General features: G+C 42.0%; 8 protein-coding genes and 1 long non-coding RNA gene across 19 annotated transcripts in view; 6 read left to right on the top strand and 3 right to left on the bottom strand.

Annotated features, from left to right (window-relative positions):
* Positions 1-42,776, top strand: part of tenm2a (teneurin transmembrane protein 2a) — a 106,241-nt gene extending 63,465 nt beyond the window's left edge. For 2 of the 6 annotated variants that reach the window (XM_080287728.1, XM_080287718.1), the window contains 31 exons: positions 8,247-8,369; positions 9,735-9,940; positions 10,476-10,671; positions 12,164-12,265; positions 12,777-12,971; positions 14,432-14,632; positions 17,493-17,678; positions 18,687-18,713; positions 23,146-23,292; positions 23,541-23,751; positions 24,658-24,777; positions 26,132-26,393; positions 26,672-26,939; positions 28,170-28,313; positions 29,318-29,567; positions 29,949-29,969; positions 30,115-30,344; positions 31,513-31,667; positions 31,947-32,048; positions 32,286-32,459; positions 32,542-33,179; positions 33,437-33,612; positions 36,720-36,955; positions 37,048-37,344; positions 37,590-38,147; positions 38,241-38,510; positions 38,609-39,019; positions 39,136-39,246; positions 39,339-39,606; positions 39,999-40,129; positions 40,305-42,776. In XM_080287728.1, the coding sequence (XP_080143854.1) occupies positions 8,247-8,369; positions 9,735-9,940; positions 10,476-10,671; positions 12,164-12,265; positions 12,777-12,971; positions 14,432-14,632; positions 17,493-17,678; positions 18,687-18,713; positions 23,146-23,292; positions 23,541-23,751; positions 24,658-24,777; positions 26,132-26,393; positions 26,672-26,939; positions 28,170-28,313; positions 29,318-29,567; positions 29,949-29,969; positions 30,115-30,344; positions 31,513-31,667; positions 31,947-32,048; positions 32,286-32,459; positions 32,542-33,179; positions 33,437-33,612; positions 36,720-36,955; positions 37,048-37,344; positions 37,590-38,147; positions 38,241-38,510; positions 38,609-39,019; positions 39,136-39,246; positions 39,339-39,606; positions 39,999-40,129; positions 40,305-41,042 (7,154 nt within the window). In that variant the 3' untranslated portion in view covers positions 41,043-42,776. Of the gene's footprint in view, positions 1-8,246; positions 8,370-9,713; positions 9,941-10,475; positions 10,672-12,163; positions 12,266-12,776; positions 12,972-14,431; positions 14,633-17,492; positions 17,679-18,686; positions 18,714-23,145; positions 23,293-23,540; positions 23,752-24,657; positions 24,778-26,131; positions 26,394-26,671; positions 26,940-28,169; positions 28,314-29,317; positions 29,568-29,948; positions 29,970-30,114; positions 30,345-31,512; positions 31,668-31,946; positions 32,049-32,285; positions 32,460-32,541; positions 33,180-33,436; positions 33,613-36,719; positions 36,956-37,047; positions 37,345-37,589; positions 38,148-38,240; positions 38,511-38,608; positions 39,020-39,135; positions 39,247-39,338; positions 39,607-39,998; positions 40,130-40,304 lie in introns of all 6 variants that reach the window. The other 4 variants (XM_026188705.2, XM_026188697.2, XM_080287724.1 and 1 more) reach the window with 3 other exon arrangements.
* A 2,896-nt stretch (positions 42,777-45,672) lies between these two features.
* LOC113034209 (cysteine-rich transmembrane module-containing protein 1-like) lies at positions 45,673-52,984 on the bottom strand. 2 transcript variants are annotated; one of them, XM_026188612.2, is made up of 4 exons: positions 52,678-52,862; positions 51,195-51,267; positions 49,522-49,831; positions 45,673-46,884 (listed from the first exon to the last, which is right to left on the bottom strand). In XM_026188612.2, exons 3-4 carry the CDS (start codon positions 49,805-49,807, stop codon positions 46,781-46,783), a joined length of 390 nt encoding a protein of 129 aa, XP_026044397.1. In that variant the 5' UTR covers positions 49,808-49,831; positions 51,195-51,267; positions 52,678-52,862; the 3' UTR covers positions 45,673-46,780. The 2 variants fall into 2 exon arrangements, with proteins under 2 accessions (XP_026044397.1, XP_026044388.1); XM_026188603.2 differs by lacking the exon at positions 51,195-51,267 and having other exon boundaries at positions 52,678-52,984.
* A 6,862-nt stretch (positions 52,985-59,846) lies between these two features.
* On the bottom strand, positions 59,847-64,324 carry eif4ebp3l (eukaryotic translation initiation factor 4E binding protein 3, like). The gene is made up of 3 exons (XM_026188593.2): positions 63,662-64,324; positions 62,004-62,180; positions 59,847-60,447 (listed from the first exon to the last, which is right to left on the bottom strand). The coding sequence occupies exons 1-3, from the start codon at positions 63,792-63,794 to the stop codon at positions 60,419-60,421; spliced, it is 339 nt and encodes a 112-aa protein (XP_026044378.1). The 5' UTR covers positions 63,795-64,324; the 3' UTR covers positions 59,847-60,418.
* Positions 64,325-71,810: 7,486 nt separating this feature from the next.
* On the top strand, positions 71,811-81,686 carry acsl4a (acyl-CoA synthetase long chain family member 4a). The gene is made up of 15 exons (XM_026188559.2): positions 71,811-71,949; positions 73,776-74,315; positions 74,407-74,584; positions 74,712-74,821; positions 75,209-75,347; positions 75,434-75,584; positions 75,792-75,915; positions 76,497-76,568; positions 76,670-76,809; positions 76,906-77,078; positions 77,362-77,436; positions 77,531-77,719; positions 77,894-78,008; positions 80,142-80,299; positions 80,403-81,686. Exons 2-15 carry the CDS (start codon positions 73,959-73,961, stop codon positions 80,558-80,560), a joined length of 2,139 nt encoding a protein of 712 aa, XP_026044344.1. The 5' UTR covers positions 71,811-71,949; positions 73,776-73,958; the 3' UTR covers positions 80,561-81,686.
* nxt2 (nuclear transport factor 2-like export factor 2) lies at positions 81,683-90,273 on the bottom strand. Its single transcript, XM_026188584.2, has 4 exons — positions 90,026-90,273; positions 89,855-89,941; positions 82,127-82,271; positions 81,683-81,984 (listed from the first exon to the last, which is right to left on the bottom strand). The coding sequence occupies exons 1-4, from the start codon at positions 90,038-90,040 to the stop codon at positions 81,800-81,802; spliced, it is 432 nt and encodes a 143-aa protein (XP_026044369.1). The 5' UTR covers positions 90,041-90,273; the 3' UTR covers positions 81,683-81,799.
* psmd10 (proteasome 26S subunit, non-ATPase 10) lies at positions 89,372-95,608 on the top strand. Of its 3 annotated transcripts, none has more exons than XM_080287708.1 (6): positions 89,372-89,576; positions 90,751-90,849; positions 90,999-91,145; positions 93,126-93,176; positions 94,794-94,960; positions 95,186-95,608. In XM_080287708.1, the coding sequence occupies exons 2-6, from the start codon at positions 90,820-90,822 to the stop codon at positions 95,337-95,339; spliced, it is 549 nt and encodes a 182-aa protein (XP_080143834.1). In that variant the 5' UTR covers positions 89,372-89,576; positions 90,751-90,819; the 3' UTR covers positions 95,340-95,608. The 3 variants fall into 3 exon arrangements, with proteins under 3 accessions (XP_080143834.1, XP_026044358.2, XP_080143827.1); XM_080287701.1 differs by lacking the exon at positions 89,372-89,576 and adding an exon at positions 90,404-90,642; XM_026188573.2 differs by lacking the exons at positions 89,372-89,576; positions 93,126-93,176 and adding an exon at positions 90,135-90,642.
* Positions 95,609-99,122: 3,514 nt separating this feature from the next.
* On the top strand, positions 99,123-103,913 carry xiap (X-linked inhibitor of apoptosis). Its single transcript, XM_026188546.2, has 7 exons — positions 99,123-99,262; positions 101,260-101,548; positions 101,658-102,207; positions 102,323-102,422; positions 102,554-102,632; positions 103,068-103,107; positions 103,199-103,913. The coding sequence occupies exons 2-7, from the start codon at positions 101,309-101,311 to the stop codon at positions 103,390-103,392; spliced, it is 1,203 nt and encodes a 400-aa protein (XP_026044331.1). The 5' UTR covers positions 99,123-99,262; positions 101,260-101,308; the 3' UTR covers positions 103,393-103,913.
* A 723-nt stretch (positions 103,914-104,636) lies between these two features.
* stag2b (STAG2 cohesin complex component b) lies at positions 104,637-129,389 on the top strand. Of its 3 annotated transcripts, none has more exons than XM_026188534.2 (34): positions 104,637-104,859; positions 106,909-107,033; positions 107,109-107,190; positions 107,306-107,449; positions 107,553-107,649; positions 107,859-107,935; positions 108,124-108,328; positions 109,458-109,609; positions 112,909-112,982; positions 113,092-113,215; positions 113,355-113,453; positions 113,617-113,696; positions 113,858-113,965; positions 114,100-114,211; positions 114,326-114,443; positions 114,542-114,645; positions 115,466-115,558; positions 115,657-115,746; positions 115,883-116,086; positions 116,441-116,511; positions 116,625-116,712; positions 116,865-116,945; positions 117,044-117,136; positions 117,432-117,606; positions 117,697-117,836; positions 118,043-118,144; positions 118,259-118,407; positions 121,839-121,967; positions 122,197-122,423; positions 123,427-123,649; positions 124,784-124,888; positions 124,973-125,099; positions 125,997-126,071; positions 128,384-129,389. In XM_026188534.2, exons 2-34 carry the CDS (start codon positions 106,993-106,995, stop codon positions 128,405-128,407), a joined length of 3,813 nt encoding a protein of 1,270 aa, XP_026044319.1. In that variant the 5' UTR covers positions 104,637-104,859; positions 106,909-106,992; the 3' UTR covers positions 128,408-129,389. The 3 variants fall into 3 exon arrangements, with proteins under 3 accessions (XP_026044319.1, XP_026044307.1, XP_026044313.1); XM_026188522.2 differs by having other exon boundaries at positions 124,970-125,099; XM_026188528.2 differs by lacking the exon at positions 104,637-104,859 and adding an exon at positions 104,954-105,216 and having other exon boundaries at positions 124,970-125,099.
* Positions 129,390-138,632: 9,243 nt separating this feature from the next.
* LOC145419583 (uncharacterized) lies at positions 138,633-139,721 on the top strand. Its single transcript, XR_013900878.1, has 2 exons — positions 138,633-139,045; positions 139,258-139,721. It is a non-coding gene; the product is annotated as an uncharacterized LOC145419583 (long non-coding RNA).
* The last annotated feature ends 1,497 nt before the right edge of the window (positions 139,722-141,218 follow it).

Genomic DNA, 141,218 nt, shown 5'->3' with positions numbered 1-141,218 from the left:
TATTGCATTTTTAATGGAATTGCATGATTAAGGGGAAATAGAGTGTAATATTTTTCCCTCTAAGCCCCACTTTCTGTATATTTTTCAGTTTAGTTTTATTATATGCCAAATAGTGTGTGTGTGTGTGTGTGTGTGTGTGTGTGTGTGTGTGTGTGTGTGTGTGTGTGTGTGTGTGTGTGCTTCACCACCAAACTTAATTGTCCAACTGGCTATAATTCAGTAAGCTGAAACAAAGCTGAAATGATACTTTATTGTTATTATTACTATTGCTAACTGTGGCCCCTTTTCAGCTGTTGTAAGGAAATGTTTTTGCTCCGGTGTTTTTTCTACGCTGAACAAAGCTGTAGCAGTGCTGCCAAGCCTGAAACCCTTGTGTTTACCATGCTTTTTGTAGCGTTAATCGTGCAGCGAGTTCACTACTCATAAGGGGGATTTTGTACTACCTTGTTTGTGTGTTATGTGTGCGTGGGGCCCAGCGCTCACTGTGGGGATTGTGCAGAGCACCCAGAGCCATGCAGCGTGAAGAGGACCCCTCTGAGGCGTCCGCCCAGGAGCCCACTCATAAATTACACCAAGACACATGTGCCTGAACAGCACTTTTCATTTTTTGTGCTGGTTGGCGTGTGTGTGTGAGAACTCCTAACTTCTCCGTGTGTGTCTGAGAGTGTGCTGGCTTTCAAATGATTTGCCTTTCCTTCTTTTTTCTTTATTCAGACTTCACATGAATATTAAGAAGAAAAAAAATTGCTTGACAATCTTCCAGAAACTCAGGAGCGCACATGTGTGTGCCAATTGAGGACGACATCTTCAGAAAAAACATGACTTTGCATGTTTCAGGAGCACAGCTGACTCGCTGTGTCTCTGTGAAGCTTATTTACTGTGTCCTACTGTTAGAATGAAGCCTTGGGGATGAGATAAACATACACACGTAGCATGAAAAAAGCGTTTGGAGCTGCGAGTCATTATTTGTGTCTGTGTGAGTTCGAGGGAGTTTATTTGTAAGGGAGGACAGAAAGCGTTTTTTTTTCCCTCTTCAAACTCCAGCGGAGTATGGCCTCCTCTTTATGTGTGAAGGAATGACTGAACGGATGGAGGGAGGAGGATAAACGAGAGTGCTTGTTCTTCATTCCCCTGGCGTCTTGTTTGCTTGCTCCGCATGGAGCACCTGAGCCAAAGGAGAGGTGGTTGCTAGGATACAGGTGAGCGGTTGGCATACAGGAGAGAAGACAGGTCCATCATTGTGAATGGCAACCTGGAGAGAACGAGATAGAGAGGGGTGAGAGAAGAAGAAAAAAAAGGAACGGGGTGGAATGGAGTTGGTGCACAGGGGGCAGAGGGGAACATAAAGGGGAAAGAAAAAGGAGGGATAGATCAGTGGAGAGACAGAGGAGAGGAGGGCTGATATGTCACTGTCAGCACTGTAAGGTGTGAGATTGGTTGATGGGGGGGCGCGGGTGAGGTTGTTTGCGCTGCTGAGGAAAGTAGAGGAGATGAGGAGGAGGAGTGACAAGACAGCCAGGTGTGGAGAGAAGAAACTGAAGGGAGGCAGAAGGGGGAGAGATGAAGGAGAGCGTGGCCTCCTGAGGGCTCTGTCACCTGGAATATCTGCGGGACTAATGTCTCCTAATTGATCACAGCGAGCAGAGAACAGAGGGAGTGTGACAGAGGACAGAGAGAGGCTGTGAAGGACAAGGGGTGACGAAAAAGAGAAGTTAGAGAGGATTAAAAAAAGAGGGATGTAAACCTCTGAGAGCAAAAACATCCAGCAAGGGGGGTAAAACAGATAGAAATGCGCTGTAGTGAGGAATGAGAGGAGAGCCTGGCTTGATGGATGAGAAATCGAGGTCGTGTCAAACTGCTTGCGCCCAGGTGGACTGTTTTCATACACACATGCACAGGTGTGCCCTTGACTGCAATGAGTAAACTTGCTAGCGGGCGCTTGTGTCACCTTTGCAGGGGTGTTTGGCGCCGATGTGTGCGCATGTGCATCTGCGGAATTTGTCAGGCGACGTGGCATAATCCACATGGTATTGTCACCACTAATGAGTAAGGGCGCACATACGCACGCACAGGCGCGCGCACACACACGATGTATTTTTAGTCTTACTCTCAGCTCCCCTGTCTGTTGATTCAACAGAACCACACTCCACACACACACACACACACACACACAGTGGCACTGTCATCGAGCGTGACCTTCATGCCTCCGAGCCGACCACTTTCCATCCATCACCCCTGTCTTCCTGTTCCAGAGTGATCACAATCGCTTACTGCCCATTCTTCCCGATTACAAGTGTCTCACTACAGTGCATTCATATCCCTGCTCCTTTACATAATCACATGTTAATGATTTTACTGTTCTGCCAATTGAACAGTTTCTGGACTAGAAATACAACATTAGTTCTTCGTCCCTTTCCTTATCAATCATCTTTAGAGCCTTTATATTAATTTTAAGCTCCCAGCCTTGTGTGGATGGGAGGTACTACTGTGCTACTCTTCTGAGAAAGAAAAAAAGATTCAAAAAAAGTACCTAATTACACTTTTTGATATACATGATATACAAAAGTCTACTCTTAACAGGCTAAATGATTGATGTTTTAAAAAGTATTCATTATGTCATATTAAAAATAAGCAAAGATCGTAAAAGCATACAAGAAAAGGAGCAATTTTTTCCTAACTTGATCGTCCTTTACGCAAGAACAACTTCTATAGTGCATGCTTGTTTTCCCAAGTAGTTATATGCCAAAGTTTGTATTTATTTGAATAAGACTGCTTCTTTTATGAGTAAGTATAAAAGCAAGTCAAGACAGTCAAGTGAATAGTTGTGTTGGCCATGCAGGTCTCGCAATGTGGCTGCTTTCCAAACGCACCTCCTTGACCCCAAAGTCCCCTCTCACATTGCATGTGGCTTCCCTTCTGCTGATCTGAGGTGGAACAGCTAGAGGTCAGGATGTGTCACTCATGCCAGCGTAGGCGTCTGTGTGTGCATTTAATGTGTGTGTGTGCGGAGGTGAAGATGCAATTGGGCATATGGTGAATGCAGGAACCTGGGCATAAGGATCAGACGTGGAGTGTGTGTCCGCAGCAGCAGGGCCTGTCGGACTGATAAAGGTTAGGATCTTACCACACGTTGCCAGTCCAGAAAATGGGCAGGGCATGGCCAGGACCAGGCACAAGGTGCTATACCATCTGCACCAGAGGGATACATGGGTCAATGCACTGGTAAAGGTAATGCAAAGCAGGGAGCAGGAGTTGTTTAAGTGGTGACATCGATGTTCTTCCTTTGACTTGAGCTTCGGTACATGCTTTAAAGGAAATAATACCCATGTGTGCATGAACTGAGGATTTGCATCCTCACTGATGTCACTGCTGAGCGATGGTCATACCGTCTCGTGCATTAGTGTGCACGAGCTCATTTCATTCATTTATTTCCTCATTCATTTATTCATTAGTGCGGGTCTTATCGGGGCCTCAATCGTTAGTCCAATTAGGCCTATGGTGCTTCACTGGTACTGTGTTGGAAACAGGAGATGGATGAAGGCAAAGCGAAAAGAAATTGCTGTCCTCCCTTTTTTTTAGCCTCTCGCTCCGTCTCTCATTTTCTTTCGGTTTCTCCGTCTCTTGGCCTCCACAGCGAACTCTTTTCTCTGTCTTTCGTCCTCACTCATTCTCTCCCACTCTCTGATCTGTGATAAGATAGCATAGTTCCTCATATCCTGTTTCTAATACAGATCGATGAGAGGGAAAGGAGCGAGGTAGGAAGGGAGGGATGAGACGAGGCAGAGTGGGTTGATGTTGCTGGGGGGAGTAAAGCGGCGGGGGGGTCAGGGTAGAGATATCTGAAGAGGAAATGAGGATTCAGAAAGGAGGACATCACTCAGATTCACATCTCTTTTCATTTAACCAATCACACACGTGCACGCGCACCCACACGCGCGCCGGGCGGCTACGTCTGCGCCGGGCCGTCTCAATATTTCGGTGCCAATAAAGAAACCATTTTCAGCTGTGTGATTGAGTGAGTTGCCGTTTCTCTCGGCTAGACACAGCCGTGCAGGTAGGAGCTGCCAGCAACTCGCATAACCTTTTGTGTTGCAGTCAATTACAGTTCAGTTGCATCAGCTGGGTGAGAAGGTCCCGTCGGGGGTTGCAGCGTGCATGCGCGCTTGTTGTTAATACCATGCAATTTTCAGCATGCATACGCAGATACACACTCAGAAGCAGACAAATTGTGTCTCTCAGTGTATATGACCCCCAAGGGCAGCAGCCAACCGCCGCCCCCGTTCCTCTGTCTGAGGCTCTAAATGATCTCAGCAAGCAGCGCCTTCAAAACTTAGCCAAGAGAGAAGGCTGCTTTATTTATAGATTACATAAGTGGATACTGTGTGGTAAATTCTGAGAAAACGTCCCAAATGGCCTGAATATTGAGAACCTGAGGCGGCATGCTGCTCTTTTCCTCAGTCTCTTCAATATTAGCAGCACTGCACCTCTGTGCCGCAGAGGTACAGACGCCTCTTTTTTTTCTCAGGTGGCTCCTTTTTTTGCATGTATGTTTTAGGAGTGTGCAAGGTGGGGAAAGCAGAGGGGGGTAGAAAGGCTCCTAAACCAATTAAAAGGCAGACTAAGGATGGTGGGGTGAGTTGGGGGGGAGGTGGTCTACAATTACTGCCCTAATTAAGGTCAGAGTTGTTAATTTAGTGGTGAATTAAAACGGTTAATATGCATTTATGGCCAGGGGAGAAGGCGAAATGGGGGGAGAAAAAAAAGTGTTGCCACCGACCAGGGCTTGTGTTCTTTGTGCAATTTTGGTTGCGTTGCGTGCGATTGCATGCGACAACATGCGACAACATGCGACAACATGTGACAACATGCGAGAGGCCGTTCTCCGGCTTCTGAGCAATTAGGAGCATCGCAAATGGTTCAGCGGGGATACACTGGCTTTTAAGCAGGCAATGATAAGGTTGAGTTGAGACAGAAAAGGGTGAGAGACATAAGAGCATAGAGAGAGAAAGAGGGGTGGGGAGAGGATTTGAACATTTGGAACATGTTCCAGAGAACAGAATGATGATGATACAATATTTTCCAGTCAGGGGACACTCGCTGCAAAGTCACCTTTCTCCATCTCTGCCTCGCTCTTTATTTTCCTTCTCTTTCCTTCTCTCATCCAGAAATCCATTTACACCCTTTAACTCTGAGATATATAAATATTTCCCAAAACATGCGCATGTGCGTTGTATTTCTGCCTGATTGCCCGTGTTGTGAACCACTTACTGTCAAAGGATGAATCACCACCATCCTTTTTTTTTTTTTTTACCCAACCAGTCAATGAATACGGGGCCACTTATCCCTTAAATCTTTTCTTCTCCTCACTTGCCATCTTCTTCCCCCTTCCTCACTTTATCCGTGGGGGCCTTTATTCATCTTTTCCTCCCTTTTTTTCTGCAACATCATGTGTAGCCTGTTTCTCTGCTCCTCTTTTTTATATTTCCTCAGGGGATTTCATGTGTTCTTTAATATTCTCTCAGTCCTCGCTGTCCTCCAGTATTCTCTCTGTTCCCCCCATGCCTCTCCTCCTCCGTGCTGAGGTTTGGCACAATTTCTCTAAGAGCTCCTGACCGCTGCCCCCTCTCCGAGCCCGGCCACCACCTCTCCCTTTTCATCTCTCTTGTTTCTCCGTCCATCATCCTCCGTCCTTTTTTTTTTTTTTTTGTCATCACATGATCACGTTTTGTTTTCTTCAGACGCTGTTCTTTGCAGATGATACTGGCAAGCACTTTGCCTGTCTGAATTATGCATCGAGATTACATAAAAACCTCACGGAGCAACTGATCTATTTTTAATCTGACTCGTTTGCTTGTTAAACCTGCTTCTCTGTGATCTTTTCTATGTGTGCGTATATGCAGTGTGTGTGTGTGTCTGTCAAATTGAACATGAGTGAGAAGACGGAGATTAAAAAGAAAAACAGCCCAAGTCTGACTATCGCTCTTGTTCTTCCCAAGTCTGTCAGTCGGATCTGATTCAGATAGGCTTTATTGGCATGGTATTTAATAAAGCCTTCCAATCCAGTTTGAAAACAGTAATTATGGCAATTATGATCAGAAAAGAAAATGCTTAAAATTATGGCAACACAAAGCTAAATACATCAATTTCAGCAGTTTCATTTCAGCTAAAATTACACCCTAACAAACTTAGAAGTGTTGTTGAAATAAGGGATGGCACTTGTAAAGAGAATGATAACAAGTGTCTCTCTTTGTCTTTCTTTCTTTCTTTCTTTTGCAAGTCTCTCCTGCTCTGTGTCTTGCTGCAAAAGAATCCTGTTGACAAATTGTTGGCTTTTGCGCTTCTGTCACTAAGGAGTAAGTGTGCCATCTATTGGTCAGCTTTCCACAACCACCCACAGAAGAAGAAGATGAAGAAGGGGGAAAAAAACAAGACAGGAAAAACAAATTTGAGAAAAGTGTGCACCAACCCTCACCGACACAATGATGAGACACACACAGTAAGCTAACTATAGGGCTGTCTGCTATGTGTGTTCTTGGGGATGACCTAGATTGAGAGTGCCGTCACAATAGACTCACAATTGCTTACTGTCTCCAGATGGTTCAATAGGCAAGCTTTCAATCGACTGCTCCCTCTGATACCATCTTTGCGCGCACCTGTGTGTGTGTGCGTGTGTGTGTGGATGCATGTCTGCATTATCTACAAGAAGGGACAGGCAGAGATAAGACGAAACGAAAGAAGAAAAAAGAGGAATTAAAAGGAAAAGTAGGAGAGAAATGAAGGTCAGCCCAATGAAAGAGGAGAGGGCAAGAGTTGGTGTAGCAGGGGAAAGAGAAAGGGGTGGGAGCACTCTTTTTGCTTCTCCCAATCCATCTCTTGTTTTCTATACCCCCACGCCCCCACCACCACCCTCACACATGAAAAATAAAAAAGAGCTGACAGTGGAGGCCGGGCAGCAGCCAAAGGTGTCAGCGCTTTCTTTCGACCAGGAGCGAGGGAGGGAGGAAAGAGGGGAATAGCAGAAGCATAAAAAGGAAGAAACAAAGAAGCAGGGTGAGAGAAAAAGAGCGACGGGACACTTTAGGGGGTGAGAATGAGTCTGCCCCGGCAGCGAATCCTAAAGGCGCATCCCCTTCCCTCTGTAACTTTTACACCCCTGTGTGTGCAAACGCTCGGCAAGCACAGATAGAATTTGACAAGAAGGAAATTGATTCCCGGGCTTCAGATTCAGGTGTTGTGAGGCTTCTGCGGTGGGGATAAGGCCGACGCTGAGAAGCGTGCGATAGCGCCTACGTAATGCATTGGACTCGATCACAGATTCGTGCTGCGTGTATCATCAAAGCTCACATCACAGTATTCACGTATACGCGGGAAAATGCTGGTGCATTCCGCCGTTAACATTAACGTTATCTTCGATATTCAGACGCGAGCAGGCGATTCGTCTCCGTTTTTTTCTCCCCACTACAAAGATTCTTTGAAGGCATTAAAGAGATCAAAACAAATCATTTACAACAAACAGAAAACATACCTGTCACCAAATAAATCGCTGAACTTTTGCAGTACGTTCTTTCTGTTTCCTTTTTTTCTTTCAGTTTTTTTGGGGGGAGGAGGGGGAGTTGGATGGGAAGGAGGAGGAGGAGGAGACGCTTGGCAGCAGGCTAAGGAGGGAAGAGACGTGGGGAGAGTAAAGAGCTGACAAAGTGAAGAGCGAACACACTCGAGCAGCCTTATACCACCAGCACACAATAACACAACAGAGGACAAAAGAAGTGGAGAAGCGAAAGGAGAGCCATGGAGCATTCTCTTCAGAGAGCAATCTGTCACTTGCTCTCTGTGAGACGGTGTAAAGGCTTCCAAATAAAAGCTGAAGATGCTTTCCCCGTGAAAGATGGCTGCGAGAGGTCGGGGGTTAAGAAAGCAAAACAGAGAAGGATTTTTTGGGAAGGTGGTTTAATTGCCTGATTTGTAAGATTTTACCTCTGTTTGTGTGCCTGTTAACTAAACCCGCCACTCTGATGACCGTGCGCTTGATTCATGACTTAAGTATAGAGGTGGCTGATTCTATTGATGCTACGGGATTTGCTGTCTAAATGACAGATCAGATTTAAGAGGGCTGGCCTCAATTTTCATCGCCTTGATGAGCCTTCATCTTGGGCTTTTTATTCATTCATTCATTCATTTATTTATTTATTTATTTCCATCCTCCTTTTCCTCCCCTATATCCTCACTCTTCATCTTTCTGTGTGCAGCAATCAACTTGCTGGGTTTGACGTGGCAGCTGAAGCCATCCGACGGCCCCGTGTTGAACAACGGACTGGGAGCTGGTCTGCCTGTCAACAGCGATGTGGCCACACTGCCCTCTGGAGGGAGAGGTATGAACTGCAACACACACGCACCCCTCCCACACATCTTTGCCTGAAGAAGCAGGCACTTTACATGTTTGAAAAAAAAAGAAACTTAAAGGTTAAGGCTGCTAATGTTCTGCATTGTTTTTCCCCTAGCAACAGACCTCGTGAACATAACAAATTCAACAATAAATAGATCCTAACAAGTGCTGTTTGTGCAGCCAAAGCCTACTCGTTTCTTTCTGCCACAGAGCTCCGGTGCTCCTTCATTTTGATGAGGGGGACGCTGGAGTTTATTTTAAATCGCTTCCACCATTTTTTTTATACCATTGTGGAGGTATTTCTCTAAAGCAGCATCCTAATTAGCATGCCAATTGCGTAAAATGAATCAACAGAAGTGACTTTAGTATTTTTAATGCATTTGTGAATATTTATAGCTTAGCTGGCTTGAGGCTGAATGCACCACTCGTTGCAGGAAAGTCAGAAAGTTTTGAAGGACAGACTGCCACATCTCTTGTTGCAAACAAGAAGAATGTCAGCCTTATCTTTTATGGCTTATAAATGCTATATCTGCTGTGTTAAATACTAAAACAGCCCAATAGCTTCTTTTTTTCCCTCCCAACCAGACAGCCTCGCACACATAAATTATTTCTATAATTCATGACGCAGTAGTAGCTGTGCTGTCTGTGTATGCTGTTTAACCACTCTGCTGAGTTGTGTTGAGCTGGGTTTCAGTCAGCAGCGAGGTAAAGCTCCCCTCGCTCACCCCCTCTCTTTAAAGGCCCCCATGCGGTTTTTTCCATCTATTCTTCTTTCGCCTGCTCAATCTCGCTCTGCAACATACACAGCGTGTACTATAGGTATCTGTGGGCTGCTGCTCTGTGTCTGTATTCTGTATTAATGAGAGGACTGCTGTGTGTGTGACTGTCTGGGCCAGATGCCGCTGTTGTTTTTCCACATTGTTACTTTTATTTCTTTGCTATTCTGCGCACAGACGCGCGCTCACATTGCTGTCTTTTCCCTCTCTGGGCTCCAACATTGTGCTGTTAGATGACTGACCTGATTGCAGGATGTTTCTGTGTGCGGGCCTGTCTGCTTGGAAATCTGTGCTCTGCAGTTCTATCAGCCCTCTATCATTTCAGCCCAGACAACAGAGTCAACAGTCGTGCAGGCTTTGATACAGAGGCGTCATTTTGCATCCCGCATATCGCGCCTAACAGCGTTCGTTTTAGTATAAACTTTGAACAGTTTGCACAGCTAATGGTGCGTGTCCTCTATACCATTCAATGTTTGTGCCAGGTTATTCCCATTAAAGTGCGATGATTAACTATTGACTGTACCAATCAATGTCTGGAATCACAGATTATGCAGTTTCTTTCCCCTTTGCTCCAGGTCCATGGGCAGGCCGGAACAGCAGTATAGACTCAGGCAGCATCGAGGTTGGGAGGCGGGTGACCCAAGAAGTCCCTCCGGGAGTGTTTTGGAGGTCCCTGCTCCACCTCAGCCAACCACAGTTCCTGAAGTTCAACATCTCCCTCGGCAAAGATGCCCTTTTCGGGGTGTACATCCGCAAGGGCTTGCCTCCTTCGCATGCGCAGGTAAAATCTGTACAAGGACCATCATAATGAAAAAATAATCTTCATATTCATCTGAGTGGAGAATGTATTTTTAAAAAAGAAAGAAAGAAAGAAATGGGCTTGTTTCTTGGGACATCTTAAAATTCATTTGTGATTCATTGTAATAGTTGTTTGAAAAAACTAATTTAGACTAAGATTTACACTTAATTAAATTTCACAGTAATGTAACTTTTACTGCCTCTTATTAATTAGAAGCTACTCCATTAACAATGGATTCGATTTGTAGGAAGGGATAATTGCATTCAGATAGCTGTTTCACTGCCTGACCTGACTTCAGCTGGGGAAACTGCACAGTCGGGGCAAGTGTAAAAACACTCCCCTGCAATGCACACAGACACCCAAAGAAAACCCTGCGAGGAGCTTTGTGTTCCCTTCCTCATGCTTCACTGTCATTTGCCAGCTATCTTATTTACCAAATTCCTCAAGCATATAAAACCATGCCTCATTTTCTGAAGCCTGAAAAAGTGAACTTGCTCTCACACGTTTTCCTCTGCAGTACGACTATATGGAGCGCCTCGATGGGAAGGAGAAGTGGAGCGTGGTGGAGTCTCCACGGGAGAGGAGGAGTATCCAAACCGTGGTCCTCAATGAGGCGGTGTTTGTCCAGTACCTGGACGCCGGTGCCTGGCACCTGGCCTTCTACAACGACGGTCGGGAGCGAGAGACGGTTTCCTTCAGCACGAATGTCATGGGTGAGACAGAGTCGGCATCTGTCGCTGTGGGCGGAGAGGTGGCAGCGCGGCAGGGAAAAGCAGAACGGCAGTGAAAATGAGATTAGGCACCGGATTTTAGGAGCTGGTTAGAGAGAGGCACGCAGAAACTTTCTCTACCACTGGCGGCAAAGCAAGGCTGCTATTTTAGTCAAATAGATTCCCCATCAGTTACTCTGTGACTTTACACATTCACGACGTGCAAAAATGCTCCCCGGCAGCATGTGAACAATGTTGCCAATGCAACACAACCATAGTAACATTGTCAAGTAGGAAAGACTGCTCAGTGAGTTAAAAATGTACGTTTGCCAAAACATAGTTGGGCACGCTAATATGTCCAACAGTGTGACAAAAAAAAACAAAAAACCCCCACACACTTACATTAAACAACCTTCATCTTTGAGGTGGGTGAGGACCACAGTGTCACACGGCCCTGTAAACAGAATGATTTTAGGATCCTAACCAGATCATTTCGGTTGCATTCGAGCCAAAGGAGAACAAAAGGACAAAAGGCGGGGTTGGATGGAAAGAGTCAAGCGGAGTGAAAGAATCCTTCACTGTCAATAACGGAGGGGTAGAGCTTTCAGCAGTTGGAGTAGTGGCGAGATGGAGAGGCGGAGGCGGCAGGGGCAGAATGAGAGTGGAGTAGTTAGAGGGGGAGTTGGAAGAAAGGCCTAATGGTAGGGGCAAAGCCAGAATGGGATGAAGTGGAGTGAAGGACGGGAGGAGGAGCTGAAGAGGAGAATGGAAGAGAGGGTGGCATTAGGGTAAAGAGGGAGGCGAGGGGCTTTAGTTTTTTTTTATTTAGGGGGGGGTGCATGGAGTAGGGGAAGTGTTAGGAGAAGCAGTGAGGCTTGGCTGTGTCATTCTTTGTGTAAGAAGAGTGGAAGTTGGAAGAAGCATATAGAACAGAGAGGATAAAAGTCCAAGTGTCCTCCTTGTGATTATGATTAGCACCGACCCCGTTCCTTCCCACCAAACTGTTTCTCATTTCTAGTGAGTAGGTTAGAAGGCAGATGGAGCAGCTCAGAGTCCAGCTAAAATCTGGCCTAGCTGCACCAAACATCCGCAGCTTGATGAAATATTAGTGACCTCGGTGGGGCCGGACATGAGTGAGGAGTGAGAAAGTGAGCCATGGATAGAAAAGGGTCGAAGAGAAAGAAGGAGAGTGGAGGGGGATACTCTTGTTTTCTATGAGCGGAGCATTGGTGGATCCCATCTCGTCAAAATGGCTGATTCATAATACATTCCTGCCACATTATGAAAAATGCAGACAAAAAAGAAACTCATGGAATCTTGGAGGAGGGCGTTTGATGTCTGTGCGACTGTGAGACTCGGCAGCGCTTCGACTCAATTTGTAGTATCTTAAAGAATGAATTGTGCCAATGGTTTAATGGAAGGCTTTGATGCTTGCCGTCACACTGTCTCACCCCTCGCCTCTCCCTCTCTCTGTCTCACTTCATCTTCTTCACAGATTCAGTGCAAGAGTGCCCGCGCAATTGCCATGGCAACGGAGAGTGTAATTCTGGTGTGTGCCACTGCTTCCCAGGATTCCATGGCATGGACTGCTCCAAAGGTATTAGCTGTTTACGAATGCGCTTCTTCCGTCGGAGCAAGGATGAAAAGGAAAAAAAATCTGTCATTTCCGCTGTCTAATTAGATGAGCAGACACATTTCAGCTTCGTGCAAAAATAAAACATAAAAAAAAAAGGAGAAGAGGATTAAGAGTAGCAAGATGGTGCATGGCCTTAGGTGGAGCTGAGACAAGATGACTGATGATGAATGGCAGCTCCCCTAGCTAACGACTCCCTGGCTCTGTGCTCACCTGGGGTAGACAGCTTTGATGAATAGTTTAGTTACCTCTGCCTGTAATTACTCTTCATGTCATTGGCGCTCTCCAGCCCCTTAGCCACTCTATTCAACCCTCCTGCACGGTGGGATGTGGATCTGCGTGGGTGGGCGACGTGCACTTTTCGCCGCTTTGGCGATCTTTTAAAAAGCTTGCTAATTGTTTTTTTTTCTTTGTTTGTTTGTTTGGTTTGTTCTTATGCGCAGGGTTTAATCTCTCCGTTTCTCTGTTCCTACAGCGGCATGCCCGGTGCTGTGCAGCGGCAACGGCCAGTACGACAAGGGCTCCTGTGTGTGTTACAGCGGCTGGAAAGGACCCGAATGCGACGTCCCTGTCACACAGTGCATAGACCCTCTTTGCAGCGGCCACGGCACCTGCACTGATGGAAACTGCGTGTGCTCCGTCGGTTACAAAGGGCCAAACTGTGCAGAGGGTGAGCGCAGGAGGTGTAATGGTGCATGTTTGTTTTTTTTTTCTTTAAAACTGTTCTGTGTGATCGCTTTGAAAGTAAGGTGAAGCACAACAAACTTCACAGATTTACCCCTTCTAACACCAGTGAAGACAGCTTATCATGGCATAATCTTACGCTGACTGAGCGTCCATGTATACAGATGAAGTATGATGGCGCAGCCAAACATATCACAGATTTTATTAAGGGCTGAAATCGCTTCTATTGATCTTTGTTAAGAAGGATCAGCATGCCGCGATCGTAGTCATCAGAAAGCAAGGGAGAAAAAATAAAGGGATAAAAAGATGCTGAGGAGGGAGCTGGAGTCAGGGTGGTGAGAGGTGAATATGTATGAAGAAAGAGAGAATAGGTTGAGAAGAAGGAAAAGAGAAAGCAGCACGCCAGGGGTGAAGAAGAAGATCGGCAGAGAGGGAGATGCAAAGTGAAGAATAGAGATGAGTGGCAGAAAGAGTCAAAACATGGGGCCTGAGAACAAGGTCAGCATTTTCTCTCCTCTGCGCTTCAATTTTCTCTCCCACCCCGCCGATCCCCGATCTCCCTCTCATCCAATTTTTCCCCTTCTACTCCAGCCTCAAATCTGATATTCATCACAGCAGAGTCCCTCAAACAATTTACCTGAAGTGCCAGCGACATGAAAATCGATAACTGTGATCCGCCATTTCTGCCAGGCAAACAGAAATGGAGGGTCGAGGTTGTGTGCGAGGGGGCTGCTTTTATTAATACTGCGTGTGCGCCGGGGTCAATCATGCCCGAGGTGGTGGAAAAAGGGGGAGGAGATGGAGGTGGGGAGAGCAGTGTCACAAAGAAGAGGACAAGATGAGAGAGAAAGAGAGAGAGGAAAATGCAAGTGACCGGGACAGAGCAATGCGAGGAGGCCTGAGAAGGGGCGGGCGAGCGAGTGGGTGGGTGGGATGGGTGTGCGTATTGCCGGGAGGAGGTAATTTGTCAAATTGGTTTTCACTCACTGCTTGGACTCAGAGCTGCCTGTCAACCTGGCAGACTGACAGTGTCAGATTCTCCCCGTGTATTGGCACGATACACGCATACACACAAATCAACCACACACACACTTCCACATCCACACGGGCGAAAAGCTCACACCAAATGATGTGTCAGCGAAGCGCACTGCTCTTTCAGAGTGGAACGCATTTGCTGCTGTGCCCCAATTATAGACTTAGCTATTCATTATCGTGTGCTTTAATTGCTTTAGTAATACGTCTGGTAACATTTTACTTTATTTCATTATCTTTTTATAAACACAGAGTGAAATGATGTCCTCTGTCACATCTGTTTTTTTAAAAAAAAAAACAACCATTAATTTGTTTTTGTCGTCAGCTCTGTAATGACATTTTTTAGTTTGTTTGTTAATTTCTTTTTTTTCTGCTTTTTTTCTTTTAAATTGGTGTATTGCTGGCTTAATCCAGTGGACTGCATGGATCCAACATGTTCCAACAATGGCATCTGTGTGAACGGGGAGTGCCACTGTAAGCCAGGCTGGGGAGGACTCCACTGCGAACTGCCCAGGGCCCAGTGCCCAGATCAGTGCCATGGCCACGGTGCCTTCATACCAGACACTGGGCTGTGCAGCTGTGACCCCAACTGGATGGGACCCGACTGCTCCATGGGTGAGTGCGATTGTAAAGCTGGTTCAGCTGCGAGAGTCAGATACATCGGGTAAAAATGGGGGTTGTGGGTTTGAAAGTTGGAAAGAAATAACTGCTGATTACCCTTTGTCCAAACATATTTCGCGGTCCCAGTATGGCTAATTAGTTTGCCATTTTATTTCATACTGTTCTGGTTTTCGAGCTACACTTGGACCAAATCTACCAAATCGTAAAAAAAATAAAAAAAAAATTACAACATGCTCAGAAACAGGGTACAACAACTGTTGTGGTATCGAAGCCAAATTGGAACATGCAGGAATAAAAATGTGGCAAGTTTGTACTATCAAGACTATATAAAATTATCTCTCTCAGTAGACTGTCAGTGACAGTATGGTAATGACAGATTTTTATGGTTATCAGGGTAGTGCTTAAAATTCTAATTTGGGAAAGGCAGAACACTTTTATTTATATACCAAACTACAGTACTCTGGGTTTTGCATAAAAGGAATATGAATAAAATGACTCTGTCCCTGTGTTCTGACACATATTAAACATGGCTGGGCTTTCAGAGCATGTATAAGTTGCATCTACGAACCAAAAGCTTGGGCTTCAAACTGCTCGAAACTCCTTAATGATCCAAATACGGTCATGTCGGATACACTGTTTGAGTGCAGAAGCCCCGCCCACCTGCTGTTCAGACCTTCTGTTTATAGGGTCAGCCAATAAGAAAATACAAGCACTTGAAATTTATAATGTCTAAACAAGGTAGCTGTAACACATCTCAGTTCAGGCCAAAGTAAAACTTTTTTTAATCTTGTAGACTCGAAAGACTGTATGACCCAAGAGGTATGATTAGGCTGCATTCAGTGAGCTACTCAGAAATGAGGTAGGAATCCTAACTTTGTTAAGCCTTCGTGATTACTATCAGAATTTTTTTAATTGGTTATGTATTGCTCTGGGAGCCAATTCTGTGATTCTAGTACCGCGGAGATAATGGCATGCTAGTTCCAAGGCTTTCATAAGAATGTATTGGAGGTGTTCTTGCACTGCGGATAGTAACACATACAGTTTACCAAGATGGGATAGGAGGTTTCACAGTTCTTTATCTCAATAAAATGAAGCCGTTAAGCTTCCACTTTAGAAAGTAAGACAGCCACCTCCGTCATGCCAGCCTGGGAACGCTTCCTCAGGAGCACGACGAGAGCACCAGCATTTGTTATGAGAGAAGCAATGCTTAACTGTAATAAAGACAACATTGTTTCACACTGCAGGATCCCTCAGCAAGTGTGTATCAAAACGTCTGTACATACCGCGTTCCCTGCACACCAGGGGTCCTGAGCACACAAGCGGGATTGTCACATTTCGCCACATGCACTGTCGCCGACTGCAACATCTGAGCCTCTCAGACAGCGACTGTAATAGAAGCTCAGGAAATAAACCCTGTTGTTGCACTACTATAACTACTGATTTTAATTAAAAATACATGACAGAGAGTTGTGTTTTCGTGTAATGTGGATTTGATTGTTTTGAAGCTCAAGGTTCTCTATTTTTGCACTTGCCGATGTGATTTGAAATCAAATGCAGACAAATTTATGTTTTCTAGCTTCAAAAATTGACTAAAAGGATTGAAAATGAAGTTTTTGCAGATATTTTTTTCAGATACCACCATATTTACAGGCATTTCAAGTTAGGAACTGGTACTTTGTAACATTTGCTATTATGTTATTCATGAAAAAGATCATATATGTATCTGAACAGCAACCATGTTCACTGCCCAGTAGTGTCCATTATGAATACATATAGTCATGTGTTCCTGTGAAAAACTAAGTGCACCCTTACTGCTTCCATTGGAGTAAAGAGGGTAAGTAGCAGCCTGGAGCTGCTAATCAAATGCACCGGATTAATTGATCATCTGCAAATATAAGCACGTCTATAAAAGCACGTCTTTGCCGTTTCCTGCACTGGAGAATTCAGATCTTCCCAGGAGTAAGTGTCTCAGCAAAATTACCTCAAGGTCACATCATGCAATGCTTAGAGGAATTCCAAAAAAACTAAGAGCTACATCTCAGACTCTGCAGACCTCAGTTAACATGTTAAATGTTAAAGTTTGCGAGAGTACAAATAGAAAAAGACTTAATAAGACTGAACACTGTGATTGGCCTATTTAGAAAGATTGCCAGGAGAAAGCCTCTTCTCTCTAAAAAAGGATATGGCAGCACAGCTTAGGTTTGAAAAGCTGCATCTGAACAAACCACAAGACTTCTTGTGTCTTTTCCACTGAAGAATCGATGTGGAGATGTTTGGCAAATCCAAAAATCAACTGCCAAGTGTGGTGATGGAGGCATGATGACTTCAGGCTGTTTTGCAAAACAAGCCTGTCATCAAACTGAAAGGACAAGGACCTGGTCACCTTGTAGTCACTGAGTTGCCCATGACTCTGTGTAGAGTCTAGAGTCAAATTTCCAACACCTGAAGTTTGACCCAAACTGGTCCGTGATCCAAACTTACCAGTAAATCTGCGGCAGAATGGCTGAAAAAGCAAAGAATCAGGATGCTCCAGTGGCCCAGTCAAAGTCCAGACGTCAAGCCGACTGAAAAGCTGTGGGGAGACCTTAAGACAGTTTAAATGAATGCCTGCAAACCTCAATGAACTGAAGCAAAGTTGCAAAAAAATTCCTCCACAACAATGTGAACGACTGAGTTATACAAAACACAATTACTTCAAGTTATCATTGGTTAAAAGCTTTTGAATCAAGAGCTGTATTTGGTTTTTCACGTGACTGTATATGAAATTTTAGAATACTAAAAATAATAAATACAGGAAACACTGACTTTTGAGTCTAGCACCGTTTGTTTGTGATCCAAATCTTTTCTCCTTCAGAGGTCTGCTCAGTGGACTGTGGAACTCACGGAGTGTGCATGGGCGGAGCCTGTCGCTGTGAGGAAGGCTGGACCGGTGCAGGCTGTGACCAGCGTGTGTGCAACCCTCTCTGCATCAAACATGGAACCTGCAAGGACGGGAAGTGCCAGTGTCACCAGGGCTGGAACGGAGAGCACTGCACCATCGGTGAGTGTGTTCCCGTGAGCGTGTGTCTGGAGGTGTGTGTTTGACGTGCGTGCCTGTGTGTCAACACGTGGGTGTGCACAGAAACACCAGCACCCAGTCAGACTAAAATGGCAGCTCCTTTATACTTTCTTAAAGGAATTTGGAAATCAGAAGTGGAAGCAGGAGGAAGGCCATGGGGAATTGAAGAAGGGGCTGACGTAGAAGGTGGGCGAGCAGAGAGAAGAGGTGCAAACTTCTTAGAAGTGGGGGTGGGAGATTACACAAGAGCAGGATTTAGCTGTTTTATGCTGCCTCTCAACTGCAGACCCCAGGAGTTTTAGTTTTTATGGCCTTTGAAACACCAAAGTTATGTGATGAAAGGCACAAAACAAAATCCCCACTTCACCTCACTGCGATCAAAAAATAACTCTCACTTTGTTTATGGTGTGTGCATGCACACAGTTGCGCTAGAGTGTGAGTGAGCGTTTTTGTCAGTCAATCACTGTCTCATATTGACATCACTGTCACTTTGGATGGATGAGTGCCAGATTCCTTTGATTCACCGTCAGTGCTTTGAGACACAAAGTCTCATTTCCTTGTCACCAAAAGCACTGTGATTGCAATCTGATACACACACACCAAACAAAACACCAATATATATATATATATATATATATATATATATATATATATATATATATATATATATATATATATATATATATACACGCACACACCTACACACGCATAGGCACATACATATGCACAGGGGAATAACAGTTTATGATCTCCCGATTTCCCCCATCAGAAAGTAGGGCAGCTTTGACTGCACCATCAGCCCAAGATGAAAGAGTTATCAGGCCTCAGCTTGGTGCAAAGCACACTTCACTAGCACCAGACACTCTCAGCGTTAGCTTATCTCAGCTTGCCTGTTATTCATTTCAGCTCTGCATGATGTTGCTTGCATTTCTTTCAGAAAAAAAATACTCTCCCCATCTCTTACCTTTTGCACATTTTCTCCCACTGCAGACCATGGGAGCATGGTTGACAAAGCAGGTACCGTATCTGACTCTGGTGTTTTGTTTCTTAGCCTGTGGTGGTAGAAGCTAGCTGCTGCATTTGTGGGTTCTTGGCCTGGCTTGGCTCTGTAGACTCTGTGGTGCTATCTGTCCGTAGATTAGGGCTCCAGCCTCAATGATGACTCCCTACATGTAGTGCACTCCCATTACAGCAGTGGACTACAGCAGGGGTTAGCTGTCATTGAGCCTTGATGTGTTGTGGGGTACCGTAGAGCCTAGTGTGGTATCAGCAGTGTCGAGGGGCTGTGCTGTGAAAAGTGTGATCGTGCATGCGTGTGAGCGTGTTCTCCTTAATATTTCCAACGTGGAGCCTGGAAACACAAAAAAAACACTCAGGTATTCCACTCATGTGTTGTGTAAACACAATCTGCTTCACACGAGGAGAAAATAATGAAAGTTGTAAAAAAGTTTGGAGGTAATTGGTGTATTTCATAACCCAATGATGCAGGTCCTCAATGTGGTGTCAAATACATACAGAACTGTTAAGTGTGTGTGTGTGTGTGTTTACATTTGGGTTTGTGTGGCAAGTGTCGTGGCCATGGTAGAGTGGCTGCTAAATTTATTTTGTGCACGTGTGTGTGCTTGATTATGCTTGTGTGACTGAAAGGGCCTACAGTATTAATTTAAGAATTTCTGATTTTCAACATCCCCGCCAAAACCACACCAAAGCAAAAAAATATGCCGTTTAGTCAGATCACTCAATAATAAACAGAATAACAGCTGAGGTTAACACACAGAGACGAGTTTGGGTCTGAGGTGAGTTGTCTCACACGCACAACAAGAATGCTTAATAGATAGCCCCGCAGCTGAACCTCTGCCGGGTTGCACAGAGCGGCACAGATTGCCTGACAGTACAGGTCCCTGGAGCGCCGTTGAGAGTGTCCTCTCACCCTCTACGCTTAATGGAATAGCTCTCATTGTTTTATGAAGAGCCAACCCAGAGAAAAGGTAAATTGCAGGGTTAAAAAGGGAGCAAGAGGCAGGGCGCAAAAAAAAGAAAAAGGAAGAGACGGAGCCAAAGGGAAGCAGAGAGGCAGGTCAAAGAACAATTTGGGATAAAGCAATCAATGTAATTTCAAAGGTAGCTTGTTAAGAATAGGAGAAGCAGCTAAGTGGGGTATATTTGAGAAAGTACAGCGTTATCTGGTCCATCTATGAGCTCTGATCGCGGATTTATGGCTGTGACCTTTACTTCATGACCTTTAAAGGAGGCAGAGCTGGGTACAAGGGGAATGGAGAGAAAGGTGGAACTTTTCAGTACAATGTCTCAACTTACTTTCTTTCATACACTTTGTTCTCATTCTATCTGTCTCTATCTCCGCCTGCCTCCCTCTCACTTCATCCTTGGAGTCCTACACGATATCTTTCGAGTCATATGCCCCACCATCCACACCCACACCCACAGACACTGCACACCACATAATGTGTGTGTGTGTGTGTGTGTGTGTGTGTGTGTGTGTGTGTGTGTGTGTGTGTGTGTGTGTGTGTGTGTGCGCTCACCCATAACCCAAGGCAATTTCTTCTCCTTTTTAGGAGGATTTCATCAGAGTCCAACCACATTACTGGGGAGGGTGGACTTAATAGTTTCTGAAATCCCACTTTATTCTAGTTAGTATGAGGGGGTATCGACTGGGTCCTGGCATTAAAGAGAGAGGAGCCTCGTGCCGGCCTGCCCAGGCAAGCCAATCAATGCCCGCTATGGATTGTCCTGTCCGGGTGCTTCATAAGTATTTGGCTGCTTTTAAATGGCAACTCCATTTAACAGGCAATCACTGCTAACTGCCTTTGTTCCCCGAGCTCAATACTTGGGGACAATCTATTCCAGGCTGACTGTTAATACAGCATCATGAGCAGTCCCCTGATGCAGAAAATGGTCATAATTAAAGATAAAACCTTTGATTTGAGTCTTCGTGTTGAACTGAGTAACGTTGTTAAGCTCGCCCGGCTCCCCACCTCTTCCACCACAAACAAGATGGTGCGCCGTCTTTCTCTAAAAGTCCTTTTTTGACTTTCCCCCCTCATCGTCTGTTGGTTGAGACATATGATAAAATGCCAATCGGGGTGAAATGCCTGTTAATTTAGCCGCTGCCACGGTTTAGATTGCACTATTTGTATTCATAATGCATGGTTTTATTGATGCAGCGATTTGTTAGAGGGCAAAATTCTACAGTGCAACTTGAGTGAAAATATGTTCATTAATCTACTGAGCAGGACTCAGTGAAAAGCATTTCATATTCATAATCTCTTACTGGGTTATTTTGTCCTTCCTCACTCTGTCGGCACAATAGTACCGAGTGAGAAATGTCAGGTCATATCTCCAGGGTGTGTCGTGCTAGGCGTGTGCGTGCGTTTGCGAGCGAGAGCCTTTTCGTGCATGCACGTATTGTTTTATCAGTCAACCCTTTTCTTTGCCTTCGTCTCCCGTGGGTAGACTTAAGAGTGTCGCACCCCGCTCCCTCATTTGTTTAAGAGGAAATCACTGTGACAAGTTTGTTTGGGGCTCTTTGTGCTGCTGGAGAAAACATTGTCATTGTGTGTCATCATGCCTTTTTTTCCACACCCCTCCCCTCCTTGATAGATTATAATGTGGCAAACAGACAGTTTTGCATTAGAGAGGTGGGATTTCGAAAGATACGGGAAAGTTGTAAGGGAAGCCAGGAGTTAAAGGCTTTTTTTCCCCTTTAAATGGCATTGATGGGGTACGTTGTCTCAGCATGGGTGCAAATTATCAAATGGAATCGAATGATTTTTAAAGAAAAGTTTTGATTTTGTGGCATTTAGGAGATATTAAATGGTCCCAATTCGGTGAAATTGTCTTAATATAGGAGTCAGTTAAAAGGAAGAAATGAACATTTTGTGGAAAATTGATGTAGTCTCAGGCCTATCTGTTCATCACGAACGACCAGCCATTTGGCTAAGATTAGCATCAAGCCAGGAAAAAGCTAGCTTCGCTGTACAATGTGCAAAACTGTCTCACTCTGGTCCACAGTTTGTCTTTGTCCTGTCTTCCTCCCCTCACCCCTAACCAGTCGCAGCAGATATCCCCCCCCCCCTCCCCCCCCCATCCTGGTTCTGCTGGAGGCTTATTCCTGTTAAAAGGGAGTTTTTCCTTCCCACTGTCACCAAGTGCTTGCTCATAGGGGTCATCTGATTGTTGGGGTCGTCTTATTGTAGGGTTTTTGCCGTACAATATAAAGCACTTTGAGATGGCACTATACAAAAAAAAAAATAAATGAATTGAATTCAAAACAACTTATTACACGGGGTTATGCATGAGGCTTGTTTGTGCCCTATAGCGCTATAACTTTCTGGATTTTCTCCTGGATTCCTGGCCAACACGCAGTCACAACACTCCAGGAAGTCTCTGCTGCCTGGCAAGAAATAATCCCACACATACCTTCCTGTAAAATGACAAAATGCAAGTTTTCGCACTCCACTTTTAGCATATAACATGTTATTTTGTGCAGTTTTATCAGAACTGATTGATGGATATTATAACATAAGTGCCAAGTTAGCTGTTTCCCTGCTTCCAGTCTTTATGTTAAGATAACTGGCTGCAGTTTACAGCCTCACATAGAGAAATATGGCATGTATAAAGCATACACATATATATAGCATATATAAATATGTATATATGATATAAGCCTCCAAAAGTTACCAGATAATATTAAAGTGAGAAAATGGCACTTTCCTCTATAATTGCAAATTCCCTTATCCAGAGCACCTCAAAACGTCCGCTCTGCCTTGCCTTAAAGTCACTCCTGAGTTGAGGGTGCCCTTGCTATGCTAGTTACAGAACTTACTTGGCTCCAGGGTCGTAGATTCTGGTAAGGGTTTTTTGCATACGCCGAAGCGAAGGTTTATTAGTTCATGGACTGCCACCACACAGACACACGCATGCACGCACACACTCTGTCAAGCATAATCTCATTCTCTCATGAGAAAGCATTACTCTCAGGCCATCAGAATCCCATTACCTACACTGAATCATAAGTAAGAGAGAGAGAGTGAAACTGCACCCGAGAAAGAGAGAGAGATGATCGGGTTGGGCTCCATCCAGTAAGTGAATAAAGTGATCTATCCACCTCGGTCCACACACACATATACACATACTAGGAGGCATCCCTCAGGTGCAGAGACATAAAGATGGAAAGGTGTGCATGGAAACTGACCTCCTGATTGGAATTGATTCCTGAACAATCAGCACTGGCAGTATGCTACCATTATTTGGTTACCACACTGAGTGTGACTCATTGATCTATCATTACCATATGAGCATATGTGTGCGTGCGTGTGTTTGTGCGTGTGTGTGTGTGTTTTCATCTGTGCATCATTAATGATAAAACAAACATCACCTTGTTTCTCTCCCTCCCCCCCTCCCTCTCCCCTCTCCTGTCCTCTTCTCACAGATGGCTGTCCTAACTTGTGTAACGGTAACGGCCAGTGCACCATGGGCCAGCAGAGTTGGCATTGTGAATGTCAGACGGGGTGGAGGGGCCCTGGTTGCAGTGTTGCCATGGAGACCTCCTGTGCCGACAACAAGGACAACGAAGGAGGTGAGTTTGGGTGGGGGGGCGTATAGTGCCTTAAGAATTCAATTAGCAAAATCTGCTTCTTCAAAGAAATAAAGGATGATGGAGAAAATAATAAATTAAACAAAATATAAAATTAAGGTCTCCTGAGAAGAGCCTTGATTGTGGATGGCAAAATTAAACTTTCCTAAGTGAAAGAAACAGATTATTCAAAGCTTCTTCTTTTTTTTTCGCGTCCCTTAGAGCATTTATCATTGCTCTTCTTCTATCAGATGGACTGACAGACTGCATGGACCCAGACTGCTGCATCCAGAGTCCCTGCCAGAACAGCCCCCTGTGCCGGGGCTCCCGGGACCCTCTGCTAGTCATCCAGCAGAGCCCGATGTCCCAGCCACGAGTCCGCTCCTTCTACGACCGCGTCAAGATGCTTGTGGGACGGGACAGCACCCACATCATCCCTTTGGAAAACCCGTTCAACTCCAGGTATGGCAGGAAATTCAACCGCTAGCAACTAAGGCCATATCTTAAGACTGTGACACAAAAGAGCCGTTCACAGAAACATTACAGATCTCATATTTTAAAATATGAGAATAATATGAAGTCACCGGTGAATATCTATACATACAGTGTAGTGATACTGTTCTGCGCCCCACAAACTAGCAATACAAGCCAATAATGAAAGTAGGAATGCAGGATAAAAGCTTTGATCATCTACATTTACTTTGTCTTTCGTTGGTGTTGCAAACACTGTAACATTGTGTGGTGACTGTGCATGACTGCAATCTGACTGCGAATCTTAAAAGATTTGACATTTAAGTGAAAAAATACGAGCCGTGGAAAATTTCCAATCTTTAGATTTCCAAAAACAAATATCAAATAGACTTTGAAATGGTTCGTACAGCTAGCCAAGACCTTAACAAATCCCACAGCCAATTGCTGGCAAGCCAAGATTCCCCATAGATTTAGAAGAGCTGTGAAGCGCTGTCCACTGTGTTGATTTTCCTCCGAATATATTTACACATGCTGACATCGGACGTTTCAAAGAAAATAACTTATCAAAGCGACGCTACCCTGAAATGTTTAAATGTTAATCTGCGTCTATTAGTTCTCGAGAATGCAATCTCTCGCCCGTACTTAACAATACGTGCACATCCCATCTATATTGTCATGGTTTGTTTACGTGATTGACACGAGCTCATCTAGACGGTGGGGGTAGCTGATTGTTTCTAATTAATGAGTGGTGGAAGAGCAGGGCAATAATTGAATGGGCAAATTGGATGATTGAAAGATGGAGAGATTAATCAAATCAGATGATGGATGGTTTGGGAAGACTGGTTTGACAGGCTGACTTTCGCTCCCCTCACTTGTGTCTCCTCTGTCTTCTTCCAGCTTGGCATCTCTAATTCGGGGTCAGGTGTTGACTACAGATGGAACCCCTCTGGTGGGGGTGAACGTGTCTTTTGTCAACTATCCCCACTACGGATACACGCTGACACGGCAGGATGGAATGTATGTACAACAGCCACCCAGCACTCCTTGCTGAAATATGGAAACTACCTCACCACATAGGCTCTGTTATTAAATCAGATTTGATTAGATTAGGTTAGAAAACTGATCCCACGAGAAGGCAGTGCTGTTGGTGGAATAAATAATTAGATACATGAAAGAAAAGGAGATTTCAAATAGCAGAGCAGTAAATGTCTGTAACAAGAACAACACAACTGAGGATTGTAACACTAGAATCTTCTCTGAAGTGAAACTGCTAAAAAGAAAAACACATGTACATTATAGCAAATGCAGAGGAAGAAAGGGAAAAACAAAGTGCATAACGCAATGTAGGGTTTAAATTCTTCCTTCTACTTCATTACCTCTTACTTCTTCCTCCTGTTAAACTTGATTTGATTTCGTGATTTCACATGTGATTTTCTTTTTCACTGTAGCGATCAAAGCAAGGTTGAATCAAAGCCTTAACAGCTTAATTTTTGAATTTCTTAGGTTTTTTTTCTTCTTTGATAGCCACTTTCCAAACACACTTAGTTAAGTCATCTTACATGTCTTTTTAGTTCCTCTGCAGGAATTCCAGCTTCTCGGCTGCTTTGATTTGACTTCTCTGTCCAATTTCCCCCCCAACAACTTCTATTGAATTTAAGTCTGGCTGACATCTCTAACATGTTATTTCAAAATTTGATTCACTGGTTCTTCAGCCTGATCTCCACGCATTAAAAATACATTTTTCTCCTCTCCCTGTCTTCTGTCATATTCTTTAAGCAATCGCCTTTTATCATTTGTTTCTTTGCAGCGGTTTCTTCGAGAAATATGCAAACTTCTTGTAATGTTTAATTGACCTTGAATTCCAGACGCGGTCTTCAATGAACACGTCTGCGTCTGGTCTTGTTTGGTCTCGCGGATTCTATGTTATTTTCTCGCAGCTCTTCACGCAGCTCTGGCCGTTTCCCATAAGACGTGTCAATTGTGTGCGTGCGTGCGTGTGTGTGTGTGTGACCTTTTCCTCTACTAATCATTAACCTACAGCTGTTACCCATAATTTAGTGACAAAGGGTAAAAGGATAACATCTAATAAAATCACTTCTGTTATGAGACGTGTGTTCTAACGTCGCCTTGTTCATATTTCAGAGCAGACCGATGGCTAGGTTGGCCTTCAACTTGTCACCTTGTTGTGGTCTGTGTACTGTTTTTTTGGACCGTAATTAATAATGTCGGAATATTTATTTCAGGTGTTTTGTTGTTGTGGAGTAATTGCTGTGTTAAGCTCTGTTTAGGTCTAAGTAACTTGGCCTGTCCATCCACCACGGCACTCCCCATGTATACCTCATTCCCGTCCTCTTCTCGCAAACCTCTCCAGGTTTGACCTGATAGCTAATGGTGGTGCATCACTGACCCTTCGGTTCGAGCGCGCCCCCTTCCTGAGCCAGGAGCGCACCGTGTGGCTGCCCTGGAGCCAGTTTTATGCTATGGACACTCTGGTGCTTAAGACAGAAGAGAACACGATCCCAGGCTGTGACCTGAGCGGTTTCGTCAGGCCTGACCCACTTGTGATTGCATCCCCTCTCTCCTCCTTCTTCAGCTCCAAGCCAGGGGAGAAACCCATCATACCGGAGACACAGGTGCAGTACCACTGACCTCTGGCTGCCGGCTAATCTTCCTTCTGGTTCCCTCGCTCTCTTCCCACTCTCCTGTATGCTTATCTTTTTGTAGCTCTCTTTCTCCTTCCGCTTCCATAGTTCCCCCATTTTATTCCCTCTTTCCTATTCCTTTATTTCTCCCATTGTTTTTTTGCCATTTCTTGTCCTTCAGCCATCAGTGGAAGCGTGACCCCCATTACTCCCTCTTTCTCTAATCCTCCCTAATCCCTCTCTCCCGCCATCCTCTCTTTGTCTTCCAGGTGCTGCATGAGCAGATCGAGGTGCCTGGCACAAGTTTAAAGCTGTGCTACCTAAGCTCCAGGACCCAAGGTTATCGCTCCCTCCTCAAGGTCACCATGACTCCAGCTGTGGTGTCCATGGGCCTTCTGAAGGTTCACCTGATGGTCGCGGTGGAGGGCCACCTCTTCCAGAAGTGGTTCCACGCCTCGCCCAACTTGGCATATACCTACATCTGGGATAAGACAGATGCATACGGGCAAAGGGTCTACGGGCTTTCCGAAGCTGTCGGTAAGTGGAAGGGATGGATGGAGGAAAAGCTGTGCTGGCGGGCACAGATCTTTTTTTTTCTCCCAGCCTTGCACACCCTGAATACATTAGACACTTTACCACTAAGACAGCACTGGTTATGACAGAGGGAGTGGGGCTAATTAGTGAGCCTGAAGGAGAGATAATACACCAGAAACCCAGCTTGGATCCACTTCGCAATATGGCCCCAGTGAAGGGCTCTTTTTTTTTTTTCATATGTCTATTTTTCATTGAAGCCGCGTTTGGTTCAGTCAGCCAGCCGTAACTGTGGTGAAGGGTTATTAACCATCAGGAGGAGTTAGCAGTTAACTACTGGAGCAGCAAGCAGGAGTCCAGGGGAGCCTCAGTGCTATTACATTCTGCTGTCACAGTCGCTCACAGATGCTGTCAGCCAAACACTGCTGTCAGGCCACAGATGCAGTGGACATCTGGGGCTTCAGTGTGGAGGGGCACACTGTTTGGAAAATTGCATTCGCTGAAAGATCTTAAATGTCCCTTGAGTAGGAGCAATTTTCCAATTCCTGGAGAATATAAAGGACATACGTGGCTGATGATTAGGTTATGTTTTGCTAAGCATAGATACAGACACAGGTATACTGCATTACTGCTTGTAGTGAAGCTGAAAATGTGCTGGCAGCAGCACTCTCTTTAACTCAGGAGGGAAATGATGTGTTAACACACTTTTTTCCCTTTAACAAGCAGGAACACAACAGCACACCCATGAAAAAAACCCAAAAACAAGCACGTAACACAAACACTCTCTGAGTAGTCTTCAAAAATACACCTGATCGCAACTAATTTCCCTTAATTGTTCAATTTATTTACTCAAATTAACCGTGGCTCAGTCAGGACGCGAACACGATCAGGGCATTATTTTTCCACGAGCAAAGTTTTTACTGTTGCAGCCAGCGTGGCCTGCAGGTTTAAAGGGCAATCTTTCCAATTAGCAAGCTTTTTAATTGATTTAACAGCATGCCAGAGTGTTAGTAAGGTGCGAGTGCAGGTTTTGGTACAGGTGCTAACTAGCTTCTCTGTGTTTCACACCTTAAATGAACTTAGGAGATTATATTTTGATGAAGTTTCACAGCCTCTCTTCCTATGTTGTTTCTTAAATGATTCTTTGATGTTTTCTCATCCCTTTATTTTGCACGTTCCCCTCCACCCAACCCCACCCCTCTCGTTTCTCTTGCCTCTACTCTTTCCTGCATGTAGTGTCAGTGGGCTATGAGTATGAGTCATGTGCCAGTCTCATCCTCTGGGAGAAGAGGACGGCCCTCCTGCAGGGCTACGAATTGGATCCCACAAATCTGGGCGGCTGGTCGCTCAACAAGCACCACATACTCAACACACGCAGTGGTACGTATACACACACACTTACACACTCATAGTTATGCAAAAGCCTTTTCTGTTTGTCCCCTGTTTTGCCTTCCAGTTTATATTTAGCCCGTTCCCTGTGTGTAGCAGGTTTACAGTACACAATGTGTTATTGTCTTGGTGGTGCTGGTGGAGAGGGGTTAGACCACACTGCGCTTCCTCTAGTTGAAGTTGCCAGACTTTATCTGTCAGTGAGGATTTTCACAGGAAGTGTTGTCTCACCTAGTTTGACTCCCTCATCCACTAAAAGTGTGCACCGACCAATCAGCAGCAGCTACTAAAACAGAGACAGGTGGTGTGGTTGGCAGAGACACCTTTGCCAAAACTTAGTTCAGGATCGCTTGAGTGGTATTCCATAAGCTGTATATAAAAGATAGATGATCTCACCTATTGGTTTGTGAACTCCAATTGTGAGGCCTTAATTTTAGCATTATGGCCATTGCCGTGTTGGCGCAGGATCAGCTAGTGCCAGTAAGCTCGGTTACCAAGTCCGTGTCGTTTCCTCGAATAGACAGAGATAAATGTGAAATAATACTAGAATTTCATTCATTAAAACTGGAACTTCGGCTTCTTGGACATGAGCTGAAATAATATTTGTCACCGCAAACCCAGTCGTGAAGTCCAGTTCAGTGAGTTGAATTAGCTGATAGCTACCAATTAAAGGGAACTGTAATTTTGTTTTGGGGTTTTTTGGCACTTTTATGTTGGCTTCGTTTTTCAACCCTAAGGGTTGCCGCTTGGTTTGAACGAGCTAATTAGCTCACTATGCACAACTTCAGCCGAGGCTAAAAGCTTCCAGGTATCAAATTAAAAAAAACATTGAACAAGATAAATTTTGCATTCTTGATGGCTCCACCAACGAGTTAAAGGAAACCATTTCTACATCGGGGTGGATGTGATTGGGGGTAGCTGATTCCACTGTTACCTGTGGAATAATGAGCCCTTATCTGCTTTTGATATATCTGTTTGTCTTTTGTTGTTCACAGGCATCCTTCACAAAGGCAGCGGGGAAAACATCTTTGTGACAGAGCAGCCTCCAGTAATCACGAGCATCATGGGGAACGGCCGCAGGCGCAGCATCTCGTGCCCCAGCTGTAATGGCCTCGCGGACGGCAACAAGCTGCTGGCTCCGGTTGCTTTGGCAATGGGCATCGATGGCAGCCTGTATGTCGGGGACCTCAATTTTGTGCGCCGGGTCTACCCATCTATGAACACAACTGGCATCCTGGAACTGAGGTAAACCTCCAGATCTATGGGACAGTAAATTACGAATTAATAGAATAGTAATCAATAGGAAAGCAGTTGTGAATTTAGAGGTTTCTCTATGTTGCAGATATATTGAGGTAAGTCACCAGGAAAAGGAAAAATTGTGGATAAAGACTGGATGTTTTCAGTGCTTACAAGATGTTAGATGAAAGAAGTGAGGTGAGAGACTTGGACTGGCAAGAAATATAGACTGTGCTAGATAACATTTCCCCAGGGTGTTTTTACACATCTTTAAATGTTGCTCTTCACACCACTGCCAGCTTTGTGTTGCTCTCTGTAGGTTGCTCTGTGCAGACTGTGTGAATTAACATTTGTTTTGCTGTGCTTCTGTCTCCCTTTCTTTTCTTAAAGGAACAAAGATTTCAGACACAGGTAAGAGGCTCAAGATGAGAAATTAACAACATGCCAGCAAAGGAAAAAATAAATGCAAAAGCGCTTCAAAGTATCATTTACAATGTAAATCCAGGCTGATTTTATAATTATACCTGTTTTGTTTTTTTGTCTTTTTTTGCTTCAGTAATAACCCAACCCATAAATACTTTATGGCTGTGGATCCGGTATCTGGGGCGCTGTTTATCTCAGACACAAACTCGCGACGGATTTACCGCGTGCGGTCATTAACCGGTGGTCGTCTGCTGTCGGATAATGCTGAGGTCGTGGCGGGGACCGGGGAGCAGTGCCTGCCCTTCGATGAGCGCTGTGGCGATGGTGGAAAAGCCACTGAAGCTACACTTATGAGCCCCAAAGGTGAGCCACTTAGGGGGAATTTCACGTCACAGTTAACTTCATATTGTTCAAATTGCATTTTCTTGTATTACAGTATAAAATGTGGATACAGACTCTTAAGACATCCTTCGAAATGAGTTTTGTTGAGGAGACTTTGTGATCCACAGTTCAGTTCACAAGACGTGTAATTTAAGGGTGCTTACATTTTCACTGATGAGGTTTTTTTTTCATAATGCGCCCATCTTATGACTCAACTAAAGCAGGACAGAGACAGAAGGAGGTTATAAACCAGGTTAATGTTAAACTTATAATGGGATTATTTTTGTGGATCATTGGATCTCAGAACACTGTGACACCAAACTGTCAAGGATGTCACACTGTCACATTTCTTGTCATGTGTGTACATGTAGCACCACAGATGTTAGAATATATACACTGTGTGCATGCAAGAGTGCATGCATGTGTGTGTGTATGCACGGTTCATGAGATAAGATGGGACGATCGGGGAAGACAATGAACTGCTGATTCTCTCTTACCCGTCACGCAGTCAGAAAGCGTCAGTTCCTCCCTTTTCCTGTTTCTTCTCTTCCTCCAGCTCTTCCGCTCTTTTTCCTATTTATCTCCGTATCATTTACTCTGTGCACCCTTCGCTGTATCCTCCATCTGTTGTTTACTATCCCAGTGCATCTAGAAGTTATTTCTGGGCACACTTTACTTGAACAGTCACACCTCTCTGAGCGTCTGCTGTCTGATAGACTGACGGGGTGACACCAACCCAGTGATAAAGGATAAAACGGAGAGAGGTATAAACAAGTCGAAAGTTGGGTGTCAAAAAACAAAAAACAAAAAAGAGATCAAGAGGAAACCAAGGAAGGAAGAGAAGCGCAAGAGATCACTCGCCATTCTAGATGATCTGCGTGCCGTCTGCGGTTGCCCTCTAAGGGGAGTTCAGCTCGGCATCCCAATGACTCATCCCAAAACTAACATTTCTCAACAGTTCAATGCCCGTTCCATCTCTGTGTTCCCTCTCATTCGATGAAGCATTGAGCAATTGAGCGGCCCGGGCTGCTATTCATTTTCAGCGGCTGAAAGAGTGAAGTTTAATTGACTTAAAATGTCTATGGGTATGGCCCCGCAGTGTTTGAGTTATGAGTCGTCATTCACGGTGTTCATCTCCCCCCGCTGACAGGTATCGCAGTGGATAAAAACGGGCTGATGTATTTCGTGGACGCCACCATGATCCGCAAGGTGGACCAGAATGGCATCATCTCTACTCTGCTGGGGGCTAACGACCTGACCGCCGTGCGGCCTCTGAGCTGTGACACCAGCATGGACGTCAGCCAGGTGGGGAAAAAGAGACAAAAGCCGACGGTGTGATTGATGATGATCTAAGAGCTCCCTTAGTGCTGAGCTATGATGACTCTGTGGAGTAGAGCCAGCCGGGAGGTCAGGGAGAAACTGATTTAGGGAGGGATTAAAGAGTCAATGGATAAATGAATGGATCAGAAGAAAGTGAACACTGCTGCAGTCACTTAAATGAATAAGAGACTTGTCTGAACCTTGGCACCCTTTCGGCATAGATACCGTCTCACAGATCGTATAACTTCTGTTTCTGCCCATCAGGTGCGTCTTGAGTGGCCCACAGACTTAGCCGTGAACCCCATGGACAACTCTCTGTACGTCCTGGAAAACAACGTCATTTTACGCATCACTGAGAACCACCAGGTCTGTACATACAGGGCTGCAAACCCATTAGAGTGCACACTCACCATAGGCTTTGACAAGACTTCGTCCCAATTAGCCTTCCTAAAGCCAATTTAGAAGTAAAAAGTTCAAATTCTAAGTTTTGCAGGAAAATTACTGATTAATTAGTTCTAGGAAGATACTACTTACTACTTTGGAATCTTATGTTGGCATCCTACTTTTTTGGATCATCAATACTTTCTGCATTGTTTCCTAAAGGTGAGCATTATAGCGGGTCGGCCTATGCACTGCCAAGTGCCGGGCATTGACTACAGCCTCAGTAAGCTGGCTATACACGCCGCCCTGGAGAGTGCCACAGCCATCGCCTTGTCCCACACCGGCATCCTGTACATCGCTGAAACAGATGAGAAAAAGATTAACCGAGTGAGACAGGTATGCGGTTGTCTGGTTGTTTCTTTGTTCAAAGTGTGGGTGTTTTTTTTTTTTTTTTATTTGTTCATTTATTTATTTTTAGGTGAGCACTAATGGAGAAATCTCTCTCCTGGCCGGTGCTGCCTCTGACTGCGACTGCAAGAACGACGTCAACTGCAACTGCTTCTATGGTGACGAGGGCTACGCCCCCGACGCTGGCTTGAACTCCCCAACTTCCCTGGCCGTGTCCCCCGACGGGACTCTTTTTATTGCAGACCTCAACAACATACGCATCCGAGCCGTGCGAGCGAACCGGCCCGGCCCTGCCCTCTCGAGCGTCGGGTACGTGGGATCGGCGCAGTACGAAGTCGCGTCTCCGAGGGAGCAGGAGCTGTACGTCTTCAACGGGGAGGGGCTTCACATCCAGACAGTCAGCCTCGTGACTGGGGAGCCGCTTTTCAACTTCACCTACAGCCCCGATGGCGAGCTGGCCATGCTGGTGGATAACTGCAACAATACTGTGAAAGTGAGGCGGGATGGGCTGGGCCAAGGAGGAGGAGCCGGCCTGCTCAGACTGGTGCTGCTGCCTGAGAATCAAGTGGTGACCCTTGCACTGGACCCCAGTGGGGGGCTGCGTAGTGTGTCAGCCTTGGGCCAAGAAGTGGCTCTGATGAGCTACAGCGGCAACACGGGCCTCCTGGCAACCAAAGCTGACGAGACTGGATGGACCACATTTTACCAGTAAGTGTGTGACACTGTGTGCATTGTCGTCTTTGAGTGCTGTCGGGTTCATTTCCATCAATTCCCGTCCTCTGATTCCTGCTTTCTCCTTGAGTTTCACAAAGTGCTCTGCTGCCCCCAAGTGTTAGCTTTTATATCTACAACCAAACACCCCCACCCCCTTGCCAAACTGTTTTTTGTGACTGTTGGGTGTGCGCTCGATTTTCAACACACAGGTGGCACAAGTATGAACAAGTCTGCAATCTCCCATTTCGCAGGTATGACAGCGAGGGTCGACTGACCAACGTGACGTACCCGACGGGCATGGTGACAAGTCTGCACCGAGAGATCGAGCGCTCCATCAACATCGACATTGAGAGCTCGAGCAGAGACGACGATGTCACCGTCATCACCAACCTGTCCTCGGTTGAAGCCTCATACACCGTGGTACAAGGTAGGGGACACGCTTAGCACATACCTGGACACACGGAGGAAAAATGATCCGGCATTGAATTTTTAAATACTTGTGAAATGATGTGGCACAAAGACAGGCTAATCCTGGGTTCAACTTATCAACATGGAACAGTGCAAATCAAGCAACTATCGTTCATTAGTCATTCTGAGTAGACTTTTAAGTAATCCTGATAACGGTGAAGCAGATCTGTTTATGTGGTATCATCGCCCTAATGAGATTCATGCAGGCTCTAGCACTGCTTTGTCTTAGCATTCAAAAAAACACAGCCGCCCTCTGATGCTGAATGTGCTCAGGCCTGCCGGCTCTAATTGAAAGTCTTATAATTTTCACTCAGTTATGTGCATGCTCCAGGAGATTATTTTCTTTCCCCTTACCCACACCCAGCCCTCTCTCGCTCCCCTCTTAAGGAGTAAAATTACCAATATATAGTTAATCCCAGCTGGGATCATCCTGCTTTTGAATATCATCACAGCAAAATTCATTAACTCGTGTAGAGTGAATCCTCCTCATCCCTCAAGCTCTCTCCTTACACACAGACAGAAACACACGCACACATACTGACAGTTCCCATGATCCCTGAGCTTATTTGGTCTGTTTAGAGAGGTGGGGGGACAAAGACGAAGAAGAAGAAGAATTCTCCCGACCCCCCCACCCCTCCACTGACCGGTGCCGTGTGACGGATGTCTGAATCCAGACCAGACTCGTTACGGTCCAAAAACATTGAGAAAACCTTGCGTCTACATATATGTTTAGTCGTCCACCTTTGTTGTGGTAGAAGAGAAGAGTTGTTCACACGGCTGTAAGTAATTTAAGGTTTCCACTGCACTGTGTGGGTTTGAGCACAGCTCTCTGCTGACATACTCACTTAACCGTCTCCCTCACTTTCGGCTCTTTCTCGCTCTCTTCATTAACTCCAGCACAGTGAATTCTCCTTGGCCCTCCAGCTCTCATTTCACCCTCTCTCTCTCTCTCACGCACGCTCGCTATCCCTCTACCTCACTTCTGTTTTATTACGAGGTTGTTCAGACAGAGAGAGCGGAGAAGATTTATCTAAAGGCTGTTGCTGCCAAGTCAATGGAAAAAGCTTCACTTGTCTGTTTGAGGCATTGTTAAAATGTGCCTGGAGCTTTATTACAAATTGGCCTTATGGATTACTGTCATTTATGGCAGGACTTCAAAGAGACAACCATCCAATCCCCTACCCTCTCACCTTTTGTAAGTGAAATAAAGAAAGCTCCCAACTCTGCATCTTCTCGATATTTCTGAGCTGAAAACAATTTAATCTCGCTTTTAATCACTTCAATGTGGTCGGGGGTGGGGAGGAGAGCTTGCTTTCAGACATCAGAGGGAAAATTTAGCCTCTGCATTAATCACGGGCTTATCTGTCTCTATTCTTGTTGAAGTCGATAAATTGGAGAGATGTTGATTGTGGAGCGATGTCTCTTTAGCCTGAGGATTTTTCTATTTAGAATAGCGTGCAGTTTGTGGGAAGGAGTCAGAAATCAGGTCCGCAAACGTTTAATGGACACGATCTGATTCCGACTGACGTAAGCCTCTGTGACTCGGATTTCCCATCGCCATCAGATGCTAAAGTGCCCGTTCTGTCGGATCACTTCTGATTGGTCCATCGGGTCTAAGCTTGGATTTTGTGCGGTAAAAAAACAGAGTAAATACGTGAATCTGTCAACACAGGCTGCAGTTTGCCTGACAGAATCAGCTCATCCAAACAGTAGAAAGCTTATGTAACATTTCCCAGACCACAGTGAAAATGCAGTACGGTTGAAAAGCAGTGCAAAGATAAAATGATACAACTTGTCTGATGGAACCTACAGTGTTTTTTTATCTTTTCACCTTCTTTTACTGTACGTATAGTAATTTTCAGAGTGAATGATCCTATGTATCCTTGCCTGAAAGGTCATAAAACGTAATGTATTCTCCTCACCAGTGTTCATATCCTATCTATTGCCAATATCCTCTGCATGAAACTAGTACCTTCACATTGCTATTCTGATTTCATAGATTATAATTTTTTTACCGACTGTCTGACCTGAATCGAATACTTTGAGGTTTCGATTTGCTAAGATTTAGGTACTACGCTTCTTCTGAGGTACTGTCATTTGGATCTCAACACAAGAACTTAGGTTGCAGTTGAATAGTCAGACTTTCTCTTTTTCAAACCACTTTTCATTCACCTCAGTGGAAAACGTCATGAAGCAAAGGAAAGGTGCAGAGGAGAATTTGCAAAGATGTAGGCAAAGAGACTGCACTTACACTAAGCTGTTTGATAATATGAGGAGGCTGTTGACCTGAGTGTGCCAGGTAGAAGCTGAAATTGCCCAAAGATGAAGCACTTTCCACTTTATTAGTTAGATTGGAGTTTATAAGACGAATATCTTTTCCTGTCACAGCGGTGGTGTTGTCTTAAGAGATGTTGCTCCCCCTCCTGTCCACTCGTATTTTCTCTTTCTGTCTCTCTCCGCTGAATCGACTTTAACTCATCCTTTATTGGGGCTTTCAGCATCTCTGGAGCAAAATTAAGTAATGATAATCCTAAAAGTTGGCAGTGTGTGCAGCAGCTCCCAAAACAAGGATATAAGCACACAACACTAAACTAAACAACCTTCCCTTTTACATTATTTTAAAATGGCTAATTAGCTTTATTTATATAGCGCTTTTGTAAACTCATGCTGAAAAATACTTCACATGAGGCAGCAGCAGATTTAAATAAAGTGGAACGTTTCGAGTTGGTTTAACAAATTGTTAAAAGTTTTCAAAGTATTTGTATATCAGCTCCAGATGTGGCATTAGGCTGACAGTTTAGCAGTCTAGTCATCACTTTGTTCTCAAGCATTATCTTCTTTCCTTTCATAGTCCGCTGTAGCCTGTGCTTAAGGAAGTCATAAAGGAAGCACTAAAGCACTTTAGTGTTTACCAGCTCTTATTATGGTCGCCACACCCATATTTCCGGGTCACTTCACTCATTGTGGAAGCTTCCCAAAAGACATTGGCTATTCAGTTGGAACCTGGAAGTCTTGTGTGCCACTCGTCTTGTCTTTGATGCCGTGTCTGCTGGTGTCCCCCTACAGACCAAGTGAGGAACAGCTATCAGCTGTGTAACAACGGGACCCTAAGAGTGATGTACGCCAATGGGATGGGCATCAGTTTCCACACAGAGCCGCACATCCTGGCGGGTTCTGTCAGTCCAACCATCGGCCGAAGGAACATCACTCTGCCTACAGACAATGGTCTCAACTCCATTGAGTGGCGACTGCGCAAGGAGCAGACCAAGGGCAAGATCACCGTGTTTGGGAGGAAGCTGAGGGTAACCAATTTTACTAACCTGTCCACTGCTTTGTTAAAATCCACATGTGCAGTTCACTTAACTTACCTGACAAACGCCTTCCTTTTCTTTAGGCTCATGGCCGCAATCTCCTCTCCATCGATTTCGATCGCAACACCCGTACGGAAAAGATTTACGACGATCACCGCAAGTTCACGCTGCGCATCATGTACGATGCTCAGGGCCGGCCAGCTATGTGGTTGCCCAGCAGCAGCCTGGCCGTAGTCAACGTGTCGTACTCCGCCACCGGACAGCTTGTAGGGTTGCAGAGGGGAAGCATGAGTGAGAGGACGGAATTTGACCCCCAGGGACGCATCCTGTCTCGCTCTTTTGTAGACGGGAAGGTGTGGAGCTACAGCTATCTTGACAAAGTGAGTGCATTTATCTTCAACACTGTCAGCCGCAGAGTCACATCCAGAGGAAGGCATTAGCAAGAAAGTACAGTAATTTGGATTGTAGGACTGAGTGAAATAATACATCATTTTTATGGTTATGAAGGTTCAGATTTGTCAGGGGAGAGAGCAAATTACTCCTGGTGCTATTTCACAGGAGACAAGTCACGCAGTGATAATGCTATTATATTAATCCGTATTTCACCTCCCTGCTCTGCTTCCAGTCCATGGTGCTGCTCCTGCAAAGCCAGAGGCAGTACGTCTTTGAGTTTGACGCCTCGGGTCGAGTCACAGCTGTCACGATGCCCAGTGTCGCTCGCCACACTATGTTCACGCATGTGTCCGTTGGCTATATTCGCAACACCTACAACCCTCCGGAGAGCAACGCCTCCATCATCCACGATTTCAGTGAGGACGGCAGACCTCAGGCCGTACATTACCTGGGCACTGGGCGGCGTGTCCTCTACAAGTACGGCAAGCTAACAAAGCTGTCGGAGATCGTTTACGACAGCACCGCCGTCACTTTTGGGTATGACGAGACAGCCGGCGTGCTAAAGATGGTCAACCTGCAGAGCGGGGGTTTCTCCTGCACCATCCGCTATCGCAAAATGGGCCCGCTTATCGACAAGCAGATCTATCGCTTCAGTGAGGAGGGGATGGTCAACGCGCGGTTCGACTACACCTACCATGACAACAGCTTCCGGATTGCCAGCATGAAGCCGGTCATCAGTGAGACGCCACTGCCTGTTGACCTCTACCGATATGATGAGATCTCTGGAAAGGTGCAGAAGATTTGTTCTGGTTTACTTTCCTGTTTTAGCAACGCCCTTTCCAAGTATTTGTAGCTTACCTTTCTTGCTTTTTCCTCCTTACAGATAGAACACTTTGGAAAGTTTGGGGTCATTTACTACGACATCAATCAAATCATCACCACTGCCGTTATGACACTGAGTAAGCATTTTGACACCCACGGTCGCATCAAGGAGGTCCAGTACGAGATCTTCCGTTCTCTCATGTACTGGATGACGGTCCAGTATGACAGCATGGGACGTGTGGTGAAGAGAGAGCTTAAGATCGGGCCCTACGCCAACACCACACAGTACCGCTACGATTACGATGGAGACGGGCAGCTCAGTGGCGTCAAGGTGAGCAGAGAGGCTGGGATTCTAACCGTGCGGTGTGTCTTCATTAGAGGCTGAAGTATCCATAACTCTGATTTACAAACATCATTGTTTGTTTCCAGGTGAATGATTGGTCTACCTGGCGCTACAGCTACGACCTTAACGGTAACCTCCACCTGCTGAATCCTGGGAACAGTGCCCGGATCTTGCCTCTGCGTTACGACCTCAGAGATCGCATTACGCGCCTGGGAGATGTCCAATATCGCTTGGACGAAGACGGCTTCCTGAGTCAGCGTGGGACGGACGTTTTTGACTATAACTCCAAAGGTCAGCTCCTGCGGGCGTACAACAGAGGTCCAGGAGGCTGGAGCGTTGTATATCACTATGATGGGCTCGGTCGCAGGGTGTCCACAAGGAACAGCCTGGGGCAGCACCTTCAGTTCTTCTATGCTGACCTCAACCATCCAACCAGGGTGACGCACATCTTCAATCACTCCAGCTCTGACATCTCGTCACTCTACTATGACCTCCAGGTGGGCGTGGTTGGTTAATTATAAGATCATCCTATAATGTTTGTGGTACAGACTGATTAATCAGCACAAACACGATCCTGAACTAAAATGGGAATTTGTAACTGTCCTATGATCAGGGTCATCTCTTTGCCATGGAGGTGAGCAGTGGAGAGGAATATTACATAGCTTCTGACAACACCGGCACACCGCTAGCAGTCTTCAGCAGCAATGGACAAATGATCAAACAGGTATCCAGCTGTGAATCACACCTGTTCCACATTTATTCCCTCCACCATCCGCATTGTTGTTTATATTTGAGTGATCTGCTTCTTTTACCCAGGTCCAGTACACCGCCTACGGCGAGGTGTATCTGGACTCTAACCCAGAGTTCCAACTGGTGGTGGGTTTCCACGGCGGCCTGTACGACCCCTTGACGAAGCTGGTCCACTTCACCCAGCGGGACTACGATGTCTTGGCTGGGCGGTGGACCTCACCCGACTACAGCATGTGGCCCAAGATAGGAAAAGATCCCGCTCCCTTTAATCTGTATATGTTCAAGAACAACAACCCACTCAGTGACATGCTGGATGTTAAAAACTACGTCACAGGTAGAGAGTTACAAATATTATGTGGGCCAAATGGTGAAATGTGTTGTATGAATATTTAGCCCTTGTACTCTGTCTCAGATGGTTGGCTGTGTTTCTTCCTGGCATATTAAAAAGCAGGGAAAATAACGCTTCTAGTTTACTTAACAAGCTCATCTTAGCTTATGTCCTGAGACTGTCAGGAATCTCTAGTGTTCAGCAGAACAGATTGTTGTGGACTAGATAGTTTATGCTAGTAACAATGTACTACAGATGGCATGGACGAGATAAGTCACAAAAGCAAACACGCTTTCAGTTTTTTGGTTTTTTGTTATACTAAAACCACTGCTTCATTTGCTACTGTGTTTAACTTTGTCATTCAGCAAAAGTAATTTCCCCTCGTCTGCTTGCTGTAGATGTGAAGAGTTGGCTGGTAATGTTTGGCTTCCAGCTCAGTAACATAATCCCAGGGTTCCCTCGACACTCGCTCTACTTTGTGGAGCCACCGTATGAGCTGCAGGCCACCCAGCACTGTGAGAACGGACAGGTACACCTATTTAAAATATATACCCACTCTCATTATTAAATCAAATATTGACCATTTTCTTTTAAATCTAATATAAATGTGCCCTGTATTTACTCACTGCGGTCAGCTGTGTGTTATTACATTATCATCTCTTTCAAAAAAGTGACAAAGCTTTTCTTTAACTTTTTCTATATAGCTCATAACCGGGGTGCAGCAAGCAGCTGAGCGGCACAACCAGGCCTTCATGGCCCTGGAGGGTCGTCTGCTCAACAAGGAGCGTCGCAGGCGCAAGGACAAGCCTGGCCACTGGTTCGGCACCAGCACCCCCATAATAGGCAGAGGAGTAATGGTGGCGCTGCAGGAGGGGAGAGTGGTGGCTGGCGTGTCGGCGCTGGCCAGCGAAGACAGCCGCAAAGTGGCTCTGGTGCTCAATGGTGCGCAGTACCTCGAAGGCACGCATTACACACAGGATGGAAAGGACTGCCACTACTTTGTGAAGGTAGGCTCTGCTGACAGCGACCTGCTGGCCCTGGGGCTCACAAACGGGCGCAAGTCACTGGAGAGCGGAATCAATGTGACAGTGAGCGGGCGGTCGAGGAGAGGAGTGACCGTGGAGTTTGCAGTTCCATCATTATTACTGAGCGTTCGGTACGGGCTCGCTGCAGACGTGCTGGACGAAGAGAAGGTAAGACTGTTGGAGCTGGCCAGGCAGAGGGCGCTGGCGGGGGCCTGGGCCAAGGAACAGCAGCGAGCTAGGGACGGAAAGGGAGGCAGTCGCCTCTGGACAGAAGGGGAGAGACAGCAGCTCCTAACGACAGGTCGAGTACAGGGCTATGACGGCTACTACGTACTGCCTGTGGAGCAGTATCCAGAACTGGCTGACAGCAGCAACAACATCCAGTTTCTCAGACAGAACGAGATGGGCAGGAGGTAACAGCCCACTGGAAGGGCGGACTCTTCCCACTCTCTCCCACTTTCACATCTCGAGATTTTGTCCCGGTTCCTTTTTTTTTCTCTTACCCTCCCTCCTCTTAAAACCCATGGAGATTTAACCAACAAACGGGGTTATTCACGGAACGCTGCAGGGACTTTTAAAAAAGAATGACTTACCAGACAACACATTGTTAATTTTACTGCCACAGGCAAAAAAATAAAAATACAAATAAAAAATACAGTTTAGTCAGTCAGATTTTTTGTTCTGTTTTTTTTTTTTTCTTTTGAAAAAACTTTGAACAACTGAAAAAGCACTGAAGAACTTTGAGAACTGTTGCTTAATGAGTAAGAAGATTCCCCTTTTTAAAAAAGATAGTGATATTTTTGCCCATATTTTTTGGGTCACACTGAGAGCGTCCATGACAGCTACTGGTAACACGGAGGGTTTGCACTGCGGTGGCTTCTGCGATTGAGGCTTATCTGTCTCTAATCGACGCTAGAGGCAAAAAAAACAAAAAAAAAGGGACCAAAGTGGAGGAGCACTCCAGAGTGCCGCCATTAAAACTGCTCATCAAAAGGAGGACGTCGTGCACAGCGACAGACACGGCAACGCTAAGAGTTGCCCACCACTATGAGTCGTCTCCCTGTCTCAGGCCTCCCATTGTCCACCTCGGACACCCAACCAAGCAACACGCAGGCTAACGGCATCCTTGAAAAATCCACGCTGTTAACAGACTACGAAGTAAACTTTTTAACAAAAACAAAGTCAAAAAAATGTGATGGCTATATTTGTGGACAGTGGTGTCACACGGCATTGTTTATTTTGAAACGGGGAAAAGAATCATACTACTTACATATGTGTCCGACTACACTGAATTTCAGGATGTTGCGTATACTGTAGATGCCGTAGTTTTGTACGTTCCAGTCGCGGTAGAATTGTGAGACTTTCACATAAGGCACTTCTGTACAGAACGATCAAACACACCGATCACAGAGTCCAGACAACATGCTTACGTTAGTATTTATTTGATTTTCTTCTTCTTCTTTTTTTTATTTATTTATTCTTAGTACTATATGACAATCATGAATGAGTCACCAGTTCTATTCAATATGAACATTAAATGGATGAGTTTATTTTCTTTTGTAAGATATGTAAGAAATTGTTCATTTTTGGGGTTTTTTTGTATTCATTTCCGTTTGCTGCCAGGGCAAATAATAGTCACTCTCAAAAAGAATAATTTATGTAATAAAGTGTTTTAAAAAAAACAGTTTATACTTTAAATAAAGTCTTTAAAACTGTGAAATCTGTTTTTTCGAAATATATTTCGATGTACAGTGTATAGACTTACCTTTATGCAGCACAGTAGAATATTGTTCAGATTATCAAGTTTTATATTTCTAAGAGGAAGTGGCTTGTAATGTGCAAAATCTTTAGCTGGTCTTACTACTCTAGAGTTTTGTGGCACTCTAATACTCCATATCTACAATATCGACCCCCCCACCCGACCCCCAGTTTGTTGTTTTTGACTGGGGGTTGTTTTTTTTTTCTTTTTGTTCGGAAGCTGTCCTAGATCCCAACAGCAGTAGCAGTAATGGATCCCTCTCACTGTGAAGAGACTCGTGCTGGATGTCATAATGTACCAAATCAGTATTATCAAAGGATGATTCTTATACATTCGCTGAAAACGAGACTCTTCTGAGAAACCTTATCAATAAAACATAATTGTTTACTTCAGCCGAGTGACGTGTACTTCACTTTCATCCCACTTTTCCGTTTGAAGACTACCGATGTTACTCATACGGAACATCCTCATTATTTTATGACATGCATTCGTATTAGTTGTGTGATGCTGAAATGCATTTCAAAGGTATCTTTGAGCTTGTTGCTGGTACTGGAAAGTTCCAATAATTAAAACGGGCAGCCCGCACCCAGCCCTTTCTTTGTTAACTGTACATAATTTCCTTAGGTTTGTTCGGAAAATAAGAGGTAATTAACAGCAGTGTTTTATAAACACACAGAGAGCTACCATTTCCCTCTCGTCTATGCTCTGGGGGGGGGGGGGGGGGGCTACATTTTTTATATCTGCTGCCTCTTGACACTTACTCGGGCATGTTTACATAAGCTAAAGTAGATGTGACAGCATTTTGAATGAAGGCTTAATTATAAAGGAGGAGCGTGCGGATGATATCGCAGTGCCTTTGATGATGTTTCTTACAAATTTAAAAGCCCCCAAAAAACACAACCTCAGACTCGAACCTGCACTTTCACTCTTAGTCTCCAGCAATACACCTGCCAGGTTTGACAGGTGAAGTTGTGGTCTCCCTCTCTTTTTTTTAGGGGTTTCTCACTGTTGCCAAGGCAATTATCGCAATAAGGCACAGGGCAGGATCTGATATATTGCCAGCTCAGACAACACAGTTTAAAAAATATAACTCTGACATCTTCATGTCCATGCCACCAGCAACTACTCTAGTAAATGTTTCCTATAAACATTAAAAATGTTTGTATTAATGGGTATTAGTAATGTGATTAAAATGTGTAGAATTTACTGTCCATTTACGCTCACTGCTCGCTCTTTTAGGTACAACTTGCCAATACCGGGTTGGACTTCCTTTTGCCTTCAGATTTGCATCAAGTCTCCATGGCACAGACTAAAGAAGGTTCTGGAAATATTCCTCAGAGATGTTGTTCCAAAGTGGCATGACAGCATCACAAAGTCCATAATGTAACTCTCCCATTACCCCACATCCCAAAGGTGCTCTGTTGGCTTGAGATCTGGTGACTGTAGAAGCCGTTTAAATACAGTGACCTCACTGTCATATATTTAAGAAAGTAGTTTGAGGAGATCTGAGCTTTGTGAAAAGATGACAGCAGAAGATGGTTAAAGGGACAAACATGGTAAGCAATTATCCTCAGCTAAGCTGTGGCATTTAAACAGTGCTAACGTGGTACAAGAAAATATCCCCCACACTGTTACACCAACATCAGGCTGAACCATTGATACGAAGCAGGATGAATCCATGTTTTTTTTTATGTTGTTTATGGCAAATTCTGACCCTGTCATCTAAGTGTTGCAGCAAAATCAAGACTCATAAGACCACATGGCATTTTCCCAATCTTCTATTATGAGTTGTAGCCTCAGTTTCCTGTTAATAGCTGACAGGCGTGATGCCTGGTCTGGTCTTCTGCTGGTCTTCTGCTCCATCAACTTCAAGTTTTGGCATAACGTGCATTCAGAGATGCTTTTCTGCATACCTCGGTTGTACAGAGTGAGTTCGTTAGGCAGGCAATAGTAACTCAACTATCAGCTATTAGGGGTCTAGCCATTCTCGTTCAGCCTCTGACATCATCAAGGCTTTTTCCCCCACAGAACTGCTTACTGTATATTTTCTCTTTTCCAGACCATTTTCTGCAAGCCCATGTTCTATGGGAAATCTCAGACTAGCCCACCTGGTACTAACAACAATGCCACATTCAAAGTCACTTAAATCACCTTTCTTCCCACTCTGAGCCTAGTTTGAACTATGTCACGTCAGCCATGTCTTCAAACCTAAATGCTTTAAGTTTCCGTCATGTTATTGTTTGAATGCATATTAGCAGTAATAAGAACATAATAAATTGCCCAGCCAGTGTAGGTTACAGCAGCATAAGCACAAGTTAAACTTATAACTTTAAAAAGCTTTGAATGTCTTTTAATTGAAACAGTTATAAATACTGTGGAGGCTAGCTTAATGAGAAATGTGATACAAACTACGGTTGATTCACATGTGAGCTCTCTGCTGTATCCCACAAATGAAGTGAAATACAGTGAAAACTGTCTAATGCTATGTTTAATGTGTAAAGTGATAGTTTTCATGCTCAAAGCTCACGACTTTTCAGTGATGGCTCATTCTTAGCTCAGCAGGCAGTTTGGGTGGGGAAAGAGTCTCCTTTTGTTACCACCAGTTGCAGTGAACTAGCTTAGCTGGCAACTGTAGTGGAAACATTAAGCAGTAGTGCTTGCAGGTGAGTGTCAGACTTATATTTGATAAAAACAAACAGAGTGGTAGTGTAACTGGGAAAATGTTGCTACAAGGGAATTTTAGCTTCATAGACTGTTTCCACAGTGCCCCCAAGTGGCCAATTAGAGAAAGCTCTTATAGGTGTAAGTAAAATACAGAAACTTACATTACAAATAAGTCTTCTTTATATTCTGAATATATATAGTAATGTTAATTTTGATTCATAAACATGGATAATAAGCAACAGATTGATGTTTCAACTGTGCAGTTTATTTTAGGATTTCTTCTGAAAATGTAAAGATCCTGCATTTCAAGTATTGTGGCAAAAAAGAAAATCACTAGAAGTACAAGTACCCTAAAAGTGTTTATGCTTGAGTAACTATGCATCTTGTAATTTACCTCCTCCACAACTACTGGCTGCCAATTATGTCTCATTTTCTCCTCTGCTCCCCCCCTTCCTTTTATTTGATTGTAAGACATTTGGTGTTAAAAATAGTTGAAAACTCAGTCACCAACAGCCACAAATCTGCACTTTCATCCCTGCCTAAATCGCACACGCACACACACACACACATACCTCATTCACATTGCCCATTAAAAAAAAACAAAAAAACAACCCAAACAGAGCCTTTTATGGTTATGGCAATAAATTATTTTAATCATCTACAGCAAAAAGGCATCGTATGGGTAATTTGGATCAGTCTGTATAGCAATCACAACATCTTGTTTCAGTGAGAAATAAAGCTGAAAAGCTAATATGATAAAAATAATATTGATAGTCTGTGAAGGTTCTCAGTCATCCAGGTCATCGCAGTCAAAGGAGCTTGCAAAGAAAAGCGTCTGGACTTCTTTAAGTTGCTTGAAGACATTTCACCTCTCATCCGAGAAGCTTCTTCAGAAGTCCAGATGCTTTTCTTTGCAAGCTCCTTTGAATATTGATAGTCATTTCTTTGTATATGAAGAAAAACATTGTGGCTGTTAAATGTTGCCATTAATCAAAATAATAAAATAAGAGCATTCCATTTATTGTCTTACCGCCTATGGACAAACGTACATTTGTTAAAATGACTTGTGTGCAAATGAGATGGGAAACATTTCAAGCATCAGCCCTGTCTGCAGCGGGGTTCTCACAGCCTTTGGGTATCATCATACTGGGTAAGAGTCCTTGAAGTTTTGCAGATAGCATAGCTGAAGGGGAGGAGTAAGGAAAGCTTTTATGTGGTTATGAAGACAGGAAGGAGTATATTACAGAGGCAATCATTATAAAGTGCCCAAGTGAATCACGCAGGATGAGCCTGAGATCATAGTATGCTGTATGTTTGGCATCTACCATATTGTGTGTGCAAATCTGTAGCTTGTGTGTTGTTGCACAATTTTAGTAAGGAGCCTGAGATTTTGGTAATGTTTACAAGCTCTGTTAGAAACTGCTACTGTGTAACCGTGGACAGCAACTGTGTAACCGTGGACAGGTCAGTCAGTCAGTGTGGAGGGTTGCACATGAAGGTGGAGGGTTGCACATGAAGGTAGAGCACTGGGATGAAGCTTCCATGTGGGAGCGAGGACTTCATTTATAGAAGTAATTTATAGCTTTACAGACATACAAGACTTCTGGAGGGAACAGAGGGGCGTTTGTGAGGAAGTGCAAGGTTTAAGTCAGATGGGAGAAAGGGCGATGGGCTTCGAGGCACAGAAATAGGGGCAAGAGGGTAATGGGGGTCAATCAGTAGGGGAATGGCGTTATGTCAGCATGTCCCAGAGACAGCAGCAGCACAGAGCTGTCCAGCAGGCTGTCAGGCATGTGTCCGCTGTGTCATCCCTTCTCCTGTCTTCAACCACGTACACTACAGTGAAATAAAGAGTAGAGATGGAAGAAAGAGGTTGGAAAGGGTTTTAAAGAAAAAGAAAGCAATTAGTGATTTCTTTTCTAAAACAACATAAAGTCCAGTGATATAATTCTCAGTGTCAAATCTCCAGCAGGGAGTTCAAGTGTAACCAGGGGTTTATACACTTTTCCTCTAATTACAGTCATCTTAGGAGTTTAATCTTTACAGTAATACCATAGCAGCGCACAGCCATGATCACACAGCATTACACTTGACTAACATCAGCTCGCCTTCGGTGCTTTCCCTTTACTTCACGTGTGTAGCAGTGGCTTTATTTCATCCTTCACCAACATGTGGAAACTTGTCGAGGCAAATGATCATGTTAGCCATACATGAGCTTTAACAGCTGCTCCAGCCTGAATGAGCACATCTCACCTTCTTTGTGTTTCTGATTAATCATTTATGTGGAAGCAAACACTAATCCAGCTTTTAACAGCTTCAGCTGGGAGGCAAGTTACCTAGGTGACATGCCACTGACCCAATAGGCAAGGACAGATGGCTTACCACTTTTCATACTGAACTCTGATAACGATGTGGCAAAGGTTAATAAATGTTTGGCCAATATTTATTTTTAATGCCGCTAATCGACATGGCGTGCAATGAGAATCTCAGTCACAGCACACTTAGCTTTTATTGACCAGATCAGGTTTATCTTAGGCTACAAAAGCAGCAACACCTTAGTGCTCGCTTTCATAAATAGAAGGATTGGCCGTGTTTTCTTCATGCAAGGCTGTTCTCTTTGCATACTCACTTTGAATATTTATTTTTAAAACGTGCCCTTTCTTTCCCAGCTTGTGCTACACTTTATTGGCTGCTCAGTGGGGAGTTCAAGCCGCATTAACACACCTTTCATCTAAAACCCGGCTTGACTTCACACATCTGAAACCTTAGCTGCCTGCTCGGGGATGCTTGAAGTTGTACCACGTTAAGGTTCCTGGTAGAAACACAGGCATTTGTCAAATTGGCAATTAGATTATCAAGTACCACGACTTAACAACACGTTATTTGTTGATGTTGTTAGGGAACAGAATGGTGGCTTTTAAAGCAGCGAAACCCCAATGCTTACATTAATAAAGTGGGACTTTTTCAAGGAAGCCAAGCATGTAAATGAAATCCTGTTTTTTTTCCCCCCCATTCTGCCCGAGTGTGTTGTATACTTTGTTAAACAATGTTGACTTTATTGTGTTAAGCACACACTTAAGGGGGGAAGAAAAAAAAAAAAAAAAAAAAAAAAAGTAGTAACGACTACATGCTAAAGTAGTGACTTCCCGTTGATGAAGCTTATATTCAATAAGATAAGATAAGACTTTATTGATCCCACAACGGGGAAATTTTTGCGTCACCTCAGCTCAGGTACAGATATCAGAAGGAAATACAAAAATACAAATAAGTACAATCAATGGAAAAAAAGTAAGATAATACACTATATACAATGGTAGCATACACAGTATGTGATCATGGATATGGTTGAAACTATGGAAGAACATAAACTATATAGCTATTGTACCACACACACACACACACACACACACACACACACACACACACACACACACACACACACACACACACACACACACACACACCATTATGCATGAAGTGGTGACCGTGGCTGTTCACAGTGTCCAGTGACTTATGACATTGTGATTGAGGAGTTATAGAGTCTAACTGCTATTGGGATGAATGATCTGCGAAAGCGCTCCTTCTTGCAGCGAGGGTGTAATATTCAGTCTAATCTAAAACTAGCTAAGAGAAATTACACACCTGTCCCAAACAGGAACTCGTGTTTCAGGAGCCCACTGAAATGTGTCCACTTCAGTATTTAAATATAGTTCACTTCACTTGTCACAAACATAGACATCAGTTTTTGTTTATGAAGCTTTATTTTTTGTCATATGCCTCAGGAGGATGTGACTGAGCAATACAGCTTTTTCATTCAGTAGAAATTTGTTAATCACAAGGCAGGCCAGTCCTAAAGCATACCACCAGTTTTACTCCAGCTATGACCATAAACTCATCAAGAAAATGTTAAAGGTCTAAGATCAAGTGAGCAATAAGATATTTTGCTTATCTGGCATATTTGCTAGAGCAGCGGAAAGGCCCTTCTCTTGCCATTACAAAGAATATGTGTTTAAGGTACTTATGTAACCATCTTAAAAAGGTACAGCTAACGTTAACAGATCAGCTTCCTAGTGGTACTAACAAGGGGCAACCTCCAGACCTAAAACCAATGCCAGGTGCCAAAATGTGCAGTTCCTTTAGTAGCCAGCTGACAAGGTAGCACTGCATCGTCTCACACAAATATGGTCATTCTTAGCTCCAAAATGTTTTCAAAATGCCTTTCAAAAACCAGTGTGTGAAAACAATGTAGCTACAAACAGCTTTCCTACTGTTTATGAGTTATGCGAGTAGCTAATCCTTGCAGCTGAATGCAGACTTGCAAGACTCCCAGTGTATCTCCATAACATCCAGTCAACAAGTAATTCAGCACAGGACTTAAAATTGTGTAAGGACAGTGACAACTTGTAGTTCTGCTAGTACTGCTGGATTTGGACTCACAAGTGTTGTGTAGCACATTTGGGTCACAGTGCTTACCTGTGTTTTTGGGAGCTTCCCCATACATGGGCCCGGGAGGAGGTCCACCCTGCCAGCCAAACTGAGGCTGTCCAGCATACCCATAAGGAGGTTGTCCTGGTCCAGGATAAGGACCGCCAGGTCCCATTGGTCCGGGAGGGTAGTTCGGGTAAGCTGGGTTAGGTTGCTCCATGTTCACAGGGTATCCCTGCTGAGGATACCCTGGGTAGCCTTGAGGTGGTGGGCCCTGGGCTGGGTAACCAGGAGCAGTCGGGCCATTGCCTGGGTATGGAGGCGGGTTCTCCATGTTTGGCTGTAGGTCAAACGATTGCTTAAAAGGAAAAGAGAAAAAAAAAAAGTTAAAGGTGGTGTGATTATGGCCCTTTTCTTGACTAGAAAGCAGATACACTGAAGCAACACAGAATACCTTTTCAATTCCTCCATATTCCAGTTTCCTACTCAGAAAGTCTAAAGTAATATTTGGCAGTATTTTGCCAAAGTTCTAAAAAAAAGAGAAACTGTTTCTAGTTTGTATACATCACACACTTCACTCACTACTTCTTTAACCTGTTGACTATTCCACACTTTCGGCAAACAGCCATTATCTCCACTCAGCCACAGAGGAAAGACAAGCACAGTACATTACTCTAATGTTTGCAGAGGATATCTTATGATTCAGTGGTCAGTCACAGCACACATCAACCATTCCAGAGGCAAGCATAATTATTTTACTATTCACACAGAAAGATTGGCTTCACAGCGTACAGAGTGAGGCCAGTAGAACACGTGAATAAGAGAGAGGAAGAAAGAACTCTGTAACCACAAGGCCCGTACAAGTTGCATTTTCACACTTATCACATTATATCACACGTTCATGTCTTCTTTTTGTCAGTGTGCGAATCAAACGGGAAAGAAAATGATCCCAAAGCCATTATCAAAGTAAATAAACTATGTCTGAGATCAGCCATTTAAAAGTCATTTCTTTCAAGTGCATTTCCCAACCAGTGGTTTCTGAGAAGGCCAACACCGAAACACTTGCTAGCTTTCACGTAGAAGAGCCACAGAAAAAGAAAAGGCTGATAGTTGGAAAACTGTGGTGGTGCTTACATCACTGGAATCCCTTTTTCACCTTGTATATGTACACTATAAACATCCAAATGGCTTTCATTCCTTCCTGCTCATCTTTTTATCCACATCCAATCTCCCATCTGTAATTTAAAAAAAGGTGCACACACAGAGTACTTCCAAACTGGATGGTGAAAAACATTATTACCACTAATCTACTCAGTAGGATTTAACAGTGTACTTTTCTGTACTTATCACTTATGGAAAATCTCTTATTGGGTTCAAAGTACATAAGTCTTTTTATAAGTGTCATTGCCCAATGGCATTAATAACCATGTTTGATTGTGGCTCTTGGGTAATGTTATACCTGCAGATAAGCTATGAGGTTGGTTTCATACCACTTTCAAAGTGATGTGGGAATGTTAACATTAGCAGCCCATGTGACAATAAGCTTTATCACGGCTTTCACGCATTTCACCACCTGAATATGTTCTTCAAGCTACTAGCAGACGGCACTCCCTCTAAAGATGCCTAGGAGGGACAAAACAATTCCTGATGATTTGTTTAAGTAGTTACAGTAAGCCAGCACACTCACCAGCAAAACAACAACAACACTGGAATAAGCTCACCTGTCCTGCTGGGACAATGAGAGGTGACGCCAAAGTGTCCCCTGTGATGAAGGTCTATTCTGTCCCTCTCTTCCTGTGTAAGATTACGTGTTGAAGGTTGAGAAAGAAGCCAAACAAATGATCGGTAACCTGACACCTATGAGGATGTCTGCATATACTGTCAAAGTTCACCTTGAAGGCCATGGGCTTTTATTATACCTACGTACATTTCTTACTAGACTTTGGTACAGGGTTAAGTTTTAATGAAAAGATTTTAATAGACGTTGATTTCTATGAAGGTTTTCTCAGTGTGTCTTTACTGTGTCCGAGAGTGATAATTTGCATGTGTTTGTTTTTCCCCTCTGATGAAAAGCAAAAATAAATGAGTGAAGTTAGATCACATGTGTTTCCACAACAGTATCATGATGACAATATCACAGACAAACAGGGCACACGGAGTACCTGGACACTGAACACTAAACCTTCCTGAATCCTTTAAATGCCACTGAAAATGCCATTGTTAAATAATGACAAGCAAGAAGTTTCCCTAACAGTTGTGTTATCCTTGTGGCTGAGTTTAACACTAACATCTGGAAAATAAACTGGGTGGTAAAGCAGAACACGTAAGCATTACTATGGAATATTTAAAATATAGCCTCACATACCCAAAAGAAGTGCTAATAATTAGCATTAAGTAGTAAAAGAAAAAAAATCTTTTTGGGCATTTTAATGTTTTTTAGTACATAGGACTTGAACTACTTAAGATATGATGCCAATTTAAAAATTCTGTTCAGAGAAAATACACATATCTACCTAAATACCAGGGCCTAAAAGGACCAGCTATAATAAATAAATAAATAAGGGGGGGGGGGGGGGGGGGGGGGGGGTAAAAGCCCATATTGCCCAAAATGAATGAGCTTACATTAGATTTACATCATGTTTGTACAAGCTGAGCTGTGGCAAAGCAGTTCGGTAGCCTGGCAGCCCCTGTTTACCTTGTCTTTGTCTAGAGACAAGACAAGACTCCGTGTATATTAAGACACCCCATTGGACCCAATTAAGAGCAATCAGAACCATAATTCTGTCATATAAACAGGTGCTTGGAGCAAACTGAGAAAAAAAAAAGCTCTAAACTAAAAAAAGACACGAAAACAAAAAGAAAAAAAGAACAGAAACTATAACCGGAACCTTTGTTGCTCAGCAACGCTGCCTTGAATTAATCTGAGTTAAGCTAAAGCTAGTCTGTTAATATTTGATCCGTTTGTATTTTCAATAAGCGTTTGTTAGTATGACTAGCCCACTTATTATCAGGGTTAGTCAACAGAATTTAGTTTAGCCTATTAAGTGTTTTTTTTTTTTTTTTTAAAGAACTCTATAGCCTTTACATGAGGCAAACAGAAGTCGCACCTGCAGGCCACAACCCAGTCCGACCCATCTCTAATTTCACAGTGACAAGGCTCGTACACACAAATATACACAGTCCGGCCCTGGCTGGGCTTCCTACCTTTGAGTAACCACTATTCCGGTCAGCTGGAGACGGCAGCAAAGTCTGCTTAACCAGAAACGGCGTCAGTCTTCTCTTCTTGTTACTACTTCTTACCGCAATGACCGACCACTGTCCAGAAATTTGGTGCGTATCGCGTTCACTGGGTGTGACGTCATTTAAAGGGTACGATATGCGGGAGGCGTTTCGGTGGGCCACCGAAGGGCGGGATTGGCTGCTGAGCCGGCCCCCGCTCGCCAGCGTCCAATCACAAGCTAGAGCGATGACCAGCCGTTCGCCAGGGGAAAAAACAATGACTTCTGGTCGTTTGAACAGATAACCGATTTAGCGGGTCTACATCACCCAGCCAGTGACGAAATTCACACGAGGAGCAAGAATAGCTCAGAGGAGTGACTAACTGGTCAATTATTCATCGATGATCTTATTTCTCTCACTCATGGGAGTTTTGCTCATAAAGCTAATGGATAATTTACATGTTACCAAAGACACATAGTCAAATATTATTTTATATATGTAAGAATGAACTTTTTTTTATTATTTCCTGTGTTTTATCTATCATATTGCATTGCTGGTTTTGTCCCAGCAGATGTCAGGCTAGCCCCAGCCTGGAATCATAAGACCTTCTCGTGTTTATATGAGATACACAATTCGGATATTCGCCAAATGCGTGTGTTTAATTTTGTTTAAGTTGCTGAGCACACCAGGACACCGTGTCGTTGAGTTGTTAGCTGTTTATTAACATTATATGCTGTAAGATTCAGGCATTAATCTAAGACACTTTCGATCTTTCTGGGTCCCAGTAATTGCAGCACTTTGGCAGATTTCAATTGTATATCTTACAGATCCGAGAGAAGGAAAACAAACTCCACGAAAGTGGTTTGTGGAGTGGGCTGTATAGCTGCACTTGTGTTCACTATAGGCTGATTGCTATAAACCCTCTTATCTGTGACCGTATTCTCCCAGTGATTTATTGGCTTGTCAAAATGTCTTGCACGTGCAGAGAGGCCATGGCGGTTGAGTGAATTTGTTTTCTTTGAAACAACTGTACCTGTTAACTCAGGGCTCCATACTACACAGCGAGTTCAAAGAAGCTTTTTCCCCTACCTAGATTCACCTACCCTAACATTGGCTATCAGGATAAATGGCAAACAACGCTGGTTATCAACTCCCTAAATTAACCCAGGATTTCCCCTGTGCTATCACATGAAAGGGGTGACGTCAGCATCTGACCAATCACGAAGGGAGGTTTCAAGACTCATGTGACTTTTCCACAGAAAATGATCCCTGTGAGTGTCACCTACTCCAGAGACGTTATCAAATGGTGATGAAAATCTCAAAACAACATAAAATGCCAGTAAAATGCAAGACTGTTAAAGGGCTTCCTTTGACAACTGACACAGTTTGGCTTCATTTTGTGATTTTAGTAAGGTACAGCTTAACATATTATGTATTGTCCCAATAGAGAATCTACATCACACTTACAACGTGCTTTAAAAGAAAAGAATTAGTGAAAACGTGTTGCTTACAAATGATTTTAAACCCAAACTCTGAACATAACCTTCTCCTGACAGTTTGAGTGTTTATTCTCTAAGCTGCAGAACAATAAAATTGAAAAAAATATGTAAGTATTAATTATTTATTTATATGTAAGTGTTAATTAATAATGCTCATCAGGGAATCAAAGACATTACATGGTATTTAAAAACAACAACAACAACAAAACTTTAGACCTTTTTTACTGTTCACATGCAGGTGCCCGAGGGATCTCCCGGTACGGTGACACTCTTTTCTGGAGAACTGATTCTTGATTTGATTCTTGAGTTGATTCTTAATCTACCAATTTACCCCAACAAGAAGTGAATACTTCATAGTAAAGAAAACCCAGGTTTAACCCAGAAGTTACCTGGATAAGCCAGCCAAGTCTGGCTGCTTAGCATAGACCACAGTTCTTTCTGAAGCTTTCCCCGAGTGGTTCTTGGCTCTTGGACAACTCTTTTGATGAGGTTCTGACTCTTCTATCACAAATCTTGTGAGGAACGTTTGATTGTGGCTGGTTTATCGTGAAATGATGTTCTTTCCACTTCCCTAATTCACTGTAACATCCTGAAGGTCAGAAATATGCCCGTAACTGATCCCATCAGTATCTTCTGCAACAGTAAGGCTCCTACTGTCTTGCATCAATAAGGTTTACCCGTCATAAGCTGCATTTGCTGTGACACCTTGGTAATGAGAAACCTTTCTTATAGGCCATGAGTTAGGACTGAACCAGCTAGTACTAATTTCCACTGATAGGGGGCAGGATTGCATTCATAATAGAGAGAGATCTCAGCTGGCTTCTAGGCAAAGCAAGGCAATTTTATTTGTATAGCACACTTTAAGCACAAGGCAATTCAAGGTGCAATTCAAAATTAAAAACAAGCAAGTAGAAAGCCATAATAAGATCAGTTACTCATAAGCAAGTCTAAATAAGTAAGGAGTTCAGTGTCTCTGCAGCTTTGCATTCTCCTGATAGTGCGCTCCAGATGTGAGGAGCATAGAAACGAAAAGCTGCTTCTCCATGTTTAGTTCTGGTTCTAGGGACAGTCACTAAACTAGAGCTGGAGGACCTAACTGATCTAGATGATTTGTACCATGATAGCAGATCTCTAATGTACTCTGGTGCTAGCCCATTCAATGATTTATAAACTAATAAAAGCACTTTAAAGTCTATTCTCTGAGCTAGAGGGAGCCAGTGTAATGACTTTAGAACTGGGGTAATGTGCTCTATTTTCTTGATTCTAGTGAGAATACAAGCAACAGCGTTCTGGATCAGCTGCAGTTGTCTGATTGATTTTTTAGGTAAACCTGTGAAGATACTGTTACAGTAATCAAGGTGGCTAGAGATAAATTCATGGATGAGTTTTTCTAGGTCTCCTTGTGTCATCAGTCCTTTAATCCTAGAAATGTTCCTCATATGATAGAAGGCTGACCTTGTTATTACTTTTATGTGGCCCTGGAGGTTCAGGTCTGAGTCCATTATTACACCTAAATTTCTGGCCTGGTCAGTAGTTTCTAGTTGGACCAGTTTAAGCTGATTACTGATATTTAGTCGATCTTTTTTGGGTCCAAAGATAAGTACTTCAGTTTTGGTTTTGTTCAGTTGAAGGAAATTATGAGACATCCAGTTGTTAATTTGCTCAATGCATTTATTAATTGTTTGGATAGGTTCAACATCACCTGGTGACATTGAGATATAAAGTTGGCTAAGGCTTTCAATGCCTTTTCACACCTCCCTTTCTTCATATGTCCTTGTGTCATTCCACGCCACTACACATGGCTTAATTTAAGGACTCATTTGTCTTGGTTTCTTTGTATGCACAGATTATTTGGGATGTTACCAACATCTGGTAATGATTTCATGTCAATAGCTCCATTAGAAGTATAAGTTTGTTTTCCCAGCTGTAAGTACTCATTATGAAACCAAAAAAGGATCTGTAATTCTTACATCAATATATATTGCTGGATAATATTTACAAATTCATTAACATACATCATGTTTTCTAAGACAATAACACCCTTATATCTATCTTATTACACTGTAAAGTAACTGTAATACAAACCAACCTGGGCATATCTCACATATAAGGGTTTTTTTTTTTAAATCACTGGTAGATGTTAAACCAAAATATAATTCTTCACTATTATATATCGGAATCAGTATGTGTGCACATACAAGGAACTGGGCTCTGTTTTTTTCCCTTTGCATTCAGTGTAAACAGAATGAACAGCCAGTATAGTAACAACATGTATGGCATATCCATACTGTATGTGCAATGGTGAGGAGTGCAAAGATGTTTGAATAAATTATGAAATAAAGAAGGGATGGATAACTGGTTACTATATATACAGTATATACATGCTTGTTTCAGCAGCAGGTATGGTGGATGTTTGACAATACATGATATTCTGTATAATGAATGAGTAGCATACCAGAAATTGGACAGCGTGACCTCTGCTATTGACAGTTGAATTTAAAAGGCAATGATTTCTGTTCTGCAAAGAATTCCATGTAGCAACATGTGATGAGGCTTGCACATTGAGTATGTGTAACAGGACACCTGTATCAACAAACAGAGCTGTAAACCAGTGGTGCCACTGGGTATCGAAACCCTGATCTCTGACATATGCACACTAAGCACAGTATGTTTACAGCGGAAGCGTAAAGTCATGCACAGAAAGTCTGTTGATGAAAGTTACCGGTGACACATTAGGCAACAGCAGCGATTGTGCAACAAACAGTGAAGAAATCGTCGGCGTTACTGAGCCAAATGCAAGACGGTGTAGCCTGCATTGTAAACATCACAGACCAGTTCTGAATACATGAAAAACAATTCAAAAATACTTTTCAAAGATCACTTCTAGGGAATATAGTAAAAAAAAAAAATTACAATGAAATGTTTTCAAGCATCATATGAGCCTCATGTAATCCAAGAAACATCTGACAGTGTCTCATATTAAATTTCAGTGTAACAGCGATCGAGGAATCAGCGTTTACAGTGTACTCTTTTACTCATGTGCTCAACAGGAATCCTGGTAAACAGCTGGCTGGCTTTCCTGTGGTGTAAGTAATGTGAAATGGAGTTTGTGTGCGTGTATGTGTCAAACATGCGGCCTGCATCAGCCCACTCCCACCCCTCCAGGCCCCTTCCTGTCAGGATATATGTCACCTAGTAGGCTGTGTGTTTGAGTGTCTGTTTACATCGTCACCCGGGCGATTCATCCTGAACTTGTACTGCTCGGCTTTAACAGGAGCACAGGAGCAGCTGATAAAAATAGATCCTCATCGGCCATGCCAGCTTTACCCGACCCTCTTACAGGGAAACTGGGAGGAGCGAAGACGCAAAGAAGGGATCTTAACTCTTTGGAAAAGGGCACTGGAGCAAGTTTACCAGGGTTCATTTGAACTTGGATGGCAAGGGTGGTCATCTGTGGTGTTGTTTTCAATAGCACAGACATATTTTTTCCAAAATAACATTTCACAAATGTGCAGCAGACCAGAGACTGGTAGTCCACTCATCAACAACACAAAACATTTCAGGATCAGCTGCTTGCTGGACACAGTGTAATGTATGCAATGCAGTGAAAATGCATTGTATAAAAGCATCATAATGGCCTACTACACTCCTGAAATGTGTGCTATTATATCTTGTCATATTGAGATGTCGGAGGTATCGATAGGCTGTCATATGCCCTGCAATAGAGTTCCTTAAGTAAATCTCGCTCACTCTGAGACTTATTATTGCTGCAACAAACCTTTCTTATCATTTCTCTGAAGTCGACCCATCATCCTTTCCCTTGGTTTATCTCATATATATACTGTCGCAATAATGGATACACAGATACTGGATGCAAAATAGCTTGTTTCAGATAGTTTAAAAACTGAGAGCCTGCACTGAAGTCCACAGTAAGATAAACAGGGATTATTTTGAACTGTGAGTCATGTAAAGCCACTCTAGAGGAGTCCAAGAATTTAAAAAAAACAGAGCTGGCAATGAGCATGCAAAGTCCATTTACGTACTTTATTAAAAATAAAGAAATTAATCAAAATATGTTTGAAAACCTTGGCTAACATTTGTAGCTTACTTTAGCCTGGATTCAGCTGTAAAATCAGCTCAATGCAGCCAGAATTCAGCCAAATATCGTTGATAGATGGTGACCTCGATGGTCTAGTCTAGTCTAGAATTATTACAGAAGCAAAATGTTAACCTGCTGTCTGAGCATTGTATTTGCTGTAAGGTGAGCTAATACAAGCTAACAGAGCACATTTAATTTGCTTGTTCTTAAAGGAACTACAGTTACTACACTGCTTGCTTTAATTAATTAGAGGTGGTTGGTAATAATATCTGCAAAACCATGTCTTCAACATCTGAACAGAATGATGTCACAAAATTAAACATGAACAATGTGGGGCAGGGGCTGCTTGTCCGTTTTTGCTTGAATACTCCACTCAGAATAGACTGTCATTATTATTAGCTAAAATACTCAGTAAATCCACAATTACATATTTGAAATGACTATCTGGTCAAATACCAGCAGGTGTCATACCCCCGCCCCCATACTGCGGTATAGTTTTACTGTGTCTGGCCTCTGAGGTGCAGCTGCTTTCATTCCTTAAGACCAGACCTACTTCCACAGTCGGTTTCCCTGATCTATAGACTGCCAGTGTCTGGAATAAGCCAGCATGCCTAGCACTGACCTTGCTGAGTGGCCACGGCCGGAGACACAGTGTACATGACTCTGGGCAGCCTTGTGCTTCAAAGCCACTCCTGATAAATATTAGAAAAAAAAAAAAAGAAAAAAAACACTTAATAGATTTTTCAGTGTTTTTTTGCTATGTCTGAAAATTCAAGATTGCATTTCCCATCAACATAAACGGTGCATAATACCAGGATAAAGACTAAAGCTGTGGTTCTCATACTTTTCTCTAACTTTCCCACACACGCACTGATAAATGCATCTTGGACAATGATACTTCAGCATGCAGACTAGAATAGCTGGGGATTATCCACAAAACTTTGACTGGAAGGACTTTTTATTTTTATTTTTTTATTTCCCACCTTCTCCTAGAAAAATCATATTCAGTCTGGCCCTGTTCCTGACATTCAGAGAACCACAAGCCTAAAAATAACCATTTTACCTCACACAGATCAGCAAAATTGAGCTTCTATGCACATGTGGATTTCCCTTTTTAAGAATACAAGAGTATCAGTACACAAGTAATGCAACATACTAACTGCCTAATATACATTTTTGCATGGCAACATGCTTTTCTGTTACAAGGTGTAACAGGGTCATCGTCTTAGCTACACTGGCTATAGTGGATTTCTGTGAAATAAGGCAGCACAATCATTTACTAAACGTGAAGCCCAGGCTTACAGGCTCCATTTGAGCACAGAGAAAACCTGACATAAAGCACAGACGTGTACTTTACCCAAAGTACATGTTATCAAACTTTATGAGCTATCCTTTGGGGTCATAAAAATACATTAACACTTGAAACCCTTGTAGACCATTTCTCTTTAGAGAAATATATACTTTATTGGAAATGGTAAAAGTTTAAGTTACAAGGCCTTTATGTTAGTGTGCAGCTTAAAAGCTAAAACATGGACAAAAAGAAAGCGAAGAAACAATTTGACAGTTTTCACAGCCTTTATTTGAATTTCTTCACATTCCATCACTTCCTCTATACAAAACAAAGTAGGACCTGAATTTCAGAAGGCACCCCCGCAATGTTAGGTGACACCTGTCTACCAAACAAAGAAAGTCAACCTTCCTTTTTAGGGCGGGTGGGGGAAATGATAAATGATGCATGCATTGAAAGTACCAACTTCATATGTCTCGGTACGATCATCTTATAGTCCCTCGATTTAAAAAAAAAAAAAAAAAAAAAAAAAAAAGCAACATAGTACAAGTTTCTTATTTACAAAGATTTTAAAAAGTGAAATCAAAATGGATTTTTTTTTTAATCCTGCTACAGTTCTGAAGTGAATCAGCAACCAAACAACCCATTTAGTACAATAAACACTTTTGTAGGGTTAAAAGCACCCTACTTTTATGCTTTCATTCTTTAATTCCAGACAAAAGCTTTTACTCGTTTTTAAAAAAAAAAAAAAAAAAGTGAAAAAGCTTCATTTGTAATGCGTTACGGTCAGTGATGACCTTGGAGGCATTTAAACATCTCCACAGGAGGTAATACTGCAGCTCAGATGTCCATCTCAAACTGGTTGTCATCTGTTGGGGGGGAAAAAAAAAAAAAAAGAAGCACAAAACAAAACAGTTGAGATTAAAAACAGTGAGGTTTGATAATCTGCCATCACCTTATTTGTGCGGTTGCAGCCACACCTTAACCGACAATGGCGACGAGAACAAACTAGCTCTTATCACTGCAAAGGAAACCATCAAGGGGGCAAAAAACACACGGACACACCAAGGACATAGAACATAAAAACAAGACCCACGGCACGTCTTGGGTGTTTTTACCCACACAAAGAAGGAGACAAGTAGGCAGGGGTCACGTGTAATCCTCATGGTCTTCAGTTTGACAGGAGGAATGGAGGAGGGCAGATTGATAGCTGCATGTACTTCAGTCAATAACAAATGACTAAACTGTGAACCCAACCTTTGGTCACATGGCCACAATAAGCCCCACTAGAGGATTTGTTGCCAAAATAAGGAACTTTATCTCTAGCAAGTCACAATATTCTAATTGGAAATCAATAATAATAATAATAATAATAATAATAATAATAAGTCAAGTTGTTTACCAAAAGACATTAAACTTTTAAAAATAAAAAAAAAATAAAAAAAAGTGGAAATATGATGCTTTTCCTCAGCCTGTGACATTATGATCTGAATCTTTGGCTGTGTTTGTACAAGTAATCGCAGTGAGTCACAAGCTCAGGCTTAACACTCGTCTAAATGCTCATTCCTTGAGTTGTTTTATTCTCCTTGCCCAGAAAACAATATCCTGAACATATGATCATCTCACACAACTTTCTGACTTCTATCCATGAGGGGCCGCCAATCAAAAGACAGCTAAAATGGTTCTAAAGAGAGGAACAACATCTATGCAGTTTAAGATAACCAGATTTTGAACTGTTAATCGTGCAAAGTCACTTTGTCAGACATGATTGTTTACCAATAAACTGCTGGCCTCTTTTTAATAAAAAGGTAAACAGCTAACAAACAGTTCAGCTGCAGAGTTGAGGACTGCAAGAACAGCAGGCTGTATGCATATGATGGTTAAGGCTGGACACGCTGGCTTAATCAGCATTTCGACTTAATCATAAAACAGTCAGTGGAGCCTTCTTTGTATCAGTTAGAAAAATCTGAGAGGGGAGGATGATTTAATGTCAATTGCGACACACACACACACACACACACACACCCCCCCCCCCCCTCTCAGGGGTTAGGAAAAAGACAGGAATCAAAAACCGTTTTACTTAAGAACAGGTTCCATTTCATGGGCTCATATGCCTTGAAGCTTATTAATCCCTTTTATCAGTGTTGGCATACCCCCCACCACCCTAACCCAACAGCTGCACATTGCAAAACAAATTATTGAACTATTTGTTTTGGGCACCTCAGTCACATGCAAAGCTTTTTTCCCCTCCCAGTATTTATCCTGAGTGTTCAGATTGATAAAATTGTGTTGGCTGACATCACTCTCACAAATAAAGGGAACAATAAGGATTCTGAACTTTCAGGAGACTCAATATATATCAAGTAAAATTCCACATTACAAGTTGTGGTGACACAAATGAATCTTATATGTACAAGACATTTACCTGCAATGTCTTTCTCTTCCTCTTCTTCCTCCTCTTTGAGATCCTGCAACTTCCCCGTGGAGTGTGTGGCTGGTACAGTTACCCCTGGGATTTGGGGAAGACAGCATGGGGGGGTCCGAGCAAGAGGAGAGTTTCGACAATCCAAGAGGAACTTTCTGTCATAGATGATGCGGGTGCCTATTTTGTTTTAGGAGGGGGTGGGGGTTAAAATCGAAACAAAGAGTCAAACAACAGAACAAAGGCTGGACTTCTGCAAGCTCAAACTGCAGCCTAGTTATTACTCAAGCCCCTTTGCAGTGATCTAAGGTGCACATCTGGAGATTTGGACAATATTCTGTATTGGAAGAGATTTAAGTGGGGAAAGGGTTGTGTGCACACAATGTTTAGAGCCGTCACAGTAATTCTAGGAATTCCAAGAAATCAAACCACAAAACATTCTCACTTTGAAGCAAGATGCTTTCAGATTAAAGCCACATGTTTCATATTTTGATTCAGCAGAAAGCTGTTACATATACAGCAGTCATTAAATGCTTATGAATTAACCTAAAAGTACTTATTTTTCTTTTCAAAATGGAGTTTGTACCGTCTACAAGGAAAAACACGTTGAAAAACAGTTACGGGCAATTCATCCTAGACAAAGGGAAGCAAAGCAGAGGGAAATGGGGCAGGGGAAGGGGGCTGGAATGCAACCTATAGTGAAAGCAGCGACTGCGCCATGCAGCTACATGTGACAAAGGGTTAGGGTTAGCAACACAAGCATCGACCTGATAGGGTGTGCAAAATTTAATGTGTCACTATACAAAGTTTAACTCAAGTCAAAACTCAGTAGCGACATCCTGTCACGTGTCCTTTGGCATCCATTTTTAGGCCTTTTTCTTGAAATGTTTACATTCCCCCATGCATTACACATTTCATCCCCTCCCCCTTCAAAATGTACAGAATGTTCTCTACTGTTCCTCAAATGCAGAACAGAGAGAAGCAGGGATAGGACGGCCTCCCGCTCCTCCACCACTGCGAAGGCCAATCACTCTGCATTTCTGGCAGCCGGACACATACACCCTAAAAGTCACGAGTTAAGACTGGGCGTGTTGTGTTTGAGACAACAATCAGTAAGTTTGACGCTGCAACAAGTCACCGATCAGACCACCGTGTTTTCGTTTGTCACAGGGGGCAGTGTTGTTATAAGCCTTACCGATACAAGTTTAACTACAGAACTTAAACAATATGTATGTAGTTATACATGTATAAAAAAGAAAAGAAAACACAATTTAGGAAAAAACAAAACACCGACGTTAGAGTATTAACCAACTCGATGCAGGTAAAGCACACTCGTGAACATACGGGGCTGTGGCCTGCTGTGAGCATGCTCTCAATCTACAAACGAGGCAGGGCCCCCATCTTTGCCCGCTTTTTGGTCTCGAGCAAGTGCGAGGGCTGTTTTTATTGACGTTAGGGGAAACTGATATTACATCAGACACTTATGTTGTCGCGTGCAGCCTCTCGCGAGAGATGACGCGTGACCGTTTGGACGTAGGCACAAACCATTAGTTTCCAGCAAAAGTCGAACTTTTCGAGGGTTTTCCCCTTTTTCTTTCCTGTTGAGTTCTGAAAACATAAATTGATAACACAAAACCACAACACAGTGCAGTTTTTCTTACCTCCAGGCGTGGTGGAGAACAGGGTACCCCCGGGTGTTTGGCTGTAACAGTCTGGTAGCTGGGACCAGTCCTTCAGGGTAAGCACCCTGGTGGGGATAGGACGGCTTTTAACTTGATTTGCGTCGACCGACATGCTAATTTTGGCCTAACTACTGCTTCAAAAAGTGCTAGCGACTTTCTTTGTTTCTTTAGCCCCGAAACTCGTAAATACAAGTTTCCCCACAGTTTTCCTCACGGACAAAACTACGTAAGATACCGTAAAGTTTTACAAGTTTCACTTGCAAACTAAGAGTTAAAGCAAGCTCAAAGTTTTAAGGTCTGTCACGACAACCAGCTTCCAAACGCTGCTACACTCTGCATTCGTGGTACCCAAGTCTGCAGCAGCCAGCCGTCATGTTTTTGTGCAGTAGCTACCAGGCACGTGGGACAGCGTGTATTGGGTACGAATGTTTATTCCCAAACGACAGTCCGCGAGGGCGGTGACAATGAGTAAAAAGAGCGTTGTATTCTACTCTCTATCACTGTCAGTTTACCCCGTGGGGGAAATAGTGGGAATTGTATTATTACCAATGAATAACATTAGTTTCTCTTTGTAAACGAATGGTATTAAAATAGCCGTATACTGGATAGAAATAACACGAGTTCCCGCGAGAATACCTAGACAGGGGTCATCTGGTTCACAAACCACGCATCCACCTCGTGGTTGTCAATCACTTGGCAACACTGCCCCCTACATGTGTGTCAGTGTGTTAGTACCATGCCTTCATGTTTAGAGGAGAAGCACCGTGTGCACGTCTCTCACGTGGCAGCTCCAGATCTCTGATCAATAACAGCAGCACCGTCTATACGGGTTACAGTCATCTCTGTTTTATTATAAGTTTTCTTTAATCAGGAAATGCATTATTACTCTCCAACATTTCATTTATCCAAACATTTCCTATATATAGGTTTATATGGAGATATATTTACCCGTTTCAGTGTTTTGGAACAAAGTGTGCACGTCTCGCACGAATCAGCAGAGCTCTGATCAATTCCAGCAGTAAGTATCAATAAGGGTTACGCGATTTACTTTTTCTGTAATCGGGAGATACATTAGATGCATATAGTTATACATTTGTCTATTTACGCACTTGTGTTGCTTGCGTTTTATTTTATTACATTTATGAATAATAAAGATTCTCTTGGAGTGGATTAAATCAGCAAATAGAGAAGGAAAACAGATTTCCCATTGGTCTGGAAATTTCTAGCCTTTGGTCAGTTAGTCTTGTTATTATAAACATAAACAGATACATAAATAAACATGTATTTCCAATAGAATATGTACACAAAAGAGATAATTAAAGTTGGCATTAAATCGGTTTAATCAGGACTCCTTTAAAGTGACATATTTGTTTGTAGTTTTATTTGACAGATTGACCTGCCTTTTGGTTTTATTTTATTTGTTTTAAAAAAAAAATTCTCCTACTTTTCAGCCACTTGAGGGCGACATTGACGTTAACACAAGGAACACTTTAAAAAAAATTAAAAATCTTTCTCATAATAACCGCCTGTTTCCTGGGATCTCCTCTGTGCTCTTGAGTCTGTGCTGGGAGACACAGCAAACCTTCTGGCAATGGTATTTATTGATGTGCCGCACTGGAGGAGTTGGACTATCTGTGCGACCTTTGTAGGGTCCAGGTTTGGTTTGTCTCATTGTTGCTGCTCTTAATTTCATTAACACCAAAGCAGCTGAACCTCATTAACCCCATCTGCTACTTCACTGACCACTTGAGGGCGACATTGACATGAACAATTTGTTCATATTAAATGTGTGTGGAACTTTTCAATGACTGGTCTGGGTGTTTTAACTAGTGATGGGCAGATGAAGCTTCATGAAGCACTGAAGCTTTTCATCCAATTGGTTCACCCCAGCGCAAAGCGTCTTGAAGCTTCATTTGCTCTAGTAGGACATCTACTGGACGTAAAAATATTAGTTAGCATGAATTTGAAGAGAGTGGCATTTTGCACATAGCCTGTAAATGTCAACAACAAAAGGAGTGTGTAAAACATGTATATTGTAGTGATGGCAGTATACTGTGTATATTTATACTGGCAGTATGGAAAATGATTATTTGGAAATGCTTAAAATGGAAATGATCATTTACTGTGAGGTGAGGTGTGGTTGGAGTATGGACAATGGTTGTGCTTTTGTAACGTTGAGGTATGGACAGCTACACACTGACGCTTTGAGCCTCAGTCCTGCCTGTTCACATTTTATTCAGTAAAAACTAAATTTTCACTGCTTTTATGACCTTTTTAGTGGGGAGAACATAGCTAGGATTTAATGATTTAACAAATCTTTTAAATCCTTTGTCCTCCACAATGCTAAATGGCTGGGAGTCCTCAATCACCATGCTAACCAGGTCTTCATCTATTTGAGATTGTCTTTATTGTCTTTCCTCAGGAGAACAAAGCACAAATATAAATATCACACACGTAACTTATTACAGTTGTATAATATTGTTATATCATTTAGTAACATTACTGCATGCTATATTATCATTGCATTTGATGGCTCACCTGGTCTTGCCCCACAATCGGTGTTCCCCTTATTCTCATGCAAAGCTCTGTAGTGCCTAAGCATGGATGAGGTGTTGTTGTTATATCCCAGCTCCCTGGCACATAGCAAACACTTCACCTTGTACAAAAGGCAAGACAGCTTAACATAAATTGCATTGCACCATCAGTATCATGACAATACATCTTCTGTAGAAATTTACCTTGTTGGGAGGAATTAGATCAAAATGTTCCCACACAGGGGAGGACATCCTCCTCTTCTTAGCTGGCTCCATTCTCTCCTGACTTTCTCTCCTCACTCTCATAAACCTCCAAACTGTCTCCAAACTCTCACTAACAACTCTCCATCAAACACCCACATTTTGAATGAAGTCTGAGGGGTTTATATCTCTGTCATAGCTCGCGGCAAAGTTCGAACCACTTCCTGAACCAGTCACGTGGTACAGCCGGGCAGCGAGGCTTCGGACGTCTCATTTTCAGCTCCTCCCATAAATGAAGCAAGCCTCGATACGCGCATCGCGGAAACGCCCCCTCCATTACTCGACACAAGCTTTGAAGCCTCGATACAGAATGTCACATCACTAGTTTTAACTATAAAAAGTTTAGTGCTACTCCAGTATTGCATTGATGCTTAAAATAAACGTCCTAGGAATAAGGTTTAACTTCATATTAATTTTAGGATGTCAAATTAATTTGACCACATTAATGAAGTGACCCCAGCAGCAATTTGATTAAATCAGTTTTAGAGATTGTGTTTGAATGTTTAAGGGAAAAGCTACGGAGATTTTTACGCTTTTGAAATCCAGCTTTCATCTGTGACCTGCAGAGGATGGCCTGAACCAGTTTATCTCTGGGCACTTGTTACTTTAAGGTTTTTGTCACAAAGAAACTGGGGCTTTGTGTGGTGTCAGTGAACCGACAATAAACTCATTAACTGACTTTGAGTTTGTGAATTAACATTACACAAACTTCCCTGACAACACATACTAACTATTAGGTTAGCATTCTATGATTCATGGGTTACACACATGGAACTCATGTTTGCATAACACATCCCTCTAATCCAGGTACCAAGGAGAACAGGAATGACAAGATTATGGTTTGCATAAACCTCCAAGGTATATGCACTGTCCAGTACGCTTTTTCATTCATTCTTGCGAAACACTACAGAAAGGTGCAGCCCATGATTTCCAGACCTTATCATAAGGGAGGATTGCTCAGAATCTTCTGTTTACATCATACTTGTAGCCCCCCACAGCTGAGCGGTGGTGGTAACAGCCTGACTCATGTGTGCCGTAGGGTTCTGGTAGAATGGTGTTTTGGAAGTATCATTTCCAAAGCCTTCGCAAGGAACTACAAGCAGGAACGTGGTGCATTCTCATTGGTGCAACTGCTTAGATGCAGAGGTGTCAAACTCCAGTCCTTGAGGGCCAGTATCCTGAATCTTTAACATGTGTCCCTGCTCCAACACACCTGAATAACATTAGTAGATCGTTAGCAAGACACTATAGGTCTTGACTGCATGCTGAGGTGGCAACCACTAATCCTACTCAAGTAAATTTAAATACATTTTGTGTTTGGAAAAATGTACTTTTAAAAGTACTTTTATTGCACCATGTTCATTCATTCATTAGCTGCTGTAACATGAATCAAATGGCTGAACTGCTAACGACCTACTAAATTTATTCAGGTGTGTTGCAGCAGGGACACATCTAAAAGTTAAAGGATACTGGCCCTTGAGGACTGGAGCTTGACACCTGTGGCTTGGAGGAACAAAAGAGTCAAACACAAAAGTATATCTTAAATCACGTCTTAAAACCCACTTTTATTCCTTGGCTTTTAACCTCAGTGAGATTTAGTTTCTCTTTTAATTGAAGTAGTTATTTAATTAATTATTTCACTCTTCTTTTATTTGTGTTTTATTTATATCTTATGTAATTTTATTTTACAGTTCCAATGTACAGCACTTTGTGTCAGCTGTGGTTGTTTTAAAGTGCTTTATAAATAAAGTTGATGATGATGGTGATGATGAAGAAAAATCCCAAAGAGCTAGACATTCTTGTAATTTTGTAAAGTGGTTTTAAACAAAAGTTCTTCAGGTTTTCTTTCACATTATCTGCTTTTTCAATTTTTTTTCATTTTCAGTCCAATTCTTTTATCTGACCATTTTCAAATGAATAATTTCTATTTAAGACACTCAACACTGACCTGTAACTTATCTAAGCATAGAGCATCAAAGTTAATACAGTCTAACAGATATCTTGTCATTCACAAACAGCTATTAGCTGAAAACCTTGCATATGTTGACCTTAGAAAATTTGAGGAAACTGGAAAGGTAGAGGACAAAAGAAGAAGTGGCACGCTCCAACTGAAAAAAATCCAGCATCCCTTGTTTTCACAGCTGACTTGTGCCTCAGTGATGGAATATTTATTTGCTTTAAAAGAGTTTTCTCTTTTTCTCTCTCTCTCTTTTTTTTTTTACATCACAGAGTGATATGCCATTGTGCTGTCATTGTTTTTCTTGGATTTACTTCTCCAACCTTGGAGAAGTACCTTGGAGTACACATTGACAATAAACTGGACTGGGCTAAAAACACCACAGCACTTTACAGGAAGGGCCAGAGTCGTCTCTATTTTTTGAGGCGACTGAGGTCCTTCAACATCTGCCAGAAAATGCTCAGGATTTTCTATGAGTCTGTTGTGGCCAGTGCGATCCTCTATGCTGTTGCATGCTGGGGGAGCAGGCTGAGGGTAGCAGATGCCAACAGACTCAATAAACTAATCTGTAATGTTGTGGGGATGGAGCTGGACTCCCTCAAGGTGGTGTCGGAGAGGCGGATGCTGTCCAAGATAAAGACAATGTTGGATAACACCTCCCACCCACTCCATGACATGCTGGTCAGTCACAGGAGCACGTTCAGTGAGAGACTGAGATTACCGAAAAGCACCACTGAACGACACAGGAAATCTTTCCTGCCTGTGGCCATCTCCCTGTACAACGCATCCACTTAACACACTGGTTACTGCTACAACTACACATGTTTCTTTTTCAGCTATTTGTTAATGAGTGACTTAGCATATTGTCTGTCTTGTTAATGTTGGTTTATGTTGGTTTATAATGGAGCACTGTAACAAAAAAATAATTTCCCCCAGGGATCAATAAAGTATTCTGATTCTGATTCTGAACTCCTACAGTTTTGAGGTTTTCTGAATCCATTCCATGTTTCATAGCTAAACTCACTCCAGCTCTTTCAGATTGGCACAGGTGATTTTAAATAATCTTGTTCAGGCTAAGGACTCCATAGTCCAGTAATCAGCAATCAGTCTATGCTGTATCTACGTACCTATTTATCCATCAATCTATTTAAATTCAAATTCAAATTTTATTTGTCACACACACAACCATACACAGTATGACATGAGGTGAAATGCTTGTAGCTGTGCAATGCAATGCCCGACCATTAAATGACAGTGATTTTACAGTATTTACAATTTACAGGTTATTACAAAATTTACAGATTTAACTTAGAAATTTACAGTAAAAATGTGCAAATAGCAGAAATAGAGATTATAAATTATAGGAAGTGTGCATGAAGAAAAAACAGAGTGCGTGTGGTGATGTGATGTGTGTGAGAGTCCAGTCTTATAGTGATGTGATGTGTGTGGGAGAGTCCAGACCTACACCTGGTTCAGGACCCAAATAGCCTGGGGGAAGAAGCTCCTCCTCATTCTCTCTGTTTTGGCCTTAAGGGAGCGGAAGCGCTTCCCAGACCTCAACAGTGAGAAGAGTCCATTGTTGGGATGGGAGAGGTCCATCATAATCTTCCTAGCTTTGGTCTTGCACCGCTTGGTGTAGACGGACAGCAGGTCAGGGAGCTCTGATTGAATGATGCGTTCGGCCGAGCGCACCACTCTTTGCATATCTCGTCTGTCCTGCTTGGTGCTGTTCCCAAACCAGGTGCAGATGTTTCCCGTCAGGATGCTCTCGATGGTGCAGGAGTAAAAGTTCTTGAGCACCTTCAGTGGCAGATGGAAGTCTCTAAGTCTTCTAAGGAAGAAGAGACGCTGACGAGCTTTCTTAACCAGGGTGTTGATGTGACAGGACCATGACAAGTCCCAAGTGATGTGGACACCCAGGTATCGGAAACTGTCCACTTCCTCCACTGGCGTGCCACAGATGATGGGGGGCTTGTAATTCCTCGCCTGCTTTGTAGTGAAGTCCACAATCAGCTCCTTAGTCTTGCTGACGTTTAGGAGGAGGTTATTCTCCTGGCACCAGGTCTCCAGGTTCCTAATCTCCTCCAGGTAGGCCGTCTCAATGTTGTCGGAGATCAGGCCCACAACAACAGTGTCGTCAGCAAACTTGACAATGGAGGTGGTGTCTGATGTGGCTACACAGTCATAAGTGTACAGTGAGTACAGCAGGGGGCTTAAAACACAGCCCTGAGGCGCTCCAGTGCTGAGTGAGATGGAGGGGGAGACTTGTTTTCCCACCCTCACTGATTGGGGTCTGTCTGTGAGGAAGTTGAGGATCCACTGACACAGTGATGAGCTGAGTCCTAGATCCGTCAACTTGGTGAAAAGCTTAGAGGGAATTATTGTGTTGAATGCTGAACTGTAGTCCACGAACAGCATCCTAACATAATTCCCTCTGCCAGTGTCCAGGTGACTCAGGGATGTGTGGAGCAGGTGACATATGGCATCGTCTGTGGAACGATTAGTCCGGTAAGCAAACTGAAATGAGTCGATGGTGGCAGGAAGTGAAGAAGTGATGTGATCTCTCATCAGTCTTTCAAAACACTTCATTACAATTGAAGTCAGTGCTACTGGACGGTAGTCATTGTGGCAAGCGGGCTGTTGTTTCTTTGGAACAGGGACAATGATGGACTGTTTGAAGCACGTGGGAACCATTGCTTGGGCCAGGGAGAGGTTGAAGATCTCCGTGAACACCGGTGCTAGCTGGTCAGCGCAGGCTCTCAGGACCCGGCCAGGGATTGCATCTGGTCCTGCTGCCTTCCTGGTGTTCACCCTCCTGAAGGTGTTCCTCACGGCATGCTCTGTGATGATGAATGCATTGTCTTCACTGGTGCACTCCGAGCGTGCGCAACCATTTGTTGTTTTAATGAGTGGGAATGGTGCTTGTACTTGAAAGAATTTTCAGTGTCTTTAATAAAAATACCAAATCAGGCACACATCAAAGCAGGATCATAAATGTAAAAACCAGGTTTCAATCTAATATTATACGGATTTATGTAAGCTCCATCATATATAAACATAAATTATCAGATCTCAGCTAGATTTGTGTAAGCTGCATAATATGTAAACAAATGATCTGATCTCAATTATCAGATCTATCTGCAAAATATATTAGATAAGAGTGCAAGTACGGTAACTTTTTTATTATTATTATTATTATTATTTTGCTTTTGTTTGGATGTAAACTTCGGTAAAATACACACATAACCATTACATGATGAAAGAAAAATACAGGTTCTGTAACAGAGCCAGAGAACATACGCATTACTGATTTCCTGTTACCTTTTTCTTTTTTTCTTTTTCTTTTTAAGCGGACGTAGCATAAGAGAGCGCAAATCCGCTTTGGCTGCTCATTGGTCGAGAAATATGGAATCAGATGACGTAGTGGTTCCGGGTTTCTAGGTCCCAACAAAAGGTAACTTTCGGTCATTTGTGAAAGAGCGGCACACGGCTGACCGGGCTTTCTTCAGCTGAAGGTAAGAACGCTGTCAGCCTGCCAATACAGCATGGTATCACTCTCTAGCTGACCGCTGTAATCTCATTAGAGCCTTTATCCGTTAGTTAATATGTACTGCTAATATTGAGCAGGTTTAAGCGACAGCAGCTAACGTTAATCAACTTGCCAGTGAGACGCGCCGTGCCAGCAATGTGCGGCGGCTTTTTGTCATCATTTCGTCTGCCATGCCGCTCCTGACCCATTGTCGTTTCAGTGCTAGATAAGGAGGTCAGATTTGCTTCCCAGCTCGCCTTATTTTGAAGCACACCAATTATGTAAAGGGAGCAAGAAAGGCGCTTTAATTTTAATTACAGCTCGTATTGTTTTTCATGGTGTTTTAGCGTAACGTGTTACAAGTGGAAACTGCAAACCCCGGCTACAACTTTAGCATTTCCCGGTATTAAACTGTCGCTTTTGTTAGCAATACCTGCCCTAAACGGATATGCAGTGTTTGGCTTTTTACCGTTAGATAACGTGTTTATCACTCACAACTAGATATAGACGTGTGAGGAGATTTGCATCGAACCACTCACTCCCGTATTCCCGTGTAAAATGATTTGAATTTGCTTTTATTCAATTCCACCCAAGAGAGAGAGAGGAAAAACTGTTTTAAGCTAGTGGTCCATGGCTTTTCCTTCATCATCATCACCATCCCCACGTCCTGTCATCACACAGGAATGTTTTCAGGTTATTTTTATTTTCACAGTAAGAGCCCAGAAAAAGATCCTGACATATAAATATTTCTTTCTCCGCCGCTTTGATTCATCTGTGGGTGTACTGTCATTCTTTAAGATGTATGGACAGATGTGACGTACACTGAGGATATGATTCACGGAAATGATTCACGATGAAGAGTGTGAGCTTTCAGGATTGGGAAAGCCAGTTACGTGGTTTGACCTTCTCTTTCCATAAATGTCTTAATGTAGCTAAGTACACAGTGTTCTCTTATTTGCAGGTAACCGGTGTCTGTCTTGTGCCATGAAGACACTTTCCACTTAATAGCTGACTGCCGTAGGCTACAATTACTTTGTCACGTGCTAAACGGGTTCAGCACGTGACGTTTAGCCACAGAGCAAACATGTGGATATTGACTACATTTTGCAATTATGAGACACAATTTGTTTTAACTACTTTACCGTCTCTGCACTCTGAGGATATCAGCAGGCTGAGCTTGCTCTATAGTGACCCTTCCCTGACCACCAAGTGGGGTGAGCCTAAAGAGTATTGTCATTGGTTGTCTGCAGCACAATCCTCATTGGACAGTAGCCAGTCTGGTCAGAGTGACCACATCTCCGCACTACTTCATCCCTCCATGACCTTTCAGTTGACCTGTTGTTTAAAAGCAGGCAGGTGTTTGAGTGCAGCAGAGGACATTATAAGGAGCTGAGCACTGAAAACGTTCAGACATACAGAGGCGGTTTGGTACGCAGCGAGGAGGTGGTGAGGCTGTGGATAATTGCCGTGTGTAGCGCAGTCTTCCTGTCTGTAAGAAGAGGTAGCACAGTGGTGGAACGGTTTAGATAAGCCTCAGATACTGATGGTTAATAGTTCACTTTTTATTTCCAATCTAGTGTTTTGTCAGAGTTCCTTTAAGCAAGAAGTCAACCACCAGACAAACTTAGTTAACCAGCCAACTTCCCTTTTGTGACATCTCTTGGCATGCGATAGATATTTGGGTGAAAATCAACTTTCTTGCTTTTGACTTTTAACCTGAGTTATTTAAGTGATCTCACAGGCAGCTGATGAATGAACTGTATCAATTGACTGTATTGTGTTTTTTGTTTTTCTTTTCTGTCTCAACTTTAGCTTAAGCATTTTGTGGACCAAATATTTACATGCTACAACTGTGGGACTCTTAAGAGTTTAAGAGCTTTTTTTCCCCTCTTCCCGTCCAACACAATTCTCTTGACGCACCTCAAACATCTTTGGGGCCACCAAGCTTGAAAGTTTTCTGATAACCTACTGCTCAGCTCCCTTCCAGAAAAAAGCATGGGTCTTCAGTCAGACTCTGTCCTCCAATCTATCCTCCTTTTTCCAATCCACCTTATCATATGGCTGTACTCAATAGTCTCATTCCTGCCTTGGTACTACCTCACCGGAGCTGGCCAAGGTAAAGCTCTGTCCAAGAGGATAAAAGCCCGTTCCAAATCAGGATGTGCCGAGGGACCATACCGCTCCGTGGACCAATTTGATTCCCTGGCCAGGGAAGACTTCCCAGGCAAGGACACACTCGATAAGCTGTTCAAGCATGCTGTGCAGCGCTTCGGTGAAGCTGATTGTCTAGGAACCCGAGAGATTCTGAGCGAAGAGAACGAGACTCAGCCCAACGGCAAAGTTTTTAAAAAGGTAAGGTTGCTTAGAGTTTACTGCTCTGTTGACAAATGCGTAAGTGATCAGAGATGTTCGGTGTTATTTATGTGACCCTTTCTCCTTTTAGCTGATCCTGGGGGAGTACAAATGGTTATCCTACAATGAACTCGACTCCATAGTCGGTGAGTTTGGCAGTGGATTGGCGGCTTTGGGGCAGCAACCCAAAAGCACTATTGCAGTCTTCTGTGAAACCAGGGCAGAGTGGATGATCACTGCTCAGGCATGCTTCAGACACAATTTCCCACGTAAGTATATCTCAGCGCGTTCAATCCAAGGTTTTGGGGTCAGATAGCGTGAATGCTGTGTTAAGTGTTTCATAATTTAATTATCTCACTCACTGAGATCCTTTTTTAAACAATATTATTATTGCAGTGGTGACGTTCTACGCCACACTGGGGGAGGAGGCGATTGCTTTTGGACTGAATGAGACGGGTGTTTCACATTTGGTCACCAACGTGGAGCTCCTTGAGACTAAGCTGAAAGTGAGTTAATCCTTTACAGCACATGGTCCAACCACCACTCCTAAGAACAAGAGAAGCAGTGATATGATTATTCTCATGAGACGTCTTTGTTTACCATCTAACAGCCTCAATTATCATCACATGATTATAATTTAAGATGTAGCAAATTGTTAACATTAAAGTTTGGAAAGCCCAGAATAATGTTTTTGTCCACAGCTTCATGGATGAAATAAGGAACACAGAATTGATTTGTTAAAGCATTTTTTTTTTAAAGATGCATTTACTGGCTTTCTGTTACAAAGAAAATCCCAAAGGACTATCACTTTTTTAAAAATGTTACTTATAGAAGGAAATCTTGTACTTGGGCATCCTCCTGTAACATTTTTACTCTTTGCTTTTTCTGCATAGACTGTACTGCCACAGATCCCCAACCTGAAGCATGTGATTTATGTGGATGACAAGAAAATGAACACAGAAGGCTACCCAGCAGGGCTTTCCATCCGCAGCATGCAGTCCGTACGAGAGATGGGCAGGCAGCCGGAGAATGGTGTGTATTTCTGACTCACTCTGGTTGTGCTTTTTGTCCTATTTCAGGCACAGTACAAGACGGTAACGCTTTCCTTTGTTCTACAGTGGCTAGGGCAATTGTTGAGCCCCGGCCATCCGATCTGGCCGTTGTGATGTACACCAGCGGTTCCACAGGCAGACCCAAAGGAGTTGTCATTGTCCACAGTAACCTAATTGCAGGAATGACAGGCCAGTGTGAACGCATCCCTGGGCTCGGGTGAGTTGCAGCAATGGCTGATTTGTTGTATTTTAGTAAGGCTACTTGGAGATGTGAAGAAATCTAAGAAAAAAAGAAAGTTTAAGTTCAAATTGGAACTAAGGAAGTGCAGTCAAAGATCCTCAGTGTAAACATTGGAAAGAGGAACTGAAAATGTCTACTAATCGTTGGTCCTAACCAAGACTTTCAATGATTCTACTGTGGCAGGCCTAATGATACCTACATAGCCTATCTGCCCCTGGCTCATGTTCTGGAAATGACAGCTGAAATCTCCTGTGTCACATATGGTTGTCGGATTGGCTATTCGTCCCCACAGACACTGTCAGACCAGGTAAGCAGCACCGACGCCAGATTGCATTGTTTCTGTCACTGTAGTCTATATTTTAATTGACTCTTAGTGGTGTTTCTGTTAATATTTAGATGAAAAGTCTGGTTTATTTCAAGCTGTTGTTTTTCACAGTTTAAGTGGCCATTGTGACGATTGCGTGCCGTGGCATCGGTCCACACTTTATCTACATTGTAAAGATTTGAGGAAACGAGAGTTCACAAAACCAGATGTGAATCGTGTTTATCATGGCGAACAGTAGCTCTCCAAAAAAGCAGCTTTTTATATTTATTTTTTTAATCTTACTTAAAGGAGATGCCTAACTTAGCCCACTGGAAGCTTTGCTAACTGCGCAACAAGTCGGTTGGAAATGATGAGAAACACTTTAATAATGTCTGGTTTTATTAAAACTTGAGGCATGAGTTTGTCCACAAACCAGTGTGACTTGATCTTGCCTTTGTCGATTAGATTCTGTAGTCTGTGGCCACATTAGTCACATCAGTGGGAAGCAGGGCAGATTGAGGAGGAGTTACATTACAAAAGTTGGACAATATTTCAATTTTTATTTTTTTCCTTCTCCTCTTTAGTCTACCAGGATAAAGAAGGGAAGTAAAGGAGATTGCTCTGTGCTCAGGCCCACACTGATGGCAGCTGTGCCAGTAAGAACCTTGTTTTTTATTTATCCTGTTTGTGTCTTTCTTTATTTTATTTTGTTTGTCAACTGGTGTCTAAATAACTCCTATATGTTTGGTCCAAAAAGGAAATCATGGATCGCATCAACAAGAACGTGATGAGCAAAGTGCAGGAAATGGGTTTTGTTCAGAAGATGCTGTTTACACTGGGCTACAATTATAAACTGGAGCAGATCAGGAGGGGCTATGACGCACCACTCTGCAATGCGTAAGAAGCATCCTATGCGTTCCTGTGACCCTTGCACTAAAACATGATTGGCTTGTTTAACTTAAAATCAAAACACTGCGTGATCTCTCTTTGCAGCTTGTTGTTCCGGAAAGTAAAGAAACTGCTGGGTGGGCGAGTGAGGATGATGCTGTCTGGAGGAGCCCCCCTGTCCCCGGCCACTCAGAGATTTATGAATGTGTGTTTTTGCTGTCCAGTGGGCCAGGGCTACGGCCTCACTGAGACCTGTGGAGCAGGCACTATCACAGAGGGTAAGATAACATTTTGAGTGCCCAAAATAATGACAGATGAGTTCAAATTTAGGCATTATTTAATTTAAAAGAAACAAATCCTGACTTACAGTTTTATTTTAAGTTGGATTAACTAAAGTGCCTCAGTTCCCTAGTGATTTGCTGACTGGAAGCAGTCATTATTGTAGTGAGCCTGGCCAATAGTCACACAGGATAAACAAATACCTCAGGATAGAAGCAGATGGGCCTAAATTGAAAATAATGTTTAAATGACTGTTCTTAAGAAATGTTTTTCATTTTACAGTTGAAGACATCAGCACTGGTCGTGTTGGAGCTCCTCTGATTTGCTGTGAGATTAGACTCAGGGACTGGGCTGAAGGTATGTTTGGGGGGGAAAACATGCCGGGACACGCTTTTGCAGAATGGAAAGATCTCCATTGCAGCGTAATCATGTGTTTTTTATTTTCACTCAGGTGGCTACACCAGTAAAGACAAGCCAAATCCAAGAGGGGAGATCTTGATCGGTGGCCCCAATGTAACCATGGGCTACTACAGGAGTGAAGGCAACAATCAGGACTTCTTTGTGGATGAAAATGGTCAGAGATGGTTCTGCACCGGAGATGTAGGAGAGGTTTACCCAGATGGCTGTCTACAAATTGTTGGTGTGTATATTTCTTTTTCTGGGTGGGGGTGGGATGCTACTGTGAATGATACGTATTGTATAAAGCCCTTTGAGTGCTTAAGTAGAGGTTGTTTTTTTTTTTTGTTTTTTTTTTTTGTTTTTTTAAGTGCTATATAAAAATCAGTCCATTTATCATTTACTTTTTCTCATTAAGACCGCAAGAAAGATTTGGTGAAACTGCAGGCTGGAGAGTACGTGTCTCTCGGTAAAGTGGAATCTGCTCTGAAAAACTGCCCTCTTATAGACAACATCTGTGCTTATGCAAACAGGTGAGTGACCTACTTTTTTATTTATTTATTCAGGGAAAGTTAAAATGGTAGGAGATGCAATTTAGAGGCAAAGTTTTTCCATATCCTAATATATGATTTACATCTGGATCAACGAGTATAATGGCAGATTATAAACGATATGGGGAAACAGCTGAATGAATTTGCAGATGGTGACCTTTCCACGAGCTGTTTACAGTTCAAACATCATATTCAACTGCTGCAGGCGTCTGTGTTTTTACTCTAAACTTAAGAACACGAGTGCTTCTTGAAATATTTTTTTCATTCTTCACGTTTGACTTTGGAGAAAAATTACATTATAGCGATCAGTCATAGATTCATATCAGTTTCATATGCATGATAGGCCAGCTGAAGTTTTGTGCTAATAAACACTGACTAAACACAGATTTGCATATGACGGGTACAAACAAATATTATTTCACGAGATACTTGCATAAAGTTAGAATTACAGAAAATGTTATTCAGGGTCAGGGTTTCTTATCAGTTGATGCAAATGAACCAGGAAATGAAATAAAAGATAAAGGTACTAGTAAACAACCCAGATGACATTTCCATGAAATGTTTACTTGTACGTATGGTATATTCATCAGCTACAGGCTGTTTCTATTTGTACTATACATGATTGCGTATCTATAGAAACGTCTTTCACTTATCTCACACTTGGGATTTGAGATGATGATCTCCATTTGAAAATGTGAATGACACTTTATCATCAGTTTAATAAATGCAGTACATAATGCAGTATATGGACAAAAGAATTGGGCCACACCTTGCAATCATTGTTTTCTGTTCTTAGCATATACAACCAAGCACCTAGCCATGCGATCTGCCTTTGCAAACATCCGTGAAAGAGTGGGTCATTGTAAAGAGCTCACTGAATGTGAGTGTGGTGCTGTAATAGGACAAAGTTAGTGTGGGACATTTTTTCCCTACTAGATATTCTACAGTTGACTGTAAATGTATTATTGGAACCACAGCAACTCGGAGCATGTAAAGTTGCAGAGCAGGGTTTTATAAAGTCATCAACGATCTGCTGATTCAATAACTGCAGAGTTTTAAACATCAGCATAAACGCTGTGCACGGGGAGCTTCACGGTGTGGGTTTGCATGGCTGAGCAGCTCTTGTAGGTCATCCAGCACTTTTGTCCATGTAATGTATTTTAGCATATCGAATTAAGCAAGCTAAGGTTTAATTCATTGGGTAGGTGTTTTGTGTTTGTTTCTTTTTTGTTTTTTTAAATTATTATTTTGTTTTTTCTGACCAAATACAGTGTTAAGCAAGTGTTTATTTCTGGGCTCTTAATATAAACATAATGTGCAGGAAAACATTTTTCAACCTAAATTTAGTCCAGTCTGTTAAACATGTGTGTACTGTTCTAATTATGCAGGCAGGTTTAGTTCCGCTTCTGAAAAGGGGCACCCGGTTTAGCTACAGCAGTACTGACGTGTTGTCAGAACAGTTTAAACATGGTATATTGCATAATATTACACAGAGATGGTTACTCAGGATATCCCAGCAGTAGCAGTATTTCTCAACGTTGCCAGCACTTGCTTGTGTCTCACAGCTCCACTCCTTGAATTCTTTTCTCCTTTTATCATTCCACATCACTCAGCACCGCTCCTGCAGTCATTCTTTGCCTTTTTTTTTTTTTTTTTTTTTTCCCTGTGCTTATTATACCTTCATGTTTACACTTTAAATCATTTCCAGTCTCAGTTCTTCTCCAAGCTCCAATAAAATCAAATTGTTACTGTTCATACATAATTACCTGACAGGCTTTTGCGCCTACGCACTTGAACTGACAGCTTTCAGTGTGAACACCCAAACCGTCATGAAATTCTTCCCACTTCAGATGTGTCACCTGCACTCTGGCTGACATGAGAACTCCAAGTGACGTTTAAGTGTCTTAATGACGACTGAATCAACAAATGTAGCGCTCACTTCGACTTCAGCTGATATCGGAACAATTAAATATGGCGCTTAATTAGACTGAAGTGATTACGGCTGCAACTTGAATTAATTATTTTGTCTGTAGTTGTTCAGTGGTGGGCATGTGACGTAATGTTGAACAGTTTCTAAACTTTTTTTTGTTTGTTTTAAATTGTGTGCCCTTGCAGTGATCAGAACTATGTGATCAGCTTCGTGGTTCCCAATCAGAAAAAGCTCACAGAACTGGCCAAACAGAGGAGCATAGAGGGGACATGGGAGGAGATCTGCACTAATCCTGAAATGGAAAGCGAGGTCCTGAAGGCGATCAAGGAGGTCGCCACTAACAGTAAGAGTCTTTTCACAGCATTGCGATAACAGAAGCTTTGCAAGTTTTGCTTTCATCCATACTTTGTCCAAACGTGCCTGAACATCACTTTCCTTCCTTGTAGTTAAACTCCAGAGATTTGAGATTCCAGTGAAGGTGCATCTGAGTCCAGAGCCGTGGACGCCTGAAACGGGCCTAGTCACAGATGCATTCAAGTTGAAGAGGAAAGAGCTGAAGAACCACTATCTCCATCACATAGAGAGAATGTATGGGAGGAAGTAACTTCCAGCAGGCCCACACCACCCAGGAGTTACTGCTTTCACCATAACCACGATTTTGATGTGCAAATATTCCTCTGGTTACAAAGCTGTAGTTTATTTGTGTTCCACAGCTTCACAGAGAAAAGCGTAAGCTATAAATAGTTGTGTGTGTGTGTGTGAATGTGTGAGAAGTTGTGTTTGTAAGAGATGCACCAAAGTGTCAGTTTTTGTTATTAGAAGGGTGAAAGGCTATTGCAGCTCTCAACTGCCATCCATTGGAAATTGCTGGGACTCTTATTTGTAGCTGTTAGAAACGGCACCTTCGGTCCACATGTTGCTTAAGTCTTGCTGCTGCTTTCATTGAAAATGTTTCAAAAAATAAAGGAAAAAAAATGCGACCATGATCACAGAGGCATGTCATGCTGTTTTGTAAAGTTGGAGTACTGATGTTAAGGTGCCTTCAGTCTGCAGTTCTCATGTAGTCGAGCAGAGGTGGTAGCTAGACAGTAAAAAAGAAAAGTTACAAAAAAGGCTGAATGCCGTGTTTACTTGAAAGGAAAAATACTCCCCACCGCAGACACATCGACACGATCAAGAGCATTTACAGTCGTTTGTCCGTGTCTGTGTATTTAGCTTTGATTTTGTTTCTTACCTGTTTTATTTATGCTTTAATGTTATTTTAATGGTTTGTTAAGAAAGGAAGACCAAAATGTGTTGGCCTAAATGACTCAGGAAGACGGACAAATGTTTTAATATATGAAGTTGTCAAATGTGGGGTATAGAAACATTTTGACAAATGTTTGTAGGCACCTTATTTAAAAAAAAAAAACACACAATTAACTACTAAACTGCTTAGCCTTTATTATAGTCACAACTGGCATACTGTAATACTGTGCGTACTTTACCTCAGTTAATAGGTTATTGTACGATTTGGTATAAAGGATCCTCTGAACTCAGTTTTAATGTGTTTTCTATGTATTTTTCCAAATACTATCATGTTGGTGGATTTGCATTGTTAAAAGTTTTAAGTACACAGACGATGGCAGTCACTTTAGTTGTTTGGTGAACCTACGTGTATTTATTACTCCCATCATTGCAGTCACATGCCATGTTCGACATTTCAAGAATAAACACCTTTTCGTACTCAGTGTTGTATGACACTTTATTTTATTACAAAAAACTGAATATACAAATGCAATATTGATTATTATTAAGGTGATCACTGCTGAAGCCTTTGTACACTTCAGGGGAAAGCAGAGCCTCAGCTATTCCAGTCTTGAAAGCGGAAACAGTCGCTAGCGATCTTCCACACGGGCTGATCGTTGTTGGGTGAAGCCTGAGCTGTTAGGAGAAAGTTCTGGTTGAAAAAACGCTGTTTGTTCCCTTCAAACTTGACTATGCCACCGGTCACCACAAGCAGTGTTGTCTGGCCTTGGGTTGCTTGCTCTGTGAGTGAGGAGAAGTTAGTTATTTTCTAAAGCAGCAACAGAAGAATAAAGGTTTACATTCATGTTTTAATGAGACAATATGATTAATGGGGATCAATTTAATAGTTCAAATGTGTTGAGTTTGGGATTGACCCACTGACCGTGCACAGGCTGGCAATCCAGTGTTTGAACCTGGAACTCGCTGGATGGCAGTGACTCAAAAAACTCGCCCAGGGCTTCCTGTCCTGACACCGCATTTCCGTTCCACACCAAGGTAGCCTTGTCCAGGTAGAGCCGGATTAAGTTCTAGCACATGGGAGCCAGACAATGGTGAACATTAACAGCAACAGTGCCATCAGCCTGTAGCAGAGCACCATGCTCATTAGCTCTAGTGAAACTGAAAGGTTGTGATCTTTAAAATGAAAACTATCACTTTAAGAATAAGACTGCTTTCACTGCAGAGGAGCTGTGGGTTAGTGGGGAGCTCATAGTTGAATCCACTTTAATAAATTTACATCACAGGCCCAAATAAGGAAGTCTTCACAATATCTCTTACTTAGAAGATTTTAAAGCTAAGTTTCAACATGCTATAACCTACACTCATTGGCCACATTATTAGGTACTTATTCAAGCTGGAGCCCAACCGATGTACTGACCAATATATCAGGACTTATAATGGCCAAAAGATGAAAAACGTAAAGATGAAACACCCAGAAGAGCATCTGTGAATGCATTCAAACCTTGAAGCAGATTGGCTACAGCAGCAGAAGACCACAGGCTGTCACTCCTGTCAGCTAAGAACAGGAAGCGGAGACTACAATTCACACGTGCTAACTAAAGTTGACAAAATACAGAAGACTAGAAAATGTTGCCTGATCTGATGATTTTTGCTTTCTGCTGCAACATTTGGCAGGGTCTGAATTTGGTGTAAACAAAGTGATAGCACAGATCTATCCTTGTATCAACAGTTAAGGATGGTGGAGGTGTGATGGCGTAGGTCAGTGATTCTTAAAGTGTGGGCTGCCCCACCCCCGGCAGGCCACAAAAGGTACTGCAGGTAGGCTGCAGTAATAACAGAAATTCAGTTTGTAATTACTCACAAGTATGTACACTTAAACATTTATATACATTTATACATTTATCTGAAACAGAAATTAAAATTGGTAACTGGAGGTGGTTAGTTTGTGATATTACTCATTACTTTAACTTAAACTCTGTATTGAAGGAGTGGGTCACACATTGGCCTTAACACTTTTCATACGACTGCACAACATTAGCAATTTATAGCTAATGTGGTTTGTGTTTTTGGAATAACATTTTCAATGAAATACGTCATTTTCGTTTGGTCTTTAACATTTATATTGGAGTTTAAGATTTTTTGGGACATTTTCTTGGTACATGGCTCCTTTGTACCAGCTGTTTAAATGTCACATCTTAGCTGACGTTGCTGACCATACGCATCCCCTTGTGACCACAGTGTAGTCATCTTCTGATGACTACTACAAGCTCTTCCATCACATTGCAAAGCTCAGGCCGTCTCAGACTGGTTTCTTGAACATGACAATGAATTCACTGTAGTAAAATGGCCTCCGGTCATTAGATCACAATCCAACTTGGCCTTTCAAAGTGGAACAGGAGTTACATCATGGATATGCAGCTGACAAATCTGTGACGCTGTCAAGTCCACAAGCACCAAAATCACTTTGTTGAATCTTTGCCATGAAGATTTAAGACGGGACTGAAGGAAAAAGAGAGGCGCAACTAGAAATGTGTGCCTAATGGAATGACCGGTGTTCCAGATCTACTGGCGTTTAGATCTACTGGCGTTGGTCGAACAGATGTGTGGCAGACTTGCGTTTCAGGAGCTGCTACCGACAAACCAGCAAAAAAAAACGCCAAATGTGTCACCTGTGACACTTGTGAGGTTGTCTCAAACACACTCCGTCAGTCTTGATGCTGTTGAACAACAAAATGTTTAAAAATGTGGCGAGTTTACCTGGTGATATCCTCATGCGCGACGCGATCGCGAAAACAGCAAACAATTAACACCACGCCGATGTTGTTCACGGGACAGCAAGAGTAAACGATCGGGAGACTCTTGTCGTCGTTATCGTTCCCCTCGCACGGTTTATTTCTCCGGTTTCAGCGTTTTTGCTTCACAACTACAGCGAGCAGTTTACTTTGTGCACTAACATGGAGTCGAGTCAACCAGCGCCACCTCTGGCCAAGTGCCACAGCCTACAGCCAGATCAACCTGTGACACACATCTGCAGCACGTTTGAATTCGTGTCATGCACAACACATTTGTACCTTTCAATTGTGTCTGTTTGTGGGTCATGCAAATAAACCTTTGAAATGAATGAAATGATATCATATATTCCTTATTGGCCTACATTTGTACAAAATTCCAAATTATATACACAAAGTCATAGAAATCACCACTCCAATTGGTCATCATGATTTTGATATTCTCTTTTTCCATAACAATGAAATACACCTTGGACAAATATGACAAATCAATATTTAATTAGTGTTGTCACATCACATCCTGTAAGCAGAGTCTGCCTGTGTCTTTTCCCTGGAAATTAATATTTCCAGCCAATATAGGCAATCCATCAACATGGCTGGGGAGTTGGTAGTTATATACAATCTGTATAAGTGTGGTTAATCTAATGAAGATTTGTAAGGAGATGGCAGTTACTGTGAATTCACAGCAGTTACACAGTGATTAGTAATAAACAGCCAGTGAGAGTGAGTGGATTTAAGAAAGTCAGTGACTCAGGTGTGTCGCTTGGTTTGTCATCTGTTTGTGAGACTGGAGGAGACGTAGAAATCTTTTGTTTTAAATCTTAGTTAGGAAGGTTCCTGTTTGAAAACAAGCACTTTTTGTGAGAAATGCAAGAAGTACATCTGCAGAAAGCACACAGTTACATTCTGTCCATCATGTGGACAAAATCGAAAATGTTGAGCATTGAAAAACTGAGAAAGTTGGGCAAGTTCAAAAGAAATGTGTTTGTAAGAACGAAAAACCAAATTGTTCCTAAAATAGTTATGTAAAGTCTAACAGTTGTATGTCTGTGTTCTACATGTTTATCTAATGGGAAATAAAGTTGCTATTGTTTTATTGCAGTTTTTGGATAATTCTGAGTGGATTTACACAGTACGGATCTAAATGACCCGCAACAAAATCAATGTCAATTGTGTGTTCTTCAACTTAATACAAGGGTTAATTTCCAAAACTTCCATATGATCTTCAATTTGTAGCAGATCCACTATCACACAGCAGCTGGAGCAGTTTCAAATGGAGGTCAGTCCTAGTGATGTGACATTCTGTATCGAGGCTTCGAAGCTTGTGTCGAGTAATTGAGGGGACGTTTCCGCGATGCGCGTAACGAGGCTTGCTTCATTTATGGGAGGAGCTGAAAATGAGACGTCCGAAGCCTCGCTGCCCGGCTGTACCACGTGACTGGTTCAGGAAGTGGTTCGAACTTTGCCGCGAGCTATGACAGAGATATAAACCCCTCAGACTTCATTCAAAATGTGGGTGTTTGATGGAGAGTTGCTGTTAGTGAGAGTTTGGAGACCGTTTGGAGGTTTATGAGAGTGAGGAGAGAAAGTCAGGAGAGAATGGAGCCAGCTAAGAAGAGGAGGATGTCCTCCCCTGTGTGGGAACATTTTGATCTTATTCCTCCCAACAAGGTAAATTTCTACAGAAGATGTATTTTCATAATACTGATGGTGCAATACAATTTATGTTAAGCTGTCTTGCCTTTTGTACAAGGTGAAGTGTTTGCTATGTGCCAGGGAGCTGGGATATAACAACAACACCTCATCCATGCTTAGGCACTACAGAGCTTTGCATGAGAATAAGGGGAACACCGATTGTGGGGCAAGACCAGGTGAGCCATCAAATGCAATGATAATATAGCATGCAGTAATGTTACTAAATGATATAACAATATTATACAACTGTAATAAGTTACGTGTGTGATATTTATATTTGTGCTTTGTTCTCCTGAGGAAAGACAATAAAGACAATCTCAAATAGATGAAGACCTGGTTAGCATGGTGATTGAGGACTCCCAGCCATTTAGCATTGTGGAGGACAAAGGATTTAAAAGATTTGTTAAATCATTAAATCCTAGCTATGTTCTCCCCACTAAAAATTAGGGGTGCAACGATACACAAAATTCACGGTTCGGTTCGGTTCGATACTTTGGTGTCACGGTTCGATATTTTTTCGATACAAAAAAAAATGTTCATGCCTTTTTAATTTGTCATTTATTAAAATTATAATTATATATTTTAACACAAAAGTACAGTTTTTAAATTTAACCCTAACCCTTGTGCGTGTTGTTTTTTAGCTCGTCATATTGCAGCCACAGAAATTCTTTTGTCCATGAAACCATAAAGCTGCACTTTCTTTTTGCCTTATAGTCTGATTTGTCATAACTTCTCCGTTTTGTGGTAAGCTTTTCTTTGGCTGTCACTTCTTCACCCTGACCTGTCTTATTTGGCTCAGCAGAACTAAAATATATATCTGTCTGTGAAGGTTCTCAATCATCCAGGTCATCGTAGTGAAATATATATCCTGCCGCACTCACATAAGCTCAGCGATTCTCTGCGCGATCAACCTCTCACATGTTTAAGCTGCGGGAGATTTCACTTGTCATGTTTGCATAGTAAGCTAACAATTAATAAGACGATGTCAGAGGAATTGGTGCACAAATTATCATCACTCACAGATCAGTGCTGTCGCTCTCTATACACAGTTCGCGCAATTGCAAAGTGAAAGCAAAAAAACAAGCGCAAATTCAAACACGATTTCAATATGTCACATATTGACAGTGGCTCACCCAATGACATAATTACCCAGCTACATTTCTGAAAGAATGCAAAAGCATTGACATATATTTTTCCTTCCTACAATAGCCCGACAGGCAGGGGAGAGATAGCCCCGGGACGTCGGGCTAGCGATATTGCGAGCCCTGTATCTGATTGAGGAATCACTCATCTTTGGAAAAGAGAGTTTATTACAGAGAAATGTCTCTTTCCAAAATAAAAGCTATACTATCCGCTTCTTCTGGGCTATATTCTCAGCAGCATATTAAACATATCAGGTCTCCATAAGGAGAATCCTGTGCTAACAGCTGTCTAAATGACTCGGCTAAAGTTTGTAGCATGCATGCTTGTTGTTTTTGTCTTTGCACTAGGATGATGTCGGTGTAAATGTGCAGTCATATTCGTTGTGTTCCCACTAGTGCTTTCAGGTTAATCTCGTTGAAATAACCTTAACGCCACAACACGGCAAATCTCCGTTAACGAGCTACCCTATACAGAGGGGCTAGACGGCCAACACGTTAACGAGCTAACTGCGCTAACACACCAGTTCCCACCCATGTAATTGAGCATTGCATGGCACATCCAACATACTGTTTTACTTTAGTCCATGACTCGCTTACCTTCAGGGTCATACGTCACATGAAAACCAAAATAATTCCAAACGCCAGATCTGAATGAGGGTGGGGAGGTCCACTTCTGTCTCGCTAGCTTGCCCTGCGCTCTTCCTTCTGACCATGCTGTCTGTGTTGAGTGCTCAGTGAATCTGCGTTCGACTACTCCGCCTAGGCTGCACTCTCGAGCCTAGGCGGAGTAGTCAAATGCAGATTCACTGAGCGCTCAACACAGACAGCATCGTCAGAAGGAAAGTTGATAAAATAAATTACAAATTTTGTATTGTTCTTTTTTTTTCTCCCCTTTGGTTTTCTTTCTTTCTCTCCCCCTCTTTCTTTCATTCTTTGCCCCTGTCCTATCCCACAGTCATGTCTGTCCCGTTTGCAACTGAAAATAAAATAAATTCATAATTATAATAAAGGTCAATCAAATGGAGCAATATGATGATCCACTTAAAATAAATCCTCTTGGCATCTTTCTTGGCCTCAAGACAACAATTCTGATGGCTATAGATCCAAACGGGACACAAAAAAAAAAAAAAAAAATTGAAAAATTGAAAAAAAAAATTTTTGAAAAAAAATTGTATTGTTCGATACATATGCGTACCGAACCGAAAGCACTGTATCGAACGGTTCAATATCGATACGAATATCGTTGCACCCCTACTAAAAAGGTCATAAAAGCAGTGAAAATTTAGTTTTTACAGAATAAAATGTGAACAGGCAGGACTGAGGCCTCAGTGTGTAGCTGTCCATACCTCAACGTTACAAAAGCACAACTACTGTCCACACCCCAACCACACCTCACCTCACAGTAAATGATCATTTCCATTTTAAGCATTTCCAAATAATCATTTTCCATACTGCCAGTATAAATATACACAGTATACTGCCATCACTACAATATAGATGTTTTACACACTGTTTTATACACTTTTGTTGTTGACATTTACAGGCTGTGTGCAAAAGGCCACACTCTTCAAATTCATGCCAACTAATATTTTTACGTCCAGTAGGTGTCCTACTAGAGCAAATGAAGCTTCAAGAAGCTTTGCGCTGGGATGAACCAATTGGATGAAAAGCTTCAGTGCTTCATGAAGCTTCATCTGCCCATCACTAGTCAGTCCACTACTACCATAGCCTACTACTAGATTAACTTGTGACACATCTGCACCTGCTGCTATGATCACATTGAGTAGAGGCTGAGTGGCTGCACTTACCCCTGGTACATCCAAATCTACCCACAAACATGTTGAAAGATGCAATGCCAGCAATGTGGATTGTCAACACTGAAAACAATCAGTAAGCAAAGACAACAGGGATAAATTTTTTCTGTTTATTTAGCACCCACAACATTTGTAGTCGCCTTCTGCACAGGGGAAGTCCACACACACCGTGTGGTACCACTTTCCACAGAAGGTGCATTCAATCTGCAAGATTGAATGAGATTGTCAGAGTCATTGTCTGACTGTTTATTACTAATCACTGTGTAACTGCTGTACATTCACAGTAACTGCCATCTCCTTACAAATGTTTATTAGATTAACCACACTTATGCAGACTGTATATCACAACCAACTCTGAAATGTTCGTTTGCAGAGGGAAGACACAGGCAGACTATGCTAACGACATGTGATGTTACAACACTGGTGAAATATTAGTGTGTCATATATTTGTTCACGGCATTTTTCTTATGGGCAAAAGTATTGATATCAGGATGGTGATTCTTATGATTATGTGTATGTCATTTGGCATTTTGTACAAATGTAGGCTGATAATAAATACATGATATCATTTCATTCATTTCAATGGTTTATTTGCATGACGCACAAACAGACACAATTGAAAGGTACAAATGTGTTGTGCATGACACGAATTCAAACGTGGTACAGATGCGTGTCACAGGTTGATCTGGCTGTAGGCTGGGGCACTTGGCCAGAGGTGGCGCTGGTTGACTCGACTCCATGTTAGTGCACAAAGCAAACTGCTCGCTTTAGTTGTGAAGCAAAAACGCTGAAACCGGAGAAATAAACCGTGCGAGGGGAACGATAACGACGACAAGAGTCTCCCGATCGTTTACTCTTGCTGTCCCGTGAACAACATCGGCGTGGTGTTAATTGTTTGCTGTTTTCGCGGTCGCGCATGAGGATATCACCAGGTAAACTCGCCACATTTTTAAACATTTTGTTGTTCAACAGCATCAAGACTGACGGAGTGTGTTTGAGATAACCTCACAAGTGTCACAGGTGACACATTTGCCGTTTTTTTGCTGGTTTGTCGGTAGGAGCTCCTGAAACACAAGACTGCCACACATCTGTTCGACCAACGCCAGTTGATCTAAACGCCAGTAGATCTGGAACAACGGCACTTTCGGGCCACCATATGTAGTTTGGTCTTACAAATTAATTTAAGTTAAATTACAGAAACAAAACTCACCCGCCTCTTCTTATCCATACAGTCGTAATAAATGTTGACAAATTCTTCTGAATATCTGCATGACTGGTCGGCATGAGTCCTGAAATCCTGAAGAGATAACTACGTATTACTCAAAGCTGGACACGGTGATTTAACGTGTGTTTTTTTTGGAAACGGCATGGAAAAGCTTACCAGGGTGGTTGCCATATGAACAGATAAATTATTGGAAACAACTCAAAACAAAAATATTACAAAAAGACCGAGAAAACGTCACAATTCAAACTTCTTTTCTTCTCTTGTTATTCCTTTAGCAACCAACACATTTCTATCACACTGGGTATTACTTCCTCGGGGCACCAACTCTGCCTACCAAAATAAGATGTCAGTACAATCTTTCAGACTCATTTAAGCTTCTCTCTTCCGAGTTCCACTTTCATGTCGTGTTTTTTACATTTTAAGGAAACAATAGTGGTAGTAAATGTTGACTGTGTGGATAATAACGCGGAAGTGGCGTGGCAAAGTCAGTACCATTTTGGTGATGGAGTTTTAGTTTGAAAAGAAAAGGTCGACCAGCGCGGAAAGAGAACTCATAATTTCCTGAGTCATTGCTTCTGTGGTTTATTAAACGAAATAACTAAAGAGTATCCTCAGTAAGCTTTAATATATTTATTTGGACATTTAGCTATATTTTAAGAATGGAGGGGTCTGTGTCCAATGTGGAGGTGTGTAACTTTGCTTACACGGGGCAGTTTGAGAAATTAAAACAGTGCATCCTGTCAGATAAAACGCTTGCCTGCAAAACAGACCAGGTAAGAACACATGACCCACCAGTACAGCCTGCGGGAATTCGTTTTTCCCTACAGTAAATCGGAATAATAATTTTCTTTTTAAAGCAACACAACTTTCTGTGATTTCAGGACCGGAGAACCGCGCTGCACTGGGCTTGTTCTGCTGGACACACCGATATTGTGGAGTTTCTTCTTGACATGGGAGTTGAAGTGAACCTGCAAGATGATGTAAGTTTATTTGTGGGTACATTAATTCTTTCCTTCTGTAGACTTTTCCCTATAAGGTGCCATGTGACCATTAATACAAGAGATATACTGATGAACACATTGTTTCAGAATGATGCCACTGATGTCTGTGTTTTGTTTTTCGCTCTCAGGCTTCGTGGACCCCTTTGCACATTGCAGCATCTGCAGGCAGAGAAGACATCGTGAGATCTCTGATATCCAAAGGAGCTCAGCTCAACTCAGTTAATCAAAATGGATGCACCCCTCTGCACTACGCCGCCTCCAAAGACAGATATGAGGTAACATCCACAGGTTGCAGTATTAGTCCTCCATACTTCTGCAGTCAGTTAATACAGTTGTGTTATCTCCCCGTTTAGTTCAGTGGTGCTTTGTTTCTGCACATAATTAATTATATAGTGTTGTGCAAAAGAGTTTGGACATTTGTCTGCTTTTTCCACTTATCTTCGGTCCAGTTCTTATACCTCACAAATTTCAGAGAAGTATTTTTTCCATATAAGCCACATAACACTAACCTATGAATCATTCAAACAAACAAAAAAAGACACCTAACTCAAGGAATGAGCCAGTGTTGGCTGCACATAACAGACGAATTAGCAAAGAACTAATTTTAAATAGTATCTTTAGGCACTTTGTTACTAGCAGCTTGTCATGAAAACACAATTCATTCCCATTTCTTTAGTTAAATCTACAATAATGCCAGAGATAAAAAAAAAAGAAAAAAAAAAAGATTAAGAGGCATAAAATGTCTTGTACGCCAAAAACATGGCAAACCTCACCACGGTGTGCAGTATGTCCTTTAAATGAAAGTGGACAAGTGGACGACAAAAGAAGTGGCAGGCAATCTACAACAAATGCAACAATATATTTAAGTCATTTTCTCAAAAAATAGGAAAAATCAAGGAAAGACCTGACATAGAACCTGAGAAGATGCATCTCGCACTTCTGTTGACCCATCTGCTGTTCACTGAAGCCTCAGAAATGGTCTCAGCTGAAGGTTGGCTATCAAGAAGCCATTCTTAAGGAAGGAAAATAGGGACAAAAGGCTCAAGTATGACAAATTACACAAGAACTGGACTGAAATCGGTGGCAACACATCTGATGGAGTGATGAATTTAAATGTGAAACTTTTGGTTAAAATTGTTGTCAGTGGTGTAGCTCAGGGGAGAAGTACAGCTGTGAGTGTCTTCTAGTGATGGGCAAAGCACAGCTGTGTGAAGTAGTGAAACATTTGAAGCAGCTGTGCCAGGATTGTACTGAGGTTTCAAAACAATTTCCACAGTGACACCCACTGGCCACTTTTACTATTGTCATGTCTTGATGATGTCTACTCTGTGAACACACAACGTGTTTTGCACAGTTCTAAATAAAGCTATAAGTTATACCAGGCTAACAATAAGTATGACCAGCGCATGATTTGGAGAAATCCTCATTGACCAAAGCGAGAAAAACTTTGAGACTGATGAAGCATGTCTCACGCATGTACACACGTGTTAATATATTAAAGACTCTGCATTTAGTTATTTATTTTTATTTATTTTTAATACAAATTACCTCCTCAGCCTTGGAAAAACTACAATTAAACAGTACACTTCTTGTGGGTATATATTGGTATATTTTGTTTTGTTCTTTTTACTTTTTTCCAAGATGTGCTGTTTATTCAAATGTTTACATCATTGCTCCAAATACATTAGTGCATCATGTGCCCTTGGAACAAATGCATCAGTGAGGTATGTATTTTTTTTGACTTCTACAGTGCCATCAGTAATTACACTGTGAATACTGTGGGTGACACTAAACCTGGCTGTGGTTGCTGTTGCCACTCCTGGTGCTGCAGATGACTCTTAAGCTTTTTTACCCACAACCTTAAAAGCCTGATAGGGTATTTTCAGATTTATACTGTAGGCATAAAGGGGTAGAACTGGTGCCCGCTGGTATTTCCATAGTTTGCGATGTCATCAGTTTTTGTTCTACACTTAGACACAGTGGGTAAGCCCCTGAAAGCTGAAGTGAAACACACCAAGACTTCAGTCAGCTATGGCCATGTGATCTGAGCTAATGCGTCCTAAGCATTTTGAAAAAAGATAATTATGCAAAGTAGGACTTTTCAGGGCCCAGTTTACCCGACATTAGTACAATAACACTGGCTCTCAATATAGTAATAATCATTAGGAATGATTGCATATTAATTCAAATTAATTGTTTATCTGTTGCTGTTATTTATTTTTTTTTTTTTCAAATTTTGCCCTCGCTTCCTGCAGGTGGGCCCTGTAATATGCTACAGGTGGGGTGCTGAATGGTGGGTTACACCGGTGGGTTTCTTGTTCTCTACACAAGCTCTACTGGTGCTTCACACACAAATATAGAAAGTGCAACAGAACACAGGAAAGGGGGATAAATGCACTTCAATAGAGTAAGCATGGCAGGAGGCCAGCTTGAGACAGGGGCATCCATGGGGGAGGCAGGTGTTGGACCCTACAGCACACCTTTATTCTGTGGCTTGCCTTTGCTGGAATGTCTAAAAGCCCTCCTCTTCTTATTAGGATAATTTTCATTACATTTTTTTTCTTTCTCTCCCGTATAGTATGACTAATGTACCTTTGTCTGCTGCTTTTACTTTCCTCACATCAAGATAAACAGTAATCCCATCACCTACACCCACAACCGTCTTGCTGTTTCTTGTTATCTTTTTTTTTTTCTTATTACCCCTGTGTTACCACCCCTTTATTATCGCTGCGCCCTATACACACAGGGCTTGGCTTATGAGTAACCACTCTCTGTCACCTATAAGTCACGCCCTGTACACGCAACAGGTTATTAAATTTTTGAAACATGTTCTCATCCAGGGTACCAGGATTCGATTGTGCCTTTTCGTCTTTTCTTAGATCAGCATAAAGTTTTCTCTTTAGAATGAAACTTGTAGATATGAGCTTTAGTACTTTTAAGGAAACCCTGTAGGAATAAGTAAAATATAATTATAGGTTGCTTATACTTCTCAAATGTGCAAAACAAAACAGCTTTTCTTTAACAATAAACTTGTTGTGCTGAATATTTGTCTCCCCCTTGTGGCACATAGAGGTATTACAAAGATACCGTCAACACGTGCTTGTAATGTGTTCCCGCTGTGTTCACTGCTTATGTACAGTTTTCAGTTAGACTCTAACCTTTCCTCTGGACATGTAATGAAGTTTTATTTCCGTATTTGTTTTTATCTGGAGTATTAGAAGGTTTTACTGAACATTTCTTATTTGTTCTGAACCATCATCACTAATACATCAATACATCCCGTCTTGCTCTCTGAGAAGGATCCCTTGGATATAAGAAAAGATGATTTGTCAGCTTTATTTAAAAACAAAAAAAAACAAAAACAAAAAAAAATCACTATCTGCAGCTTTATTTTTAAGATGACAAGAATGTTTTATTCAATATAACTGATAATAATATAACAATAAAAGGACATAGCTATCTCAAAAATCGTGGCATTGTTGTAGCATGTATGCTGCAGTACCTATATCATTGCTAATATTACAAAGATTTAATAAAGACCTATGTATATATGGGAGACTTGAGATGGTGGGAAACGGGGTCCAACACACTGCAACAATCAAGATGCATTTTTTTTGTTAAATCAAATGTGCATATAAAAGATCATGAAACTGAATTTTTTCATCGTCTTCTCTCACAAGGACTTGGACATGACATGAATGGATTTCATTGTACATTTACAGGATTTTATTTCAACCACAGGTTTCTTTTCCCAGTCAGGATTGTCCTAACTTTCAGTCTCACTTCCTAACGTGAAACTTCCACATGACTGTGGTAACCAAAATGACGAGATCTGAAAACGGGTATTTCATAGAAACTAGAAATAACTGGATGTAAAAGTGTGGTTTTCAGCTTGTGAATGAAACATGGTTACCTCTTTGCAGATTGCCCTGCTGCTGTTGGAAAATGGAGCAGACCCCAATGCTACTGACAAGCTGGACTCTACGCCTCTTCACAGAGCATCTGCCAAGGGCAACTACCGGCTCATCCAGCTGCTTCTCAAACAGAGTGCATCAACAAATATTCAGGACTCACAGGGCAACACACCTCTGTATGATTACATATATGTCACATGCAATTTTTTTTAACATCATGCAATATGAATACAAAGATGAACTCTAATTATACCTAAAAATAAAATGTTTTCTTACTTATCCTAGCAGTACTAGAAGTTATCATCCACATTACATTAGCTATACAGTGTGATTAGCATTGGGGGGGGAGGCATTTCTGTATTTATAGTTATGCATTGATTTTTATTTTTTTCTTCTCCCAGCCATCTTGCATGCGATGAGGAGCGTGTTGAAGCAGCCAAGTTGCTGGTGGAACATGGAGCGAGCATTTACATTGAGAACAAGGAGGAGAAGACCCCGCTCCAGATAGCAAAGGGCAGTCTTGGGAACATACTCCGTCAGATCGTGGAGGGATGATGCTTTATCTGACCGACGCGTCTTGTTCCAGCTCAAATCCCCACCACCAACCGCCAAGTTACATTCTAAGATTTCCCATCCCGCTCAGTCCTCCTTAAGCGGTCCGTGTGGAAGATGAGATGATGGACTCAGATGGTGCTTTGAGACTGCACAGATCTTATTTGTTGTCTGAGCACAGGTTTTCAAACCCCACAGGCTATTTTCTATTAAATTTGAATTGTAATGTAAAACATGAAGTTCAACCTGTTAATAAATGTGTTGTTCATGAATGACGTACTGCTGCCTTTAGTAATTTAAGCTATTATTGCACAAAATATTGTGAATGTTTCCTACATTTTTGTTCTTTTTATTATTAGCTTATACCCAGGTTCCTTAAAGACTAACTGAAAATATTGTTGCCTACCTGCAACAGTATTAACCTCTCACCTGGTGATGGTGACATATAGGTGTGGCTATGTGGAATATGGTTAAATCTGCAACAGAGCTTTATCTGACCACACCCCAAAACCCTGGACATTAAGAATCCTAAGCAAACTTTTTTTTTGGACTTCTCAGATTTCAGATTAACTGAATAACAAATAAAAAGTTGTGCAGCTTCATTGTTTTTAAGCTAAATCTTAAATAATGCGTACCTTTGTAGCATGTCAACCTGACAACTTCCCAGCACAACAGCTATTTAAATCCTGCAGTAGTCATGCAATATATGTTATATGTTTTTTATAATACTGCCAATACAAGGAACAGTGAGTGGAAAACAGAAGTGGCCAGGTTTTCCCTATTGACGTAGTGCTGCAAAGCGTTTGTTTCTTGTTCCCTGTTCCACATGTTGAGATTATGGCCCACATTTTTATTAGCGGAAGTTTTCAGCCTTCTTTTCTATAGTCTGCCTTTTACTCAATGGCTGTGAAGGAAGCAGCAAAGGGTGTCTTCATTATGACAGGCTGTCGACACTGAAGTGGAAAATTTCCCCCACAAGCAAAGCAGGTTTTTGTGGAACATGACTGAAACTACCACAAAGGAAAATAAAGCTAGAATAAGCATGAAACTGCTGGGAAGGCAACTCTCACTTGTAACTCAGCTCAAAAAAACAAATGGATAAGTTGATGGAAGCCAAATGATTGCTGGAGAAAACGGAAAGAACAGTAAATAATACTTTTAAAGGACTCTGAGACAAAAAAGAAGAATACATGAAAGTGAAAAGACTGTCACTTAACAAAAATATCAAGTTTTAGCACATGCTAAAAGATTCTCAGTGTTAGGAATGGGTCCAATGTTCTACCACATTGAGTTTGCTGGGATCTGGCCAGCCTATAAATTGAGGAAGCTTCAAATTGCCTAAAAATAAATGAATAGTTTTTAGGTATTTAAAGGATGGCCAAGGTGAGCAACAGCACTCAAGTATGCTGTGACATTTAAATGATGTTCCTTTGGTATTAAGAGGCCAAGAGTAACCATTTCAGCACCATCAGCAGCTGCTTGAACCACTGATAAAAACCAGGCTGGATCCACGACTTCATGTCGTTTAATCCAAATGTACAATTTGGACCCAAATGTACAGTACTTTAACTCTGGAAACAGAAGCTGTGAGATGGACCTTTAAAAAGGTCAATCCTCACAAAGCTCCAGGACCAGACGGCATCCCAGGCCGGCTTCTCAGAGTGTGTGCCGACCAGCTGGCAGGGGTGTTCACCAACACACCACCCTCACTCACCTGGAGAAAGGGAATACATATGCAAGGATGCTCTTCATCGACTACAGCTCGGCATTTAACACCATCATCCCCTCAAAACTTGCCACGAAGCTCGTCGACCTTGGGCTGGAAACACCAATCTGCAGATGGATTCTAAACTTCCTCACAAACAGGCCCCAGGTGGTGAGAGTTGGTAAGCACACCTCCTCACCACTCATCCTAAACACAGGTACGCCACAGGGTTGTGTGCTTAGCCCCCTCCTATATTCCCTGTTCACACACGACTGTGTTGCTAAACACGAGTCCAACATCATCATCAAGTTTGCGGATGACACAACCATCATAGGCCTCATCACAGGCAATGATGAGACGGCCTATAGAGAGGAGGTGATGGCACTGTACGAGTGGTGTCTGGAAAATAACCTGACTCTCAACATCAGCAAAACTAGAGAGATGATAGTGGACTACCGGAAACAACCAGTCAGAGAACACCAGCCCAGCCACATCAACGGTGTCAAGGTCGAAAGAGTCAGCAGCTTCAAGTTCCTTGGAGTCAACATCACAGAGGACTTCTCCTGGACCCTTCACACAGACACTGCTATCAGGAAAGCTCGCCAGCGGCTTTATTTCCTGAGGAGGCTGAGGAAGTTTGGCATGAACGCCAATATCACCTAAAATTTTTACAGGTGTGCAATTGAGAGCTTGCTGACGAGCTGCATCACAGTTTGGTACGGAAGCTGCTCTGCCAGCAGCCGTAAATCACTACAGAGGGTGGTGAAGGCAGCAGAGCACATCACTGGCACGAGGCTTCCTGCCATGCAGGACATTTATCTCCAGCGATGCCTCCGTAAAGCACACAGCATCATCAAGGACCACAGCCACCCAGCACATCAGCTGTTCTCCTTGTTACCATCTGGCAGACGTTACAGGAGTCTGTCTGCTCGGACTACAAGACTCAAAAACAGTTTTTACCACCAAGCCATACGACACCTCAACCACAACACTTAAACACACACAACACAGTCCACAGGACGCACTCAGAAGCTACCTGCAGCTTCACAAGTACTCTGTTTAATCTGCACTGGTCACTCCACGTTATTGTTATTGCTATTTATATTTAAAAGTGCAATACTGTAATTTTCTGCTGCTCATTCCTGTGCAATATCCCATCTGCCCTCCCTTCATATTTCTTTTCAAGATTTTCTTATTTAATCACTAGTGTACATATATTTATATTTATAGATACATATATATTTAGTCATCTTTCTCTTTTACCACATCTCTCTAATATTTTGCTCCTTACTATTTTTTATTACTTTATTTTATTTTATTATATTTTCTTCTACTGTATCATGCTGCTTAGTGACTGCTGCTCGTCAAACACATTTCATTACAATGTTGACCATGTGCTAACTTGCATATGACAAATAAAACTGAAAACAAACATGTTCTCAGCTCACAGGAATGCCATCGGGTGTAGTCTATTGCTGAGTCTCATCTACCTCAATGTTTATTGTGTGTTTAATAAAATGCAAAGAACAACATACCAAGGTGTGGTGTTCACACCACATTATACGCTTCTTCATACCTTGCAACTGACATTCACTGAATAGTTTTTTTTATTTATTTTATTTATTTATTAAATACTAGTATTGCAGGAAAATCCCAGTAGATTAGCAGTTTATTATCAGATTTGCCCATCTTGCACCAGCAACCGTGTTTAAATCACCTTTCTTCCCCATTCTGATGCTCAGTTTGAGGTCGTTTTTACCATTTCTGCCATTTTCCTAAGTGCATTGGCTTGCTGCTCTGTGACTGGCGGATTCGATAGGAGATACATTTAAATTAAACGGCGTAGCTGACAGCTGAAATGCAACTAAATCAGAAAACGGACTACAAATGTAGCTTGTTGGCTTATAAACATAGCTCTCCTGGACGATAAGCCATTTTGAGCGAACCCCCATTCTGATCAGAACGTAGAAGCATTTTAATGCAATTTGACTCTTACATAAGTAATCCAGGTTTAAAAATATTATTAATATCAAAAATTTCTTTTTCCAAGAGATCTGGCCAAACACGGAAAACCACCACGGCACAACCCTTTCCTGACGTCACCTGATAAGGCTGTTTTCACTTCCTGACAGGGAGGTCACAAAAGACTTCATCGGAGTCTCCTTTCCGAGGTGTTCGCACTCTACACTATCTGGAGGAAACAGAGGAGCTGTGTTGAAAGGTAAACATTTAAAATTTCGTTATTATATTCGATAAGTCACTGGGTGACCTAGCTAGCGTTGGGTAAAAAGGCTAAGCTAATGTAGCTACCAAGCACTCTGAAGCTAGCATTCGCGATTCCGCTTACGATCCTAGCAGTACAGATCCAAAGCACAGGTCAGAGTCCAAGATTGTCGCTTTGGGTGTTTACATTTTACATATAAAAGCACTTTTAGGTAACTGTATTGACTAATTTCTAACTGAACGAAAACACGGTGTGGGTTTAGCGAGGTCTTGGCTGTCAGTTGCTGTCATTGTTCTCGGCGTTTCCCAGAAACAGTACGGCTTCTGTGTCGTGTTCAACTGAAGCAAAGCTGTGGGGCCTTTCTGGAATTTGCTGGGGTTATATCCTCTCCACTTTGATCATTAATAAATGTTAAAAGAAACACGTGGAACTGCTTGTGGGAAAACTCCCCTGTCGCTGGTTTTACTTTCGGTTAGATGTCGTTCGCAGTTACGAGTCAGTCAAAAAGTGAGCATTTTAATGCGTGGGACGATGCAGTCTTGGCTCAAGTTAAAAAAAAAAGGATGACGCTGGCGATTGATTTACTTGAAATAATGCAGACACCTAAAGACAGTTCAAAGATCGCATCCCATCAATACGGCAACGTATCAGCTGATAAACAGCTGTTTAAACATCTGACCCAGCACACAATCGGTGACTGTGTGCTGTCGTTGGACGATAAGTCCATTTTGCGTCAAACTATGACGCTGAGGAATGTAAAGATTCTGAAATCATAGTTTCACGCCTTGGGTTATTATTGCTCTCTTTCCTCATATTCTGCATTGCCAGGATGTCAAACTCATTTTTCTTCTAAGGCCACATACAAGCTCACTTTAGACCTCAAGCCCAGTGAAACTACCCTTACTCTCAGCGTTAAGAAGTTTATCTGCAAAATCTCATACTTGAGGTATCAAAAAAGAAGGGTGATTTCAACAGTACTTCTCAGATTTTCTTCAGGCCATAGAAACACTGCTGCAGTAGATCAAAGAAACCTGTCAGCACAGCTCTCCAGGGTTAAATTGTAAGAAATAAATGCATAAACTTTCAGAAGTTCTGGCAGCTCATTTCTCAGACTGTGCTGTAATTGTAAAAGAGAAAGTTTCTGTTAATTCACAGAAAATGCTCGCCTCCTCCCTTTAAAAAACAAACAAAAAACAAAACAAAACTCTGGACAGAGTAAAAGGGCAGGGATAGCTCAGTAGGGAGAGTGGTGGCGCCATGATCGGAAGGTCGGGGGTTCGACTCCACTGAACGGCTACCCCGAGGTACCCCTGAGCAAGGTACCGTCCCTACACACTGCTCCCCGGGTGCTGCATTGGTGGCTGCCCACTGCTTCACTGGGTGAATGGGTTAAATGCAGAGGAACTATTTCCCTATGGGGACTAACACATTACATTACACATTACCTTTTTGAAAAGAAAAAACAGACATTATTATTGTAGACAGATAAAACAGGAACTATTCTGTCATTTTATTGTTTATGTATTACTTAATTACTTTGGTGTGTTATGAACGGGGAGGTCTCTGTCAATAGGAAAAGCAGTAAAACTACAGTCAAAAGCCCAAAATACATTCCTTCTTTCACATTTTCCAAAGCTGTACAGCGAACCGAACCGGCTGATTCTGGCTCCTGGGCCTTTTGTTTGAGATCTCTGCTGCATTGTATCTTCGAGCAGTATAACCCTTTTATGTGGTGTAATATGCAATGTGCCTGTAGACAAACCTGCCTCTCCAGTGCCCATCCCTCACATGGAACATTCAGTTCCTGCATGTGATAACAGGCTGGCATTCTCTTAAAGGTACAGAGACCCTGCAGATGTGCCGTTTGGCTCTCTGGCGCCAGACATGGAAATGCAGGAATTTAACCACTGAAGAGTCTGTTTACAAACAAACAAGCAAATGAGGAGACTGTACCATTTTTTTTTCAAACATATCCTGTTTCTTTCTATTTGCAGATCATCTGTCCATCAAGTTAACAAATCCCTACAGCTTCCTGTTTCAATCATGTGTGATCTCAGTCAAGATGGTCTTTGGGAGTCGGACAATGCGCCCGATTTTTCCTCGTTGACAAGACGCATAGACTCATTCCGTGGCTCCAACCTTGCTAACAAGGTGCCTGCGGAAACACTGGCACAGGCTGGTTTCTTCTACACTGGCGAGTCTGACCGTGTCCGCTGTTTCAGCTGTAATATGACTGTGGATAATTGGTACAGTGGAGACAGGCCTGTAGACAAGCACAAGCAGGTAATCAAACTTGTAACATGAAAAAGTGGAAGTGGTTAATATTTCACTTTTTTTTGTCTGTTTGGTTTTCTTCCAAATTGATCCAATTCTAATTTTCTCATTCTCACAGTTTTCTCCATCATGCACGTTTCTCACCTGCGTCCACCGTACCAGTTTTAACCAGAATTCCAATACTGCACTAATCAGTGAAGAAGTAGGAGACGTGGAATATCGTTTGAGAACAGGTGAAGTGGTTGATGAGGCCCCCTACCCTATAGTTCCTCACATGAGAAATGAAGAAGCCCGACTTCGGACCTTCTCTTCTTGGCCCAACCGTACTCCGGTGAGACCCAGAGATCTGGCCCAAGCCGGCTTCTTTTACGTGGGGCAGAGTGACAAGGTTCAGTGTTTCTGCTGTGGTGGTCGGCTGAATGGGTGGGAACCAGGAGATTCTGCCTGGAGTGAGCACAGCAAGCATTATCCCAACTGCTACTTTATCCTTGGGCATGATGTTGGGAACATCCCAATCCAGACAGGTATAGAGGAGGATGCCAGCAACAATCTGCGTGCAAATGACCCGGCCTTAATGCAGAATTTTGAGGCAAGGCGTGCTACTTTTGCTGGTGTCCGGCACCCTATTGACCACGAGAGGCTTGCCAGAGCTGGCTTCTACAGCACAGGTAATGTTCAGGTGTTTGAGGCTAAAGAAACATTGTGCAACATTTTAAAATGTATGATCTAAATTTTCTAGTAGGTAGCTGTGAATGCAATCAAATGTAATTTGTATCCTTGCAGGAAGAGGAGACGCAGTCTTGTGTTTCCATTGCGGTGGAGGCTTGAACAATTGGCAGCCTGAGGAAGACCCTTGGGTGGAGCATGCCAAACACTACCCAGGGTAAGAACAACTATGGTACCCCCGTCTTCTTAATATGCTTTTACACATATCTATACACACACACAGGTTGTCTTCTTTGTTCTGTGGCATTTGCGTCTGTTTTAATCAAAGTATATACTGTTTTAAAACAGGTGCAGCTTCCTTTTGGCAAACAAAGGGCCAGAATTTGTCAACAGCATCCAGCTACAAAGACCACAACATGACAGAGCTGTAAGTTTTTGCTTTTTCCACAAGTTGTGGATGCGTAAACTACAAATTAACATTCCCTTAAAGCACTGTCAATATCAACACTAGAGGTCTGGTGTATGTGCCCAAATGAAAGTTGAACAGTGCTGAAAATCTTAAGGTTAGTTTAGAAAGGTTTTCATCATGGATTGCAAAGCAGGAAGGCTCACATTGTTCTTCACAGACAATCACTAACTTGTTTTGGAAATGTACCATACTTTATATGTATAAATGGGTGTATATGAATATTTGGGAGTATATTAATTTTCTACACCAGAAAAATCATCAGTAGTCCCAGATTGGGCTCTAGTTAAAATAAGCTTAGTGTTCCATTTTAGCGTGTGAAAGGAGCGTCATAATTAAAGGACTTACGGTCTTCAGTGATCTCAATCACAGGATTTTGTTTTTCTCTGCTTCCAGGCTTCAAGTCATCAAAATCCAGTTTCAGAAGATATGGAAGGTACATTTTTCTTTTTTACTTCAGTGCCCCAGATACATCATGAAACAAAGTCTGAGCAGTGCTGACTTCTGTTTATTTAATTTTATGTCAGATGAGGACCCACTGGAGAAACTACAGAGGCTGCAGAGGGAAAAACAGTGCAAAATATGCATGGACAGAGATATTGCCATTGTATTCATTCCATGCGCTCACCTTGTTGCTTGTGAGAATTGTTCACAGGCCCTCAACAAGTGTCCGATCTGCTGTCAAGACATAACACAGAAGATCAAGACCTATATCGCTTGAGAACAATATACTCTTGCTCAGACGCAATGCTGCTTTTACGCTGTCATTATAATATTGTAATTATATCGTAATTGTAAAGTAGAGAGCCTATAATATTATTTATGGATCAATTTTCTTTAATAAATCTTAGAATGATAATGTGTAAAACTATATTTTCCTAGTCCTTACAATGGTAAATATCTGTATAGATGTAGATGGTTTTATAAATAGTTCCTTGAGATGTAAATACACATTAAAGGGCCGTTCCTATTTTGAAACACATTTTGCCAGAAGTGCCTTTCTTTTGGTTTATGTATTCTAATGCATCACTTACCACAGATAAATTGACTTTGATGTTATTGCTGTCATTTTCATCCACTTTTATCCTATTTATTCGGATTTAACTTGTGTGTTTTATGTATAGAACCAGTTGCTGTGCCTTTACATTTCTAAGCTCAAGTTTAGGGCTTGGAGTTAACCATTGTAATGTAAGAATCATTTTATTGTTTCTTTAATTAAGTGTGAATAAATAATTATGCAGACTTGGAGTTTCATTTCATCACTAAACAAAATGTTTTGTGTTGTATTTGCAGAGATGATCCCGGTGCACTGATTGTGCAATGTTAGATAGAAAGTCACATTTCTATCAGATGAGGTTTGAGAAAGTGTAAGAGTGATGTGGCATTTGATAGCCTATAAACTGAAGTGATGGCAGATGGTAAAATATACAAGAACTGACCCAAATTAATCAGATTTAGAAACAGATTTTTAATTTTTGTGCAGCATTTTAGTTTCAATTATGGTAAAAATCATTACTCATATAGAGTAATGATCTTGTAGGAATTAGATCTGTATTTTATTAAGTATCTCGTGACGGACCATCAGGTGTCGTCTTTACATACCTCCACAATCTTCCTAAAGGACAGTAGGGGAGGGTGTTTTAACCCTTACAGCAGAATTGGAGAACTGTCTTATCTGATGTGCTAAACAAAATACCTTGTCTATATGTTGCTTAGCTCCTTAGTTTGTTTTTGTTTGTGTGTAAGTTGTCACTGTGAACTGGGAGGGAACTGCAGACGAGAACCATACAGATTTGCTACGATACTTCAAATAGTAACATCCTAGGTCAGTATTGTGTGCTCCTTTTATACATACAAAACAAATGGCTAGAAAAGCTAGCCCACGGAAAACAGAGGCGGTAGTGTTTCCGTGCAGTTCTCGTCAGTTACCACTAGATGTCAGGCTATAAACCGTGCATTCAGTGCGAGTATTGTGGCCGCTAGGTGGTAGCTCTGCACCAGGATATCCTCCTCCCAGGTCGTCGAAACAACAAACCGAACTACGGAGCAAGCGGGGTGAGAGAACGTCCGAAACCGCCTCTGACCGCGACTTTTAAACTCTTTTTACAGAATTGTGGCGGAATTCAGACGGAGGCTGTATACGAGTAGTAAAAGTTACGATTGTACCGGGACTACATTTCACAACAAGGTAAGTTAGCTGTAAAATGGCGGAGAGCTATCTGGAACTTAGTTGATTTGTATTTTGCTAGCTGTCTCGCTAGCCAGGCTAGCTTTAGATGAGCGCAGAGCGCGGATGTCTGCCTGAACCAAGTCGCTTCGCTAGCTCGCGGAACATGGCTACTTCGGTTGTTAGCAGGCTAACGAACTGGATTTTTTACACAGCGGCGCAAAATACGTAGCTCGGAACAGACCGAAGCGTTTTATTGCCACAACCGACTTACTTGCACTTTATATATTTGTAAACAAAGTGTTTGTTGCTTATGCAATACGGTACTGGAACTCCCGAGGCAAGATGGAGGACGCAAGGACGTGATGTTTTTTTTAGGTAACGTTAGCAGTAGCTCTTAGCATTGCTAACTAGTGGGAGTTATTTTCAGCTCGTCCATTGGAGTTTATCTGCTATTATTTACTTTATCTTCGGACGAAGACTGGTTACGAGTGACACGTAGACAGAAATTAGTTAATGTACACGGCAGCATTGCTGACTAGCCTTATTGTGTTCTGGCTAATATTAGCTTACGCTAGTACAGAAAGGCTTGCGTTGTTTTGTTATTATGGTCCAACTAGTATAGCAATGGTAAACGCTGGCATGTTCTGAAAATCTGACGATATTGCATTGTATGCGCTTCTCGTTCTTCTTATTTGGCTATTCATAGTTTGTTTTCCCTAAGTAGCGCATGCTTACTTCATCAAATTTCAACTAGCTGACGCTGGGGAAAATACGCCAAAAATCCACGGTTACTTAGCTACTCGCGCTAGCACCAGCAGCGCACCGGCGTCAATTTTGACAGGAACCGACGAAGAGCGGCTCCGTGTCGGCAGCGTTGGGGCGAGCGGAGCCGGTAGTTGGTGGTATAGTTGTCCTTGAAAAATTCACACAGTTGAGTTTCACATTAGCGTGTTTTTTGTTATATAGCATTCTTTACTGTCGTTTCGCATTAACAAGTTTATGAGATACACTCCCCGATTTGGCGCCACTTTTTCTGTCTGCACGAATCCCGTCTTGTCATGCAGTATCCCCCTCACTATCAAGGAAATGGGTACGGTACCAAACTCTCAAACCAAGAATTAACTGTGAAAAGCTGAAACTCACATAGTCATAGAAACATCATCATATTGAGCACTACTCTTTGCTTTGTTGTTAGCTGATGTTAACCAATTTCACGTTTACTATTTAATTCACAGTAAACAGTAATAACCTGTAATTTGGCACGCGTGAGCCTTCATTTTGCGTGAAATTGTAAGAATCAATTTGCTAACGTTACTTTCGATTTAAATCGGATAGTCGGCCTTAAAGTTTACTAAGTAATTGTGTCTGGTTTAATAATGGAAGAATGACAACGTTGTGTATGTTAGCTCTAAGTGTACTAGGACTGAAAGAGGGACTCACTGCACCCAACCTGGTGTATAATGGGTGGAGTTTGTCTTTTCCAGACTGAATTTGTTTACTCGGTAGGGCTTTTATTGATTTCACTGACTGCTACAGAAAAAATTACATTTGGTTCAGAGTGGACATGGTATTAGTCCTGATTTGAAAAGTTACTTCTACTTGCTACTTTGATCTGTGTGCCACTAATTTACACTTCACAACCATGCAATAGTTTCCCTGTGGCCTGCAGAATCTTGTTGATGTTGATACTGGCATTTGATTGGTTGAGATATGTATGGGGCGGATAGGGCAGTGCCATATTTGGACATTGAGGAAGACACTCCGGTCTTGATTGTATGACGTTGTCTGTAAACCCAGGAGAGCAGAGAAAGGGAGGGAGCCAATGGTTGGACAGTGAGCATGACAGGAGCGTTTGTGTCCGCCCCCTGTTACCATGTGAAACCTTTTTTTCTTTTTTCCTCTCTCACTCTCTCTTTCAAAGACATCAAAGTTACATTTGCTCACTACAGATGCTGTGATTTCTGGAAACACAAAGTGTTTATTTTGTTTAGTTTTCAGTGTTGCTGGTGAAATGTGCAATAAGACTGCATGTGTAGCACTCTACAACAATTCTGCTCCATATTCTAGGTCACATGCAACGTCTCCTGCCTTGTATTTTGTGAGGATTATAAGCCAGTCGTAAGTTAAAGTTATCCAGAAGATGTTGCAACAATGATAGCACCAGAAATACCATCAGAGTTCGCCTATACTCAGTAAGTATCTACTAATAGTTTACATTTATTGTTAAGGTTGATATGATATCTCATGCAGTTATTTGTTTTTGTCAGGGATACAGACACTCGATTCTCCTCAGACACAGACTTCTCTGAGGATCCTGATGGAAGGAGTGCAAATTCAGCTAAAGGAAAGGTATAGATGCAACAAATGGACCATTGCACAAGTATTGGTAACACACATTGTTTTTCTTTCCTTACGCTCTGCAGTGGTTCTCAGATTTATATTTGTTTTTTCACTACTTTCCCAGGGTGGAAAGAAGGGGAAGAAGGCAGCAGGGGAGAAAGGAAAAGGAGGGAAAGGAGCAGGCCGTATAAATGGCCACCACCAAGAGAATGGCATGGAAAACATGATGCTGTTTGAGGTTGTGAAGCTGGGAAGGAGTGCAATGCAGGTATGAACAGGAAACCCTTTGAAATTGCCACCTTTTTTCCCTTTTCTTTTACTCAGTAAGAGAAAAAAATACACAACTTGTGCTTGTCCCCATCTTCTTGCAGTCTGTTGTTGATGACTGGATTGAATCTTACAAACATGACAGAGATGTTGCACTGTTGGATCTCATCAATTTCTTCATCCAGTGCTCAGGATGCAAAGGTATTTATGTTTCTCAGCTTCAGTACGAATACTACACGATTGGCTGTTTTTTAAACTATATTGAGGAAGTATGTAGTCTTTGTTGTCCTGCAGAACCTCCCTCCACTCATCTGAATCAGTAGTTCTGCTTTTCCACTCAGGAAATTGTCTTCTGTCTAACCTCTTTATTCTTCATCTTCTCCTTCTTCTTCTGTGTTTTTTCCTGTCAGGTGTGGTTACTGGAGAAATGTTTCGCAACATGCAGAACTCTGAGATCATCCGACGGATGACAGAGGAATTTGATGAGGCAAGTTACCACATTAGACTAATAATCACACCATATTCGCTATAAATCACTTAAGTTTGATTTCAGATGCCAAATACAGAATTCATGTACGTACCAAGGACAATAAACTTTGCTAATTTGTGGTAGATAACTGCCACTTGTACTAGTCATTGTAGTGAAGGACTGTCGTTCCTCTGTGTACTTTGCAGGACAGCGGTGACTACCCTCTAACCATAGCCGGGCCCCAGTGGAAGAAGTTCAAAACAAGCTTTTGTGAATTCATTTCGGTGCTAGTGCGCCAGTGTCAATACAGTATCATCTATGATGAGTATATGATGGACACAGTCATCTCCCTTCTCACCGGACTATCAGATTCCCAAGTCCGAGCCTTCAGACACACCTCAACACTGGCAGGTAAGATTGTGTGTGTTTATGAATTATATTTAAGTGTTTGTGCTGATTTACAATCAATAGCTTCTTTTCCAAGCATACAACAGTTAGCTAGCTGGGAAAAGTTGTGTGTTTTAAAGGTTCTTCCTTGTTGTATCCTTGTGTTTGAACTGGAGACTCATTTGTAGTGCTCTTGGATATTTATGAGGTCAGAAATTTTCATTGGTGTAAACTCTAGTTTTTTTTTTTTTTATACAGTCTGCACATTTTGTTTCATAGTAGTATTAAAGTTAATAACCCCAGTGATCAACCTAGATGGGCCACCTGCACAAATGTTTTAAGTTATTTTTTGTGATTAGATTCTTTTAAATGTTTTTACACTCCTAAGGGCAGGGCAACTGAAGTCTTTATTATGAGCATGTTGTGTACACATGAACACTTAGGATAAATGTAAGCAGCAAAGGGGGATTTAAACGCATTAAAAAAACGCAGAAGAATCTTGATCATATGCTCTACAATAATCCGAGCTGTGTAGAACACATAGGCGATATTGTTAGGCTTAATGCTTACTCTGTCACGTGGGTACTGTGACTATAAAACATACAGGGGTTTTTTCTATCTGGAAAGTTGTTGTCATGAACTTTCAGTATGCTTTTTTTTGTGCTTCTGTTTGGGTGTGAGTGTTGGTCTTGGCAGGCTGGCCTGTTTCAGCTGGTGGATAGTTATTTTAGATAATACACTAGTTAATGATTGTTCTCTGCACCTAAGCTACTGTGTTACCCAGATGTTGCTAAAACTGGATTTATTCATAATCAATTTGCTTTGAGTTTGGTGACTTGTCGTCTTTTGTAAAGCATACTTGAATTCAAGGTGTCTACTTAGTCAGAATTAAAGGAACCCAAACATTTTTTTTTTTTTTTTTCTAAAATACAAATATTGTTCCAGTTGTGACCATTTCACCATCCTCTAAATTTAAGGTATTGCAATTTTGCTCTGTAGTGCAATCAGAACTAACTTTCATTGCAAATTATTAATACCAAAACCCACTGATGTCAGATAAGCTCACATAACTTAATGAGAGATAGTTTTGAAATAATCTACAGATAACAGAAATTATTTTATTTCTTCATGTTCTTTGTTGTGTTTTTGACAGCCATGAAGCTGATGACAGCCCTGGTGAATGTAGCTCTAAACTTGAGCATCAACATGGACAACACCCAGCGCCAGTATGAGGCAGAGAGAAATAAAATGGTCGCTAAAAGGGCAAATGACAGGCTGGAGCTGCTGTTGCAAAAACGTAAAGAGGTAAGCATTGCAACAATTGGTTGCATTTGTTTTTGTCATGCAGCTTATTACATTAAGCACATGTCATGTTTATTCATTTGTACGTTTGACACTTAAACTTCACATTGAAAACTGGTTTGTTTGAGTAGTGATTTGGTAATGTATCAAAATAATTGGCGACTGTTTCTTAGGGCTCTGCCACATTGTATCATCAGCTATAGTACCGGTATACATTTTTACGTTAAAAGTATCCTATCGCATAGGGCTGCACGATTTTGCATAAAATGAGAATCACGATTTTTTTTTGCTTAGAATTGAGATCACGATTCTCTCACGATTTTCTTTTCCAGTATAAATATTTATTGCACTTATTAACTGCACATCAACTTCGTAACAGTTGAGACTGAACATAAAAACAATAAATAAACATAAAAACAACAAATGTCTCACATTTTGTCGTTTCCGCCAAATGTTGTACTGCTTGTAATTCGTCTCCACCTTTGCTCGACACTGCGTGCATAGAGCAGGTAATGCTACAATAGAAAAATAGTTGCGGGACAGCACTGTGTAGCGTTTGTCTAGGGTGTTGATCATTTTCCTAAATCCCTCGTTTTGCACAGTGTTGATGGGAGCCATATCTTTGGTCAGGTGATAAGTAATAGCCTCCGTAATTTGTTTGTGCCTGCGGGAGTTCGACGTGTATAGGGAAGCGCTGTATAAGGTTCCCGTTATTGATGTTTGGGTGGTTGACCGGGACGGATTTTCTCCAGTCACTTTCTCGTCATCCCTGACGTGCTCTCCATTGTTTTTTCCCTGCTAATTTTAGCAGCCAGCTTCTGTATCACGTGGTATAAGGCTCCGCCCTTGTCATTTGTTGAGCAGGAAGAGTGAGCGCTTGTTTTCATGCAGATTACGTCCCGGATCAAAATGCGGTACAATCGTCGTCGTCTCTTTTTTCTTTTTTCTTTTTTTTTTTAAATCGTTGTCATTTGGAAATGAGATCGCACATAAGTATGAATTAAGCTCGCGATTTTCTAATGATTAATCGTGCAGCCCTACTATCGCAATATTTTTACTGTAGCAAAACCATTTGTTTACGTTCTTTTGTGTGTACAACAAGGAGACAAAGCCAGGCATGTCTGAAAGTAAGAGCATTGTGTCACACTCTAATGACAGTTTCGTACCTAAAAGAGAACTACTTCAACAATCTCCAACAAAGCACTGATATTTGCAATGTATATAATATATACAATATATACATATACAACTGTTCCCCATAAATGTGGAAACAACACATTTATTGAGATAAAAACATACTGTTGAGTAAAACCAGGCTACAAAGGAAGGAGATGCTTGCAGCTGGAGATGTTTGACCCAAATAGAAAGAAAAAACTTCATCTTCCACATGTATGAAAATGTTGTACAAGTTTCTGATGAATTAGAATTTAGATTTATGTCAGCTTTTGTTAAAGTATTAAACAGTTATATAAAACTTAAAGTTTACAGGACAAACTCTAACTAGACTTCTACTTCTGTGCTTGCATTTTATTTATGCTGTTGATGGTTATAATGCTGACAAACTACAACTGTAGTTTGTCATCCATGACAGTAGCTTATGGAAAAGAAGGATTGAAAACACCCCTCATTTATTTGCATTAAATGCTGCTTTTCCTTCAGTTAGACAAAAACAGGAGCAGTTGGGTAGGCTGTATAGCCTCAAAAATATATCACAATATTTTGAGAAAATTTTCAATAATGTATACTTTTTTAAAGTTCATAAATATTACAGAAAATTGCTTAATTCAGAGAGATGCGGTGCATAAGAAAGGTGTGCCCTGTGTTTAAAAGACTTGTTGCATTTGTGTTGGCAAGCATCGTGTTGACTGTTGAAGTGGAGCCACACTTTTGAAAGTTTAATTCTGTGTCTGTGTGCACGTGCTGCATGATGCTGCAGCTGAGAGGCATCTCTTCCCTGCCCCTTCCACACAGGCTGTGAGAAGGACGTCTCTTACAGCTTGAAAGTAACAGAAATGACTAATGCTTCAATCTTGGTGCAAATGAAAATTGAAGTTGGAGAGATAAATGTTATTGCTGTTCAAGGTCTGCCTGTTAATGTGACTGCATGCATTTCAGATTTATGCCCTGTTCAAGCAGATTTGCAAATGTTACTGTGTCTGCCCTAGTGCACATACTCATGTTCTTTTTCTCCATTTTTGAAAAATGACCAGAGTCCTTTAGACACGAAGCCAACACATTCAGATGCCATTACATTAATTGAAAGCAGCTATAGATTTTTAAATATTGCCAGTGTAGCTATGTAAATGAGGTAAAAGTGTAGCATTGATGTGTGAGAATAATGTGTATCATCTAGCACACAGTAAAGTTGAACTGTAAAGAATGGATCCATTTTAGATTTAGCAAATTGGTAACAAGCTTTGAAAACTCCCTGGTAACCAAATCCATTTGAACAGATAAATTTTAGCCTACTCTGTTTAGGTGAAGAAAACTACTTTGGTCCTTGATTTGTTTAATTTGTAAGAGCTTGCGTCTGTGCAGAGTTGTGGAACACAATGGGCTTAACTGGTTATTATGTTTCAGCAGCTGGAGACGGTGTTGGCAACAACACAGCGCTTTGTACCCATTTCCCCCGTGAAGTGGGAGGACACAGACCAGTTTCTCTCAGAACTTTTTTGGGGGGGGGGGGGGGGGGGGAGTGATAGTCATTGCATACACAGTATATTCTTCTGAACTAGAGTATTTATTGAATTGAACTTTGTTTCAAAATAAGGACTCTATTGTGAATCAGAGATGACGATACCAGAAATCTCAGGTGATTTGTGAAAGATTCACAGTATATTGTTTGTTCTTTATTTGTTCCTTTTTTTTTTTTGTGGTCACCTCAAAGAATTGAAACCAGTATTCTACAAAATCAACAATTGATGTTAAACTTGGACTCTCCCCAAGTCATGAAAGAACCTATATAACCATGTAAACAGGAATTACTGTAGCTTGTGAGCAGACATTTGTTGGTTTAGGAAGAATAGTGACTGCTGCTCCTCTGTAGGTGGTGAACCCATAATGCCAAGTGTTATTTAGCCTGTATGGCGGGTTTATTGGTTATATAACAGCAGGTCCCACAGGGCATCCATCTGTTAGTTCACTGTGCAGCCACACCGCAGCATGGTGGCATAGTTGACTGTCACACTAGTCTTATTATGTTAACAATGCATCCTGACCACCAGTTATTGTTGCAGTCTGGTCAGTTGCTGTGTTTGTGTGATAAAATGCGCTGACATGGTTTTTTCTGCTCTTAATTTCAGCTCCAGGAAAATCAGGACGAGATTGAAAACATGATGAACGCAATATTCAAAGGAGTGTTTGTGCACAGATATCGGTATGGCCTTACGTCAGTCAGCATCCAGTCTTGAACTTTGTCATCACTGTCTTTTCTACAGACTGCTAACAGCCCTCATTCGTTTTTTTATTAAATAATGTTTTAACAGGGATTCAATAGCAGAAATCAGGGCGATCTGTATAGAAGAGATTGGAGTGTGGATGAAACTCTATAGTGATGCCTTCCTCAACGACAGCTATCTGAAGTATGTGGGATGGACGATGCACGATAAGGTGGGCAATACAAAGGACTCTGAATTTTTTAAAAGCTCCTCTTAAGGTGTATACTTAATTTATTTTATTTTATTTTTTTAAAAAGAGTGTGTTGATAACTGCAGTAACCAGTAATGGATACTTTCGTACTCTATTCCAGCAAGGTGAAGTACGTCTAAAGTGTCTCACAGCACTGCAGGGCCTCTATCACAACAGAGAACTCAATGCCAGACTGGAGCTCTTCACCAGTCGCTTTAAGGTCAGCACCACCTGCTGGACAACTTAAACACAACAACTGTATTTGTTCCATACTTGGAGAAACAAACTCCATGGGCTTGTCTTTATTTAACTATGCTTTCAGTAATTCAGGAGTTTGCGAGGCAAAATGACTCATTAAGTTTTCTGTCTCTCCTTTTGTTTAGGACCGCATCGTCTCTATGACTCTTGACAAAGAATATGATGTAGCAGTACAAGCTATTAAGCTACTTACTCTTGTCTTGAAGTAAGTGGTTGTTTTTGATAATATGTAATGTTGTTCAGCACAAGTGATTGGGACGTAGTTTATACTTCAAGGCTGAGCACTTGTAAATTTTGTGATTTGCATCAAGTACATGTGTGCTACTGATAAAGTCTTTGTAATTTTCTTTGTATTTGTTTCTGCAGTAGTACAGATGAGGTGTTGACTCCTGAGGACTGTGAGAGTGTCTATCACTTGGTGTACTCGGCACACAGGCCGGTCGCAGTTGCAGCTGGAGAATTCCTTTTTAAGAAGTATGTTAGACATAAGTTAAGATTTCTAGCTTCAGGCTTGTAGTGATTTTTGTTTACAGTTCCAAGAAAAAGTATATCAGCTGTTTGAGTTAGTATTCCATGTGATTCCCAACTAATGAAAAATATTCTCAAAGATTGTTCAGCCACCGAGAACCGGAAGATGAAGGTGCCCCTAAAAGGAGAGGCAGACAAAGTCCCAATGCCAACCTCATTAAGACCACTGTCTTTTTCTTCCTGGAGAGTGAGGTACATTATCATGCTATATTTTCTGTTCTCACATTTCTGTCTTTATTGCGCGTACTGTTTTGTAAACAGTATCAGTGATCCATCCCTCATCTGTTTGAACACTTATTCCATCAGCTCCACGAACATGCGGCTTACCTAGTGGACTCACTCTGGGAATGTGGTGCAGAGCTACTGAAAGACTGGGAGTGTATGATCAGCTTACTGCTAGATGACCCGTTGCCAGGAGAGGAAGGTATTGCACTGGGTTTTTTTCTTTCTTTCTTTGTACTGGTATGCAGTTGAGAGCACTATTGTGATTTATTGATTTCTCTGTTTGGTTTTTCTTCGCAGCTCTTACAGACAGACAAGAGACGGCTTTGATTGAAATCATGCTGTGCACTGTACGCCAGGCTGCTGAGTGCCACCCACCTGTTGGAAGAGGAACAGGGAAGAGGGTAAGAGTGGCTGACACGCTAAAAATCACAAGCCAATACTAGTCATGTCTGTTTGTTGGATTATGCTGTCTTTGTGCTGTTCTCCTAATCGGCCAACTATCCTGGGATTTCTTTGGTGACAGTAATATTATAGAGTTAATTATGTTAAATTGGTTAACTCTTTATGAACCTTCTGAAACACGGCCACTTAAAAGATCTACAGATCCACGTCTGTTCATAGGTCTTCAAATAATTGTCAGCCAACTTGTTGTTTGATTATTTATTTATTTTTGTAATTTTGCTGTCTGAAGTGCAACATGTAGGCTATCAGAGGATAAGACTGTTTGCTAAGATTGTTTTAATGTATATACTTTCTGTTGCTCATTGTCGTGGTGTTTGATTTTGGAGATAAGAACAGTTCTGGGATATTCTTCATGTTTTGTTTTTTGTTTGTTTTTTTTAAACAGTTGAAAGTTGGTGCATAGCTTCACTCTGCATAATTGTAGATACTAAACATGTACTTTCTGTCATGTTTCTACTGCACTTGCATACTTTCTTTATTTTAATGAGTTTAACCACAGCTGCTTTCGGCCCTTTTTATGCAGTCCTTCTGAGTTGTTTACAACACATCGATTTCTCAGTTTACTACTTAAATTATTTAGGAAATTCAGTTAAAAGCTAAAAATAAAATTCCCCAGATGCGCCAAAAAAGATTAATTAATTAATGTAGTTTACATTTACCCTAAATGGTGGTGTTTGGTATTAAGAAGTCAGAGTACACTTTCTGAATGGATGAATGGAGACTAGTTGTGTGGTCTAATGTGGTTGCATCACACATCAGGTGATGACAGCTAAAGAGAAGAAGACTCAGCTGGATGACAGAACCAGAATAACAGAGCTGTTTGCTGTGGCTTTGCCCCCTCTACTGGCAAAGGTATGTCGTCATCCACTCAGCTTTCTTAGAAGCAATCTTCCTAAGGAGGTTGTACTTTTAACAGTACAGCATCATTGTGCTCTTTATGTGCTCCACAGTATGCCGTGGATGGAGAGAAGGTGACTAACTTGTTGCAGCTTCCGCAATTCTTTGACCTGGAAATTTATACCACAGGGCGTCTGGAGAAGGTAAGACAAATTGGCTTGTCGGACAGCGCTAATCAGATCAGAACAAATTGGATTAATGTATTTAACATATTAATGTGATTGTTTATCACACACACGCGATGCTAATATCTCTTATCTCTCGCTCTCCTCCATCCAGCACCTGGAATCCCTGCTGCGTCAGATCAAAGAAATTGTGGAGAAGCACACAGACACTGAGGTTTTAGAGTCCTGCTCTAAGACTTACCACGCCCTCTGCAATGAGGAATTCACAATCTTTAACAGGGTGGACATAGCCCGCTCCCAGCTGCTGGATGAGCTGGTGGACAAATTTAATAGGCTATTGGAGGACTTTTTACAAGAGGTGAGAGTAATAGTGCGCTTAAATGTCCAGCATACCTATAAGTCCAGTACAACAGAAACTAGCTCAACATAAACCATGAAAAGAGCACAGCCTCCATTATTTGTGTTCTGTTCTAGCTCTGTCACATTTCATAACTCTTCATTTATTGGTACTGGAACTTATCCTGTTGTACAGAAGTCTTATATATAGCAAGGATGAAAATACTTGATGTGTTGTGAATGACCTTACCATATAGTTTGTAAAGAAGCTCATCAGAAATTTTCACCTTTCTGGACAATCTGAAAACTCCAGTTTGTTTTTATTTATGATAACATTAAAGATCTTGACCTGTTAAAATCACTTTTTTCTGTACAGGGTGAAGATGCTGATGAAGATGATGCTTATCAGGTTTTGTCAACTCTAAAGAGGATCACAGCTTTTCACAAGTATGTTTTCTCAGAAGTATTTTCTATGTGATTTTATCTACGTCTGCTGCATTGTTGGTAGATTCAGTGTGCACGTTTTTGAAAGTGATGAGACGTCATCAACTCTTTTGCAGTGCACATGACCTCTCGGGATGGGACCTTTTTACCAGCAACTTCAAGCTGCTTAATACTGGCATAGAGAACGGGGACATGCCTGAGCAGGTAATATATATATATATATATATATAAGTTACTCTGCATAATTTTGTTTTATTTTTATTAAATGCTCGAAAATACTGATACATTTTTTCTTTTTCTTTTCTTTTTTCTTTTGTGTGGGTTTTTTCTCTTTCTCTCTCACTCCTTGTGAGTAGATAGTCATCCATTCACTGCAATGTACCCACTACGTGATACTGTGGCACCTGGCCAAGTTATCTGAGGGCAGCTCCAGAAAGGTGAGGTCTAATCATATTTCATTGCTATTTTGTGCTGTTTTAACAGATTTAAGCAGCTATAAATGTAATGTTTTAAAATGCGTTTGTCTTTGTTTCAGGATGATCTGGTGACCCTGAGGAAGCAGATGAGGGCATTCTGTATGATGTGTCAGCGCTACCTCACCAACGTTAACACAGCTGTCAAAGAGCAGGTGACACAGATGAGAAAGTGACAATTATCCATGTTTAAAAGTGCGCGTAAAATCAACTTGAAAGCAAAGCAAGAACACCTAAAGTACTGGACTTTGTGCAGCTGAACAGACTTCCTTTTAACTCTGAAGTGGTGGTTTTGTTGCCCCTTATTGCAGCTACAATGGATGTTTTTTAAGCTCCAGAGCACTTATAATGTATCTGCTTAATTCGAAATCTAATTTGTGATCATTTTGTTTAGGGCTTGTGCACACAGAGTTTTAACTTTGTTCTTTTCTTCTTCGTTTTTTTCCACAGGCGTTCACCATCCTGTGTGATCTCCTGCTCATCTTTAGCCACCAGATGGTGTCCGGAGGCAGAGAACACCTGGAGCCCCTGGTCTATTCTCCAGAGGACTCACTACAGTCTGAACTGCTCTCGTTCATCATGAACCATGTCTTCATAGACCAGGATGATGACACAAATAGCACAGGTATGAATATGCAGATGTGCAGTTTTGGCACTGCACTGGCCAAAGTGAGGAAGTAGCTAATGGGATTTCAAATTGTTTGTTCCCCCTCAGATGGGCAACAGGACGACGAGGCAGTAAAGATTGAAGCTCTGCACAAGAGAAGAAACCTCCTGGCTGCCTATTGTAAACTCATTATCTACTGTGTGGTAGAAATGAGGACTGGAGCTGATATCTTTAAACAGTACATGAGGGTAAGCTTAAGCATTTGTCATTTTAAAAATATGCAGTTGTGTATTACCATTAACTGTGAATATAAGTAACTCTTACAGGAAAAAATAGTTGTTTAATTAACACATTTGCTGTTGTCCTGACCTTGGGCACATGCATGCACACACGCACAAAATTCTTCACGACCTTTCAATGTTTTTCCTGTTTGTTTGTTTTTTTGCTTTTACAGTATTACAATGATTACGGTGATATCATCAAGGAGACTATGAGTAAGACTCGGCAAATTGACAAGATTCAGTGTGCCAAGACGCTCATCCTCAGTTTGCAGCAGGTCAGTGTGCACACTGTTGCTCGCATATTAATTAATTCCATAATTGTGACCTTCTGCTCATGCGTCCCAGTGGTTAAGATGTTATCTAATGTTCCATATCTCTCTGTGTCCTAGTTATTTATTGAAATGGTGACTGAACTGGGTCATGGCTTTGATCGCTCCTCCTCGGCATTCTGTGGAATCAAGGAGTTGGCACGTCGTTTTTCTCTAACTTTCGGTCTCGATCAAGTCAAAACCAGAGATGCCATTGCCATGCTGCACAAGTAAGGCTTTATTCTGCTCATATTGGGTTACAAAGCTTTTCTTAGATTTTGGCCCCGTATCTGGGAACTGTCATGTTAGACAAATTACTTCTTGAATACTGTGTTTCCTTTGCCATGTTGTTTTTTCTCCGGATTTTGGAGAGGCTTAAGGCATGAAGTGTTACACTCTAGCCTTTTCCAGTACAGTAAGTATTGTAGAAAAACATGTTTAAAACAAAACACAAACACAACACTGAACTGCAGAAACATAAAGGATGGCAACCAACCGTTACATATTTGAGCCGTGTGAATGAAATGAGCCGCACAGACTTTTCTTAATATCTGATGGTGGATCATCACTACTAGGGCTGGGCCATATTATACCGTTCACGGTAATACCGGTATAATGTTAGGCAACAATAGGAAAATGAAATATCGCGATAGAATATGAGTAAAACGCGCATGCGCAGTGCCTTTGTTTTCATACGCACATGGCCGATTGTTGAGTGAAACAGATGAACCAGAATTGGTTTGTAAAAATGGTGCAACTTCAGTGATGTGGAACTGGTTTGGTGTTTGTCCGTCAGATACACGACAAAGCACATTTTTTTGGAGAACATGCAAGCGGCCGTCGTTATTGTCGTATTTGTCGGACTAAGATGCTCTTAAATCTGGGAGTAATCTGGGTCCTAAACTCCTTATTCTTCAGTTCAAACGAACACTGCAGCATCACTGAGCGTTAAAAACTGTCTAAATTCTTTCATCTTTAATAAAACGATCAGCATTGCTGCTTTACCAGGTGTAACTATGAAGTTTAACTTCCAGGCATCCATTAAAACAAAATTTATTACATTTAACAGAGTTAGAAGTTAGCGGGAAGCTAGCGGAAGTTAGCTCGCTAGTTACCTAAGCATGATATTGCATGTTCTGACTGAGAGATTTCTGAAAAAAATCAAACGTACAGCTCTGCTATCACTTCCAACATAAATGAAGACAGGAAACTAAACAGCAGTGACGTTTGTAGGGTTACTGAAGTTGGGCTAGCTGGTATATAATGATGTGCTACGTGATCACTAGCGACACAGCTATGTTAGCATAACATAAACAGGGAAGCTGGAGGACGAACACTAACACTTTTCCACTTATAAAAGTTAACGTTAAGGTTCCTCATGGTTAGAGACAAATGCAATCGCATGGCAGGATGCTGTAAACAGACCAAACTTCAGTCAGGAGAACAACTGAGATAATCCATCCACAATACGAGGTTAGTCATTAATATACTGCAACAACATGGGAATAGAGCAGCTGCCAGAGAATTCAACATTAATTAAGTAAACCTTTATCTGTTTGAGCCAATCAGTTTCACAGATTAGTATTATTAAATTTGTTCCAATTCAAAGAGTTCTGAAAGAAGGCCTAAAACTACTTAAGTTATTACTGGAAATTGAATTCTTTTGTTCCATGGTGCAGAGAGAAGAGTGCAAGAGGACTGAAACAGACAAAAATAAATGTATAAAAGTAGTTCCCATTAATTGTTGCTATAGACCCAGAATCTTACAATATGCCTGCCTAGTTGGGTCCAGTACACTTGTCATGAGGTCATATTTTAAAATGTGTACTAAAGAGGTAGTAATTCTGACAGCTCTCTCTAGTATTTCACAGGTTTATTTTATATAAAGTAATATTACACTAAAATGGTAAATGGCCTGCATTTGTATAGCGCTTTACTCAGTCCCTAAGGGCCCCAAAGCGCTTTACACTACATTCAGTCATTCACCCATTCACACACACATTCACACACTGGCAATGGCAAGCTACATTGTAGCCACAGCTGCCCTGGGGCGCACTGACAGAGGCAAGGCTGCCGGACACTGGCGCCACCGGGCCCTCTGACCACCACCAGTAGGCAAACATGGGGTTAGTATCTTGCCCAAGGATATTTGGCATGCAGCCTGAGATCGAACCACCGACCTTCTGATTAGTGGTTGACCTGCTCTGCCACCTGAGCTACAGCCACCCCTTTAAACTGTTTTAAAGTAGGCATGCCACAACTTTCATTTATTGAAAGTTGTGGCATGACTACTGCAACTTGCTTTACTTAAGTGGTACGAATCAAATGCTGTATGTGTTCAACACACTTAAGCTACTGATCTGATATGGGGCCAACAAGTCACAACAGTTTGTTTTTATATTAAGAATCCGATAACCTAAAATATTCAGTGGTCCATTCTCAGTTTGTTACATTTAGGAAAGGTAAACCGCTAGCCTGTAATAACAAATGAGTGTGCTGTTTGAGCAATTAACAATCTAATTAGTGAAGCTCTATGTAGGTACCATATTATACAAATAGTTATTGAAGCAGATTATTTTTTTTTTTATCTTTTGATTTTGAAAGGTCTCTAAATGTTGAAAATCCCAGTGATTCCAGCCTCAGCATCTAAGGATATGCACAGGGTTGCTGCTCTTAACTCAGATATTTTACGACAGTAGGAATGAGTGATATGTTCCACATAAACCTTTCACAAAAAAGCTCAAGATCCTGTTGAGACTTTTCAAAATAAACTGAATCACGTGAAAGAGCAGATTATTTACAGATGAGAATTAAAAAAGTTAGAACAGGCTTTTCCCCGCAACACGCTGTGTAATAAATACAAAGAAAACGGCAGCCGTTACAACTTATGTTTAAAAATGTATAGTTTCATACATCGGTTAAAACACTCGACTCCAGGCAAAGGATGCGCAGCTGGAAACACTTCACGCAAGTCGAGCTGCCCGAGATTCACATAATTTACAGAAATTTTTGTGATTGGTCATATCGCACAGCCCTAGTTCCAGCGTTTGTTTTTTAAAATCATACGGAGTACAACTAGCTAGAGACTCGGTGAGGCTATGCTGAATGAGCTTACTTTGTTTTAGTTTTGTAGTGTTAGCTGCAGAGTTTTCTCTCAGGCTTTCAGACAATCCTGGTACAGACTTGGCTGCTGATGCTTGAGATGGTGAAGTAAGTTTAGAAGTACTTTTCCCCCATTCGATATTACAGGCATCTTGCACTCCTTCCATATTATTGTGGTCTGTTCTGTTTCTGCTCGTTTGTATCCAAAATATTTCCAAACCACTCAAGTAGCTGCTCTTTTGGGAATTAAATCTTCAGCGGTGATGCTTTAGCCATGTTTGCAGTCACTTTCACAACTTTAATAACTTCATGCTGCATGATCGACGTTAGCGTAATCCGCTGTGTAATAGGGTGATTTGTTTTTACACCATCGCGATATAATATTTATTTATTGACCCGGGGCAAAACCAAAAAATACCGGTATTATCATGAATGATGTGCGTATGCACACCTCTACTACACAGTTAAGATGAACTGCTTTTTGTTTAATGTCCACAAAACGTTGCTAATCCTTGCTCACAGGTCTTTCTTTTTCTCTCTGCCTCTGTGCTTTTCTCAGGGATGGTATTGAGTTTGCATTTAAGGAGCCTAGTCCCCAAGGAGAAGGAAGCCCCCCACGCAACCTGGCTTTCTTGGACATCCTCAGCGAGTTCTCCTCCAAGCTTATGAGACAAGACAAGAGGACTGTGTAAGCTGATTTTCTTCTTTTCTCCCCCCTCTGTTTTTGGATGGGAAGCTTCAGTATCTCAGTGGAACAGGTGTTTGTGACAACTGGTGCAACTGGTGTTTCTGATGCATGACAGCTTTTTTGCAGCTTCGAATGCCCCAATTGGAATGTGCACCTGGTTTCACGTGTGAAGTTTGTCCTGTGTATTTCGTATTTCATTTTCTCAAGATGACCTCCCTCTTCTCCCCAGCCACATGTACCTGGAGCGATTCATGACGTTCCAGATGGCGCTGCAGCGAGAGGACTGCTGGCTTCCTCTCATCTCCTACAGGAATTCCCTACAGGCTGGGGGCGATGATGATACCATGTCTGTGATGAGTGGCTACTCCAGCAGAGGCTCTTCCGTTCGCTCCAAGAAGACTAAGCCTCCTGTTGTTACAGCTGGAACTTCAGCAGCCAAGAGGAAGTTGCCAGAAGGTATTGTTTACTCAGGAATATTAAAATAAAAGTGCTTAATTATAGTGCAGGTGGAAAAAATATATTGATTTTTAGTTTGGTTTAAAAAGATTAAAGCTAGCAGGTTTCTATAAACTATAAACATGAATTAAATCGGAGAAATGCATACAACTCAGCCAGGCACGATGTTACAAACACAGAGCCCAGATTAACCCAGATGTCTTCTCACTAGCCTGCATGGGTGGGGTTAGGAGATTAAACAGCAGATGTTAGGAGGGAGTCAAAGTACTCTTTAACAGTCAAAAAACCTCTCTTGTGTATGTTTGCTTCGGAACTATTCATGACAGGATATCGCTCTGATTTCAAGAAAAGTAGAGTTTACCGGCCCCAAGGCAAAGTCCAAGCCTTCTTGGTTATTTTAAAGCCCCTAACTAATAAATGAGAAAGCATAAAAGCTCCATACAATCACCATCAAGTTTGTTTTTGTTTTGTCCTTTACAAGTGATACTTCATGTTTCTGATGTTATGGCTTAATTTACAGCTCCAGAGAACATTACTCTGTTGCCACCAGAGCACTTAAACAGAATGCCATGCTAATTCATATTGTGGACAAATTAAGCCAAGAATAACGGTTAATAATAGGTAGATATGCTAGCCTTTATCAATGTGACAACACGGCTGAGTATTGTGGCTCACTGGAGGCTGGGGAGAGACGGCCCACCGTTTTCATTGTTGTGTAATTTTCCAGGTGGTTTCTGTTCCTGGAGTGCCAAACACACAGACATGCTCAGAACTGTATTTCAGTTGTATGCTTCTTCTGTGAACTGTGGCAATCCCTGCCCCTGGTGCAAGGGTTAATGTGTTGCTTTTGCCATAGCAACCAAACAAAATCCTAAATTTTGATTCTCCTCAAAATCAGCATGGCCAGGACAATAGAGCTTTGCATTGCTAACTTATGCAAAATGTATAAAAACGAGAATGTGTGTGGTTGTTTGAAACAAACTCTTTGGCTTTTCCCGTGCAGAGGAGAGCAGCAGCAGCAGCGAAGTCTGGCAGCAGAGCATGCAGACTCCAGTCATGATGCCATCTCCCCATCTCACCTCCACTGCCATGCGGGACCCTAAGAGGGCACGTGATGACAGCTTCATGGGGGTCTACCCCCTCCCTCACGACCAGCAGCAACCCCACCAACACCCGCAGCACCATCAACCGACGCCCCAGCACCACCAGGCATCCATGGATTACAAGTATGCATGCCTCAGTCTTTCATTGCTGCACTATTGCTGTCATGTTCAGCACAGTAATCGTTACAGGCTAATACACGCTGCTTCTTTCAAATAAAGACATTTTTACTGTAGAGGACTTATTGATTCTTCACTGTCCTTAGATGCAAAACCTCTGAAAACTTTGTTTATAAGTGCGTAATAAAATACAAGTACACTTGAGTTGGCAAGACCACACATAGGTTCAAAGACTCAAACACATTACTTAGGTCTGTAACATATCAGTGTGAAATTATTAGCGAAGCATTTTGATGCACAATAATGAGGGCAGTTTTGATAATGACCTATTACCTAGATAAATCTCTAGGAAAAGAACAAACACATTAGGAGTCTTTACAGATTTGCTATGTGTCTCTTAATCAGCAGAGAATGGGCAGATCAATGAGGGAAAATGGTGTCTGAGCTTCAGAATTGAATTAATCAATCTGCCTACATGATATTAGTGAGCAGGATTTGGAATAGTGCCTCTAACTAAGTTGAGATTATATAAGATGAGTAGTGAATAGTTGTAGCTTCTCAAAGTACAGGCTGAGAAAACTGGAAGTAGCCTGGAGCTACAGCAGTAACCACTTACTTTCCTTTAGCATCTCCAATTACTCAAAAACCCCACAGTCCAACATTAACGTTTTTTCCCTCTTCTTTCTTTGTTGACCCTATAATCTCAAAGCTCTTTAATGACCATTTACTTTTAATTAATTATCTGTTATTTGAGCTTATCCCGATGTTTCATACTATAACATTTTATAAATACATCTAGGCTCATATCCAGGCCGATTATTCAGGCCAGAGCATCACTTATTCTCTGAGAAAAGGTTTGGACTGGAATGAGCCAAAATACATTAAGACAGGGTTCAGTGTAATTGCCCATTTGCATGCTATTAATTTGGAGGGCAAATGGTAGCAAAATGGTTGTGCCTAACAGCCTGCCAAGTGTTGGTCCTACTGGGACAGTGACTGACTAGTTTATTTATCCACCCTGAGTTTTTACAGGCATCGGGCCAGTGTGCAACTAAGTTGTATCCTCATGGTATCCCCAGTAAAAACACCAGACAGTTGTGGGTCAAAACATGGCTAAATAATGTGCTCTCATATATTTAGTTCCCAGGTGACGTGGATGCTGGCTCAAAGACAGCAAGAGGAGGCACGCCAGCAAGAAAGAGCCATGAATTATGCCAAGCTCAGGACCAATCTGCAGCATGCTATGTAAGTCACAGGCACACCTGTATGCCGATGTGTAAATCTGAAGACTGGGTACACTTAGTAATTATTTAATGGTTTGCTCAGCAGTCGTCGCGGCACTGGGCTCATGGAAGAAGACGAAGAGCCGATTGTGGAGGATGTGATGATGTCATCAGAAGGCCGTATGGATGACCTCAATGAAGGCATGGACTTTGACACCATGGACATTGATCTGGTGAGATACATGCATTTTCATGAGTTTGTACTTGGTGTACAAACATTAAGATGTCCTCTAAAGCGCTGTGATATAAGCTTGTGTCTTCTTGTGATCTAGAGGAAACTCTAGATCACAATTAAAGTCGGTTTTTGTTTTTTGTTAATGGTCTTGGAAGGCAAATCAGCATTTTACACAAGTATCTGTTTCTAAATTGTCTCTTTGTCATTTAATGATTCAGTTTGATGGTAGTTGGAGATTAACAAAGAAAATTAACCCTTTTACAACTAAGTTCAGAATGTATTCTGATGCATTTGTGTAAGTGTTTTTTATTGCACAAACTGCCAGCATAGGATGTAACCAGGCACCTTGTTTTGAATGTTGCCTGTAATAGAACTAGCACAAGTCAGAAATCATTAAAGAGAAATGTTTGCTTGTGGGAAGAATATATGTCTTTTTCTTCTTCTTTTTAAAGTATGTACTTGCCAGTACATTGCAATTGTTGGTATACCATGATCAAAAAAGACAAATTTATTTTCATCATTTATGCCAACACCACAGATTTATGTATGCCGAGTGTAAAGCCAGAACAAAATTTGATCCGAGGCTAATACCCCTCTTGGATGCTGGAGCTGGATTCCATGAGATGGGCTCCAAATGTCATGTTGAATCAACCAGAAGACTGTACAACTGTCCTCGTTTCTCTAAATTCACTCTACTTGAATGTTCCAAACACATGCTGAAATTACATACCTCCTATTTGTTTTTTTAAGTATTGTATGTTGGTTCTGTCGATTTCTGCAGTCTCTGCTTTTTTCTCTCTCTCCTTTTTTTTAATATATGGGGGTAAAGTTCTAACAGTGGGTGGGAGTAGTTGTTTGACAGTCTACTAAATATGCCGTTTCTTAAATCTCATAGCCACCCTCCAAGAACCGCCGTGAGAGGTCTGAGCTCAAGCCCGATTACTTTGACCCTTCTATCATGGATGAATCGGTAAGCAGCATCAAGATCAGGATCCTGTACTGATCCTGCTCACAATCTTATATTTTGTTTGTTGACGTCTGTTACATGTGAAGCGACACAACTGTTGGGAAGTAAATTGCAATTGCCTGCCTTTTTAAGCTAGACCAGCTGCTAGCCTGTTTTATTTGGGTTGTGAATAAGGCTGTGCATTTTGACAGGCTGAGCTGACTAACCTTAAGCCAAGTGCAACATTTCTTTTTGGTGAGCAGAGCAACCATTAGGCTTGTATAAATGATTTTTATTTATGTCTGACTGGATATCCAGCCTTAAATTCTTGTTCCAGACTGTCACAAAACCTCTGGGAAGGTTTTTTTTCTTTCTTTCTTTTTCCTCCTCTTCTACAGGGAGTGCAGAATTATTAGGCAAATGAGTATTTTGTCCACATCATCCTCTTCATGCATGTCGTCTTACTCCAAGCTGTATAGGCTCTAAAGCCTACTACCAATTAAGCATATTAGGTGATGTGCATCTCTGTAATGAGAAGGGGTGTGGTCTAATGACATCAACACCCTATATCAGGTGTGCATAATTATTAGGCAACGTCCTTTCCTTTGGCATGGTGGGTCAAAAGAAGGACTTGACAGGCTCAGAAAAGTCAAAAATAGTGAGATATCTTGCAGAGGGATGCAGCAGTCTCAAAATTGCAAAGCTTCTGAAGCGTGACCATCGAACAATCAAGCGTTTCATTCAAAATAGTCAACAGGGTCGCAAGAAGCGTGTGGAAAAACCAAGGCGCCAAATAACTGCCCATGAACTGAGAAAAGTCAAGCGTGCAGCTGCCAAGATGCCACTTGCCACCAGTTTGGCCATATTTCAGAGCTGCAACATCACTGGAGTGCCCAAAAGCACAAGGTGTGCAATACTCAGAGACATGGCCAAGGTAAGAAAGGCTGAAAGACGACCACCACTGAACAAGACACACAAGCTGAAACGTCAAGACTGGGCCAAGAAATATCTCAAGACTGGTTTTTCTAAGGTTTTATGGACTGATGAAATGAGAGTGAGTCTTGATGGGCCAGATGGATGGGCCCGTGGCTGGATTGGTAAAGGGCAGAGAGCTCCAGTCCGACTCAGATGCCAGCAAGGTGGAGGTGGAGTACTGGTTTGGGCTGGTATCATCAAAGATGAGCTTGTGGGGCCTTTTCGGGTTGAGGATGGAGTCAAGCTCAACTCCCAGTCCTACTGCCAGTTTCTGGAAGACACCTTCTTCAAGCAGTGGTACAGGAAGAAGTCTGCATCCTTCAAGAAAAACATGATTTTCATGCAGGACAATGCTCCATCACACGCGTCCAAGTACTCCACAGCGTGGCTGGCAAGAAAGGGTATAAAAGAAGAAAAACTAATGACATGGCCTCCTTGTTCACCTGATCTGAACCCCATTGAGAACCTGTGGTCCATCATCAAATGTGAGATTTACAAGGAAGGAAAACAGTACACCTCTCTGAACAGTGTCTGGGAGGCTGTGGTTGCTGCTGCACGCAATGTTGATGGTGAACAGATCAAAACACTGACAGAATCCATGGATGGCAGGCTTTTGAGTGTCCTTGCAAAGAAAGGTGGCTGTATTGGTCGCTGATTTGTTTTTGTTTTGTTTTTGAATGTCAGAAATGTATATTTGTGAATGTGGAGATGTTATATTGGTTTCACTGGTAAAAATAAATAATTGAAATGGGTATATATTAGTTTTTTGTTAAGTTGCCTAATAATTATGCACAGTAATAGTCACCTGCACACACAGATATCCCCCTAAAATAGCTAAAACTAAAAACTACTTCCAAAAACATTCAGCTTTGATATTAATGAGTTTTTTGGGTTCATTGAGAACATGGTTGTTGTTCAATAATAAAATTATTCCTCAAAAATACAACTTGCCTAATAATTCTGCTCTCCCTATAGAACAATGTAAGGCTAAGTAGAGCCCTGTGTGACTGGTTTATGTTATCTTTAACAACCTTTTTGATCACAAAAATGAAACTAAATCATCAGATTGGAGCAGTTTTGTCTGTGCTAAATACTTCAAATCTTGTTCCATTAAGGTTTTTCTGAGGATATAAACCATTTGCGATGTACTTGGCTTTTACCAATTTTTTTGCACAGCTCAGAACCAGCCTGATTAAGATCAGGATTTCTCAGTAACTGTTAATTTAGTTTGGAAACTGGTTGAAAACGATCATGTTCTGTCAGACTTTAATCATTACTGATGTAGATGGACATTCAATCATGTAAACATCCATGAGAGTGCAGTGTGAAGTCTGTATTAATGTTCTGTTTGTTTCTTCCAGATGCTTGGGGTGTCCATGTTTTAAGCTAATATCCAGATGATTTTGACGCTGGGATGAGAGAAGAGGCGCTTTGTATTTAAAGAGAATTTTAGAAGTGAAAACAGAAGTGTTTTCTGTAAGAAAAGGCAAAAATGAAAAAAAAAAAGGAAAGAAAAAAATCTGGCTTGTACTTTACGTGGACCAATGACAACCCACACTCAGTGTTGCTTGCTCAGAGAGGACTTTGTTTCAAATATTTACTTTTATAATCTTGGGTAAGCTCTTCCTGTTCAGAAATAGCGTAACAGGCCACTTCCAAACCTATTAGAGATGAGACATGTCTGAAGAAAAATCAGTAATAGCTTTTTGTTTTCCTTTTTTTTTTTTCTTTCTTTTTTTTTAATGGGGATGAAATGGTGTGTTTAACTTAAGAAACATTTTTGTTTATGTCTAACCCTTTTTACAATTGTAGTAAGTTACCAGGTGTGAAGTAGTAATTTATAAACGGACTGTAGTAGCTTGCTTGTACTGTGTTAGCCAAGTGGATGGAGGTCTTTATGTTTCTGTGGTTTTTTTTTTTTTTTTTTGGTTTTTTTTCTTCCCCCCTTTCTCCCTTTTGTCTGTTTCTTCTTCCTGTTGTTGGCCCTGAGTTGAGGTCCTAATAACCACTGGTGGTTAAGATGGTTAAGATGTCATGTAGAATCAGTTAAGATCCCTTTATGCTGTGAAGATTCCTATAGAGTCCACTGAATGCTCCACGCTGTAAGTCCCAGAGCTTAGCCCAAGATTTGGATCACTCCTTAATCACCATCTTACCAGATACATATGTACACCTTTCCCCCTCAAAATGAGCTTTTTTTCCCCTTCTTCTTTTTTAATCCCAGTAGTACCACTGTGTGGGCTCTGGGGGATAACGGCTCGGTCAAAGAAAATCACCTTTTTTCTCTTTAAAATCCAGCAGCATAATGTTGAAATGGGTATCTCTACATTTTAAATAAAAGTTATATATGAATCGGTGCTGATTTTATATATGTGCTTTTGGTTTATTATTTTCTTATTTTCAACTTTTCAACCTTCAGTCACAAAGTGAGAAATGTGTAAGTAAAACCTAAAAAAATGAAAGCATGTAAAGCCATGCATCAAGGAAGATTTTTAAATTTGTATTTTTATGTTTTGTTCTTTTATTTTTATTTTTTCTTTGTCTTGATAATGTCTTCGGGTTTCTACCTTTTTTCCTACATGTAAATTAGTTTGGATAAAACTAATGAAAAGACTTGTGAAATTCAGCTTTAAGGTTTTCTCAACATTTAAAAAAAGAGTCCGGTCACAAAATACTTCTAGATTTCAAATGTTAAAACTGTAAGGTAGTCATTCAGCCAATACTGAAGATGAAAGTTATTCAGCAGCGCTGTGGCAGCTAGACAAAGCTTAGATTTTGACATGTATTTGTCACACACAAGTTTTAATGAAATGTTTTGTCTACTGAGGTTTTTATTTTGTAGTCATTCCATGCTTAAGCCTTAAACATGCTTGTGGAGGTCACATTTTCTCACAGTAATCTTCCATGTCAGAGGATCAGTCATGTTTAAAGGTGGATAATTGGCTTCTTAGAACATGAAATATGAGGTGGTCAGATGTAATGTGATAAAGTAGATAAACAGCCTATATGTGTTTTGCCTAATTATTTTATGTAAGTAAAAAAGAAAAATTCTTTTAAGGAAAAAAGTACTGTTTATTGTTTGTTACTTACCACTACATCGGTATAAATTCTTATTAGATCATGTGTATATATACAAAATTTTATTTCTTTCCTTCATTTTGGCCATGTCTGTGTTTTATTTTGTCAGCACTCTTGCCTACACTCTGAGTTGTTGTCTATTATCCCATCCTCTTTCAGTCACTCTGTTTTCTGATTTGTACTTGTCTGGAGACAGTAACTTTTGAATAAAAATCAACACATTTCATCTGTGGTACTTTTTACTTTTGACCACAAGAAACAAACTGCAACTAATGGAGCTATGACTAATCGGGCTGCACAGTAGACTTCTTATGTTCTCTTTGCAAAGCCTAAATATGGTGTGGTTTGGTGATTCCAAAGGTGGAGGAGGCTGAAACGTATACAGTATCAAGTGCACCTCAACATGTTAACAGTTGATTAATATAAAGTTTTAAAAAAAAGGCAAAGTGTGTAAATCTAAAAACGAAAATCCGATTATTCTTAACACTAGAATATGGATAATAGTTAGCTTTCATACTAACGATGTAGGTAGGAAATGGAAATTCACATAAATAAAATATTAATTGAACGAAAAGTGTAGCTAGCGGTTAAGTTTTTGAATTGGGTTTTAACATATAAAGCAGAGAAACACTACGGATATACATAATTAACAACAGTGTTTATGTCTAGATGTAAATTTAGCCTAAAGTATGGCTCGGAGGCAAACCGTTAGCAAGCTAGTAACTGTTAAAGCAAATTATACTACAGGTAAACACAGAGTTGTTGAACAAACAATGTAAATTTCAGTGGATGGCGGATGTAAATAAAATGTAAATTTGACTAAAGTATGGCTAGGAGGTATACCGTTAAACTGCATTAATTTTTAAAGCCGTAACATTCTAGTGCGGATAAAAACCGTTGTATTTAAACAGAATCCTTGAAAAGGCTTTTGATTCCTTGAGTTAATTTATACAACTGAAACAAACTACAGTTAAGTAATTGTTCAGCGAACATTATTTAAATTCAGTTAGAAATGGGTTTAACTGAACACACTTCTATGGAAGCTTGTTTCTGGAGCAAGCAGAGCTATGTTGAAATTTTGAGTTATTACAAAATTACTAGTTGGAGAAAATTTTTGACTTACAATCTTGAAATTTTGAATTACTTCTGAGGGAGTTTGAGTTTTTCAGGACGTCAGGTAAACAACAGGTAACCGCTGGAAAAGTATTACCTTTCATGCCACATGGGGGCAGTGTGGTTCAAGGCAGACCTCCACTCTCCCTACAGTGGCTTTACTGCTGTACATTTTCTGACTCATAATACATATAGATTTATATCTTGCACTTCTAAGTTACTGACAAACAGAATGTACACATCTTGCTACACACAACCTTTGTGTTGACTATCAAAAACATCCCATTTTTAGCAAGAGTTGTCATGTGGAGACAAAGAGCGCCAGTGTTCCTCTTCTGATAAAAGTGAGGACGCGTGGTAGCAGGAAAAAAAAGGGATGAAAGCAACTGAGACTTCTGTGTTAAATGCATGATTAATAAAGAGGCGCTCAGATCACTGCGGGCGTACCAGAATAGGACCTGGCAGTGAGCGCCCTTCATGTCCAGCTTGTAATACATGAAGAGGCTCATCTATCACTACGTCTGCTTGTCACACGTCGCCTATCAGAATACTGCGAAGGGAAGCACTTCCCTCTGCAGCCCTGTGTAATTGTCATCTGAGCTGTCAACCTTTTTTTGTAACATGCTGTTAGTGGTGTTCATGCAGAAAGAGACCAAAGAGGAATCTTGGATTGGTGTGTAGCTGTTGTCAAACCAATTGTCAAAGTTATTTCCACATCTCACGCTTCTGTGCCAAAGCGATTATCTTCCCTATACTTTTCTTTCTGTAGCTGTTTTTTTTTTTACTTCCTTTTCTTTTTCCCACAGCAATGCATCTGCTTGGGCTGACTTGGGGGTTAAAAGCTGTACAGAGGTCAGGGCTGCGGATTTTAAATCACAGCCTCATATGGACTTAGAGCCTGTATTTACTTCTGATAACCCAAAGGCCTCAACATACACTATCAGTTCAGCTGGTGTTGAAACCTCAGCGGGTCAAGGAGGACTTCTGATTTACACATACACGTGAGTTCACTGTGGAAACTCATCTAAGAGGATCCGAACAGCATTTCATGGTCATTCAAAATATCTTTGCTCTACATTAATTGCTGCTCTTTCTTGTGATTGATCACAAGCCTCCCCCTAAGAAGAGCTGTTTCACGCAGCGCCTGAGACTTTTCCAGGACTCTGCGAGGAGATAAACCTAGAGTTTTTTAATTCCGTGGATAAATCATTAATGAGAACATCGGTTGTAATCTTCTCAGCTTGTAAGGGCAGAGGAAAGCAGCTGACCCTGGAAAATCATTTACCAGAGCCGGCCTCAGATTAGGCACGCGGCCTCATTCACACAGACAGGCCAGCAGCGCTTGAATGTCCAGACTCATCTTCTAGCGCCTCATTCATTCCAAACCGTATCATTCCAACAATGTGCTGGGCATCCAATAAAATATCTTGTAACCAAATAAAGGGAAATAATCTCTCCTGGACTAAGAGGAGACGCTCTGTGGGCTGTAACTGAGATGTCAAGGTGAATGTGAAATGAGAAGTAGGATCAATGCCCTTCATTATGATGAGCAGGTTTCATGAGACAAGCCAGAACAGGTCAGAGATTCCAGTGAGAAGCTATGAATAGAGCGCCGTGGGAATCCACCTTCTGCCTCCTGTCGGTTTTCTTCATATTGACACACAGGCAGAGCGGCTAAAGGTATGCTGAATGAGTGAACGAGTGACAGGGCTATTGTACTTGGGGGATAGAAGCTGGAGGATTAGTCTCTCTTTGGCACTGATGGTCCAGAGTGTGGAGGGAATCTGTCATCAGCAGAGCTGCAGGTGGTCCAGAGGTCTGAGCGGGGCATTCGACCTCACGAAGCAAGAAAACAAGACGAGTTTTCAGCTGGGAGCAGGAGGATATTTACCCAGGGTTACCCTGGAATTTGATTCTCTACACCTTCTCTCCTCACTTCACACCATTGTTGTGAAGCCACTTTCACTCATCCCAGTGGGCCTGTGCTCTGCGGTGAGGATAATAAAGGTTTTCCCTGCAGGAAGAGGAAACAAGATTACGGGTTTTTCAATGAGAGGGTATGGAGGAGGGTGGGGGACAGAAGACACTAGCAGTGTGCCATGCAAGGCCTACATTTTCTCCACTTTCATTTTCAAATCCCTTGAAGCGCATTCAAAGGTGACCCGAGGACGACTGAATGGATTTGTGGGCCAAGCCCGCTCTGCTAAATCATGAGTCTCAGTAAAGTTTGGATGAGTGTCTTATAAGGGCGTGATGAGACAGGTCTCATAAAGATGATGAAGAGCTCTGCATGTCACCAGCCCCTGCCAGGAAACCCCAGTGATGAACGAGGGCTGAGACACCTCTGCTAATAAGACTCATCTCTTTAATTGGCTTTATGATACAGCTTTGCAAATGGGCCAGGGTGCGGCTGGAATGTGTGTGTGTGTGAGTGTAAATGTGCATGTTCGTGTGTGCAACACCCACATTTAAACTATTACCATTTGTGCATGTATGTGGGGGTGTACTCGGTGTATGTGCATGCATATGTGTATGCGGGAGGCCCGTGAATGTGCCTGCTGCAGGCTTTCTCGCTTCTCTTCCGTGCCGATGAGGAGCAGAGACGATGTAGCGGAGCCTCATTAGAAAGAAAGCACTTGTACTCCTGGCCAAGATTTAACACCTCACCCAATAATAATTTATTCAATCTATTCTTAAGTATTGCAGGCACTGGTAGATAGGGGTTAGGTTATGTAAGAGTGCGACAGTGCGTAGTTTGAATGTGATATGATGATAATTATAAATCCAAGGAAGACGACAGATGGCGAGGTACTTTAAAGGTTCAGCCGGTATAAGTATTACTACTCTGCTGCTGCCAGATCAGTTCCTGGGAGAGCAAAATAAGAGGTAGTCAAAGACAAGAAGAGAGAGTGCAGACACCCTAAGAGAGAGCTGGTCCTTGTTAGCACGCTATTCATCAGTCTCGTGAGGTCAGGGTTCAGGGGACCCCGAGGCTTGGTGTGCCACCTCTTCACCCCTGACCCTCAGCCAGCACCTGGAGCTGAGGTATTTCCTCTCAACATTTCCTTGTAACATTTCATCTCTATTATGACTTCCCAGGCGTGCACGCTGAGCAGAACCGACTGGAATGGTTATACATTTCTATATGGCTCCATTAACCATTCATGCACACACACTCAGGCAGAGAGAGAAAGGAGTGGCTGACCCAAGGTAACATGGGAGTAGAGGACAGTGAGAGAGGAAGAAATGCAGAGAGAACCGGGGAGGCACAGGAGACAGGACGGGCGGAGGAGGCGGAGGACGGAGTGGTGGTGGTGGTGGTGGTGGTGGGGGGGTCAGGGTCACAGCTGTGATAAAAAAAAAGAGGCCAGAATGAAAGATGTTCCAGTCGGACCGTGAGGAAAATAAACATCCTCCTAAAAATAGTTTGGAGTCCTGTTCATCCGTCCTTGTTGTTACTTTAGCCAGGTGCGAGCAACTTTGCTGTCTATAGCATGCCCAGAATCCGCTGACCTCTCTGAATAAACTTGTAATGACAAAAATGATGTTAATGTAAAGAAAAAGAAAAGTTTATTGGATAAAAGAAGCATCGGTGATTACCCCTCCAGTAGATAAAACATCCCTGACTTAACTTTGCATCTTCCCATACTCCCTAATGTAAAAGTTGCCCCTTATGACCCATGCTGTTGACCTTTTGTTCTCTCCATATATCTTCATTTCCCTCCAAGAGGTTCTGCTGAGCTGAGCTGAGCTGGAATTATGTTTTTCTGACTGGCTGATTGACACATGCAGAGAGAAATGCTAAAGAGATACAGACGCAACCCCCTCCTCCTATTTCTCATTCTCAGTTCCTTTCTATATTCCCTCTCTTCAACCCCCTGCGCTTCTTCCGGTACGCCTCCCGCCCGCCACCACCTTCCTTTATTTATGCCTGCAGAACCACTTTGTTGTGCTTTTAGTGGCTGGGTTTGTAGATGGAGCAGATGCTGGAGCTGATATTCCCTGATCCTGCAGCGAGCCGAGATAAGAGCAGATTTATGCCAGAGCGAGGGAGCATGGGAGTAATTGCTGAGGCTTTCATGATGCGGCTGAGAGCACTCATGTACCCTCGGCTGCTTACTAACAAGGACATCCTCAGATTTAGGAGTTTGTCTCCCTGGGTTTAAAGTGTTTTTTTCTTCTTCTTTTTTTTAAAGTATATCTTTGTTTGCCAAAGGTGTGTTTGCGCAACAGTGCGTTCTTAGGTGCAATGCTTCCTTTCTTTTCCAAGTTTGAGCGTGGGCATGTGCACATATGCATTCCTGCGTCTTTGCTTTAAAGGCGTGTCACAATTACAGCATTATGTGTGTGTGTGTGAGAGGGCAGGGGAATTATTCCCCATAAACTACCTCCAGGATTTTTTACGGCCTCTTTATTTATTGCTGCTCAGCTGAAAACATGACATAATCAGGATAGCAGATAACATTTTCTATCTGCTGATAAAGTTATCTCAAAGTGGTTTTCTATGGCATGAATTGAAGCACGTTTGCTCGGAAATGCAATACAACAAGTGCTACTGAAAGAAAAAAAAGGCCCATTCAGACGATGTTTCCATTACCAGGATTGTGAAGGCGTACATGCACGCACGCATCCAGGGTTGCTATACTACCTCTTTAAATATAAATACGTGATCAAAGTTGCAGCAGCCTACACAATTACAATGCTGAGCTGCACCTGCCAGGGCATAAAAGCCACTGATGAGGTTGTTGTGGCTACTTTATTATGTACTCTGATTAGAGGCGGAGGCTAATGCTACTTCAGACGAGCACTGAAGAGAGAGGTGAGAGATATGCTAAGCGTCCCCTGGCGATGATGTCACTGAGGACATGTCAGTGACACCAGGCAGGAACAATGACATGTTGATCTCAGGAGCTTTAGAGTCTGACCTGACACTTGACTGGTGCAAGAGGGTTCAGACAGGACAGATACTTCTACGAGATATCCGAAAACACACACACACACGCACACGATCGTTAGCATGCCAGAGCGTACAGCACACAAGTATGCATAAATCTTATCTTTCTGCCTGCCCTGGCCCTCACCCTTTAGGGCTTCCTGTTTTTCTGAAGGGGCCCCGAGTGATTCCAACTCTCTGCTGCAGTTGTCGGGAGTCATGTGAGGCTGGTGGGTCTGATGGGAAAGACACTTTGACGAGTATCAACAGGGGAGAAGAAGAGGGGTGATAAGTGGAAGATCATTAGTTGGCCTGAGCCGGAGCCAAATCGAATTAGATGACGCACACCGCAAGATCGTAACGCAGGCCAAAATCAGTAAGGACACTGGGATCAAATTAGAAGCTAAATCCCCGTGTATCATTTAGCGACAATAATTTCTTCAACACGTCAGCTCTGTGGGCTACTTGTTTCACTTCCAACCCTGCCATAGAGAGCCGGCGCTCAGTTCAGAGGGAGAGAGCAATGAGTCAGATCCTCTGCTCCAATTATATCTGCATCCTGCAGTCTGCTCTTTAAAACGCACACGCACATATCGTCGCATAAGACAAAAAGCACACCCAGGCAGAAAGACACACTTTGAAATCCACACTGCACGCATAGCTGCCAAGAAATGCATGTAGCAGTCAGAAAATAACAGACTGCCAAACAGAATCACACACACACACACGGACACGGACACACTTGAGCAGGAGCTTGTTGACCATCACACAGCCAAGGGACTGCGAAGAAGGGGGGGGGGTCGAGCTCACAGAGGTTGCTTTGAAGTTTCTATTCAGGTCTTTGTCCCATTCAGGGTGCTGGCAGTAGACATCTCTACTAGGGCTCCGGCTCCTCCCATCGTCACACTGTCCCCTCACACACAGACACTCAAAAAAGAAAAGAAGGCACGTCCGCAGGTCCTGTCCATCACACGGGCCTTAATTAAAGTGGATTCGAATGCACCCTTTTGTACCCCTGCTCGCTCTCTTCTCTTTCTTTAACCCCCACTTTCACTCATTTCACTCTCTTTCACCAGCTCCCACCCTCGCTCCCCCCCCTCTCCCATCCCTCCCTCTCTAACCCTTTTTCACTTTTGTTGCCTTCCTTTTCTTGGCAGGGAGTGAGGCACCTCTCCAGACATTTTTTTCCTGCGCCTTGAGCCCCCTTCTTCTCTCCCTCCCACCCCATCCCACCCCAATTCCGAGTCTGGAAGCTGAGTGTGACCTAATGTTTGACAGACAAGTAGCCTCGGAGAAAAGACTCATCTATCAGAGGCTGGTAATTCTATTAGAATAGACAGAACACCCCCACAGGCCAGCATTTGGCATATTCTCTCCATCAGTTTAGCTCTTTTCTAAACCCTCCGGGCCACAGGCCTACAAAATGCAGCTTACGCTAACAAATAATCACAGTGAGTTAATAACATATGCGTGTGTGCGTGTCTGTGTGTGTGTTTGTGAGCACATGTCTTCACTTTCTACCCGTTTTTTCAATGGGAATTGTCTAGTTCTTTGATATGAAGCATCAAAGGACAATTTCCCTTTTCAAATTCTAATCTCATCCGAGAGGCTAAAAAGGTATAATGCAGGGAACTGCGGCAAGTTAAGATAGGAGGATCACAACCAGGCACTAATCAGGATTGCTATCGAGATTCCTGGATGTTTATATGTCGACAAAGATGGTTACATGAAATATCTATTGTCTTGGGTGGTTATCAAGCCTAATTACTACTATGAGAGAAGAGAAGAGAAGAGAAGAGAAGAGAAGAGAAGAGAAGAGAAGAGAAGAGAAGAGAAGAGAAGAGAAGAGAAGAGAAGAGAAGAGAAGAGAAGAGAAGAGAAGAGGGTTTTACTTGCGTCTCATACTGGGATGGTAATATGTGGAGGACATGTTTTAAGCAGATTGTTATTTGTGTGTAATCAGTGCTTTTCTGTCAGTCGTGATGGCTGAGACGAGTAAAGGAGAGGAGGTAGATTGAAGCAAGCATAAGAAGAGAAGGGAGGAAGACGTCTGGACAGCAATCAAGCATACCACAAACAGGAAATGTAAGTCTGCGGATAGCCCAGCTGTTGTGATTGGCCTCTCTGCCGCTACAGTTAAATCAAAGCAGCAGGAAAAGCTTATACAACAACCTTCAAGTGTCAGCCTCTGAAAATAGCCTGTTAACATTAGCTGAGTTTTCCCACCGTTTAAAATGGCTCAGTGTTTGGAGTGGATCAGTGTTGTTTGTGTTTATGCCCTTACGTTTCCTTTGGTGGAGACTTTACAGTACGTGACATGGACGAGAAACATGTGCCACTAAGTGCTCGGGTGTGCGCGGGCGTCTCTGTGTGTGAGGATGCATTGTCTCTGCGGTTAATGACTGTTCGATATTGATTGCAGCTGGAACGTCCCAGTCACATGTTCCTCGTCCTCTCCAGATAATGAGGGTTAACCACTTGACCCCGTGCATGCCAAAGGGGCTCGGCTCATACCTGGACGCGCAGCCCCGGCTCAAGCCACCTCTCCCACAGCACTTACCAAGGCCACGGGCCTCTGGTCTCCGGGCTGGGCCTGTAGATCACAGTCGTGTCATGGAGCCACGACTAAAGGGAAATGTGCCAGACTTCATTAAGGGCAGATTAAAAGCGAGAGGAGGGCGTTTTAACCGTGATTTACTTCCCCTGTGAGGTTGCTGGACGAATTACGAGCCCGCAGCGGCTTCATCCTGGAACCATGATGTCATACTTTCAGTGTTTGCTAAGTGTAAATATCAGATTGGGAAGCAACTATGTGCTCGACAGCAGGGTTCATCTTGGATTCAGAGAGAAGAAAACAAAAGCGACGGCAAATGTCTCTCCGTTCTCCCATTTACGAGCTGTAAGAAATGACGACACAATGAATTTCATATAAATCTGTGAACGTTTCAGAACCAAAGAATCGCTTCAGTTTGAAAAAGGGAGAATTTACAGTGTTCCTGCTTTATATGACAATATAGTATTCATAGCAAGAACGGTAGCAGGATTTGGGGAGTGTAATGTTAAGCTGACTGCCAGTCAGTCTCTAAAACTACTGAATGTGTTGCCTTGCAGGTTCATATAGACATTCATGGCCCACAGAGGAGGAATGGCAATCACCTGACATTTCTTTTAACACCAGCAGGAGCATCTTTAAGGAAAAAGTCTTCACTGCAATTGGATATACTGCAATAATATCTGCTGCGCGCTCGTGTTCCCTAAAGCGGGATAGAAATACTCTAGTAATCCTTTCACGTGTGTCTGTGCCAATATCCAGTCAAAATTTCAATTAATCCAGTACTTTGGGTTACAACGTAATAACTGCTAAAGTGGTGACGTTCTTAATCAGCCTCAGCTGAACTTTGCAACACTAAAAGTGAGAGGGTGAATAAGCAGGACACCTACTTGGTATCTGCCTGGTCATTATAAGCGTGTCAGCGTGGTAGTAGGTGTTTTGAACTGTGAATTGACCGCATTCTGACACATTTGACCAATTAAATATTAAATGAATAAAAGCATGATTACAGTGCTGTGCACAAGTGTTGAGCTACCCCTGATTTCTTTATATTCTGCTTCCAAGGAGCCAGACTTTCCTGTAATATTTTAAAAAGTGGTCTTGAGCCACAGTTCTCCAGGCTTTGTGAAGGTCATTCCAAGGTTTTCTTTGGACATTGACTGCTTTTTAACTCATTTTCAGTCCAGTCCTTGTACCTGACAACTTTCCGAGGAAGCTTCTGTTTGTTTGTCTGTTTGTTAAGCCGCTCAACACTGACCTGATCTATAAATCATTCAAGCTCTTAAAGCAAAAAGGCACTTAACGTGTGGGCTGAACCAGTGTTGTGTCTGCACATAAACAGACAAACATAAACCAATTTTAAATTGTATCTTTAGACACTTTATTACCGGAAGCTTCTTGCAAAAACACATAATTAGTTTAACTGAATCTATGAAAAACAGTTTGACCGACATAAAACTGTATTTTTGCATCAACAAGGTGATTCTTAAAGAGCTATTAGATGACAAGTTGTTATATTGTTACATGGTGTTTAGCATGGCCTTAAAATTTTTGAGGAAACTAGACAAAAAAACGACAACAACCCTACAGCAGACGAGCAATATCTGTACTACTGTTGACTGAAGCCTCATCGGAAAGAGTCTCAGTAGAAGGGTAGGTGTCATTTAGGCATTCTTAAGGAAGAGGAAGGGGCTGAGGTTTGCTAAATTACTTAAGAACTGAACTGAAAATCAGATGTAACAGGTTGTGGGAGGTCGAAAGAGAGGTACAACAGTGAGTATCATCTGATATTGATCACAAACACACTAGAAAAGCAGTAAAAACATACCTGGATAACAAGCTGATAAACAGCTGCGCTGAAATAAATAATGTGAGGTTACACATTACTACCAATCAGCGATGAAAAAACCCCTTAGACATGGGCATTCTCCATTTTGAAGTGTGTGTGCGTGAGCTGCTGTGATATGAAAGTACATTCAGGCTATTTATGGAAGCACTAATCACAGCCACCTATACACATTAACACAATGACCTCATTCCTTGAAAATGCCAGTATCTCATAGGTAGCTGTAGGAAGGGTGAAAAACACTCAAATGGGTTCTCTATGATGTGAGTGAATATGAAAGCTAAGCTCAATACACTCCTTGTTGCACAGAGGAGTTTTTGTTTATGTAAAGGCATGTGGACAGTCAGTCATGTTTCACATATTGTAGTGAATATAACATTTTTTTTCTTTTGAAATCTACATATACTATTGTAAAAGATTAATTTTGATCATTCCTAGGACAAATCTATGGATAATGTTTTGCTGGGCTAACAAACCTCTACATCACTATTCTCACGAACTGCTGGCACCATGTGTGGCAGTCCACAAAGTTGTACACAGGTGGCATCTGTCCATGACCCTCTGATTGGTAAAGCATCAGGCATCCAAGATGGCAACTCTGTGGCAACTGCTGCTGTTGAGGATGCGCACACATTAACTGCACAAATATAAATTTACTCAGACAATTAGGGTGTA

The sequence above is a fragment of the Astatotilapia calliptera genome, chromosome 2 (genome assembly GCF_964374335.1).
Source record: "Astatotilapia calliptera chromosome 2, fAstCal68.1, whole genome shotgun sequence".
NCBI classification, from domain to species: domain Eukaryota; kingdom Metazoa; phylum Chordata; class Actinopteri; order Cichliformes; family Cichlidae; genus Astatotilapia; species Astatotilapia calliptera.
This window is presented reverse-complemented; position numbering and strand designations above follow the sequence as displayed.

Bases quoted from the DNA above. Each gene is read 5' to 3' on its own strand.
- eif4ebp3l (XM_026188593.2), bottom strand. From the start codon at position 63,794: ATGTCGGTCGACGCAAATCAAGTTAAAAGCCGTCCTATCCCCACCAGG. The intron at 62,181-63,661 runs GTAAGAAAAACT...AAAACAAAATAG, and splicing joins GTTCTCCACCACGCCTGGAG to GCACCCGCATCATCTATGAC. The intron at 60,448-62,003 runs GTAAATGTCTTG...CCCCCCCAACAG, and splicing joins GGAAGAGAAAGACATTGCAG to ATGACAACCAGTTTGAGATG.
- acsl4a (XM_026188559.2), top strand. From the start codon at position 73,959: ATGGGTCTTCAGTCAGACTCTGTCCTCCAATCTATCCTCCTTTTTCCA. The intron at 74,316-74,406 runs GTAAGGTTGCTT...TTCTCCTTTTAG, and splicing joins ACGGCAAAGTTTTTAAAAAG to CTGATCCTGGGGGAGTACAA. The intron at 77,079-77,361 runs GTAAGATAACAT...TTCATTTTACAG, and splicing joins AGCAGGCACTATCACAGAGG to TTGAAGACATCAGCACTGGT.
- LOC113034209 (XM_026188603.2), bottom strand. From the start codon at position 49,807: ATGGAGAACCCGCCTCCATACCCAGGCAATGGCCCGACTGCTCCTGGT. The intron at 46,885-49,521 runs GTAAGCACTGTG...ATTTCACTGTAG, and splicing joins GGAAGCTCCCAAAAACACAG to TGTACGTGGTTGAAGACAGG.
- stag2b (XM_026188522.2), top strand. From the start codon at position 106,993: ATGATAGCACCAGAAATACCATCAGAGTTCGCCTATACTCA. The intron at 113,966-114,099 runs GTATGTTAGACA...ATATTCTCAAAG, and splicing joins GGAGAATTCCTTTTTAAGAA to ATTGTTCAGCCACCGAGAAC. The intron at 123,650-124,783 runs GTATGCATGCCT...TCATATATTTAG, and splicing joins CAGGCATCCATGGATTACAA to TTCCCAGGTGACGTGGATGC.
- psmd10 (XM_080287701.1), top strand. From the start codon at position 90,529: ATGGAGGGGTCTGTGTCCAATGTGGAGGTGTGTAACTTTGCTTACACG. The intron at 90,850-90,998 runs GTAAGTTTATTT...TTTCGCTCTCAG, and splicing joins AAGTGAACCTGCAAGATGAT to GCTTCGTGGACCCCTTTGCA. The intron at 91,146-93,125 runs GTAACATCCACA...CGCTTCCTGCAG, and splicing joins CCTCCAAAGACAGATATGAG to GTGGGCCCTGTAATATGCTA.
- nxt2 (XM_026188584.2), bottom strand. The intron at 82,272-89,854 runs GTGAGTTTTGTT...CCCATGTGCTAG, and splicing joins GTATGGATAAGAAGAGGCGG to AACTTAATCCGGCTCTACCT. The intron at 81,985-82,126 runs GTCAGTGGGTCA...CCTCACTCACAG, and splicing joins GGATTGCCAGCCTGTGCACG to AGCAAGCAACCCAAGGCCAG.
- xiap (XM_026188546.2), top strand. From the start codon at position 101,309: ATGTGTGATCTCAGTCAAGATGGTCTTTGGGAGTCGGACAATGCGCCC. The intron at 102,423-102,553 runs GTAAGAACAACT...GTTTTAAAACAG, and splicing joins CATGCCAAACACTACCCAGG to GTGCAGCTTCCTTTTGGCAA. The intron at 102,633-103,067 runs GTAAGTTTTTGC...CTCTGCTTCCAG, and splicing joins GACCACAACATGACAGAGCT to GCTTCAAGTCATCAAAATCC.